The sequence below is a fragment of the Symphalangus syndactylus genome, chromosome 4 (assembly GCF_028878055.3).
Source record: "Symphalangus syndactylus isolate Jambi chromosome 4, NHGRI_mSymSyn1-v2.1_pri, whole genome shotgun sequence".
Classification (NCBI taxonomy): Eukaryota; Metazoa; Chordata; class Mammalia; order Primates; family Hylobatidae; genus Symphalangus; species Symphalangus syndactylus.
The window spans coordinates 15,444,636-15,546,952 of NC_072426.2; the positions used below are offsets into that span (position 1 = coordinate 15,444,636).

Here is a 102,317-nt window from a genome sequence, read left to right on the forward strand (position 1 = left end):
CTTCCCGGACGGGGCGGCCGGGCAGAGGCGCTCCTCACTTCCCAGACGGGGCAGCCGGGCAGAGGCGCTCCTCACTTCTTCCCGGACGGGGCGGCCCGGCAGAGGCGCTCCTCACTTCTTCCCAGACGGGGCAGCCGGGCAGAGGCGCTCCTCACTTCCCAGACGGGGCGGCCGGGCAGAGGCGCTCCTCACTTCCCAGACGGTGGGTGGCCGGGCAGAGGCGCTCCTCACTTCCCAGACGGTGGGTGGCCGGGCAGAGGCGCTCCTCACTTCCCAGACGGTGGGTGGTCGGGCAGAGGCGCTCCTCACTTCCCAGACGGTGGGTGGCCGGGCAGAGGCGCTCCTCACCTCCCAGACGGGGCGGCCGGGCAGAGGCGCTCCCCACCTTCCAGATGGGGCGGCGGCCAGGCAGGGGCTGCAATCCCAGCACCCTGGCAGGCCAAGGCAGGCGGCCGGGGGGTAGAGGCTGCCGCGAGGCCAGACCACGCCACCGCACTCCAGCCCGGGCAACACCGAGCACTGGGTGAGCGAGACTCCGTCTGTAGTCCCAGTACCTCGGGAGGCTGAGGGGGGCAGAGCACTCGGCGTCAGGAGCTGGCGACCAGCGTGGCCAAGATGGCGAACGCGTGCCTGCATCCAAAGGAGAAAAGGCAGGCAGCGGTGGCGCGCGCCGGCAGTCCCAGGCAGTCGGCGCGGGCAGCAGCAAGCCGAGTAGATTGTAGCCTGAGCCAGAGAGGGAAAGAAAGAAAGAAAGAAGAAAGAAAGGAAGGAAGGAAGGAAGGAAGGAAGGAAGATAGGTTAATTAGTTCTTTCAATTCAGATTGCACCTCGCACTCACAGCTCTAGGGGAAAAGGGCTAAGAATATAACAAAGACAAAATTTTAAGTTGTCAAGTCATGAATTTCCCATCGGTGTCTCTCCTTAGGGTACACTTTCATCTCTAAATGGTCAGGCTGCTTTTCCCCCTTCAGTTATTCATTAATGTATTCTTTCATTTTTACTTTATTTTACTTATTCATTTATGTTCATTTATTCATTCCTAAGCAGACACTTACTGAGAAACTATGGTTTTTCTTAATGGATGTGCTATTGGCATTTTGGGTGAGAAAGTTCTTTGTGCAGAGCTGTCCAGTATATCGCAAGACATTTATAATTTCTGGGCTCCACCCACAAAGCAGTCCTCAATATCTGAGAATCCTAACCCCCAACCCCCACTTCTGTTTCCAGGAATAGCAGAAGACTGTCCCACACCACAATTTCTGTTCTCAAACATTGCAGGAGAAGAACCTTGAGTAGAGTTCACTGCCAGAGAACATCGGGATGAATAACAAAATTCTAGACCTCAAGAAGTTGACAATCTCATAAGGAAAACACATAAGTAAATACAGTGCAATGTGAGTATCATGCACAAACTAGTGACTTCTGGGAATATTCTAGAAGGCTTCTCAATGCTTGAATGAGAAATGCTTGAGGTAAGTCTTTAAGAACAAGTAAAAGTTAGCTAGATGAAGATTCTGGGCATCAGGAGAGATCCAAAGGACATTCTAGAGTTCAGACAAATGTTTTAGAAGGGCTGAAAGCAAGTTCATCAAGGCTGGTGCATGGAACTGGAGTTAGGGAGGTGGTGGTGATTGATAAAACTGGTGTGGTTAGGGAACTAGATCAAGGAGAATGTCACAGGCCAGGCTATTGTATCTGGACTTTATTCTTAGGAATATGGGGGTGATGAGTGACATAATCAGATCTGAGTTTTGAAAAGATAACTCTAGCAAGGAGTCTGGGAATCAATTGGAGAAAATAAGACTGGTGACAGGGAAAACCATTTGGAGGATGTTGGAATAATTCAAAGAGAAACGAAGGATACTTCAGTGGATTTCAGTGGATACTGCGACAAATACAGTGAAGACTGCAAATGCCTTCTAGCCAAAGACCACCAGGAACACACCTTTAGTTGAACAAGTTGGTTTTATTACTGTCGTAAATGGGGAGAGCTCTCTCATGGGGAACTGAGACGCATTTCAGTTAGAAGATGTTAAAACCTATTTAAAGGGTTTGACCTTCCATTGGATAATTTTGGGGAGAGTCTGAGGAAACAGAGTTACTCACTATCAAAAAGTGAAGGCAATTCTATGATTAAGTATCTCAATAAATTTTATCTATAGAAAGGGGAGACTAGAGGAAGGATTATTAAGGACATACCAGTCACTTACATTGGCTGGGAGAGAAGGTTGTTCAGTGTTTTGTGGGTTGCACAGTAATCTTATTTTTGTCTCACTTTAACATGGTTTACATTGTATATAGAATGAAAGGGCTTGGCTGTGAGGGGAGGTAAACAGGATAGCAGTTAAATGGCATTGGTGATCAGGCACAGTGGCTCATACCTGTAATCCCAGCACTTCGGGAGGCTGAGGTGGGTGGGTCACCTGAGGTCAAAAGTTGGAGACCAGCCTGGCCAACATTGTGAAACCTTGTCTCTACTAAAAATACAAAAATTAGCCAGGCATGGAGGCGCGCATCTGTAGTCCTAGCTACTGGGGAGGCTGAGGTAGGAGAATTGCTTAAACCTGGGAGGCAGAGGTTGCAGTGAGCTGAGCTCACACCACTGCACTCTAGCCTGGGCAACAGAGCGAGGCTCCGTCTCAAAAAATAAAAAAAAGGCATTGGTTTCAGTGACCTTTATTTTTCATTTTTATGAAGAGATGCTTGATCAAGTTAATAAACTGAGGAAAAATACCTTGCAGAGAGTGAAAAGTGAGTGAAGTGAGGGGAGAGTAATTAGTGTAATAATTCTGCAGACATGGGAGATCATAAATTTTCATTGGTGAATTCTACAGAGTTGTTTCATTTCTTCTGTTGACACCTACTAGCCAAGATAAATAAAAATGGAGGACATGTATTAATTATATCTATTTCCTCCTTTCCAGTAGCTACTAATTTCCATTTGAAGATCCATGTGATTTTAGGGAAACTGATTCAATTTCCAGCTTTAATGTGAGACACAGAACTCAGTTTAATCTTATCAGTTTATCCCATTTACCTGGCCTGAGGAATTAGGTAAATGGTGGGCACGTAACTTAGAGTTTTTACTGTGAATACTGGGTCACATTTTTGCTTTTCCCTGCTGAAAATGAAAGCAAAAGGATTGGGTAGCAGGCTTCTTAAGATAGTCAGGGCTTGGCCTGAGAATGAAGCCAAGCCTGAAAAAAGCAGAGTGGAGGCCGGGCACGGTGGCTCAAGCCTGTAATCCCAGCACTTTGGGAGGCCGAGGCAGGTGGATCATGAGGTCAGGAGATCGAGACCATCCTGGCTATCACGGTGAAACCCCATCTCTACTAAAAAAAAAATACAAAAAAAATTAGCCGGGCGTGTTGGCGGGCGCCTGTGGTCCCAGCTACTCGGGAGGCTAAGGCAGGAGAATGGCGTGAACCCAGGAGGTGGAGGTTGCAGTGAACTGAGATCGCGCCACCGCACTCCAGCCTAGGGGACAGAGAAAGACTCCGTCTCAAAAAAAAAAAAAAAAAAAAAGCAGAGTGGAAAGACAAAAAGAAACTTGCTTTTGCATCATTTGAGCTGCAAGATCAAGCTTCATTTGAAGTCAGTTTTACCTTTGGACTTTTCAGCCCAAATATACTTTATCATTTAAGCAAGTGTAAGTTCCATTGCTTGTAACCTTGTGCCTCCCTCCCTCCCTCCCTCCCTTCCTTCCTTCCTTCTTGCTTGCTTTCTTGCTTTCTTTTTGACGGAGTTTCACTCTTGTTGCCCAGGCTGGAGTAAAGTGGCGTGATCGCGGCTCACTGCAACCTCCACCTTCCGGGTTCAAGTAGTTCTCCTGGCTCAGCCTCCCCAGTAGCTGGGATTACAGGTGCCCACCACCATCCCCAGCTAATTTTTTGTATTTTTAATAGAGATGGGGTTTCACCATGTTGGTCAGGATGGTCACGAACTCCTGACCTCAAGTGATCCACCCGTCTTGGCCTCCCAAAGTGCTAGAATTACAGGCGTGAGCCACCGCGCCCAGACTTGCTTGTAACCTTGTCTCTAGACTAACAAATGTAAGGAGAGAAGAAGGCTGACTTTAAGGTTGATCCAGGGTTATGGTTGAGGTGGGCATATGCAAAAAGAAGAACAAGGTGTGCGAAGTGTGTTGGCAAAAGAATGGTTAAAATAATAATGGTAGACTCAATAGGCAAGAAAGAGCCTGGCCTATTTCTACTAAGATGGTCCTTTTCGCTATACCTTCTTAGGGTCAAAGTCTGTATTTTCCATGCTATTCTCTAGATTAGAGAATAATTTAATTAGATTAAATTAATATACAAATTAATTAATTTTTTCATAAGCATGATACTGTGCCAAATTTTGTGAGAATACAAGTCTAATTTGTGTTTCTAATACTTATACTATATAATTGGGGGTTACGAGTGTGCACACACATGCACATGCGCACACACACACACACACCATTTACCTATTAACTTACTAAGCACTTAAAAGCAAGACAAGGCAAAATATGAGGAAGAACTTAAGTGAATTTTGCAGATGGCAAGTGCAATGAGATTTGAGAAGTGGAAAGCAATCTGTGCTATGCAGCTAATGTGGGGTGATTAGAGAAAATTCCCCAGGGCTCTTTTTTCTCTCAGTTGAAGTGTTAGTATTAGAGAGGACAGCAGGCTTCCTCTGTTTCTGATGTGGGAGATGAGATTTTTGTACTGCTCTGTGACCTTGAGCAAGTCACTTAACCTCTTTGAGCTTCATCTTTTTCATTAAAACATTTTTGATAATAATTTAAGTCTCTACCTCTTTCTCAAGGTTGTAACAAATCAAAATCTTAATGAGAAACAACGGACGTTATAGTAGATTCCAAACTGGAAAGTATGAAAGAAAAGTAGAGAATGACGATTAATGGTGGGTCTTTGGCAGACCCAGAGCTACTCCAACTTCACTGGGAGTTTTGGTTTTGTTTTTTGTTTTTCTCAAAAGTCTTAATTTCTGATGGTTAAGATTTTAGAAGATAGACCAGAAACAATGACAAAACTTTGAAGGAGAAACTATTATGCAAGTCATAGCATGTGTGTAACTGCCCAGGGGGTTCCCCTTGCTGGCTGCCTACACAGAGCCAGTTCAAGACAGGGGATTTGCAATAGAGAAAGAATAATTCACGCAGAGCTGGCTGTGCAGGAGATGGGGGTTTTATTGTTACTCAAATCAGTCTCCCTTGGCATTTGGGAGCGAAGTTTTTAAGGATAACTTGGTGGGTGGGGGGGGGGGGCGGCGGGGGAAGCCAGTGAGCCAGCAGTGCTGATTTGACAGAGATGAAATCATAGGGAGTTGAAACTGTCTTGTGCTGAGTCAGTTCCTGGGTGGGGGCCACATGATCAGATGAGCCAGTTTATTAATCCGGGTGGTACCAGCTGATCCATCAAGTACGGCGTCTGCAAAATAGTCAAGCATTGATCTTAGGAGCAGTCTAGGGAGGGTCAGAATCTTGTAGCCTCCGGCTGCATGACTCCTAAACCATAATTTCTGGTCTTGTGGCTAATGTCAGTCCTACAAAGGCGATCTAGTCCCCAGGCAAGAAGGAGATCTGCTTTGGGAAAGGGCTGTTACCATCTTTGTTTAAACGATAAACTACAAACTAAGTTTCTCCCAAAGTTAGCTCAGCCTATGCCCAGGAATGAACAAGGACAGCTTGGAGGTTAAAAGTGAGATGGAGTCGCTTAAGTTAAATCTCTTTCCCTGTCTCAGTCATAATTTTGCAAAGCGGGTTTCATGTGTACCTCTAACAATTCCCTCTATCATCTTAATTGTTTTAAAGTGCTTTTGTAGATACATTTTAATCTCAAATATAAGACTGGGATCAAGAGAAAGATGTATGGTAAAACTGGCCATTTCTATTTTGGACCAAGGTAAAATTTCATTCAATGGAAGTTGTTCATGTAGTTCTGCTTTTGTAAGCTTTGTAAATTAATTTCTTCATAGTATAACTTGAATACATTAAACATAAAGTCCCAATACCAGCAAGGATCCCCACCCACATATACATTTAATACAAAGTCATAATAAAGGTAATAGGGGAAATATTGCCTGTGAGATCCTTAAAGATCCTGCCCTGGATCTCTTTCTCCTTCTTTTCTTAGGCCAAAATAATTTCTATAAATCTTATTTCTGTTATCTGAACTATAGGTTTTGTTATTTTCGCTTGCTTTCTTCCCAGTCCCTTGCTTGTCCTCTTGTCTACCCCTAATCTTCCTATAACATAGAGTAGTTATAAAGCTTTCTTCAACAGCCCTCTTTCAGGGACCTTATATAAACCACACTTAACATCAGGAGGGATTTGCAGGCAGTAGTCCTTTCATCTGAGAACAAGTATGGGTTCTCAGATGAACCCATCATTACATTACATTACATTAACGAGGTATAGAAGCAGAATTTGTGTTCTAGACACAGAAGAATACAGTGAGCTGCGAGCCTGTCACTGCACTCCAGCCTGAGCAACAAGAGCAAAACTCCATCTTAAAAAGAAAAGGAAGAAAGAAAGTGAGGAGCATTAATAATCAAAAAGCAGCATAGACCCTAGTCTCTCTGCTTCTAGAAGTGCCCAAGAGGCTATAGTCAGTGGCATAACAAAGACATTCTTGAAGTAGATTGAATATCTGTTTATTAATTTCTATCTTTATACCAATTTCTTCAGTGGCTTCAGTGTGTAGAGATACATTTTAGCTTTACTTATCACTCTCCCATATCCCTCAGGATAGAGACAGGCAATTGAAACTATTACAATAAAAAGTGGCCAGTACTGAAAGCTGCAAACAACAGAACACACAGTGTCTAGTTTATCTTGAAAAGGAATTTATTAAGATGTTGAGCAGCTTCTCAGATGTCCAAGAGAGCCTTATAATCAGGTTTAGAGGGTACGTAGCCTATAATAATTAGGCTACTGGGCTTCAAGTGAAGACTGTACTGCTCCTGCTCCTGGACAGAGAAAAGAAAGCTTGCACTTTCGCACTGTCAACAATGGATATAGGACTTCACTAAATTTGGATGCCCTTTTAAAAAACTTTATTTTCGCTTTTTCACAAGATGGCACCGAAGGCGAAAAGGAAGCTCCTGCCCCTCCTAAAGCTGAAGCCAAAGCGAAGGCTTTGAAGGCCCAGAGGTAGTGCTGAAAGGTGTCCACAACCACAGAAAAAGGAAGATCCGCACGTCACCCACCTTCTGGTGGCTCAAGACACTGCAACTCGGGAAACTGACCAAATATCTCTGGAAGAGCACCCCCAGGAGAAACAAGCTTGACCACTATGCTAACATCAAGTTTCCTCTGACCACTGAGTCCGCCATGAAGAAGATAGAAGACAACAATGAAACCACCATTACAAAGTTACAACTGAGATAGTGAAAGAGATCTGAACTACCCAGCTCCAGCTGTCTTCTAACCTCCAAGCTGTCCTTGTTCATTCCTGTGCATAGGCTGAACTAACTTTGGGAGGAACTTAGTTGATAGTTTAAAACAAAGATGAAGCCGGGCACAGTGGCTCACGCCTGTAATCCCAGCACTCTGGAGGCAGAGGCAGGCAGATCACCTAAGGTCAAGAGTTCGAGACCAGCCTGACCAACATAGAGAAACCCTGTTCTCCAGTAAAATTCAAAATTAGCCAGGCATGATGGCACATGCCTGTAAACTCAGCTACTCAGGAGGCTGAGACAGGAGAGTCTCTTGAACCCGGGAGGCAGAGGTTGAGGTGAGCCGAGATTGCGCCATTGCACTCGGGCAACAAGAGCAAAACTCCATCTCAAAAAAAAAAAAAGAAGAAAGAAAAAACAAAGTGATAACAGGCCTCTCCCAAGTCAAACCCCTTCTTGCCTGGGGACTAGACTGCCTTTGTGGGACTAACAAATTAGCCAAAATATTAGAAATTATAGTCTAGGAGTCATGCAGCTGGAGGCTATGAGATTCTGACCCTTCCTAAATTTGCTCCTGGGTATAACATCATTGTTGTTAAGCCTAAGATCAGTGCTTGAGATATTTTGTAGACCCTGCACTTGATGGACCAGCTGGTACTACTCAGATAAATGGGCTCATCTAATCTTGTGACCCCCCACCCAGGAACTGACTCAGCCGAAGAGGACAGCTTCAACTTCCCATGATTTCATCTCCGACCTGACCAATCCGCACTCCTGACTCACTGGCTGCCCCCCACCCACCAAGTAATCCTTAAAAACTCTCATCCCCAAATGCCCAGGGAGACTGATTTGAGCAATAATAAACTCTGGTCTTCTGCACAGCCAGCTCTGCATGAATTACTCTTTCTCTATTGCAATTCTCCTGTATTGATAAATTGGCTTTGTCTAGGCAGCAGGCAAGATGAACCCACTGGGCGGTTATAGCAACACACTTGTGTTCATTGAAGATGTTAAAGCGAACAAGCACCAGATTAAACAGGCTGTGAAGAAGCTCTATGACATTGATGTGGTCAAGGTGAACACCCTGATTAGGCCTGATGGAGAGAAGAAGGCATATGTTTGACTGGCTCCTGATTACCATGCTTTGGGTGTTGCCAACAAAATTGGGATTATCTAAAGTGAGTCTAGAGAATGAATCCTAAATATATATGTATATTTTCATCAGAAAAAATTTTTATTTCCATTTCTTTACTTTTAAAAAGATGTTTAATTTTGAAATAATTGTAGATTCTTAGAAAGTTGCAAAAAATGGTTTATAGAGGTCCCTTGTACCCTGCACCCACATTCCCTCAATGGTTACATCTTACATATAGTATAAATTAAAAATACAGAATTTTTTTTTTTTTTTTTGAGACAAGGTCTCACTGTCGCCAAGGCTGGAATGCAGTGGCACGATCACTGCTCACCACAGCCTCGAACTTACCAGGCTCAGGTGATCCTCCCACCACCTCAGTCTCTCCAGTAGCTGGGCCTATAGGTGCATGTCACCACACCTGACTAATTTTTGTATTTTTAGTAGCGATGGGGTCTCTTTATGTTGCCCAGACTGTTCTTGTACTCCTGGGCTCAAGAGATCCACCCACCTCAGCCTCCCGAAGTGTTGAGATTACAGGTATGAGCCACTGGGCCCAGCCTAAACACAGAAATGTATATTGGTACAATCCATTGACTTCATTCAGATTTTCCTCTATAGGCACTCATTGTGTGTGTGTGTGTGTGTGTGTGTGTGTGTACATTTCTATGCAATTGTGTAGAATCATATAACCACCACCGTAATCAAGAAAATGCACAAGCAGTAGTCCTTGGCCAGGCACAGTGGCTCATGCCTGTAATCCCAGCACTTTGGGAGGCCAAAGCAGGTGAATCACTTGAGGCAGGAGTTCACGACCAGCTGGCCAACGTGGTGAAACCCTGTCTCAACTAAAAATACAAAAAATTAGCTAGGTATGGTGACTCATGCCTGCAATTCCAGCTACTTGGGAGGCTGAAGACAGAGGATTGCTTGAACCCAGGAGGCAGAGGTTGCAGTGAGCCAAGATCCTGCCACTGCACTCCAGCCTGCGTGACAGAGTGAGACTCTATCTCAAAAAAAAAAAAAAAAAATACTGCACAAGATCCTTACCACAAATATCTTCTTCCTGCTACCCATATATAGTCATATCTACCTCTTGCTTCCCGAACCCCTGGCAACCATGAATCTATCTCCTTCTCTATACTTTGTCATGTCTTTTCAAGAATATATAAATGGGCTGGGTGTTGTGGCTCACGCCTTTAATCCAGCACTTTGGGAGGTCAAGGTGAGCGGTTCACCTGTGATCAGGAGTTCGAAACCAGCCTTGACCAACATGGTGAAACCTCATCTCTACAAAAATTAGCTGGGCGTCATGGCATCTGCCTGTAATCCCAGCTACTAGGGAGACTGAGGCAGGAGAATCGCTTGAACCCAGGAGGCGGAGGTTACAGTGAGACAAGACAGCACCATTGCACTCCAGCCTGGGCAATAAGAGCAAAACTCCATCTAAAAAAAAAAATATATATATATATATACATATATATTTACACATATATACAAATATATATATACACACATATATATTTACACATATATACATATATATAATATAAATATATATTAAATATAAAAATAGAAAATATAAAAATATTTATACATATATATGTATATATATATATAAATGGAATCCCATGATCTTTTGAGATTAGTTTTTGTTTTTTTTTCACTCAGTATGTTGCTCTTGAGGTCCATCCAGGTTGGTGTATCAATAATTAGTTCCTTTTTATTGTTGAGTAGCATTCCATTGTGCAGATATGCCATAGCTTATTCAAGCATTCGCCCATTGAAGGACATTCCAGCAGTTTCCAGTTTAGGGCTATTACAAATATGACATAGCTCTGAATATTCCCAGGTGGATTCTTTGGTCAGCTTTTAAACTGATGTCTTTCTCAGGTGAGGCTGCTTGGCAGAGCCCAGGCAACTATTTGTGCCCAAGCCTCCAAACATATCTCCTTTTTTTTTCAGCTCCTACAGATCATTTGCAATACAATGTCTGACATATACAAAGTAGACAGAAGTGTATAATGAACAACCATGTTTAGCACTGCATTTCAATAATTATCATCCTGACATTTTTTTCTTTTTCTTTCTTTTTTGTGTGTGTGTGTGATGGAATCTTGCTCTGTCTCCCAGGCTAGAGTGCAATGGCACGATCTCGGCTCACTGCAACCTCTGCCTCCCGGGTTCAAGCGATACTCCTGCCTCAGCTTCCCGAATAGCTGGGATTACAGGTGCCTGCCACCACAGCTGGCTGATTTTTGTATTTTTAGTAGAGATGGGGTTTCACCATGCTTGCCAGGCTGGTTTCAAACTCCTGACCTCAGGTGATCCACCCACCTTGGCCTCCCAAAGTGCTGGGATTACAGGCGTAAGCCACTAAGCGTGGCCGACATTTTTTTCATCTACATTTTTATCCACTCTCCCCACTAACATTTGTGTTTTGGAACAAATCGCAAGTAATATAATTTTATCTGTAAATATTTCAGTAAACGTCTCCCAAACTTAAAAAGTCTTTTTTTTTTTTAAATAACTGAAATGCCATTATCCCAATGTCACACTTTGTGTTCCTCCAGAAGCTGAAGCAAAGGCAAAAATTTAAGTGCAAGTCGTCCGTTTGAGAGAGGGAAACACCAGTGGGGAAGTGGAGGGAGTGAGACAGAAAAAGGAAGGTTCTAAGACTTTTGCAGATGACTGAGTCTGAGTTGGGCAAGCATTACCTCCTCAGCACTTGCAGAAAGCCACAGGGGCAGGCCAAGAAGACTTCAGGAGGCAAAGTCTTCAGGCAAAGAAATGCAGTTGTTGGCTATTAAATTCAGGGTAGCAGACCCTGAAGTGGTAAGGGTGAGGGACTGTGGAGCCCAGGGCCTACAGCTTCTCTTACACAGGCTTAAAAGCAGTAAACAGGCCGGGCGCAGTGGCTTGCGACTGTAATCCCAGTACTTTGGGAGGCCAAGGCTGGTGGATCACGTGAGGTCAGGAGTTCAAGACCACCCTGGCCAACATGGTGAAAACCGATGTCTACTAAAAATACAAAAAATTAGCCGGGTGTGGTGGTGTGTGCCTGTAATCCCAGCTACTTGGGAGGCTGAGACAGGATAATTGCTTGAACCCTGGAGGGAGAGGTTGCAGTGAGCTGTGATGGCACTGTTGCACTCCAACCTGGGCAACAGAGCAAGACTCTGTCTAAAAAAATAAAATAAAAACAATAAATAAGTAACAAGCCAGTGTTCAAATTATTCCTAGTATGTCATACTATTTGATTTTACAGCTTATGTGTCCAAATCATTATCCAAATAAGGTCCATTTATTGTAACTGATTTACCATCACATGCTGTATAACAACATTTTGGTCAAAGACAGCACATAATACAACAGTGGTCCCAAAAGATTGTAATCCATATTTTTACTGTACTTTTTCTATGTTTAGTTATGTTTCCTCACACAAATACTTACCATTGGGTTACAATTGCTGACACTATTCAGTACAGTAACATACTGTACAAGTTTGTAATCAAGGAACAATAGGCTATCCCACATGGCCTAGGTGTGTAGTAGGCTATACCATCTAGGTTTGTGTAAAGATACTCTATTATGTGGGCACAGTGACAAAATTGCCTAACGACACGTTTCTCAGAATGTATCTCCATTGTTAAGTGATGCATGACTGTACATGTTTTTCAAGTCTCTTTTTCTTTCCATATTTTTATTTAGAAATTTTGAAGCATAGAACAAACTTAGACGAATATTATTGTGAACAACTACATGTTTATCGAGATTAAACCATGAACATTTTAAATATATTTTCCTTATCACATATCTACCCATTTGTTCATCCCTTTATGCATTTTAGATTTCTTTATGCATTTCAGAGTAAATTGCAGGTATTGATCATTTATCCCTAAATACTTTTACCCTGAAAGACTTCAGTATAAAAATCATTACTAAGGTTTATATTGTTTATTTATTTATTTTTTTGAGATAGTCTCACTCTGTCACCCAGGCTGGAGTGCAGTGGCATGATCTCGGCTCACTGCAACCTCCACCTCCTGGGTTCAAGTGATCCTCCTGCCTCAGCTTCCCGAGTAGCTGGGACTACCGGTGTGTGCCACCACGCCCGGCTAACTTTTTGTATTTTTTTGTCTTTTTTTTTTTTTTTTTAATTTTTTGTATTTTTAGTAGAGACGGGTTTTTACCATGTTAGCCAGGATGGTCTCCATCTTCTGACCTCGTGATCTGCCCGCCTCAGCCTTTCAAAGTGCCGGGATTACAGGCATGAGCCACTGCGCCCAGCCCATTTTTTCCTTTTAAGGTAAAATTTGCAACAATGAAATGCACAAATTTTAAGCGTATATTTGTGGAGTTATGATAAATGCATGTACCCTATGTAACCTACACCTCCATCAAGACATGGAATATTTCTACAACCTCAAAGTTTCCTCATTCTCCTTTTCAGTCAATTCCTACCCTCAACTTCTCAAAGGCAACTTTTTTTTAACCTAATGTTGTTCACAATGTTCTCTTACTTTATTTTATTTTATGTTTTTGTTCTAATATCTGTAGTATCTGTGGTGATAACTACTTTTTCATTCCTGATATTGGCAATTGGTGCTCTTGTTGGGAACAAATTTCCTGTGGGTTCCTTCACGTTTCTGCAGATCCCGTGAGTAGAGGCCCTGACAGCCTTTGTTCTGGGTTATCTTTTAAAGATGTTTGTATTGCAAATCACTTGGTAAGTAGTGACAGTGGGGCCCTCTAGAGCAGGGGACAGGTTTGTTTTTTGTTTTTTGTTTTTACTCTCTGATACAATAAAGATAATTTCTACCTCAGGGGTAAAAGTCAGGCAGGTTTGCTTGCAGTCTACTATAAGGGAGTAAGTTACTAAGCCTGGGTTTCCTTAACTGAGATGCCAACCCACTACATTTATAACACCTACCTGGGCCACTCTGTGTCTTTCTCATAGGACTTGAGGGTCTAAAAGAACTAATGCAAATGTGAAGCTCATGCTGCTTGCTGGCTGTGAGTGGTAAAGTGCTAGTCTCTGACTTAGGAATCTCATTTAGCAGGCCAGATTCTGTGAAACTCTGGCAGATTAACTTGTTAGCTTTAACAGGAGGGTACAATCTCAGACCTTGAAATTCTTGATGTCTGTCTGTCTGTCTGCCTGCCTGCCTGCCTGCCTTCCTTCTCTCTCTCTCTCTCTTTCTCTTTCTCCCTTTCTTTCTTCTTTCTTTCTTTCTTTCTTTCTTTCTTTCTTTTCCTTTCTTTCTTTCTTTCTTTCTTTTCCTTTCTTTCTCTCTTTCTTTCTTTCTTTCTTTCTTTCTTTCTTTCTTTCTTTCTTTCTTTCTTTCTTTCTTTCATCTCTTTCTTTCTAGATGGAGTTTCACTCTTGTTGCCTAGGCTGGAGTGCAATGGTGCGGTCTCGGCTCACTGCAACCTCCACCTCCCAGGTACAAGCGATGATTCTTCTGCCTTAGCCTCCCAAGTAGCTGAGATTACAGGCACCTGCCACCATGCGCGGGTAATTTTTTTGTATTTTTAGTAGAGACAGGGTTTCACCATATTGGCCAGGCTAGTCTCGAACTCCTGACCTCAGGTGATCTGCCCACCTCAGCCTCTTTGTAATCCCCCGTTGGGATTACAGACCTGAGCCACTGCGCTCAGCCTTTTTTTTTTTTTTTTTTAAATAACTAATTCTAGCAAGGAGTTTATCAATTTTGCTGATCTTTTCAAAGAACAATTTTCAGCTCTTCTAATTTTTTCTATTACTTTCCTATATTTTAGTTAATTGATTTCTGTTGTTATCTTTATTTCCTCCCACTTACTTTGGGATTTACTTTGCTCTTTTTTTCCCTAGCTTATTTATGTGGAACTTTTGGTCATTGATTTTTAGACATCTCTTCTTCACCAACATAAGCATTTAAAGCTATATATTTTCTTTTTTTTTTTTTTTTTGAGACGGAGTCTTGCTCTGTCACCCAGGCTGGAGTGCAGTGGCGCGATCTCGGCTCACTGCAAGCTCTGCCTCCCGGGTTCACGCCATTCTCCTGCCTCAGCCTCTCCGAGTAGCTGGGACTACAGGCGCCCGCCACCACGCCCGGCTAATTTTTTTTGTATTTTTGGTAGAGACAGGGTTTCACCGTGGTCTCGATCTCCTGACCTCGTGATCCGCCCGCCTCGGCCTCCCAAAGTGCTGGGATTACAAGCGTGAGCCACCGCGCCCGGCCACCAAAGCTATATATTTTCTGAATAGGCATTGCTTTGGATGCATCATACAAATTTTGATATGTTGTATTTTTATTCATTCAGTGTGAAATACTATCTAACTTCCTATGTGATTTCTTCTTTGACCAATGTAATATTTTAAATATCTAGTTTATTTACACATATCTGAAGTTTTCCTAGATCTTACTTTTACTGATTTCTAATGTAGTTCCATTGGGATCAGAGAACATACTCTGTATGACTCCAATTTTTAAAAATTTATTAAGACATTTTAAGGTCCGCTATTTGGTCTATCTTGCTGAACATACCACATGCACTTGAAAACAAAATGTATTCGGGAGTTGTTGGATGTGGTGCCTTATAAACATCAATGAGGTTGTATTAGTCAGAGATCACCAGAGAAACAGAACCAGTAGGATGTGTAGATGAGAGAGAGGGAGGGAGAGAGAAAGAGAGAAAGACAGAGGGACAGGCTTATTATAAATAATTGGCACATGTCATTGTGGAGGCTGATAAGTCTGAGCTCTGCAGTCAGCAGGCTGGAGATCTAGGAGAGCAAATGGCATAGTTCCAGTCCTGGTCCAAACGCCCAAGAAGTAGAAGAGCTGATGTTGTAGTATCAGAATGAAAGCCAGCAGGCTCAAGACCCAGGAAAAGCCCATGTTTAAGTCTAAGCCTAAAAGCAGGAAAAACCTGATGTCCCAGCTCTAAAGCAATCAAGTAAGAGGAGTTCCCTTTTGTTTTATTCAGGTCTTCTACTGATTGGATGGGGCTCATTCACATTAAAGAAGGCAGTCTGTTTTACTCAGCCTACCAATGCAAATGTTACTTGAATCCAGAAATACCCTCACAGACACACACAGAATAATGTTTGACCAAATGTCTGGACACTCTGTGGCCTAGTCAAGTTGACACATAACATTAACCATCACAGAAGTCAAGGTGGCTTATAGTATTGTTCAAAACACCTATGAATTTCTTGATTCTTTTTTTGTTTAACTGTTCTATCTATTGCTGAGAGCAGAGTGTTAAAATCTCCTGCTGTGATCATGAAATTGTCTATTTCTCCTTTTAGTTCAGTTGATTTTCACTTCATTTATTTGGAAGTTCTGTTATCAGGAATGTAAATCTTTATGATTAGACATATACAAATTATTCTTTTTTTTCTTTTACCACATCTGTAGCAAAACTGCATACACATTATTTCTTCTGAAGAATTGACCCATCTTTTTTTTTTTTTTTTTTTGAGACAGAGTCTAGCTCTGTCACCCAGGCTGGAGTGCAGTGGCACTATCTCGGTTTACTGCAACTCTGCTTCCTGGGTTCAAGCGATTCTCCTGCCTCAGCTTCCCGAGTAGCTGAGACTACAGGCACATGCTACCATGCCCAGCTACTTTTTGGATTTTTAGTAGAGACAGGGTTTCACCATGTTGGCCAGGATGGTCTCAATCTCCTGACCTTGTGATCTGCCTGCCTCAGCTTCCCAAAGTGCTGGGATTACACGCATGAGCCACTGCACCTGATCGAGAACTGACCCTTTTATTATTATCAAATAGCCCTCTATCTCTGGCAACAATTTTTTAATTTTATTCAATTTATTTATTTATTTTTATTTATTTATTTATTTATTTATTTTGAGACGGAGTTTCGCTCTTGTTGCCCAGGCTGGAGTGCAATGGTGCAATCTCGGCTCATCACAACCTCCGCCTCCCAGGTTCAAGTGATTCTTCTGCCTCAGCCTCCTGAGTAGCTGGCATTATAGGCATGCACCACCATGCCTAGCTAATTTTGTATTTTTAGTAGAGACAGGGTTTCTCCATGTTGGTCAGGCTGGTCTTGAACTCCCACCTCAGCCTCCCAAAGTGCTGGGATTACAGGCGAGAGCCACCATGCCCGGCTACTGGCAACAATTTTTGTCTCAAATCTGCTTTTCTGCTATTATAATAGCCACTCCAGCTTTATTGTGCTTATATCTTTTTCTATGCATTTCTTCTCTATTCCTTTTTTGAGACGGAGTCTTGCTCTGTTGTCCAGGCTGGAGTGCGATCTTGGCTCACTGCAACCTCCACCTCCCAGGCTCTAGCAATTCTCATGCTTCAGCCTCCTGAGTAGCTGGGATTATAGGAGTGTGCCGCCACACCCAGCTAATTTTTTGTATTTTGTTTTATTTTGTTTTTTTGAGATGGAGTGCACCACCACACCCAGCTAATTTTTTTGTATTTTATTTTATTTTATTTTTTTGAGATGGAGGGCAATGGCGCAATCTTGGCTCACTGCAACCTCCGTGGGCCTCTGCCTCCTGAGTAGCTGAATTACAGGCACCTGCCACCATGCCAGACTAATTTTTTTGTATTTTTAGTAGCAACGGGGTTTCACCATGTTGGCTGGGATGGTCTTGACCTCCTGACCTCAGGTGATCTGCCTGCCTCGGCCTCCCATTCCTGGGATTACAAGCGTGAGCCGCTGTTCCCCGACTCTGCATCATGTTTTATCAGCAGTTTCTTCCTGTATCTTGGGCTAGTCTCCTATCTCATCCTGTAACTATTCTTGCCTAACCTTCTGGGGATGCAGCCCAACAGATCTCAGCCTCATTTTACCCAGCCCCTATTCAAGATGGAGTCACTATGGTTCAAATACCTCTGACATCCCCCTACACCAGTCAGAAGTTCAGACCTCCGGAACTCCTGACTGATTGGCTTCAAGTTGGGGTTCCCATGACTCCCTCCTTGAGTTCTATTAATTTGCTGGAGTGGCTCAAAGAACTCAGGAAATAATTATATTTACTGGTTTTTTTTTTTTTTTTTTTTTTGAGACAGAGTTTTGCTCTTGTTGCCCAGGCTGGAGTGCAATGGCACGATCTCGGCTCACTGCAACCTCCACCTCCCGGATTCAAGCAATTCTCCTGCCTCAGCCTCCCAAGTAACTGGGATTACAGGCTTTTGCCACCATGCCTGGCTAATTTTGTATTTTTAGTAGAAACATAGTTTCTCCGTGGTGGTCAGGTTGGTCTCGAACTCCCGACCTCAGGTGATCTGCCTGCCTCGGCCTCCCAGAGTGCTGGGATTACAGACATGAGCCACCGCGTCTGGCCTACTGGTTTATTAAAAAGGATATTGCAAAGGATACAGATGAAGAGATGCGTAGGGTGAGGTATGAGGGAAGGGACGTGGATTTTCCATGCCCTCCCTGTGTGTGCCACCCTCCAGGAATTTCCATGTGTTCACCTATCTGGAAGCTCATGAACTCTGTCCTCTTGGATTTTTATGGAAGCTTCATGACATCAGCATTCCTTCCCTTAGGGTACAGGGTGGGACTCTCTCATGGGAGGGTCTTAAGACCCAGAGTCAGAAAGGTGGGGAAACTATGGAAGAAGGACAGGAGAAGGTCAGAGGCCTGTTCCTGAGGTCTAACATACCCAACTTTATAACAAATGACTGTAACAAGGGCTATGGGAGTTATGAGCCAAGAGCTGTGGATCAAAACCAACATATATATCACAACACCACAGGCTGTTACTTTTTCCAGTCTAGCCTCTTATCCATTTTTCAAGGACTCTTCCTAAGTTCTGGACCTTCAAATGGCCAAGGTTCTTGTTTTCCAATGCATTGATAAGTTTAATTATGTTAAGTATGTTTTCTTTTTTTTTTTTTTTTGAGACAGAGTTTCGCTCTTGTCGCCCAGGCTGGAGTACAGTGGTGTGATCTTGGCTCATTGCAACCTCCATCTCCCTGGTTGAAGTGATTCTCCTGCCTCAGCCTCTCATTATAGGCGCCTGCCACCATGCCCGGCTAATTTTTGTATTTTTAGTAGAGACGGGGTTGTACCATGTTGGCCAGGCCGGTCTCAAACTCCTGACCTCAGGCGATCTGCCTGCCTTGGCCTCCCAAAATGCTAGGATTATAGGCATGAGCCACCACGCCCAGCCTAAGTATGTCTTTTCTATCAGTCCTAGGGATTTATGGCATGAAGAGACGGCTCAACCACTATCTATCAAACTCACCCTTTTTCGTTCTTCTCTCTCTCTCTAATAGTGACAACACAGATTTAATTATTTAGCTAAGTAGAAAAGGAATAGGAGCAATTCTCAGTAAGATGGGCTGAGAAAGGAAAATGATACATTTTTCAGTCATAGTAAAGGGAAGAATTTTGGGAGTTCAGTGTTCTGATTGTAATAGAATTCTAAGCCTGCTAAGTTTATAAGTTTGATTTATCTCAAAGTTCTGTTATTTCATCTAGGCTTTGAATTTGCCTTGAATTTCTCCAGCATTTGCCTTGAATTTCAGAGATTTTTTTGGTGGACTATGCTTTTAAACGTAAGATTCTAAAGTTATATTCAAATACTGCCACCTTGTGGGTTATTCTTTGTTTCCCCATCCCACCCTTTAATTTGGTGGAAACAGATTGATCCAGGCAGTTCATTTCAGGTTATGTCAATTAAGTTGCCAAGAGTTGTACTAAGAGCTTCATATATAGTTATTATATTATATTATATTATATTATATTATATTATGTAAAATCTCATTTAAACTTCTTAAGAACTTTATGAAAGCAATACTATTAACCCTATTTCAGAGATGAGGAAATTAGGCTTAGAGGGTTTATGTAACTTGCCTGACATCTCACAGCTAGTAAGCATAGGAGTAAAACTTTATATCCGGGCAGCTTGCCTCTAGAATACTTGTCTCCAGGAGTAAAACTAACAAATCTAAAAATAAAACAGTGTGATACATTATATGACTAAGTGATAGAAGCAGTATAAAGAGAATAATTGCTAGGAAGGGCCATCCGGAAAGGCTTCACAGATATGTGGGGAGGTGGCCTTCTATAAGTAAGGATTGGAAAGATAATGATTCTATAGGAAGAACACAGCTGGGACCATACACCTGAATCCAGAAGAACACAAACACCCTATGTGGCCTATTGTTTTGTCTGCCTCACCCTGCTTTCTTTTGGGGAACTACTCTTCACTCTGCTTTAACCGTGACTCTAATAGATGTCAATCATGTTATTCTTGATTCCTCACCTAATCCAAGCTGACATGAGTCCATCAGGTGCCTAGAACTTTTGTGTTTGAGATAATAGGCTCAGTGCTATCTTCCCTAATGGCAAACCTGAGGTGAGATACGTGATTTATGTGAGGTACTTAATTTATGTGCCAGAAAGTTGTAGTCAACCAGTGATGTCCTGCAGAAGATGGTGTGGAGTAGAAGAGAATGAGGCCAAACAATAAGGTTCCAGTCATCTCTAGGCCAGCTGCACTACTGATCTTCCTCTAAAAATCATTCTTGTAGAACCTAATCAGGTTTGGGTTTCTAACCAAATTCTAATGTTTTCTCTTCTGCCACCAGCACTGTCATTTCCTACTCCTATACAACTTGAAAGACAGCAAAATACACATAATGATGTCAGTACTTTTAATTATAAAGGATAGTACTACCAATTTATTTTGGAAAAATAGTATTTAGGGAGTTTATTATAGATGCCATGTGGCTTAGAAACATTTCTGCAGTGCTCCACTCTTGATGCCTGTACTATTCTTTTTCTACTCCCTCCCCCCATCACTGCAATCTTTTTATTTATTTATTTATTTTTTGAGACAGAGTCTCGCTCTTTAGCCCAGGCCGGAGTGCAGTGGCACTATATTGGCCCACTGCAAGCTCCGCCTCCCGGGTTCACGCCATTCTCCTGCCTCAGCCTCCTGAGTAGCTGGGACTACAGTCGCCCGCCACCATGCCCAGCTAATTTTTTTTTGTATTCTTAGTAGAGATGGGGTTTCACCGTGTTAGCCAGGATGGGCTCGATCTCCTGACCTTGTGATCCACCCGCCTTGGCCTCCTGGGATTACAGGTGTGAGCCACCAGGCGTGGCCCATCACTGCAATCTTTTAAAGCCATCTCTGGTTTTTTCATTTTTTTTTTTTTTTTTTTTTTGAGACGGAGTCTTTCTTTGTCCCCCAGGCTGGAGTGCAGTGGCGCGATCTCGGCTCACTGCAAGCTCCGCCTCCCGGGTTCACGCCATTCTCCTGCCTCAGCCTCCTGAACTGTAGTCAATTATTTTTCCAAACTTTGATTTTTTTAATCATTCAAGTAATATTTAAATTATTGCAATGAAAATTACAAAAGTCAAAATGATAGAAATTAAGAATCACCCATAATCCCACCATAGAAACAATCACTGTAGATATATTTTGACCTATTCTTTCATGTGTAAACACAAAATTTTTTAAAAAATCAAACAAAATGGCTCATTTTGATTTCTCCCTCCCTTAACCACATCTACAATATATTTTCATTTAATTGTGTTTCATTTGTACTATTTCCTAATTATTTTAATATTTTGTCTTGCAAATAACCAGTAAGTACTTTTGAAAGCATCTAACTTTCCTGGGAAAAGGGGAGCAATTCTACATCCCTTTGATTGGAATGTTATTTCTTTCCTGTTTCATCTACTTATCTCCTCATTATCTAGTTATCTGAGTTATCGTCTGCTTATTCTTTAGTTCATGTGTCACATCTTTTGGAAGTCAGATAAATCTATCGGATAAATACTATAAGTACTACAAAATATTCTTTGTAGTACTTATAAACGTTGCAATTTATTGTGCTTGGGAATATCTGGTTCTACATGTATTTTTGTTCACTGTTGGATCCCCAATGCTTACCACAAATTGTCCGAGACCTGGTAATTTTAACTTTTATTTATTACTATTTTTTGAGACAGGGTCTCACTCCGGTTGCCTAGGCTGGAGTGCAGTGGCGTGATCTTGACTCACTGCAGCCTTGATCTCCCAGGGCTCAGGGTATTCTCCCACTTCAGCTTCCTGAGTACCTGGAATCACAGGCGTGCGCCACCATGCCTGACTAATTTTTTTTTATTTTTAGTAAAGGCGGGGTTTCACCATGTTGTCCAGGCTGGTCTTGAACTCCTGGGCTCAAATGATCCACCTGCCTCTGCCTCCCAAAGTGCTGGTATTACAGGTGTGACTCACCTTGCCTGGCCGTAATTTTTAAATTAATGAATGCCTGCTTGGACTAATTCAGCCACTAAGGAAATTATTTATTAGCACTATTTATGAAGTATTATTTTGTGTGAGTAAGGCTCTCTGCTAAGTGCTATATATCTCTATCATTACATTTTCACAATCCCAAACTACATTATTTCTCCCATTTCGCAAATGAGGAAACTGAGGCTTCAGCAAAGTGAATTAACTTGCCCAGATACGAGAGAGAAGTTACGAACTCAGGTCAATGCATTTATTTACACTAGCAGCTTTATTTGCCATTATTGGCTTCTTTGTTCATGAATATGAAAGTCATTATATGTAGCTTCTTTTTTTAAATATCTGGAGATACAACTTAAGCTTCTTTTCAAAATCACTCAATTTTGACATTACAAATTTTGTTTTGTAGAAGGGCATTCAGAATAAAGAGCAAAGAAACAATTATGTGCTGGGAAGGGCAGCAGGAGGGCTGGGTCCTAGTCTCCCTTTCTCTTTCGCTAAGCAGCTGTGTGGCTTTGGGCTAGTCACCTACCCTCCCACAAAAAAGGCTTCAAAAGAGGGCAAGCAGAGCTCAGTGGGCATTAAGACACGCACAACTCCTTTCTTTCAGAGATTAGATGAGGCCAACTCAGTGGCTTGTAAAATTCACGACGTGGCAGAGCTGTACAGCCAACTCATGATTCCTCGTGTCGTTTGTTCTGAGTCACACTACCCCTCCTTGAACAATCATTTACTGAGTGCTTACCGTATTAGGCATTCAGCAGCAGTGTTTCCCACTCAGTACCCTAGTATTGATTATTGACTGCTGTCCCTCCTAGCATTTTTCACTCGACCACTTTCTCAATGGCCTTTAGATTCAGAGTTCAAGTGGAAAAAGCCTAGTGTAAGCCTGGTGTCAGGCACTGAGTGGCGTGACCCGGGTCGGCAGCTAGTCCTATGGTGGTGATCTAAGAGGGCAGTGACGCCTTCTGACCGAGGGAGTGACTGCCAGATAATCCGGGTGTATGGCGATCCAGAGAGGGGTGAGGCTGGGTTCACGGAGACTACACCTTTGGCTTTGCAGTAACCCCACTGCTAAGGCCATGGGAGGAAACTCTTCTGTGCAAGACGCCTATGCACTTGGCTTCTGCTGCGTAGTGACCGGGTGTCCAAGGCATCCTGCCACGTCTCCTTCTCCACTCGGGTTTAGCCTCCCCTCCGAGTCTCCAGCTGCCTGGAGAGACGTTTCTAAGTAGGAGATGGCTGGCCTGGAAAGGGACACTCCCATCACCGTTGTTGGCCTAGAGTCCCCCGCTGCGGCCTTTTTCTTTTCCCCGCCCCTGGCCTGAGTCAGCGGCCCCAAGGCCGGCGAGGTCAAGCTTCCTTGGGGCGCCAGGGAAAAGGCCATGGTAGAGGTACTGCCACGCGAAACCTTCTGGGCAGGCACCAGCCAATCATCAAGAGACATACAGGAGCCCCAGCCAACCAGCGCCCGCCTTATTACTGAGCACCGCCCGCTCGGGCCCTTCCTCCACATCCCCGTTCCCGATTCCTGTAGTAGCGGCTGTATTGCAGCCGCCTGCCGAACTGACCCGGGTCTGGGGACCGGCCCCTCTGGCGCCGTTCGGTTTCTCTTATTGCCTTCACTGAGGATGAGTCCCTGTGTGGCTCTGTGTGGACCCCGCGGAATCCACCCGCGCAGTTTCATCTAGCGACTGGTGAGGGAGGGCTTGGCCGCTGCCCGACCGTGCGGTGCGGCTTCCCTTCAGCCCGGGGGCAGGGGGAGAGTATTCGCCTTCCGGAGGGTGCGGGTGGCTGCGGGTGGCTGCGGACGGCGGCACGGGGGGACCGTGGGGAGGGGACTCTGTGGCCCCGAGGCTGCCGGGCTTCGCGCGAGGCGGCGCGGAGAGGGCCGAGTGGCCAGGGTCCCTACCGCCCCCCTCAGCTAATGAATGGCCTGTCCCGGCGATGCGCTACGCTCCTGTCCTGCCTGACACACCCTCCAGCGACATTGCATTCCTAGTTGTGATAGTTGTGTAGTGTCACTTTCCTTCGAGTCTTGGATTTGAAGCCATTCCTGTGGGCGCTCATGTTCCTTATCCCCTTCCTGGAGTCACAAGTTTGAGTCCACTCTGGGGATACTGACTCTCGGGAAGCAGGTCGTGAAATCTGATAAGTGGACATTGACTGCTATGTAAAAAGGAACCGATTCTTTTTGGAGGGTTGGGGGTTGAGAGAGACAGAGAAGACAGGCCATTTGTTTTTGTAACAGGCAGAGCTGTCTGGCTCAAAGAGTTTTAGTTCAGCTGCGAATTAGGTAACACAGGCCGTCCTTGACTCCAGTTTTCCAACGTAGTTCATAAAACTTGACTGTGTTAGCGAGAGATTCATGTAGCATCTTTTAACTTATGCCTCGAAGTAGGCCATTTGAAATTTATCAGAAATACTGAAAGGATATGACTTTTGTGAGTGGTAATGTTTCAGTGACCATAAAATGGTGTAAATTCACAGGCTTGCCAGCCCCCTCTTGATCATTTCTCTTCTTGTATTTTGAATTCCCTGACTTTTATTTGTTTTAGAAATTGAGGCAAGGTAGATGAGGACAAAACTGATTTCTAAAAATAATTGTATTTGCAAATATTTGCAGAAGCTTTAGTCAAACCAGAGTTTACTTCAAGAAATTTTTTTAGGCCGGGCACAGTGGCTTATGCCTGTAATCCCAACTACTGGGGAGGCTGAGAATTGCTTGAACCGGGGAGGTGGAGGTTGCAGTGAGCCGAGATCGCACCACTGCACTCCATCCTGGGCGACTGAGTGTGGCACCATCTCAAAAAAAAAAAAAAAAAAAAAAAAAAATGCCTGTAATCCCAGCAGTCTGGGAGGCCAAAGTGGGTGGATCACTTGAGGTCAGGAGTTCGAGGCCAACCTGATGAAACCCCGTCTCTACCAAAAATACAAAAAAATTAGCCAGGCATGGTGATGTGTGCCTGTAATCCCAGCTACTTGGGAGGCTGAGGCAGAATCGTTTGAGTCTCTAGCTGCCCTACCAAACTGCTTTTGAATTCAATTATTTTGAATTGAATTCCATGGTACTTTTTTCTACTACACTATACTAGTTTCACTGAAATTTTTCTAACTGCCTTTTGGGAGAGCAGTTTGGTAGCATAGAATAGGTAGGATCAAGAGTACTTTTCTGTCGGTATTATTTTAGGTAGGCTTTTTAAACTTTCACATGAATTTCCTCATCAGAAAATGAAAGTGATCATATTTACAGGGGCAATAATAAGGCTGAAATAAGGATTATATTTATGTAGAGCACTATGTATAATGTATAAAACAAAATTTCACCTATAATTTTTGTGTGTTTGTTCCATTGTTTAGTTTTGTTTTGCTTTACTCACTTCCAAAGTTTTGACCCCTTACACTTCTTTCTAGTTTCCCTATCTGTTCTCCAAGCCAGAAACCTGGGAATTACCACCACATCTTGTCAATTCAAGATCCTAAGTATGTCTTTGGATTGCCTGCCCTTTTTTCTTTTTTTTTTTTTTTAATCTCTAAGGAAAGGCACATAAGGCTGTTCAAAATCCTGTCTATCCTTGTATGTATCTTAGGCCTCACTTCTTTCTGTCTTCTGAATTATTTAGAAATTTTGGAATGGACCAAGATGATTCTAGTTCTTTTATATTTACTATCCCTTCTGCTTCAAATGTGCTCTCACCCAGAATTTATCAGGCCAACGCATATGGTACTCTTTTTTTTTTTTTTAGAAGTCTTGCTCAGTTGCTCAGGCTGGAGTGCAGTTGCATGATCTCAGCTCTCTGCAGCCTTGACTGACCAGTTTTAATTGATCCTCCCACCTCAGCCTCCAGAGTAGTTGGGACTACAGGGATGTGCCACTACGCCTAATTTTTGTATTTTTTTTTTTGTAGAGATGGGTTTCACCATGTTGCCCAGGCTGATTTCAAAGTCCTGGGCTCAAGTGATTTGCCTGTCTCAGCCTCCCAAAGTATTGGGACTACAGGCATGAGCCACTGTGCCTGGACAGTACTCATCTTTTAAGTCTTAGTTTATACATAGTTTATATATCTCCTGGAGAAAGTCTTCCCTGGACCCCTCTTCTGCACTCCCTGTTCCTACGTGTCACTTGTTTTATCTTGGCCATAAGTTTATAATTATGATATGTTTTAGTTACTTGCCTAAATAAAATTACTCTTTTCTACCAAACTGTGACCCTTTGATAATAGGAACTGTGTAATAGATCGTAAGTTTTGTTCAGTTAGTACATATGTTAAACTAGCTATGCATCCACCTGAGTGTTATCCATGAACCTGTATTTTATTTTATCTAAAATATTTAGGTCCTAATTATTTTTGTATTCCCAATGCCTTGTGACCTACTGTGGGTGCGCTGAAGAAGACAGTGTAGCGTAGCAGAAATAGCATGGACCTCATCATTAAACAGATCTGTATTTGAAGTCTGACTCCCTCTTTTCTTGGTGGTATGATTTGGGTGGTTTACTTGACTGGTCTGATGTAAAGCATTCCGTATGTATTAGGTCTTTAAATGCTTATTTCCTTTGCTTTCCTCCCCTTCATTAAGCAGTTTTTGAATGCATAGATAAGAAGTACAATAGGCATTGGAAATACGGGCCTGGAGTTTAGGGCAAATATGTGAGCAAGAGACAGATTTGGGGATTTATAATCATGTGTACGGTAGAGTTAAAAGCATGAAAAGGATTGAAACTATCAGGGAGAATATGAAGTAGAGGACGGAGGATCATTTGAGAGAAGCCCAGTTTGAAGGACAGGGGAAGCGATAATGCCCTAGGACGAAGTGGTTAAGAGAGAGAGCCCATGCTTAAATGTTTCTGCGACTTCCTGCCCTTCCTGGATCTCTTAGACTCCTTAAGGGAATGAGGTTTTAAAGACATAAAAGCAGGGAAGGCAAGTAAGAATTGAAAATATCTAAAACTGTTTGGTAATTTGGAAGTCATTAGTAACTTTAGCAATAATGGTTTCTTTGGAGAAGTGTGGTAACAGTGATAATGAAGCTCAAACATGAATTTTGGAATTAAAATTTGTTACCTTTTTATGACTGAAGAATTAATAGTAATGAAAACTATTATTTGTTGAATGCATATTTAGTGCCAGGTACCATTTAGGTAGTTTCACTTATCATTATAGGAACCATGTGAAGTCCGTGGATTGTTTCTATTTTCAGATGAAGAAACGACTTGGAGAGATTATGTCATTTTTTAGTTATATAACTGATAACAGCTGACATTGCTATATTCGAATCTATATATGTAAAACTCTAAGAAATCCTAGCTCTTAATCGCTTCCATGTTTATGTTCGTAGTATTCTGTAGGTGCTGCTTTCTCTATATGATAGTATGGAATGACTTTTTAACATTCTTTTTTTCCCCTTTAAATGTTTACATTATATATACTAATAAATTAGGGAATTCTTTTCTGTTGTATCTTAATTCTTTAATGTAAGGTTTGAGTGATTCACCAATAAGTAGTTCCATCCAGGTATTAGGCATACACTGAAAATACAAACGTGGGATTTTAGAGCTTTAAAAGAATGAAATTAACTGGATGAACTATTTTGCCACATGCAGTAAATAGTCCCTACTTATCCAAGGACACATTCTAAAACCCCCAGTGATGCCTGAAACTGCAGAGAGTACTGAACCCTATATATGCTATGTTTTTACAATTTGCTAACCAAGAGGGCTACTCAGTGACTGTGGAGTTGGTAGCATGTACAGTATGGCAACGCTGGACAAATGTATGATTCATGTCTCAGGTGAGGTGGAGTGGTTTGGAATGGGACGCTATGAGATTTCATCGTACTGCTCAGAATGGCGTGCAATTTAAAACATAAATTGTTTAGTTCCAAAATTTTCATTTAATATTTTTGGACTATGGTTGATTGTGGGTAATAGAAACCACAGAAAGCAAATGGATAATGGGGAACTACTGTATCATGCTTTCCATTTTTAACCTTTTAAAGTACTTGACGATTGGTACCTTTTTTTCTCTTTGCTACCACACACTTTTTTTTTTTTTTTTTTGAGACAGAGTCTCTCTGTCGCCCAGGCTGGAGTGCAGTGGCACGATCTCAGCTCACTGCAAGCTCCGCCTCCCGGGTTCACGCCATTCTCCTGCTTCAGCCTCCTGAGTAGCTGGGACTACAGGCGCCCGCCACCACACCCGGCTAATTTTTTGTATTTTTAGTAGAGACGGGGTTTCACCGTGTTAGCCAGGTTGGTCTCGATATCCTGACCTCGTGATCTGCCCGCCTCGGCCTCCCAAAGTGCTGGGATTACAGGCATGAGCCACTGTGCCCGGCTTTTTTTTTGTTTTGTTTTGTTTTTGAGACAGAGTCTCGCTTTGTCACCAGGCTGGAGTGCAGTGGCATGATCTCGGCTCACTGCAGCCTCCACCTTCTGGGTTCAAGCGTTTCTCCTGCCTCAGCCTCCCAAGTAGCTGGGATTACAGGCGTGCGCCCAGCTAATTTTTGTATTTTTAGTAGAGACGGGGTTTCACCGTATTAGCCAGGATGGTCTCAATCTCTTGACCTCGTGATTCACCCGCCTTGGCCTCCCAAAGTGCTGGGTTTACAGGCGTGAGCCACCGTGCCCGGCTTTTTTTTTTTTTTTTTTTTTTTTTTTTTTTTTTTTTTCAGACAGAGTCTCGCTCTGTTGCCCAGGCTGGAGTGCAGTGGCGCGATCTCGGCTCACTGCAAGCTCTGCCTCCCGGGTTCACGCCATTCTCCTGCCTCAGCCTCTCTGAGTAGCTGGGACTACAGGCGCCCGCCACCACGCCCGGCTAATTTTTTGTATTTTTTTTTTTTTTAGTAGAGACGGGGTTTCACCGTGGTCTCGATCTTCTGACCTCGTGATCCGCCCGCCTCGGCCTCCCAAAGTGCTGGGATTACAAGCGTGAGCCACCGCGCCTGGCCGTTTTGTTTTGTTTTTGGGACACAGTCTCGCTTTGTCACCAGGCTGGAGTGCAGTGGCGGGATCTCGGCAGACTGCAGCCTCCACCACCTGGGTTCAAGCGTTTCTCCTGCCTCAGCCTCTCAAGTAGCTGGGATTACAGGAGTGCGCCCAGCTAATCTTTGTATTTTTAGTAGAGACAGGGTTTCACCATCTTGGCCAGGATTGTCTTGATCTCTTGACCTCATGGTCCGCCCACCCTGGCTCCCAAAGTGCTGGGATTACAGACGTGAGCCACCGTGCCCGGCCCCCAAACACATTTTTATTTGTTTTATCTTGTTCTTTTTGTTGTTGTTGTTCAAATCAACGTTTTAAGGGGGAGATGATTTTTATGAGGACTATATCAAATTACAGAATGTATAGATTAGTAGAACAGATCTGGAGCTATTAAGTTGGTGCAAAAGTAATTGCGGGTTTTGCCATTAAAAATAACATCTGTTACTTTTAGAGGGTTGGTTGTTGTGTTGGTGGTGGTGATATAGTTTTAGGGGGTATAGGTTTGGGATTGGATTCTTAAAAGTAATTGCCATTAATTTGTTTTGTTTTGATACAGAGGCTGGAGTGCATGGTGTGATCTTGGTTCACCACAAACTCTGCCTCCCGGGTTCAAGCGATTCTCCTGCCACAGCCTCCGGAGTAGCTGGGATTACAGGCATGTGCCACCACGCCCGGCTAATTTTGTATGTTTTTTTTTTTTTTTTGAGATGGAGTCTCGCTCTGTCACCCAGGCTGGAGTGCAGTGGCGCGATCTCGGCTCACTGCAAGCTCCGCCTCCCGGGTTCACGCCATTCTCCTGCCTCAGCCTCTCCGAGTAGCTGGGACTACAGGCGCCCGCCACCACGCCCGGCTAATTTTTTTGTATTTTTTAGTAGAGACGGGGTTTCACCGTGGTCTCGATCTCCTGACCTCGTGATCCGCCCGCCTCGGCCTCCCAAAGTGCTGGGATTACAAGCGTGAGCCACCGCGCCCGGCCTAATTTTGTATTTTTAGTAGAGACAGGGTTTCTCCATGTTGGTCAGGCTGGTCTCAAACTCTCGACCTCAGGTGATCTGCCCGCCTCGGCCTCCCAAAGTGCTGGGATTACAAGCGTGAGCCACTACGCCTGGCCATTGCCATTACTTTTACTAACAAAATCTGCAACTACTTTTGTACCAACCTAACAGAGAGGATTATAATCATCTAATTTCCAGGTGGAGAAATCAAAGTAGTTAAGATCAGAAAACTAGTTAGATCTCAGATTTCTGACTCCTGGTGTGGTATGAAGTGGGATTGGAAAAATACAGATTTAGAGTATTTCATACTTCCGTCTGACGCATAGAAGTTTTCCCTATACATATAGTAAACTCATGTATGTCCTTCTAAATAGTCTTCTTATAGCCGATTTTCTCTGCTCCCAAAGACTACACAATAACGAAGATCTAAAAGACCATATATATTGAGGCAAATTTTTCTCCTTTTGTCTTTAAACTTTTTAATGTAATTTTTGAACTATTGAATTAATCTTTTATGACTTTTGGATTTCAGATCCTACTTAGAAAGGTGTTTTGTACTTTGTGATTATAAAAAAAAGAGTCTTTTGTATTTTCATCCAGTGCTTTTGTAGTTTCGTTTTTTTGTTTGCCTTTGAACCATCTAGAATTTATATTGGTATAAGATATAAAGTAAGTACAGTATCTAAAGTTGTTTTTTAAAGATAGCTATCCAGTTGTTTTAATACCTTTGTTTAATTATCATCTCTTCATATGATGAAGGACTTTTCAGGTAGAGGTAACAATATTAACACAGTGCCTGGGTACTTAGTAAAAACGGAATAACTGATGAGAGTGTTGGTTATTGGTGTGTTGGTGGTGATGGTATAGTTTTAGGGGGTATAGGTTTGGGATGGGATTCTTAGAAAGATGGTAGATTTAAGCATATTCATAGCTTGTGGGGACATAACTAGTAGAGTGTAAAAATATAGCATAGAAGGAATGAAGGACTGGAAAGAAAGAGAGAAACTCCAGAGTACAACCAATATGGGTTAACTTTAAACATGAGAGTGGAAAAATGGAGTAAGGATGACTGATAAAAATATAGGTACCATAAATGTGAAAGGTCGATAGATTTAAGAAAAAAAAGGAATTAACCTGTTTATGCCAGAGGTTGCAAATGTATTTTGTGAAAAATCAGACCTTGGCGATGACCTTGAGCATTAGGATATAAATAACTCCCGCAAGCTTAGTGTTCCAGTAATGGAACACTAAGCATAAATGGGTTAAGGGCATCTAAATATGGAGGTAGTTGTGTTCTAAAGTACTCAAGGAGAGTGAGAGACAGATTTTGAATTTTTATTTTCTCTTCTCTTTCTCTTATAGGTCACCCTTGCAATTATGGATATTTAAAAGGATCAGACAGTGTGGAGGGGGAGTTCCCCTCCTCACTCCCCCTTGGTGCTTGACTCCAGGAATAATTTATAAACTGGAATTTTTTTAAATGAAGAACTTGTATTTGATATGAACTTTATAGAGCTATTTATAATTTTTTTGATTTAAGTGCCAAAAAATTGTATAAAGAGATATAGTTTTATACTATTGTCATGAGGATTTAAATTATCCTAAAAAGGTAATTTATTCTCAGTAACTTCCTCAATAACACCTTTGTGTCCTGGCTTTTTCATTTTTTAAAATTAGTTTTCACGATTCCAAAGTAAGTGGTATAAAAACAATTAGGATGAATTCACCCATGCCTGACTGCACATCAAAGTGTCGATCCCTGAAGCATGCTTTGGATGTCCTTTCTGTGGTAACAAAGGGGAGCGAAAACCAGATTAAGGCCTTTCTCTCCAGTCATTGTTACAATGCTGCAACTATCAAGGATGTTTTTGGCAGGAATGCCCTCCACCTTGTTTCCTCCTGTGGAAAGAAAGGAGTGTTAGATTGGCTTATTCAGAAAGGAGTGGATCTGTTGGTGAAAGACAAAGAGTCTGGATGGACAGCATTGCACAGAAGCATTTTTTATGGACATATTGATTGTGTTTGGTCTCTATTGAAGGTAAGTGTCATTTGTTTATTTTAAACGTATTTAGTCCGGAATATGTTTTTCTTAATCATTTTCATGCATTCTACATGCTTTTTGGAAAATATTTGCATTTTTTCTTACTTGTTTGCTATCTCTTACTACTGTAACTGATCTTTGGAATTAAAACTCTATATATCCTTTTACTTAACTTTTTTGTGATGTAAAATTTTAAACATTTATCAAAGCTTACTATATATAATGAACTGTTGGCCAATTTTGTGTTATTTGTACATCTCATAATATTTTGAACTAAATCCCATACATCATTTAATAAGTATTATACATTATTAAAAGAAATATTTTACATTAAGTAAGCAAAATTTATTTGCACAAGAATGATTTATGAATCGGGCAGCTTTCAGAACTAGAAGAGGCTCAGAGAGCTGTGCTGCAGCCTGAGCAGTGAGCTTTTATAGGCTGATGCAGAAGAAAGACAAAGAAAATACATTTAATTGGTTAGAGTGGAAAGACCCTAGTTAGAGGTTAGTTGGTGGTTTCTGATTGGTAAAGACTTTAGTTTCATTTTACTGTTTACTGGCTGTCTGTTTACTTATGGATGAACTTAAAGTGCTAGAGCTGCTGCAGTCTAATGGCATCTCAATTAGTATTTTTGTAACAATATCTTTTAGTATTTTAAAATGATTTATTCTTAAATAACTATATTATTAACTTTATTTATTATTATTTTTTTTGAGGTGGAGTCTCACTCTGTTGCCCAGGCTGGAGTGCAGTGGCCCCTGATCTCGGCTCACTGCAAGCTCCGCCTCCCGGGTTCACGCCATTCTCCTGCCTCAGCCTCCCAAGTAGCTGGGACTACAGGTGTCCACTACGACACCCGGCTAATTTTTTGTATTTTTTTAGTAGAGATGGGATTTCACCGTGTTAGCCAGGATGGTCTCGATCTCCTGACCTTGTGATCCACCCACCTCGGCCTCCCAAAGTGCTGGGATTACAGGCGTGAGCCACCATGCACGGCCTATTATTAACTTTAAAAGGGCACTAGTTGTTGAACATTATTTAGGAATTGTGTTTTTGAGTAGTATGTTTCATTTCTTGTTTAGTTAACATACGGTGTTTATAAGCTCTAAAGAAACTGGTGAGGCCAGGTGTGGTGGCTCATGCTGTAATCCTAGCACTTTGGAGGCCAAAGTGGGTCGATCACTTGAGTTTATGAGTTCAAGACAAGCCTGGCCAACATAGTAAAACACCATCTCTACTAAAAATACAAAAATTAGCTGGGTGTAGTGGCATGTGCTTGTAGTCTTAGCTACTTGGGAGGCTGAGGCATGAGAATCAGTTGAGCCCAGGAGGCAGAAGTTGCAGTTTGCCAAGATCGTGTCACTGCACTCCAGCCTAGGTGACAGAGTGAGACTCTGTCTCAAAAAAAGAAATTGATGGCCAGGCGCGGTGGCTCATGCCTGTAATCTCAGCACTCTTGGAGGCAAAGGCAGGTGGATCACCTGAGATCAGGAGTTCAAAACCAGCCTGGCCAACATGGTGAAGCCCTGTCTCATCTAAAAATACAAAAATTATTAGCTGGGTATGGTGGCACACGCCTGTAATCCTGGCTACTTGGGAGGCTGAGGCAGGAGAATCACTTGAACCCGGGAAGCGGTGGTTGCTGTAAGCTGAGATTGCACCACTGTACTTCAGCCTGGGCAACCGAGGAAGACTCCGTCTCAAAAAAAAAAAAATCATTAAAATTGTTTAATTTATATAAAATTTTCTTTCTAGTAGATTAGGTGTGTTGTATTGAATAGGCAAATAATAAAGCGTTTGAGATACACCCTAATGTCATTTCACTAATGAATGCAAATTAGAAACTCACTGTCAGAAGTCATGAGTTTTAAATTTAACAATTTTATTTTATTTCATTTTATTTTATTATTATTATTTTTTGCGATGGAGTCTCGCTTTGTCACCCAGGCTGGAGTGCAGTGGTGTGATCTCCGCTCACTGCAACCTCCACCTCCCAGGTTCAAGCAATTCTCCTGCCCCAGCCTTCCCAGTACCTGAGATTACAGGCATGTGCCACCATGCCCGGCTTATTTTTGTATTTTTAGTAGAGATAGGGTTTCCCCATGTTGGCCAGGCTGGTCTTGAACTCCTAATCTCAAGTGATCCACCTGCCTCAGCCTCCCAAAGTGCAGGGATTACAGGCATAAGCCACCATGTCCGGCCTTAAATTTAACAGTTTTTTTTGGATAGGGATTTTGTCATGTTTGTGGAGGACCTGGAGAAGAAAAAAACAGTTCTGGTCCTTAAGGAACTTCTGGTCAAATTCAGAAGCTTACCTTCAGTGTCTTCATTTAATTTTGACTTAAAAAATATTTCTGTATTGGCTTTTATGTAGTAACGTTTACTGATCAGAATAATTTTTATTATATAGTAATAGTAAAATATTCTTTTGTGGAGTTAAACTCCCTACTGATCTTCTACTATTGCTACTACTGTCACTACTACTACTACTACTATTACTACTACTACTACTATCTTCTACTACTACTACTATTACTACTACTACTACTATCTTCTACTACTACTGCTGCTGCTGCTGCTGCTGCTGCTGTTGCTGCTGCTGCTGCTGCTGCTACTGCTACTTCTTACTGAATCATCGTGGACAAATTATTAAATCTTGAACTTCAGTTTTATCTATAAAAAGAGAATAATAATAGCACTTTCCTTATTTTTTTTTTTTTTCCCCAGGGACTATCCATGAAGAAAAGCATTTTTAAGTTTGTTAATGGTAGAGCAGATTCCTCTTATATCTGAAACCTTGGGGTATCTGTTTAATTCCCTTATTGTCATTATAGGGAAAGCTAGGTTAGTAAGAGTTAAAGCGTCTGTCAGCTCCATTCTTACCCTTTTCCATCTGTAAAACTTTGGGTTTTTTTTTCAGTTTCTGCTGGAAAGTTGGATGACTGCCAACCCTGTTGAGTTTGAGAAGGTCCCTGGGTTTGGGTTTCCTGCCGTCCTAGGGGTTGCCATTTAGGTGTTAGCATTTAGGGCTACAGTTTGAAATAGTTATGGTCTGGACTGAATTTTGGTCCTTTCCTCCCTGTGAGATTTTATTGCTGCATCGAAATCCTCAATCACTCTAACCACCTTGGCTAATAGAAGCCAGGAAATTGTGCCGTTGCCACCTTGCCCTTAGCTTGACTGTCTTATTGGCATCAGAGCTGTGCTGATCAGTGATAGATATATAACAGTGGATGTATTCCACTGATGGTTTTCCCCTAAATCCTGTATTAACCATTCAGCATTCTCATGTTGGTAGGCTGTCTGCTTTTGTTCAGCATATTTTTTTACTTTGACCTTCCAACACTTCTTTAATTGGAAGGGGTGCAGTGATAGGTGTATTCATGTCAGTTCTGTCCCTGATGCCAGCTGTAGCACTTCAGGTATTATGGATTATCAGGAAGAAACCACACACATTTTAATGAATTTGCATTTGATAAAACTTTACAGCTATAACATTTGTAAATTGCACAGTAAATTGTCAGTTTCTTATTGCCAAAGATATAAAACCTTAGCAGAAACTTGTTGCCTACAAAAAGCTGGAATAGAGACAGATAGATTATCTTATGCAGCTTTTTTGGGGCTTCTTGATTCCATGACAGGATGCATGGCTGGTAAAGACTGTTTATGCTTGTGGAGTCCTGCTGTATCTGTTGTTGCTAAACTATTGCTCTTTTATACTGGTGGTTTACTTACTATTCTGGAAGAACTTGCTTTAATTTTTCCCATTTGTAAATAGAAGACTTAACAGAATCATAGATTATATGGATTAAATAATATACTGTCTGTGAGGTATTTGAAACAAATATTTTTTGAGTGCCTGATATGTGCCAGGCAGTAATCCAGGGCTAGGGATATTGCAGTGAACAAGACAGAATCCCTTCTTTGTTTAAGTTTTTATTCTACTAGGGGGAGATAAACCAAAACCAAAACCAAGCAATTAAATTAATGAACAATGGCCGGGCACGGTGGCTCACACCTGTAATTCCAGCACTTTGGGAGGCCGAGGTGGGCAGATCACCTGAGGTCAGGAGTTCAAAAGCAGCCTGGGCAACATGGCAAAACCTCATCTCTACTAAAAATACAAAAAGTAGCTGGGCTTGGTGGCACATGCCTGTAATCCCAGCTACTGGGGAGGCTGAGGCAGGAGAATTGCTTGAATCCAGGAGATGGAGGTTGCAGTGAGCCAAGATCACGCCACTGCACTCCAGCCTGGGCAACAGAGTGAGACTCCGTCTCAAAACAAACAAACAAACAAACAAAAAACCAACAAAAATTAATGAACAAATAGGAACATGCTTGATAAATATTGATGTATTAGAGTTCTTTCTGCATGCAACTGGAACCAACTATGGTAACATAAACAAAATTTATTGAAGGGATATCAGATACCTCGCAGAATAAACAGCTCATAAACAATTAACTGTCAAATTATAAATAAGAAAAAATTCCTCTAACTAAAATAGAGTAAGTATAAACTAAATGTAATAAACTGATTTGAAATTTTATGTCTCTCCTTCCCCGGATAATTTTTTTTTGTTTTTTCGAGACAGAGTTTCACTCTTGTTGCCCAGGCTGGAGTGCAGTGTCGTGATCTCAGCTCACTGCAACCTCTGTGTCCCGGGTTCAAGTGATTCTCCTGCCTCAGCCTCCCAGGTAGCTGGGATTATAGGCATGCACCACCACACCTGACTAGTTTTTGTATTTTTACTAGAGATGGTGTTTCACCATGTTGGCCAGGCTGACGTTGAACTCCTGACCTCAGACGATTCATCTGCCCACCTCCCAAAGTGCTGGGATTATAGTCATGAGCCACTGCGCCTGGCAGAGTATGGCTCCTCAAATACAAAAGGAGTTAAATGTTTATGTTCACATGCACTCCCACACAGACACAAACCTAGAGCTAGGGACTTGTAGGGACAGTGTATGTACGGGGTATTAAAGGGGTATCAGAAATGCTTTATCATCAAAAATGTTCACATGGCCGGGAACGGTGGCTCACACCTGTAATCCCAGCACTTTAGGAGGCTGAGGCGGGCTGATCACGAGGTCAGGAGTTCGAGGCCAGCCTGGCCAACATGGTGAAACCCCATGTCTACTAAAAATACAAAAATTAGCCGGGTATGGTGGCAGGCACCTGTAATCCCAGCTACTCGGGAGGCTGAGTCAGGAGAATTGTTTGAACCTGGGAGGTGGAGGTTGCAGTGAGCTGAGATCGTGCCATTGCACTCCAGCCTGGGCGACAAGGCGAGATTCTGTCCCCCCTGCAAAAAAAAGTTCACATGTAGTTAATTTTTATTTAAAATGTTAATTTTTTATTTCTTCACATTTTCTGGTCCTTCCTTATTCCAGCAAGAGTCAGATATGTGATTTTTCTTAATTATTCTCTGCAGTATGTGAGAGAAAAATGTGTGTGAATATGAGAGATAATTGTTATTAAATTTTTTTTTCATTGTATTTATGGGGTTGATTATCTGACTTTTTTTTTTTTTTTTTTTTTTTTTTTGAGACGGAGTCTTTCTCTGTCCCCCAGGCTGGAGTGCACTGGCACGATCTCGGCTCACTGCAAGCTCCACCTCTCGGGTTCACGCCATTCTCCTGCCTCAGCCTCCTGAGTAGCTGGGATTACAGGCGCCCGCCACCACGCCCAGCTAATTTTTTGTATTTTTAGTAGAGACGGGGTTTCACCGTGTTAGCCAGGATGGTCTCGATCTCCTGACCTCGTGATCCGCCCGCCTCGGCCTCCCAAAGTGCTGGGATTACAGGCTTGAGCCACCGCGCCCGGCCTGATTATCTGACTTTTTGATACATAAGGATAGGAAGTCCGCCAGGTGTGGTGGCTCAGCCTGTAATCCCAGCAATTTGGGAGGCCAAAGCAGGTGGATCACCTGAGGTCAGGAGGTCGAGACCATCCTGACGAACATGGAGAAACCCCGTCTCTACTAAAAATACAGAATTAGCTGGGCATGGTGGTGGATGCCTATAATCCCAGCTACTTGGGAGGCTGAGGCAAGAGAATCACTTGAACCTGGGAGGTGGAGGTTGCGGTGAGCCGAGATTGTGCCATTGCACCACTCCAGCCTGGGCAACAAGAGCGAAATTCTGTCTCAAAAAAAAAGAATAATAAAATAGGAAGTTACTGGTTATAGGTAATTGATTATATATATATATATATATTTATGTATTTTTTTGTTTGTTTTAGCATGGTGTTAGTCTGTATATTCAAGATAAAGAAGGCTTGTCAGCTTTGGATCTTGTAATGAAGGATAGACCAACTCATGTAGTATTCAAGAATACTGGTAAGAAAATTTCACAAATGGGCTGGGCACTGCAGCTCACACCTGTAATCCCAGCAATTTGGTAGGCTGAGGCAGGCGGATCACTTGAAGTCAGGAGTTCGAGAATACTGGTAAGAAAATTTCACAAATGGGCTGGGCGCTGCAGCTCACACCTGTAATCCCAGCAGTTTGGTAGACCGAGGCAGGCAGATCACTTGAGGTCAGGAGTTCGAGCCTGACCAACATGGTACAACCCTGTCTCTACTAAGAATACAAGAATTAGCCCGGCGTGATGGCAGGCGATCCTAGCTACAGGCAATCCTGGCTCCTCTAGGCAATCTTAGGGGCTGAGGCAGGAGTATTGCTTGAACCTGGGAGGCAGAGGTTGCAGTGAGTTGAGATCTTGCCACTGCACTCTAGCCTGGATGATAGAGCTAGACTTTGTCTCAAAAAAAAAAAAAAAAAAGAAAAAAAATTTACAAATGTATTCCATTAAGGTGCAGCTTAGCTTAGAAAATTTTAATGAAATTTTATTCTTCTTAAAGTAGTGGGGAAATTTTTTTGTGTGTGGCTATCTGCAAAGAAATTTTACTTTGGTATATGTTGGATATTTTTTGTTTCATATTCAGAACAATTTTATTTTGCATTTTAAAATTTCAATCCATATTTATGTCTGTGTAAAAGTACAATCTAAAATGGGAGGACTGTTATAATTGTAACTACTGTAAAGTAATTGATATATACTCAGAAAGTAACATCAGCATTGAGGTAGAAGGAAAAAGGAATGGAAATTTTTATTCCTTTTGTTATTTTTGAGATAGGGTCTCTGGAAATTATCATTATTTTTGTGGTTGTTGTTGAGATAGGGTCTCGCTTTGTCAGTCAGGCTGGAGTGCAGTGGCATGAACACGGCTCATTGCAGCTTCAACCTTCTGAACTTAAGCCATCCTCTCACTTCAGCCCTCCTAGTAGCTGGGAATATAGACCCATGCCACAATGCCCAGTTAATTTTTTTTTTTTTTTGAGACAGTTTCGCTCTTGTTGTCCAGGCTGGAGTGCAATGGCGCGATCTTGGCTCACCGCAACTTCCGCCTCCCGGGTTCAAGCTGAGAGGCTGTCTTCTCTCAGCCTCCTGAGTAGCTGGGATTACAGGCATGAGCCACCACACCCGGCTAATTTTGTATTTTTAGTAGAGATGCGGTTTCTTCATGTTGGTCAGGTTGGTCTTGAACTCCTGACGTCAGGTGATCCGTCTGCCTCGGTCTCCCAAAGTGCTGGGATTACAGGCATGAGCCACTGCATGCGGCCAATTTTTGCATTTTTTTATAGAGATGAGGTTTTGCCACGTTGACCAGGGTAATCTGGAACTCCTGGACTCAAGTGATCCTCCCGCCTCGGCCTCAAAGTGCTGGGATTACAGGCGTGAGCCACTGTGCCCGGCTCCAATTACTTTTTAATTCACACATTCTCAGTTTCACTTATCCCTCCAGTTTGTTTGCTCTTTGAGATTTGGAAGTGGGAATTGGCAGAAAAGAAAAGATTTAATTGGGGCACTGTATAGTTTGCATTTAACTAGTGAGGAAGCTGAGTAAGGACACATTCTGTATTTCTGTTTCTACCCTGTATACTGCATTGCAGGTAACAGTGATAATTCCATTCTAAGACTTTATTCATCTTCTAAAATAAAAATGAAGATTTATATCTTGAACTTAGCTGTGATTTGTATTCCAGTTTAATGGGCTTTACCCTAATCACTAGTGTGATTTCGTGTCTATGAAAAACAAAGTATTGAAAGTTAGTGTTCCTGTACAAAGAGTAATATCACATTTGCTACATTTAGAACCTTTGTCTGTATGGATTAATAATATCTTACATTTGATATAGTTCTATATATTATTTTCATGGAAACTAAGTAGATATGGCCGGTGGTGTTTTACTCATTTGTCAGTTAAACTTTAGCTGCTAAAGATACAAGAAATAGCCTGGGCAGAGTGGCTCATGCCTGTAATCCTAGCACTTTGGGGGGCCGAAGTGGGAGGATCACTTGAGCCCGTGAGGTGAAGACCAGGCTGGGCAACATAGTGAGACCTTGTCTCAATTATTAAAAAAAAAAAAAAAAAAAAAAAAGAAAAGAAGCAAGGAACAAATGTTTGATTGCTTGCATCGAGACAGGCCTGTACTATGATTTGGATTTTCTATTTCTAGAATTACCTAATATCACATTAATATATTCATTCACAAAAGAGTGTTGGCATCTTTCTAAATATTGTAGTTAAATTAGTTCTTATATTTGTTTTAAAATATAAAAAAGTATAAAAACTAATTTTTATTTTAGATCCTACAGATGTTTATACTTGGGGCGATAATACAAATTTTACCCTGGGTCATGGAAGCCAGAATAGCAAACATCATCCAGAGTTGGTGGATCTGTTCTCCAGGAGTGGGATTTATATCAAGCAGGTATTTTCAAGTACAATCTATATACTTTTAGAGATGAGAAAGAACTTTTGTATTTGATTGTTCAGCTTTTCATGTGGATTACATAACTTTGTTTGAGGTACAGTAACATTTTTAAATAAGGAAATCAATCAATAAAACTTTGCTAATTTTATTTTAGATCTTGTTAGCCTTAATTATATTTAGACTTTGTAAAATACCCTAAAATATATTTGTGCAATTAGTGTTAGAAATTAGAAAATGTTATACAGACAGTAGTTTAATTTAAGAGGGTAGAGCTTCTCTTGATTTTCTAGCTTTTCTATTTAACAAACATTAAAATTCTGTAAGCTGTTTCTCCAGTGAATTTGTTGCTGAAGCTCAGTGTTATTTTTGATAAGTGAACAACAGTTCTTTTTTTTTTGGTGGCATTAAAACATAAAATAATTTCAATTTAGAAAACAACATACTTCTTGCAATTTTTTGTAACGAAATAATGTTTTTAGGTTCCAAGCTATTTATCATGAAGAGAATATGTTTAATCTGATGTGAAGTTGGATGACGCAGTCTGGAAAGGCTATAGAGTTTTTTAACTGAGGGTCTGGTAAACTGCCAGCCATTCTATTTAATTATTTGTATTCACACTGACAAGCAATAAATAATTAAATGTCTAAGTCTCTGTTCTCAGATTGGATAGTAGATAGGACTAAAATTTCATCACTTATGGAGACAGATAAGCAATGTTTTGGAAGTGTGGGGTTCAAAAATTTGCCCTTAGATGCTTAGGCATGAGTGATGCTTTTTGTGAACCTGATTTCTTAAACGTAAGTAATTATAAAATTTTAATAGATAACAATTGTAAAGATTTGGTCTGTGGTCTTATATCCTTATAATGCATGATATCTTCTACTTCCCTAGATACAGCTACTGTTGACAAATCTTTCTGTATTACATTGTGTATACGTGTGTATGTATGTGTATCTCTAGCCCCAGTCTTTCTCTTGAACTTTATTTCAGTTGTACTGTGGGTATTCTTTCAAGATATTTAAATTTAGAACGTCTGAAGTGTTATTTTTGCCACTCCTAAACTACCCTATTCAATTTTTAATGTAAATCTCAATTTCTAAATCCTGAAGATGATACCTCAGAGCATGTCTATTTAGTTGTTTTCTGTCTCATGAACCTAGGTGCCATGTCCTTTTCAAGCTCTTTTTTTGGACAGTGACAACAGTGTCCTAATTTGACTTTTTGGCTCCATTCATTTCAACCCCGATAATATTCTTCTCCAGAATTATTTGTCTTAAAAAAGAGCTAATTATGTATTTATCTGCTAAGTCACCTTTGGATAAAGTCCAAACTCTGTGGCTTGGAATGTAAGAACTTTTTCAGTCTTCCTAAATTACCATTTCAACTTATATTTCCTACAACTTCCTAGTTATATTCTTTCTGCATTTTGAAGTTCATAAAACTTCTTTGATCCAGAATATGAGCTTGGAGTGTTTTTATCACTATAGTACTGGCTCTTTCCAACTTTCACCTATTATTTGTATATGACATACATAACAACACTTAGCTTATATCCTGAGATTGAATTCTTAGACAGTTTTTACAGCTACTTTGACAACATATCCCTAGTTTGCCCAGGACAGTTCTGGTTTATGATTATTTTCCTAGTGTAATTGTTAGTATCCCCTTTCATTCTCAAAAATATTTGCATGATAAATTATATGACCACTATATTTAGGGCTCCATAGAACACTATTTTTCAAACTAAAAGTCACAACCTAATGCATCACAACCAGCAATTGAACAAAAAAAGCAACAGAATCCTTAAACTCTAGAGAATATTAAATTTTGAGAGAACAGAAATAAAAGCCCATATAGGAATGAAAAGTGGCTAGAGAAGTAGGGAGTAGAATGGTATCATGAAAGCTAATATTCTTGTGGGTCATCTATGTAGACCTGGAGGGAACTTAGGATAATGAAAGGACTTGTGATGGGCAAGAATCAAGCTTGGCATCCAAGTCTTTAGTGAATGTGAAGGGGGTGAGCAAGATGGTGAGAAATCAGAGCAGGGGCAGCAAGTATACAAGCTGCTCACACCTAGTCTAGAGCTTTTTGCAGATGTGCTAGTCAAATTTTTTTTTTTTTTTTTCATGCTGAGCTTGAGTGGGTCCTCAGACTCCTCCTTAAAATGATAATCCAACCATTAGCAGTCACTAATGATTGATTGGAATTGTGGCACAAGAAAGACACCTGTTTTTCCTTTTCTGAGGTAGTACATAATATACCTCTGTTTCATGAGCTGTTATGGAGCAGGGATTTTAAAGACAAGAGTGAAGGAATCATGATGGCATTAGGAAATCAGAGGGTGATTGAAATGTCTGATCCTAAGAAATACATAGTTTGGAATATTTGAGCATATTCCATTTGCCAGGGTTGTGAGTGAACTAGTGTACTCAAAGAGAAAGCCACATTTCAGGTAAGGCAAGGCAGTGGGCATGTTTTGTGAAGGTATTAAGGATCTAAGGGATTTTATTTACCACAGAATGAGGGTGAAACAAGCACAGTGGATAGGTTTGAAGGAAAGAAATCAGTATAAATTTCAGTCAGGGAAGAGAAGCAAGTATGGGAATATTAACTGAGTACCAGTTATATAGAGAGCCCCATTTGTTATTGAAAAGGGGCTGATTCTGTTTTATACAGTACCAAATGAATTAACTACCATGAGACAGATTATTAATGTTAGTATTATATATTCCAGATAATTAAAGTGAAAATCCATGCTCAGTTCTCATTTAAAACTTCAAGGGTTTTAGGCTGGGCGTGGTAGCTCATACCTGTAATCTCAGCACTTTGGGAGGTCAAGGCAGGCAGATCACGAGGTCAGGAGATCGAGACCATCCTGGCTAACACAGTGAAACCCCATCTCTACCAAAAATACAAAAAATTAGCCAGGCGTGGTGGCGGGCACCTGTAGTCCCAGCTACTCGGGAGGCTGAGGCAGGAGAATGGCGTGAACCCGGGAGGCAGAACTTGCAGTGAACCGAGATTGCGCCACTGCACTCCAGCGTGGGCGACAGAGCAAGACTCCGTCTCAAAAAAAAAAAAATTCTGGGGTTTAAAAGTTGGATGACTTAAAACTGTCTAGTATTGCAACTGTTGTTTAGTAGTAGAAGTCAGCAGTTGTAGGATGGCATTCTAATATTGAATATAAAATTGAATGAAATGTATTCTTTCTTATTTCATAAAATGAATTTCACTGACAACTTGTAAATTTAAAATACAAATTTGGATTTTGTTTTTAAACTTTTTAGGTATTTGTGGTACAGCTAAATGAGATAATAATCTTTGCATTACTTTTTTATTTGATAGCTATATTGTGCTTACAAAATTCCGAGCGGTCTAGGGTATGTGTAAATATTTAGAGCTTGTTTGGCTTATAATTTTTTTGTTTTCCAAAGGACCTTGACTTTCTGGAAATGATTTTAGGGTTTCTTTATTTCTTACTCATCTTTTTATATCCTAAGTTAGAAATATTTGCAGATGTTGTAAGAAATATAAATGCAACCAATCTTTAAAAATGAGAAGATTTTAAAAATATTATTAAGGTAAAGTGAGTATAATGAATATCAGAGCTTGGAAAATAGCAAAATGTGGCCTGGGGTTAGATATGTAAATATATATATATTTAAAACTGCTGATGGTTTCCTGTTATTGTGTTCTGCTGAGGCAGTTCAACTGTTTCAATATCTTTGTCTTCTGTAGTATGTGAATAGTAAGTCTGTGTATCGGGGCAAGGGAGGGTACTGAGATTGAGGCAGATAAGGAAAAAGGAAGTGGGAAAGGAAAGAGAAAAACTTGAAAATAAATATAAAATTATCCATTAAAATAATTATAAATGTATATTAAAGACATATTGATAAAACTAGAGATAAAGAAAAGGACATACTGCCCCCCACGCCGTGTATAAATGGCTTTATTGTTTTTTAAAAACACTCTGAAGATGTTTCTATTATTTTTATTTTTATTTTCTATTATTTTTATTAGTACCATATATCACTATTTGGTAATCTTTATGCTTCCTGTTGCACTCTGCTCATTTCTTACTGTTTGATATTTCATGAAATTGGAAAACAATTGGCTACTAATTTTTGGAATTGAAGATTTAAAATTATATTTTCCTTTGGGTAATCTCTTCTGTGGGTAACACATGCTTAATTCTTTCTTTCTTCTTTTTTTTCATGTCAATGTTTTTAGACATAATTTTAAAACAAAGCATATATATCTTTTATTTTTATTACAGAAAACTTAAAATGTGGAAATTAAAGTCTTATAAATTCCCCTTGTATCCATTATCCTGTTTAAACAATTAACAATATTCTATTTCTTTTTCATAAAGTAAAGGATATTTTATTCAGAGAAGTTTAATAATATTCTCTTGTTTTCCCTTAGGTGGTGCTTTGTAAATTTCACTCCGTGTTTCTGTCTCAGAAAGGGCAGGTTTATACCTGTGGTCATGGTCCTGGAGGGCGATTAGGACATGGAGATGAACAGACATGCTTGGTAATTGAAATGTCATTACACTATTTAGATAACTTTAGAAAAATGCTGATGAGCTGAAAGATTTAGTTAACTAAATTTTTTTTTCAACTGTAAGGACAAAATAATACATCAATTGATAATAGATTTAAAAAAATCTGTTTCCTGGTATATCATGTTCAAATTAAGGATTTACATACAATGCAAAAGGATTAAAAAAAGTAATACTTTGCTTGTAGCAAATACTGAGTCAGGACCGTTACATAATCTTTAAAATGTTTCTAGAGATGAAATAAAAGAAGGCAGACTAGGCCGGGCGCAGTGGCTTACGCCTGTAATCCCACCACTTTGGGAGGCCGAAGCAGGTGGATCACCTGAGGTCGGGAGTTCGAGACCGGCCTGACCAACATGGAGAAACCCTGTCTCTATTAAAAATACAAAATTAGCTGGGCATGGTGGTGCATGCCTGTAATCCCAGCTACTTGGGAGGCTGAGGCAGGAGAATTGCTTGAACCTGGGAGGCAGAGGTTGCGGTGAGCCAAGATTGTGCCATTGCACTCCAGCCTGAGCAACAAGAGCAAAACTCCGTCTCAACAAACAAACAAACAAAAAACAAAAAAACAAAAAAGAAGGCAGACTAATTGTAAAACACTTTTCCTGAAGTGGTTCTGGTTTTTGTTTTTAACTTCTCTTTAAGATTTCTGTGGTCTAAAAATTGAGCCAGTATTTTCATTATATAGTCACAAAATTGATATTTGTGCTACTGAAACTTAGTGCTAATTAGAAGAGACCTAGTACATTACCTATCAAAAAATTGGTTCGCTAGGTTATTTTAAGATGTTTTTTGTGGGGACTTCTGGTATACTTATCTATTAAATGGTGCTTTTAAAAAGAGGGAAAGCTATAATGATAATAGCTTTCATTTTTGAAGGTTTATTTTGTTCCAAGCATTGTTTATGCTTTTCATATATAATTATCACCTTAAGCCTCACAACAGCCCTGTGAGGCACAGGTATTATCTTCATTTTAAGCATGATGATGACACTAATAATAGCAATCATTTATTGACTGATTACTGTTTTCAGATGAAGAAAATGAGGTACAGAGAGGTTAAGAAATTTGGTTTGAGATCAAATAGGTAGTGACAGAAGTAAGATTTGAACCCAGGACAGATAAATGACTCCAAAGGAATATGATACTATATGTTTGGCTATTCCCTGAAGGGACACATTGATTCTGTATTTTTGTTTTTTTCAATGTACCAGTGTATACTTTGATGAGTTCCCTTTATTCATACCAAACAAATTTGCACTTGGTAAGGGCTCAAAAATCATTTGTTGAATTGAATTATTTCACTGGAATGTCTTACTGGGCTTGTGTATTTTGCTCATAAACTTACAACCATATCCTTTTAAACTCATCTACCCTTTGCTGAAATGTAGAATTTACCTATGATAGATACAGCCATGTATCGGTCATGTCATTTCTTGTCATTTTAGATGTAGTATCATCAAATTCTATTTGCATGTCCGTATAAATGGTTAATGTAGTATACTAAAGTTGATTTTATTTTGTAGGTCCCTCGGCTTGTGGAAGGACTGAATGGTCATAACTGTTCCCAAGTGGCAGCTGCTAAGGATCATACTGTTGTATTAACTGAAGATGGTTGTGTTTATACATTTGGTCTAAACATTTTTCATCAATTAGGAATTATTCCACCACCTTCCAGTTGTAATGTACCCAGACAGGTAAGCTTTACTCTTTTAAATAATAAGGTTTTACATTTGCAATAAAACCTGTATGAACAAAAAAATGTAAGTTATTGACAGAGCAACTTATTTTATTTCTGTTATTTAACTTTATCTTCAGTGGTATATATTGTCTTTATTATTTTTTATTATTACTATTATTTTTTGAGACAGAGTCTTGCTCTGTCTCCCAGGCTGGAGTGCAGTGGTGCGATCTCAGCTGACTGCAACCTCCGCCCCTCGGGTTCAAGCGATTGTCTTGCCTCAGCCTTCTGAGTAGCTGGGATTACAGGCACACACCACCATGCCTGGCTAATTTGTTTTTTTTCGGGTATTTTTAGTAGAGACAGGGTTTTGTCATGTTGACCAGGCTGGTCTCAAACTCCTGACCTCAGGTGATCCGCCCGCCTTGGCCTCCCAAAGTGCTGGGATTACAGGCGTGAGCCACCAGCCTGTTGTCTTTATTTTTAACAGGAGAAATTAAGCATAGTATGTATTAGCATCTGTTTGGAGTAAGAAAGAAAGCACTTGGGAAATTCTGCACTTGGGAGATTAGCCACCAAACTGCATCTTTTAAGTATTCATAAGCAAAGGGAGGTCCAGATATTTTGGATTTGAAACTTAAACACTTTTTAGGCCCTCCTTAAGAAAAAATATGAAATTTATCAGTACCAAATGGGTTCATGCAAGTGAGGAACTCAGAGACTTAAGTTTTATTTGCTTCATTAAATCTGCCTCTGCACAGATATCACATGTGACAAGTTGATGTTAGGGGACATGGGTCCAAAAACCAGTATTCTTTTTTTACTGTCATGTGCACAGCCATCTCCAGAAGGTGCACAGTAGTGCACAGGACAATCGCATAACAAAAAAAAAATGTAGCCCAAAATGTCAATAGTACCACTATTGAGAGACCATGGAAATATCTAATTTAGAGGCACTGTGTTTTCTATTAAGAATGAGACTGACTGCTCTGCATATTGCTTGTTAGAAAAAGAAAAATAGCTAAAAGTGTAATAATTTGATTCTTACACCATGTCAATTTTCTATATGTTAAAACTGCTGACTGAAAGTGGCTGCATCACAATGTTTTGTGTTGCGAGAAGGATTCAGGTCTTAGTATGAGTGCTGAGATCTGTTAGTGACAACTGCCATTTGCACTTGAGTGGGCCACTAACAGCAAGTATACCATATATTTGCTAGTCTGCTGGATCTTTAAAAAATTGTACTAGGTCATAAATATATAGTAAATTGCAGTTTTATTTGTTTTTGAATAGATACAGGCAAAATATCTGAAAGGAAGGACAATCATTGGTGTTGCAGCAGGCAGGTTTCATACAGTCCTATGGACTAGAGAAGCTGTTTACACTATGGGACTAAATGGTGGACAACTGGGTAAGAAATCCTTGATGACAATATCTGGAAATTAAATTGGACTCTTTAAAAAATTATCTTTTCTTTTTAATTTTTATTGATTAGAATGGGATTATGAGTGATTTTTTTGTTTGTTTGAGACAAAGTCTCACTCTGTCATCCTAGCTGGAGTTTAGGGTGTGATCACGGCTCACTGAAGCCTTGACCTCCTGGGCTCAAACGATCCTCCCATCTCAGCCCCCCGAGTAGCTGGGATCAGAGGCCCTTACCATCGTGCTGGGCTATTTTTTGTAGAGATGGGGTTTCACCATGTTGCACAGGCTGGTCTCGAGCTCCAGGGCTCAAGGGATCTGCCCACCTTGGCCTCCCCAAGTGCTGGGATTATAGGCATGAGACACTGTGCTTGGCCAAATAGGACTCTTAAAAGAGCTATTTTGTGATTTGCTTATTTGTATCATTTTTTAGGTTGTTTGCTAGATCCCAATGGAGAAAAGTGTGTAACTGCTCCTCGTCAGGTCTCTGCCCTTCACCATAAAGACATTGCTCTGTCTTTGGTTGCTGCAAGTGATGGAGCTACAGTCTGTGTTACCACAAGGGGAGATATTTACTTACTTGCAGACTATCAGTGCAAGAAGATGGCTTCTAAGTATGTGTATTTCTGTGAAAGAAACATAACTTTAATAATAATTCAACTCTTCCAGCAAATATCTGAGTGTCAGCTTTATGCTATGTTCTATAAATGTCAAATGGAAAAAACTGAATGAGGAAAAACATCAGGAATTTTTGTCTTTTGGCATGGATCCAGTGAATATATATAAAATTTCTGTGTAAATTATAAAGCGGTGTTTCTGAATTATGTTTAATATGTAGTTAAATATGAGCTATATATTTTTTCTTTTTTTATACTTTAGGTGCACAGAAATAGATTAATCATAATTCTTGATTCGTGACACTCTCATCATTGGTTCCTGTATAGCCTTTTTTACATTATACATTTATTTATCTTTAGAATATAATCATATATCGTGAGCCCTCTAACCAGGCTTAGTGTTTATAACTGATAAGTATATTTTTTAAAAAACATGTTATTATAGAATGCAGTAAAGTAGCAGTTGGTTGACTAGTCAAGTCAAAGCAGAGAATCATAAAGTTTTTTTTTTTTTTTTTTTTTTTTTAAATTGAGACAGGTTCTCGCTCTGTAGCCCAGGCTAGTCTTGACCTCCTGGGTTCAGCGTCCCTCCTGTCTCAGCCTCCCAAAGTGCTGGGATTACAGGTGTGAGCCACTGCGCCCAGCCTCATAAAGTTTTAAGTATGGGTGGGTGTACCAACTGGAATTCTCTGTCTTTTCATATAAACCATACTCATAATATGTCACCTGTCATTTCATTTTGAATGATTTAAGGAACCAGTGCTTAAAAACAATTGTGAAGTAATGTAAGTGCAGAATTGTACATTTTTAATACATTTTGAATCTTTTATAATTGATTAATTAATTTGACAGTTTTTTGCTGCTCATATTTATTGTGCCATTCCAAAGTATTCAACTTTTATAGACAGGTTTCAGACTAATATGTTACCATTTATATAGTATTTTACTGTGATAAATTCATTATAAATATATACATTATTAGTTTAAATAAATACAAGTACTTAAATAGGTCTTTGTACAAATATAAATGATTCTTGAAAGTGGATAGCTCAACTAGTGGGAGCAGTTGTGTACAGGAATTCTAGAGAATAGCTATCTAACTTTTAAAACAATTGGGGATTTAAATTTAAATGCAACAAAATGCTTTTGATAATGTGAAACAGATACCATCCATGAAGCTAGTCATGAGCAGAAAATGTCTATCAATTTGTAAAAACTTACCTTCTTTGTATAACAATTACTTTTTTTTTGAGATGTTGTCTTGCTCTGTTGCCCAGGCTGGAGTACAGTGACGCGACCTACGCTTACTGCAACTCCCGCCTCCCAGGTTCAAGCAGTTCTTCTGCCTCAGCCTCCCGATTAGCTGGGATTACAGGCACCTGCCACCATGCCCAACTAATTTTTTTGTATTTTTAGTAGAGATGTGGTTTCTCCATTTTGGCCAGGTTGGTCTCGAACTCCTGACCTCAGGTGATTTGCCCACCTTGGCCTTCCAAAATGCTTGGATTACAGGCGTGAGCCACTGCACCTGGCAGAAAGTTACTTTTGACATCAATTTTAGGTTATAGTTTAGTTATAGAAACATGAAAATGTGAATATGTTTCTTAAAACTGCATAAATAGGTTTTTTCCTGAGTTTGAGGTGATATGTAAGATGTTAAGTTGTATTTTTAGTTAACATTTGTAAAACTTGCCTATATAACATTAAATCACATAAATATGTTATATCCCAGTTTACATTAAGGAAATTAGTTTGTTACAGATTAAGTTATACAATATAGTAATTTTGAAAATATTTTTTTCCTTTAATTTAAAAGGGAGGACAGTCATTGGAATAGCAGCAGGCAGATTTCACATAATGCTGTGCACATCAAATGTGCAGATATAATGAAATGTGTAGCTAATAAGTGAGTTTTGAATAGCAGTACAGATGATTTTCATGGTAGCAATATCTGTTTAGGATTAGCCATTTTTGAAATTAAGCATTTCTATTTAATTTTGAGATTTAAAATTTGTCTTTTCTGTTAAAATAGAGATGCACTTAGGAGCTTATAGCCATACCAGTTATTTATTTATTGTTTATTTACTTTTTTAAAACAGAGTCTCTATCACCCAGGCTGGAGTACACTGGTGCGATCTCTGCTCACTGCAACCTCTGTCTCCTAGGTTCAAGTGATTTTTCTGCCTCACCCTCCCGAGTAGCTGGGACTACAGGCGCGCATCACCATGCCCGGCTGATATTTGTCTTAGTAGAGCTAGGGTTTCGCTATTTTGGCCAGGCTGGTCTTGAACCTCTGGCCTCAAATGATCCACCGGCCTTGGCCTCCCAAAGTGCTGGGATTACAGGCGTGAGCCACTGCACCCAGCCCATACCAGTTATTTAAACTCCAGAGTGAATGTTTGAATTAGCAGATGGAACTTCAGGCATTTAGTGTGTGTGTTTGTGTGGGTAAAGGCATTTAAGAGAAAAAGACTTGACATAGAAAGGAACAGCCCCCTTGTAGGGGAAATTTACAGAATGGAAGACTAGAGATACCAAAGACCAAATCATTTTACTTCACCTTTCACAATAATTACCTATAGATTGTTGTTTGAATACTAACTTCTTTGAAGTTTAGGCATGTGCATTTTAGAGAACATATTAATCCAGGATTTTTTTTTTTTTCATTTAGACAGTTGGACTTGAAAAAAGTTCTTGTGTCTGGGGGTCATATGGAATACAAAGTTGATCCTGAACATTTGAAAGAAAATGGGGGTCAAAAAATTTGCATTCTTGCAATGGATGGAGCTGGAAGGGTAAGTATATATTTATGTAAAAGTGTAATCTTACTCTCAGTTGATAGCTATAGCAGACCTGGTAACATGAAAATGTATTGCTATGTTAGTGACAATTCCTGTTGACTTTGATGATTAGTATTGGGTGCCAAAATAAGTATGTTTTAGGCATCCATTACTAATTAGTATGGAGGTGGGATTTAGAGAAAGTATGACAGACAACATTTAATCTAATGTTGCACAATTACTGATTTGTTAAACTGTAATCAAAAATTTTATTTATTGTGCTTAAATGAAAAGAGATTTTGATGTTATTTGGTATATACACTGAATACTGATAAATGACACTGAATTGCATAAATATAAGATACATAATGTAACTATAATTTTATTTATTTATTTTTTTGAGACAGTCTCGCTCTATTGGCCAGGCTAGAGTGCAGTGTCGTGATCTCGGCTCATTGCAACCTTTACCTCCTGGGTTCAGGCAATTCTCATGTCTCAGCCTCCTGAGTAGCAGGGATTACAAGCATGTGCCACTATGCCTGGCTTATTTTTGTGTTTTTAGTAGAGACGGGGTTTTGCCATGTTAGCCAGGCTGTTCTCAAACTCCTGGCCTCAAGTGATCTGCCCTCCTCAGCCCCACAAAGTACTAGGATTACAGGCGTGAGCCATTGCGCCTGGCCTCATGTAACTATTAAAAAAGTAAAGATCAGACAATATGATAAATTTGGTGCATAGTTGGAAATTTTTTTCCATGTTTAGTTTTATACAAATGTATGCATTATAATATATGTATACATTATAACTATCTACATTATATATGAAAGATTTCTGGATCACTAGTGTGTAAGGAATTTCTTATCTCAAATAAAAAGTTCTAATTTTAGTTCCTTATGCAAACGTATCAGTACATTTCTCTAATAACATTATTAATTTAAAGTATTTTAAAAAATTTTCTGAAATATATGTTTCAATTAATGTATTTATATATTATATAAAATACATCTCTAAATTGTTTTTGAAGGGTGGGAGGGTGGGAGCCATCTCTAGATAATATATTTAGATTTTAAAAATTATATTTAGAAGTATATATCATACACTAATGATACTGAAAAACACACAGTATGGGTAGAAAAACACAGATAACTTCCTGGTTTTACTTATAAAATTAAAATAGTGTTTTCCAAGGTTTATAGTATGCTGTAAAGTTTGACATTTTAGAAATTGAGGAATTAATCATAAAACTCCACCTACTGGGTCCTTATAGGCATACATTTTAGGGATGGAGAATGAAGATGATTTTAATCGTAGTAACTAGGTTTAAATATTAGAGCTCTACATCAGGAAGAATAGCTGTTGGATGGTGGGCGTAATACTTGGGTGGTGTGATGCTCTGTGCAGCAAACCACCATGGCACACGTTTACCTATGTAACAAACCTACACATCCTGCACATGTACCCTTGAACTGAAAAGTTGAAGGAAAAAAAAAAGAATTAGAGCTCCAGTTTGTACTAGTGGAAGGAAACAAATGGGGTTACACAAAAGAGTTGAGTACAAAAACTTATATTTGATTTTGGGATGTGTATCACTTACATTAAAATGGATATAGCTTATACTTCTGGATATTTACTTCCTGCAAAATAGAGTCTCATTAAGAAAACCAAGCTCTGAAAGCATCAGTCTCAATCACTATAGTCTTTTTGTGTGAATAACTTTTTAGCGATCTTGTCAGATAACCATTTTGTGTTCTAGTTTTCTTAACTTGATTATGAGGGAATTGGACTTTTAAAAATCAGCAGTTCCAATTTTTCAAATGAAATTGTGCTTGGAATACCAGTATATGAAACAGATAAAACAATTGCTGCTGTGGATTGGGAAGCCTGACACCCCATCTCTCATCATTCTCCATCCCTTGGCAAGTCCCCTGGAGCTACTTTTCAGGGACTCTGAGGTTTGCAGAACCATTTACAACCATTGAATACTATAACGACTTTTCTAAGGTTTTGTTTTAGTTATATAATTGAGTTATGCATACATTTACTTTTTTCTTGAGAGTAAAGTTTGGATTTTCATAGGGGGATCATTCTTCTTGTAAAGAGATAGTACTACAAGAAGCCTGACTTGTAAGTTGTAGCTTTAAGATTTTGTTTTTCTTTAGCATTGTAGCAGATCTGTTTGCCCCAGACAGGTAATACTGGAAATTGCTACTTCTTAAGAGGAGTGCCTTTGAAATAATTTCTAATGCATCAGGCTTGCTTAATATACTTTTCTGAAAGACATTTCTTTAAAATCATCTTGATTTTTATTATAGTATCTATCTTTTTCTGTGGAAGAATGAACATTGAAACGTACTAATGAGAAATTTTATTTTAACAGCATTGTCTCTTGATATCTTGATTTAAGGTTTTGGTTGTTCAAATGCCACTTGCTTTATATTTCAATGTGATTTGGTTTTGTTTTAGGTGTTTTGCTGGAGATCAGTCAACAGTTCTCTGAAGCAGTGTCGATGGGCCTATCCACGTCAGGTCTTCATTTCTGATATTGCTTTAAATAGAAATGAAATTCTATTTGTTACGCAAGATGGAGAAGGATTTAGAGGGAGATGGTTTGAAGAAAAAAGAAAGAGTTCTGAAAAGAAAGGTCAGTTCATATATTGAATGATACGTAAAAATACCTTTCAATTATCCTTTAATTTGACAAGTATTAGGTTCAATTGACAAGTGTTATTAGGTTTTACCTTTATGTAATTATCTTTGTGATTAGCTTTTTAATGCCTGTTTCCTATTAGAGTATAAGGTTAGTGATGGCAAGGGCCATGAATATTCTTCTATATCCTTAGCCTTTGGCATATTTCCTGGCACATTGTAGTCACTCATTAAATCACCTGTTGTATGAATAACTCAGTTATTGTGTGCCAGAACAAAATCAAGAATGTTTATAATTACTCAGAAAATTATAAACGTATTCTTCAAAATCATAAAGCCACAGATAAATGACTTTTGTAAAATTTGATGATTTAGTTGTATTTCTTTTATTTCTTTATAGACTATTCAAGTCTGTAAACATTTAATATATATTTACTATGTGCCAGATATAGGGGAAAGTTTTAAAGATGCAAAAATATATAAAATGGGCCTCTATATTGAGGCACTCATAGGCTTGTAGGGGCAATAGACGTGTATGTAAATATTTGCAGTTCACTGAGACTAATGTTAATATACACATAATAAGTTTCTTGAGATCATAGAAATTGGAGTGACTGAGTGTCAGAGGAAGATTAGTAAAGCCCCATAAGACTAAAATAGAGTTAATTTGTGAGAGTAACTAGAACATAGGTTCAACTTATGGAAGTCTTTAGAAGTGTGTCTTAGTCATATTTAGTGATCTGAAACTGAATTCATGATTTCATGCTCCAACTTCTGCTTCTCAGTGTTTTCTATTTCAGCAAATTATTATCTTTGACACTCAGATTGCCTTGCACTAGAATTAATCAGTCATCAAGTTTTGTTCTCTTTCTCAAATGTTTCTTATATCTTTCCACTTTTTTCCAGATTAATTGCTACAACTTAGTCTATATCATCTTTTAATTCTTTTCCTGGATTTACAGTAATTCCTTAAATGGCCTCTTTATATCTATTCTTTGTTTACCTTAAACGTTCTTCACACTACAGCCAGAGTCATTTCATTCATGTAAATTTCATATCTTTGTGGAAGCACTATATCCTTTGCCTTCATAGCCTTGGTTTTACTTGTAGTGATATAATCATTTGTGTAGTGTGTGTCTTCCATGCTAGATTGTGTACTCGATGAGAGCAGGAACATGTCTGTCTTCTTCACTACTATATCACCAGAGTGATGATATCATAGTAGCCCAGTTTGGTTACTCACATATTTTCTGAATACGTGCAAGAAAGGGGGAAGAGAAAGGGAGGAAGCAAATAAACAAGCAGATTATGAAGACACTAGATTTATATATTTTTAATCCAAGTTGAAGAATTTTTTTCCCTTTGGGCAACAGGAAGTATAAGTTGAAGTGTTTTAAAAGCTAGTATGACACTAGATTTGCTTTTTAGAAAGGTAACTTTGGTTGCAGTATGTAGGATGTGTTTGTTGAAAGAGATGGAATCATGGATACTTGAGAATCCATCCATCAAAAATTTCCTGTATAATACAGCCAATATATTCAGTGCAAAATGTGTTGAAGAGAGGATGTAGTTCTTCAAAAACACTGAATATGTGTGAAAGAGATTTCCATATTTTTCTAACTCCTTTTCTATTCCATTTACTTCTCAATCATTTTAGTAGTTTCAGTGAAGCCTTGATTAATGGTAGTTTATTTCTTTTTAACAGAGATTTTATCAAACCTTCACAATTCCTCATCAGATGTGTCTTATGTCTCTGATATAAATAGTGTGTATGAAAGAATTCGACTTGAGAAACTTACCTTTGCACATAGAGCTGTTAGTGTCAGCACAGATCCAAGTGGATGCAACTTTGCAATCCTGCAGTCAGATCCTAAAACAAGGTATACTTGTATATATTAAATTTCATTTTTTAGAAGGAACAATCACTGAATGTTCTTGTTTTCAGTAGCTGCTGGTACAAATTTAATTGAAGAGCTGTTGTCAAGACCTATAGAGACCTTAGACATAATCATGTTTACAGGATAATCCAGAGGTAGAATTTGTTATACTTGGAGTGATGAATGTTTCCTTTGGTTTGTAAACTGACATTTATTGAAAATATTGAAAATATCTATACATGCACTCACAAAGTTTATTTGTCTTTCTTTTTTTTTTTTTTTTTTTTTTTGAGACGGAGTCTTGCTCTATTGCCCAGGCTAAGTGGCAAAATCTCGGCTCACTCTAACCTCCACCTCCCAGATTGAAGCGATTCTCTTGCCTCAGCCTCCCAAGTAGCTGGGATTACAGGTGCCTGCTACCACACCCAGCTAACTTTTGTATTTTTAGTAGAGATGGGGTTTTGCCCTGTTGGCCAGGCTGGTCTTGACCACCTGACCTCAGGTGATCCACCAGCCTCAGCCTCCCAAAGTGCTAGGATTACAGGCATGAGCCACTGCGCCCTGCCTTATTTGTCTTTCATACTTTATGATGTACCCTAGGTTCTCAGATTCTGAAAAGTGTATTATAAATATTTCTTAGGCAGTTTGCAAAGATTTCTGACCCTTGAATATGATGAGAATTGGCAAAATAAGTGTTGTGGCGCCATCTGTAAATCCCAATGCAAATCTCCTAAGTCACAGCAGAGAGGTATCAGATTAAGATAAACATCAAGGGTACTGTTGAAGTGGGAGGAAATTCTGCAAGTAGGTTCATCATTCATCCTGGTTTGCCCAGGCCTGCCCCAGTTTTAACATTGAAAGTCTCATCTCCTGAGAAACTCGTCAGTCCAAAGCAAACCACAGGAGGGTTGGTCTTCCTACTGAGAAGGGTGAAATGTTGGTTGGGAAGGTGTAATTGCATTCCCACAGTACTGTAAGAACCAGGGATACGGACAACTTAGTTCTTAACATTTTAATTTGAGAGAAGAATAGAATATAAATATAAAAAGGAATAGAAAAAAATTAAAGGATGATACAGCATCCAGGACTTTGTGCAATATTCCTGTATTTTAGGAAATGCCAAATTTAAAATTTTCTAAATACTGTTTAAAAAATTGCATTTTAAAGGAAAATTGGCTAGGTATAAAAAAGGATTTCCTTCATTTTTTTGAAGCATAATTTGTTTTTGTCTTCTTTCTAGCCTTTATGAAATTCCAGCTGTGTCCTCATCATCCTTTTTTGAAGAGTTTGGCAAACTGTTGAGGGAAACAGATGAAATGGACAGCATTCATGATGTGACATTTCAAGTTGGCAATAGACTCTTCCCTGCACATAAATATATTTTGGCAGTGCGTTCTGATTTTTTTCGGAAATTGTTTCTTTCAGATGGTAATACTTTAGAATTTACAGATATTTACCGGAAAGATGAAGATTCTGCAGGGTGCCATCTCTTTGTGGTAGAGAAGGTTCATCCTGACATGTTTGAATACCTTTTACAATTTATATACACAGATACATGTGACTTTTTAACTCATGGCTTCAAACCAAGAATACACTTAAACAAAAACCCAGAAGAATATCAGGGAACTCTGAATTCTCATTTGAATAAAGTGAATTTCCATGAAGATGATAACCAGAAGTCTGCATTTGAAGTTTACAAAAGTAATCAAGCTCAAACAGTTAGTGAGAGGCAGAAGAGCAAACCTAAATCTTGTAAAAAAGGAGAAAATATTAGGGAAGATGATCCTGTAAGAATGTTGCAAACTGTTGCAAAGAAATTTGGCTTCAGTAATTTGAGTAGTAGGTATGATTTCTCCTTTGTATCTGTTCCTGTACCTCATTCAGTCCTCCTTTAAAAAATTTCCAACCCTTATGGTGAAACCCCATCTCTACTAAAAATACAAAAAATTAGCCGGGCGCGGTGGCGGGTGCCTGTAGTCCCAGCTGCTCAGGAGGCTGAGGCAGGAGAATGGTGTGAACCCGGGAGGCGGAGCTTGCAGTGAGCCAAGATTGCGCCACTGCATTCCAGCCTGGGCGACAGAGCGAGACTCCATCTCAAAAAAAAAAAAAAAAAAAAAAAAAAAAAATTCCCACCCTTTTTGCCTTGCTTTGCTTTTCTTTCCCCTCCCCAAGTCTCCTCCCACTTGTTCCATCCCCTTCTCTTTCTCCTTCCCCTCCTCTTCCTCTCTCTCACTTTCTCCCTACCCATCCTTTTTTTGGGGAGGTACATGGATATGTCTTTCCTCCATTTGTGGGCAGAGCTATCTCTGGGACTTCTTGGATTACATTAATGGATGGGAAAGCTGTTGGTGGGTTTGAACTCTGGTTTGTGTATGTAACAGGGATCTGGAGTGGCAGGCAGTGTGGTATGCTGGAAAGGACCTTCAAGTTAGAAAGACATACATGTCTCTTAGCTTTACTATTCCTGGCTGGGACAATTTTCTTTCTTTTACCTCAGTTTCTCAATATAAGAAATGGGAAAGATAATATTTACCTCATATTGTTGGTATGGTTTTGTCATATGTAAATTGCCTAACACCATAGTATCATATTATGAATCAGAGTATTTGAAATTCTTTCTTTTTTTAAGGTATTTATGTTGCTTGTGGCAGTTAAACCTTGGTTGTAGGGTGGGAACAGAGGAGGGGTGTGTATCTGTTTAAAAATAATGAAGGGGCCAGGCGCGGTGGCTCACGCCTGTAATCCCAGCACTTTGGGAGGCCGAGGTGGGCAGATCACCTGAGGTCAGGAGTTTGAGACCAACCTGGCCAACATGGCGAAACCCTGTCTCTACAAAAAATTACAAAAATTAGCCGGGCATGGTGGTGAATGCCTGTAGTCCCAGTTACTGGGGAGGCTGAGGCAGGAGATTCACGTGAACCTGCGAGGTGGAGTTTGCAGTGAACTAAGATCATGCCACCACACTCTAGCCTGGGTGATAGAGCGAGACTTTGTCTCAAAAAAAAAAAAAAAAAGGAAAAACTTTACGCTATGGCTTTGTCTTTTGTCAGTAACATTTAATCTGTTTTGAATTCTAACTAAAATGGAAGAAAAAGTATGATATTTCTTTATCTCAGAGTAGGAGTTTGTTGAGATACTTTTCTAGGATACAGTATTATATTTAAATGTAAGCTAATTTGTTGGATTTTTTGTTGTATGTTTATTTTTGTAGGGGAATATCAATTGTTAATTTTTATCTATCCTTGATAGGTTAGATGGAGTCAGATTTGAAAATGAAAAAATTAATGTTATTGCCAAGAACACTGGTAATAAACTGAAGCTAAGTCAGAAAAAATGGTAAGTAAGAAAAGGAAGATTAACATTTCATCTCTAGATTTTGGCACTGAAGTGTGGAAATAGATCTCTGCTTACCCACATATGAAGCAAAATGTATAGGTAGATACCCTCTTACCTTTTCTAGTATTCTGCATTTCTGGAAATGTTGGGGAGCTGTTGAAGTAAATTGATAAGATATTAACTGCTGAAGACATCAAAGGAGTTTTTTCTTTCCGATGGCTTTCTAATAGAGAGTGGAACTTTTAATTTTTATTTTTTCTTGCCTGAATTTTGTGCCTTGTTATAATTAGGAAATGTTATTAGCCCCCAAACCAATTAATTATACCTCTTCATCATTGTTACGATTATTTCCTTTAGTATAAAAAATTTTTAATAATAAATATACTATTCTAAATATATTATTAAAAAGTTTTGTTTTTAGGGCCTGGTGTGGTGGCTTACGCGTGTAATCTCAGCACTCTGGGGGGCCGAGGCGGGTGGATCACCTGGGGTCGAGTTTGAGACCAGCCTGATTAACATGGTGAAATCCTGTCTCTACGAAGAAAATACAAAAATTAGCTGGGCATAGTGGCAGGTGCCTGTGATCCCAGCTACTTGGGAGGCTGAGGCAGGAGAATCACTTGTACTCGGGAGGCGGAGGTTGCAGTGAGCCAAGATTGCACCATTGCACTCCAGCCTGGGTGGCAGAACGAGACCCTGTCTCAAAGAAAAAAAAGTTTTGTTTTTAGCTATTCATACTTCCTCTGTAAGTGAAAAGGTTCTGGAGAAGGATAGACGGTGGAGTTGTTTCAACTGTGCTTGGCCCAGATTAGCTACTACAAATAAGTGAATTACAGAAACTTAAATATGATATCACTTACTATTAACAGTTTGTCTGAAATAAAAAAAAAAGGAAAATCAGAAAAATACTTTTTGAATATTTGTATTCGGCCCTCTTTTCAAATATTGTCTTTACTCTAAGGCCCTTATCTTCCCTGTGGTGGAAGAAGATAAGTATTTTATTGTATGTATTCCTGCAAGTTATTTATTCTCTGCCACCTTTAAGAGAAAATTGAAAGTTAAGCCAAATCCTATAATCTTTTTTGTTAAATATGTAAAGAAATTGCTCTTGCTTCAATTAAACATTTTCTTGCAGTTCATTTCTGTGTGACGTGACCATGAAATCAGTGGATGGAACGGAATTTCCTTGTCATAAATGTGTTCTTTGTGCTAGACTTGGTAGGTGCACTTTTTAAAGCTGCTCATTTATTTGCTGTAGTATTGTTTCACTATTCTTATTGCATTGAACTTTTTTTTCTTTTAGAATATTTTCATAGTATGCTGAGTAGCTCATGGATTGAGGTAAGATTTAAGTAAAAAGTGCCTAGGTTGGTAACTATGTTTCTTTATATTTTGTGGAAAGTATGTAGTAAAGAAATTCAAAATCAGAACTCGATATTTTAGCTCAGTTTTTCATTTATATTAAACTTTATTTATGCTTGAGGCTGCTGGAAAATAGCAACACTTAGAATTTAAAATTATTGCCAAAAAGCTACTTAAATAAAAATTTCCCCGTTATTATTTAGAAATGTATTAGGAACACCATTGTGTTTCTTGTTTTCTGAATTTTTTTGTTCCTTTTTCATGTTATGTTTTAAAATTAAATTTAATATTATTTTAGCCATGTGTTTTGTAAATTTTATGTTTTGCATTTGATGTGATTTCCTGTTCAGAGTGTTTTGTACCAATAACCCAAATTAGAATGTAATATTTTATTGTTTAGAATGAATTATTTTACTTTATTTTGTCTTATTTTATTTAGGCTTCCAGTTGTGCAGCTCTGGAAATGCCAATACATTCTGATATATTAAAAGTTATTTTGGACTACCTCTATACTGATGAAGCTGTGGTGATAAAAGGTATTAATAAGAGTTAGGACATTGTAGATACTTCAGATATAATGGAATAATGGTAAAATCAACATGAATCTTAATTTCTCATAGAAAAAACCATCAATAAAGGCTTAATTTATTTTATTTTTAAAATATTTAATTTATTTTTTATTATTTATGGAGACCGGGGTCTTATTATGTTGCCCAGGCTGGTCTCAAACTCCTAGGCTCAAGGGATTATTCCACCTCGGCCTTCCAAAGTGCTAGGATTATAGCATGAGCCAATATGCCTGGCCAATAAAGGCTTAATTTAGAATCAGCAATAGGGATGATTGCTAATAGTAAAGGAGCAGAAAAGGAAGGTTTTCATTACCTATGTGAAAATGAACTCTTTGAGAATTAGTGCTTGCTTTGGCAGCAAGTATACTAAAACTGGAATGATACAGAGATTACATGGCCCCTGTACAAGGATGACATGCAAATTTGTGAAGCGTTTCATTAAAAAAAAAAAAAAAAAAAAGAATTGTAGGTAATGGTTGAAATTAGATTCAGCAGTTCAATTTCCAGCTACTTCTATGATGGAGATGAATGAATTGACAACAGGGATAGTTTTGACAAATACTTAAATAAGTTCTTTCTTACCTGTTTTTCCGCTTCGTGGTTACACATCTTGAAAGAAACAGATTAAAAATTGTACCAAAATTTATGAAGAGAGGTCATTTATATACTTTGTTAGGCAAAACAGTAACTTTTAGTTACAAGGTATGTTTAGTCATTAGAATGGTACTGGATGTTCTGTCATATTCTGTTAGTTTTTTTAACCCCAGCTATATATTGGGGATAAAAAAAGTGAATAGACCTTTTTCTATATTCAAGAAACTCAATCTAGTGGAGAAGACAAATGTGTAAGAAAACAAATATAATCCAACAGAATAATTCTCTAAAAAGCAGATGCATTTTTAAGAAGCTAGCCTCTGAGTCTGCCTAGGAAATCTGGGTAGTCTTGTAAGGAGATAGAGTTTAACTGAGGACAAGATTTCTGAAGATCTGTATACGTGAGAGTAAGATAACTGAGACATGGTATGTTTTTCTCTACTTTCATTCTTTTTAAAAATCGAGAAATTATTTGCATGATAAAACTTATACTTTTAAAGCATACAATAAGTAGTTTTTAGTATGTTTATGAATTTGTGCACCTATCATCACTGTATAATTCTAGAACATTTTCATCACCCCAGAAAGATACCTTGTACCCATTAGCAGACACTTCCCACTCTCTCTCATCCCCAGTCCCTGGAAAACCCCTATTATGTTTTCTGTCTCTATGGATTTGCCTCTTCTGGACATTTCATATAAATACAATCAAACAACATGTGACCTTTTGTATTTAACTTATTTTACTTAAGTACGATGTTTTAAAAATTTATCCGTGTTGTATCAGGTACCAACACTTCATTCTTTTTTATTGCCAAATAATATTTATTATGTGGATATAACACATTTATTCGTCAGTTGATGGATGTTGGGGTTGTTTTTACCTCTTGTCTATTACGAATCATGTTGCTGTGAACGTTCATGCCTAAGTTTTTGCGTGGGCCTATGTTTTCATTTCTCTTGGGCGTATACCTAGAAGTGGAAATGCTGGGTCATCTGTTTAATTTTTTAGGAACTGCCAAACTGCACAGTGGCTAGCTGTACCATTTAACTTTACCACTAACAGTGTGAGGGTTCCAATTTCTCCACATCCTTGCAAGCACTTATTAATATCAACCTTTTTTATTATAGCCATCCTAATGGGTGTGAAGTTATGCAACATTGTGGTTTTGATTTGTATTTCACTAATGACTAATGATGTTGACCATCTTTTCATATGCTTTTTGGTCATTTGTATATCTTCTTTGAATACATACTCAAATCCATTGGACACATTTTTTCTCAATTATTTGTTTTTTTATGATGTTGCAAGAGTTCTTTATATATTCTGGATATTAGTCCCTTATGGGATATGCGATTTGCAAATATTTTCTCTCCTTCCCTGAGTTTTCATTTCCTTGATGAAGTGTCCTTTAAAACACAAAAAACTTTTATTTTATTTTTGAGACAGGGTCTTGCTCCGCTGGCCAAGCTGGAGTGCAGTGGCATGGTCATGGCTCACTGCAGCCTCGGCCTCCTGAGCTCAAGTGATCCTTCCCACCTCAGCCTCCCGAGTAACTGGGACTACAGCTGCGCACCACCATGCCTGGTTAATTTGTAAAAACGTTTTAGAGACAGAGCCTCCCTGTATTGCCCAGGCTGGTCAGAACTCCTGGGCTCAAGTAATCTTCCTGCCTCAGCCTCCCAAAGTGCTGGGATTACAGGCATTTGATGATGTCCAAATTGTCTGTGTTGACTTGTTACTTGTGTTTTTGGTGTCATATCTGGGAATTTATTGTCAAATCCAAGGTCATGATGATTACCCTATATGTTTTCTTCTAAGAGTTTTATAGTTCTGTCTCTCACATGTAGGTCTTTCATCCCTTTTGAGTTAATCCCCCCCCCAGTCTTATTAAGGTGTAATTAACAAGTAAAAATTATATGTAGTCATAGTGTATAACATGATGCTTTGAGAGATATATATAATATCTATATTTATATATCTATACAGAGAGATAATTACCACAATCAAGCTAATTAACATATCCATCACCTCACATAATTACCTTTTTTTTTTTGTGGTGAGAGTACTTGAGATCTAGTCTTTCAGCAAATCTCAAGTATGCAGTACATTATTATCAGTGTAGTCGCCATGCTGTATATAAGGTCTCTAGATCTTATTCATTCATCTTGTAACTGTAATTTTGTACTCTTTGACCAATATCTCCCCATTACCCTAATCCGCTGACCTCTAGTAACCACCATTCTCATTAAGTTATTTTTTGTATTTGTTGTGAGGTGTGGGTCCAAGTTTATTCTTTTACATCTGCACGTCCTATTTTTCGAGTACCATTTGTTGAAAAGACATTTGTTTTCCCATTGAATTGTTTTAGCACCTTTGTCAAAAATCAACTGACAATAAATTTTAAGTTTTATTTCTGTACTCTTCAGTTCTATTTCACTAAACTCTCTTTATGCCAGTACAGCACTGTCTTGATTACCATTGCTCTGTTGTAAGTTGTGAAATTGGGAAATGTGAGTTTTCCTACTATGTTCTGCTATTTCAAGATTGTATTGGCTATTTTGGGTTTCTTGCATTTTCTTGTGAATTTTAGGATTAGTTTCCCAATTTCTGCAATAAAAGCAGCTTGGATTTTAATACGAATCACATTTAATTTGTAGATCAGCTTGGGGATTATTGTCATTTTAATATTTAAGTCTTATAATCCATTAACACCGGTTGTCTTTCCATTTATTTAAGTCTATATATTTAAGTCTTTAATTTCTTTCAGTGATTTTTGTAGTTTTCAGTGTACAAGCCTTGCTCTTTCTTAGTTAAAAATTATTAAGAATTTTTAGTGCTATTTTAAATGGAAATTTTTAAATTTTGTTTTTGGATTGTCCTTTGCTGGTGTTTAGAATTACAATTGATTTCCGTATATTGATCTTATGTCCTGCAACCTTGCTGAACTTGTTCACTAATTCTAGTAGTTTTTTTTAGTGGATTCCTTAGGATTTTCTATATGCAAGATCATGTCATCTGCAAATAGGGATGGTTTTACTTATGCCTTTCCAATTTGGGTGTGCTTTATTTATTTTTCTTGCTTAATTGCCCGGATTAGATGAATCTCTAGTACTCTGTTGAATAGAAGTGGCAACAGTGGTCATCCTTGTCTTGTTTCTGATGTTAGGAAAAAGCATTCAGCCTTTTTACCATTAATTAGGATGTTACTTGTGGGTTTTTTGTAGTTGCCATTTATCAGGTTGAGGAAGATTATTTCTATTCCTGGTTTATTGAGGTTTATTGAGTGTTTTTATCATGAAAGGGTGTGGGATTTTTGTCAAATGTTTTTCTGTTTCTTAAGATGGCCATGTGTTTATTATACTTTATTTTTGTGTATTATATTGATTGATTTTTCATATGTTGAATCATCCTTTCATTTTGGATTTATTCTGCTAGGTCATGTTGTATAATTCCTTTTTATGTGTTACTGGATTTAGTTTCTTATCGTTTTTTGAGGATTTTCGCATCTTTAATTGTAAGGGATATTGGTTTAGTTTTCCTGTGATGTCCCTGTCTGTTTTTAGAATCAGCATAATATTGGCCTCCTTGTCTGAGTTGGGAAGTGTTCTTCATCTTCTACTTTTTGAAGAGTGTGGAGAATTGTATTAATTTATCTTGTATTAATTCATCAGTTGTATTATTCATCTTTAAATATTCAGTCAGATTAACCAATTAAGCCATCTGGTCCTGGACTCTTCTTTGTAGGAAGTTTTTTGATCACTAATTCAGTATCTTTACTTTACTTATTGCTAATTGTTTGCCCCCAGATAAAAGGCTGTTGTCACTGGGCAAGCCTTGAGTCAGGTCAAATAAAGATAAGCATTCTAGTGGGATTTTCAGGGAACTAGCAGACAGGTCAAATAAGGATACTATTGCTTTCCAAGTGTTCTGTCTCCTTCTGTGGCTACTAGGCTGTCAATGTGATTCCCTATGATTATGGAGCTGTTGGTTTTCAGTACTGCTGCGGAGGAGGGGAGAGGAAGATCTGAACAGGAAAGGCTGCGGTGTCCTGAATCCCACTGTTCTTAACAAGATTCAACTGCTTTTCTTAAGTAAACACTTCCTAGATTATTATAAGCTTTTGGCTGATTTCCAGAATTCTGGAAAAGTTGATTATGACAGTTTTCCACAGGTGTCTGTTTTTTTTTTTTTTTTAGAGGAGAGGATTAGACGCTCTTAGTCTGTCATTCCTAGTGGCTTCATCTTTGTCTCGTATTTTAAAGCTGTTTTCTATGTCAGATTTTTTTCTTCTTAATCCTTTTTTCCCTTTCTTCTCTTCTTCTGTTGTTGTTATTTTTTTCTTTCAATTTATGTTGTTATTTTGGCAGTGACTTAGGGGCAAAAAGCCATTAGTAGTACTTAGGACCAAATAACTTGTTTTATTTTTTATTTTTTTGAGATGGAGTCTCACTCTGTTGCCCAGGCTGGAGTGCAGTGGCGTGATCTCGTCTCATTGCAACCTCTGCCTCCCGTGTTCAAGCAATTCTTGTGCCCCAGCCTCCCCAGTAACTGGGACTACAGGCATGTGCCACCATCCCCTGCTAATGTTTGTATTTTTAGTAGAGATATGTTCACCATGTTGGCCAGGCTGGTCTCAAACTCCTGGTCTTAAGTGGTCCGTCTGCCTCTACCTCTCATAGTGCTGGGATTACAGGCGTGAGCCACCACACCTGGCCCAAGAAAGTTGTTTTAAATTAAGGAAGTCCAATAGTTACAAAAAAGCATTCTTAGATGACAAATTTTGTTTTAAATAAGAAAACATAAGAGCATTATTTCCCCACCCTATATATATTAAGTGTGATGCTGAGATTTGACTTTTCCCTCTTTGTATTAGTTTGAGAAGTGTTTTTCTAACAACATGGGAGATTATAAACAAGTCAGGTATTCTAGTTGCCTTCTAGACTGAAATGATCAATTTAAGTTGGCCATTTTATGGTCCTAGTGTGAGATCAAGACATTTTGATATAATTTTGTCAGCTTTCTACCTAAAAAATAGGAATATATTTTGGTGTATTTACTTTTTATTATGGTTGCCCTTTCAACATTTAGAAAATAATCTTAAATCTCTTTTCTAGTGTACTAATTACTTCAAATTTTTTTTTCTAGGTATAATGTATACAAAGAAAGAGTGATGCTTGTTTTCTTTCTTTTTTTAGAATCTCAAAATGTAGATTTTATTTGTAGTGTTCTTGTGGTGGCTGATCAACTTCTCATAACCCGGTTGAAAGAGATTTGTGAAGTAGCATTAACTGAAAAACGTGAGTAATTTTGAATTTGAGTATTAGTATGTTTTCAGGTTCATCAAGGATTACTGTACTTTATTGACTTTATTATTCCATTTATGGTAAAATAGACCATTTTTTTGGTACCATGAAAACCTGCCAAAATATGTAAATTATTACATGCCATCATTTGTAAGTGAATTCTTATTTTAGAAATATGTGAAAATATATACGACTTAGAATTGAAATGTAATATTTTTACTGAAATGTCATAAAACCTTGAAGAATAAAGATGGTGTCAAATTTATTTGCCAATTTCAAGGGTGAGAGTTTAAAAGTGAAATTTTTGTACTCTTGCCCTGATCTTGGCTTCAGGTGTTTTTAGCTACCCATTTTCTGCTATTTGCAGCGATTTTAAAAATTTAACTTTCCCATTATATATCTGAACAAAGCACATCTCTTTTTTTCTCGAACTCTTCTTTCTTGCTGTCTTCATTATCTTAGTTAATTTCATGGCTGTCCTCCTGAACACTCTACTTTGAAATCCAAAATGAGTTTTTCTTTGTTATTTTGGCCCTGACACTCAAATTCATTCAGCTGTCAAAACTTACTCCTTTTAACTATGTTGGTCACATTTCATCTACCTTTGGGTTCTCACTGTCACTATGCAGTTGAGGTCACTGTTATCTGTTCCTTCTGTGTAGTGTCACAGTAGTGTTTTAAATGCTCTTTCTCCTGTCTACTTCTGTTTCTTTAAGCTTCCTGTAGGAAGTAGTTACGTCTTCCCCCTGTTTACGTATTTATAGTTGCTTACTCTAGAATAAAGGTTAACTTTCCTTAGCTTCCACCTGACAGCCTTTTTGACTTTCTAATCTTATATCTGTTCTGCTTCATTGCTACTTCAGGAAGTGTGAAGGGAATTCCTGTCCATTTTTTCTAGTTCATACTTGCTAGGAGTTTGTCTTGGCTTTGGCATTTTAGTTCTCACTTTTCTTGAGCACTGTAGACTGTGTACTCCTTGGTTATTAAATAGAGAACAACAGCTCTGATCTTCTTTTAAGCAAGGAAAGAAAAATATTCTAAAATAAAGGACACAGCATACAACAGGTATAAGACATACATATAAGTGATATTTTACACTTGTACATTTGCCTTTGCTGGTCTTCCTCAGTGTTGTTTCATGGCTCTGGCTGCACAGTTGCCTTTATTAATTCCTTGATATTCCTAGAACCTAGGAAAAGGAGGCTACCACTTCGTTTGGTCGCTGATTATTAGGAATATGTGGATACTTGTTCCCATATGAACAACTCTAAAGAAGTTTTTATATGATCTAATTTCATCATTTCTTCCATTTCTCTGTTCATCATTAGTTGAAAATGTAGGTTAGTCAGGAGTGAGACAGAGACCATTATTGACTGCAGTTGCAACTTTTGATAGAATTACAGGTGAGAAAGAAAAAGAAATGCAAGAAGCCAGATGTAGAAAACAACTGTGTTTGCCTATTGGCTGGTACTGATAATTAAGAAAAATAGTGGAGGGAACAGGAAGCTGAAAGTTACCTGTTATGTAGGTAGAATATTCTGGGAGAGTCTCTAGGAAAATGGGTACTTTATATATAATGTTACTACGATTGTAACTAAATCCAGAATCTTTTGCACAGTATATCAGATTTTTCACTGGTATGAAGAATATTATGGTAAGATTGTGATGGACATATTTTCGAAATATGTATATATTTATATACTTACATGTATATATATATACACCCACATGAATTCTGATAGATAACTCAATATATTTTATAGAATTATTTCATCAGTTTTTCTTAGTTTTATATCTTTTTTAGTTTTATGGAAGATGGAATAACTGCTATGTAAATGAAAAGGAAAGTTGTTCATTAATGAAAGCTTTTTAAAAATATTCAGAAAATGTTAGGTGGAAGATTGTCAGTTCTTATGTGTTTGCTTTTGGGTGGCACTGTGCCCCTTCTGTATTTAGTTTTGCTTAGAATATGCTTGTGTGTGAGCTTATTTTTCCTCATAGCCAATCTTTTGAAATTACTTTGGCGTATTGGGATGGAAGAGTTACATATTTGCCCCAGTATTAACTTAGTTTCAGCAAGAAATTTTTTTTTCTTTATTCCAAATGTTCAAATCTTACAGCTTTAGACATAAATGTATTTTATTTTGCTGTGGTAATGTGCTTTTTATCCAATTTTACAAATCTTTTCTTTCTTTGTAGTTACCTTGAAGAATGCTGCTATGCTACTGGAATTTGCAGCAATGTATAGTGCAAAACAGTTGAAACTGTCTTGTTTACAGTTTATAGGATTGAATATGGCAGCTTTACTTGAAGCAAGGTAGGTTAGGTGCATATGTTGTATGATTGTTGCAAAAGGAGATATATATAATAGCAGATATTATTAGTGATTTAAATATGAATAATGATGTTTACCTGGATGGAAAGAATTTGATAAATGCTGATGATTTAGAAGTTATATACATTTTAGAATTAGAGAGCTTTTGAAAACTTTTGAATGTTTTTAACAGTGATCTTTTTAAAATGAAATAAATGTATACCTTTTAAAAAATATAAGGTCAAAATATTTTACTTCCTGTAAGTCATTGGTGAGAATATGAGAACACAGAAATTTGAGATTAGAGTTCCTGGTGTCAGTTTTTATTTTAAAGCTTCATTGTTTAGTTTATTTTTATATTTTACTTCAGTAGTAATGACTATTAACTATGTGCTAGACGGTGTTCTAAAAGCATTACATAGATTCATTTAGTTAATTTTTATGAAACTCTTATGAAGTAGAGAAGATTCTTTGTACATTTATTTATAATAGTTGCTTGAGGCCGGGTGTGGTGGCTTATGCTTGTAATCCCAGCACTTTGGGAGGCTGAGGCAGGTGGATCACCTGAGGTCAGGATTTCAAGACCGGCCTGGCCAAGATGGTGCAACCCTATCTCTAATAAAAATACAAAAATTAGCCGGGCATGATGGTGCGTGCGTGGTAGTCTCAGCCACTTGGGAGGGTGTGAGGCAGGAGAATCACTTGAACCCAGGAGGCAGCAGTTGCAGTGAGCTGAGATTGCACCACTGCACTCCAGCCTGGGTGACAGAGTGAGACTCTGTCTCAAAAAAAGAAAAAAAAAAAGAGTTGCTTGAGTTTTATTGAAGATATTTGTGTAATATGTTTGCTTTGCTGTTTATTTGAAATATGTAATATACAACCACATCTATTTCCAAAACGAATTTGTAGCAACTGCTATATATAATGCTTAAAAAATAACTTTGTTACTTATCTGGCAATATGAAATATCTACATATGTGAACATCTTGACAGTTACCAAGTCACTTGAATCTTAAGATAGAATTTTGTATCCTGTATTTTAGGTCTCTTGATGTTTTAAGTGATGGTATTTTGAAGGATCTTTCTGAGTTTTACCGGAAAATGGTAAGGTTTATATTTTAAGATTTTCGTGGCTATAATATTACCAGCTTAAGCAGTATATTAGATTAGACTTATCAATGGAATAGTTTCCTAATGACTTCTAGTACATTAGGATCTTTTAAAACTGATGATATAGGATTCCTTTACAGATCTCACAGATACATATGATAATCAAAATTCAAGATACTTAGTAATAAAGTTAATATTTATTAATTTCTTTATAAATGAAAGTTACTGAAAGCTTCAGAGTGAGTCTTTTGTTATTTACCAAAGGTCAGGACAGTGCAAAAACATGAATTCATATGATCCCTAAGAAATGAATAAATCTATGTTTAATAATAAAGTGGAGCTTTTTCTTAAGTTTCTTTTTTTGGCAGGTTTATGGAATTGAATCGAAATTCAACCCCCTCTTGTAAATTTAGGAAGTTATTGAGCATTCAAGGCTGTTCTAGTTAATGTCACCACATATTAAAAATGGAATATCTTACATAATTTAAAAAACATCTTTAGGCTGGGTGTGGTGGCTTATGCCTGTAATCCCAGCATTTTGGGAGGCCAAGATGGGAGGTTTGCTTGGGGCCAGGTGTTCCAAACCAACCTGCAACCTGGCCAACATGGCAAAAGCCCCGTGTGCACAAAAAAAAAAAAAAAAAAAAAAAGAAAGAAAAAAAATCTTCACAGATTTTGTATTTGAAAAGTGGTATCTTCAATTCTGCAGATTCCAGCAATGGATAGAAGAGTCATTACACCATATCAGGATGGACCAGATATTAGCTATTTGGAAGTAGAAGATGGAGATATCTTCTTGAAAGAAGAAATAAATATGGAACAAAATCATTCGTAAGCTCTGTTTTCTTTTCCTCCTTTTCTTCCTTCTTTTCTCCACTGTGTCCCTTCACTCTCATCTTGGACATATGACACTTTTGTATTGGTATTGGAAGATGAAATTGAGAAATTCTGACATAAGAAATAGGTATTTATGTTCATTCTTAACCTTGGTATAATACAAAGTAAATACATAATTAATATCTGTAGGTCTAACAAATTGAAAGTATAAATATTTAAAAAAGTAGCCTTCAGGTTAAACATGTTGGGTTGAATAAGTGCATTTATCTTAGTTACCTCCCTAAACTCTGCTGAAATTATGTTTGCTTTTTCCTAGGGAAACTATGTTCAAGAAGGCAAAAACAAAAGCTAGAAAGAAGCCACGTAAACGTTCAGATAGTTCTGGAGGTTATAACCTTTCAGATATTATTCAGAGTCCATCATCTACAGGTTCGTGGAAAGTGAGCATGTATTTCCAGTTCTAATCTTCTATGTCTCTATTCACATACGTCATCTGCTGGGGCTACTGAAATAAACAGTCCTTATGGAGGTACCAAAAGTGATAGTTTTATAAATACTCCAATTGAAGTTTGCTCTGGGAGCACAAAAGAGGTACTCAAACTAATCTGAGATCAGGGAAGTCCTCTTAGAGGAAAGCAATGCTGAGCTAAGTCTTGACGAATGAAGTTATCTAAGAAAAGGAGGCAGATAGATATATTAAGCAAAGGGGGCAATGTGTTCCCAAGCTTAGTAGCAAGAGAAAGAGTTGCACATTTCTTGTGCATATAGTTCAGTATAGGAGATAGGTTGGATAGGGTCAGATTTTGGAGGCTCTTATATGCCAAACTAAGGAATTTGTGTTTTATTCTAAAGGCTATGGGTGGCTGTTGATGATTTAAAACAGGATGTGACTGGATGAGACTTGTTTTTAGAAAGACCGCTCTTTCCAGTGGCATAGGGGTTTAGAGGTTGGCAAAACATGACAGAGGTAACTATTATCATGTTGATTCAATTTAAATATGTCACTACTCCAAGTAAGATGCCATTCATATGAATGAGGGGGTTGTAATCTGGTAGTAGAATATAAAATGTATTTAGGCATTATGTGAGCCTGTTTGAAAGTAAAGGTCAGGTTATGTAGTTTTTCTAAAATATTTTTCCCCAGTTTTTTATTTTGAGAATATTTAACTTCCTGAAAAGATGAAAGAAAAATACCATGAACACCTATGTACATTTTATTCAGATTTATTGTTAACTTCTCATCACATTTGCATTTTCTTGCAGACTCTGTTGCTTACTGTCTCCTCTTTCCTCCATGTGTTACACACACAAACACACACACACACAATACAGAGACTTAAAAAAATTGTTCCACTTGGAATAAGTTGTAGACATGATACTTTTCCCCTAAATACTTGAATATGAATCTTTTAAGATGGGAATACTCTTCTTCACAACCACAATACCATTATCATACCTGAGATAATTGACATTAATTAGTGTTAACTAGTATTATACTTCATATCCACATTTTCCTAATAGTTGACAAATGTTTTTATAGTCTTTTTTCTTTAACATTAACAAAAAAACTAGTATTCTATCAAGGTTCATATTATCTTTGCTTATTAGTTCTCTTTAGTCTCTTCTAACTAGTGTAGTACTGCTGTACTTTTTTGTTTTTGTTTTCTGTTTTCCAAAACGTCAGTCCAATTGTGTTATAGACTGTCTCACATTCTAGATTCATCTGATCTAGATTAAGCTATATACGTTTTAGTAGTTTCTTTAGATAAAACATGAAGTGTGACTATAAAATAATGAGACTACAGTATGGCTTTCAGAAATGGTAGGTTACTCTTGTCTATAGCACTAAGACATAACCTAGTACAGTTTCTACTAACAGTACTTCAGAGTCAATCAGCTGTATACAAACAACTTTGAAAAATAGAAGAGTACATTGTTTGGTGTCCCTTTCGAAAAAAAAGCTTGTTAGGCAGGGCAAATAAGAAGGATTTTTTTTTTAATGTTTACTGAGATGCTTCAAATTAGGTGCTTGATATGTTCACTAAAGCTCAAAGGAATAATATTAAGAATAGTTTTAGATAACATAAAGATAAAAAAAAAGATAGATAATATGCCTAAAATTTATTTATGAAGCAATGAAAATAGGAATCAGGAGACCTAGTAAATGGGAAAGCTATTATCTTAGGACTTTTCTAAATGTAAAATTCTGTGATTTTGTGTTCTCTGTGTTGTATGAATTACTGTTAGTGTTTAGAAGGAGGCAGGGGTAGATTGATGGAAGGATGAATAATGGATAGACACTCTTGAAAGTAATGACTTTCCAGTCACCTAAATGACTTATGGAAAAGCAGATATTTGGTTTGTTTTAAATAATGTTATTGTTACCATATGTGTTAGAATCTTAGAATTTCAGAGCTAGAAGAGACATTAGTAATGAAATAATTTATGTCCCTTACTTTAAACCTAAGGAAACAAGCTCAGAAAACATAAGTGATTTGAAGTAGTGACCAAAAGATATAAAATTTGTTCTCTGGATTCCAGGTCCATCCATATTTTCCTGGTGTACTGTTCTTTCTGTGGCCAAGATATCTGTAGTAAAAGATAACTAAAAGCTCAGATTTAATTGGAGGCCAAAAAGACCTGTTAAGGAAGAAAATTTGAGTATGAGGCCAATTTCATCAAAGACAGTTGCGTAAAAGCTTAACATCTGTGTCGATCTTAAAGTTAGACAAACGACATTTGGCAAAACTGTTTTTGACCAGAAGTAATTGTTGGCCACATTAATTGTCTTCTTTTTTTCTGGATTTATTTCTAACTGACTTTTGAGAGTGTTCTAATATTAGATGTATTCTCTTTTTTTTTTTTTTTTTTTTGAGACGGAGTCTCGCTCTGTCGCCCAGGCTGGAGTGCAGTGGCGCAATCTCGGCTCACTGCAAGCTCCGCCTCCCGGGTTCACGCCATTCTCCTGCCTCAGCCTCTCCGAGTAGCTGGGACTACAGGCGCCCGCCACCCCGCCCGGCTAATTTTTTTGTATTTTTAGTAGAGACGGAGTTTCACCGTGGTCTCGATCTCCTGACCTCGTGATCCGCCCGCCTCGGCCTCCCAAAGTGCTGGGATTACAAGCGTGAGCCACCGCGCCCGGCCTAGATGTATTCTCTTCAATGAAAATTTGCCAGCCTTAAAAATATTCAAAAAGAGGCAAGATGCGGTGGCTCCTGCCTGTAATCCCAGCACTTTGGGAGGCCAAGGCGGGTGGACCACAAAGTCAAGAGTTCCAGACCAGCCTGGCCAATATGGTGAAACCCCGTCTCTAGTAAAAATACAAAAAAAATTAGCCGGGCGTGGTGGTGCATGCCTGTAATCCTAGCTACTTGGGAGGCTGGAGAATCACTTGAACCTGGAGGCGGAGGTTGCAGTGAGCTGAGATCACGCCACCGCACTCCAGCCTGGGCAATAGAGTGAGACTCTGTCTCAAAAAAAAAAAAAAAAATTCAAAAAGATTGTGTGGCAAAAAAAATGTTTAAATGTTCTTTCCAAATTGTAGTGATAACAATAAAAGAAACATTTAGCTTGTTAAGGTGATTTACTTTAAAGAGAACAATGTATAAGAGATGGTAGGTTTTATTTTTAAATCAATTATACAGCTTTTAGTTACAAGTTAGATAACATCTTTATTTTATAGCTTATTTTGGTACTTCATTTAGATTCTAATAAATTTGAAATGTGTGGAAATGAACATGTGAATCTAAGCAAAAGTTTGAACCTGGATACCAGGTGTAGCATGAGGCCAGGCATTTAGCTTGCCTAAGAGAAGAAATGATATATACATTTCACAACAACCCTCTTGCTTCAAGCGAGCTCTCAATAGCCAGAGATTTCAGGGAAAAACACACTTCAGACAGGCCACAGTCGTCTTCTGCGGGAGCCTCTGCTATGGGGTCGGTCAGCTGGCTAAGTGAGAGGCAAAAAGGCCACAGGATTCCTCCCACATAGAATGAAGCTACCCCCTTGCTTGGGTGCAGAGACCACTATACCAAGAGACAGATGAGAAAGGGAAAAGAGGTCTGGATTTTAATTATTTTCCCTTTCTCCTTTGTCTCTTATGTGGACAAAAATATTTTCAATTACTTTTTAGAGCAGATCCCAAAGAACTGTCTTCCTCAGGTTCATTACACAATGGGTGTGTGATTGTAATGAATAAAATTATTGTTTTAGAATCTCTTCCATTTCAGTTTTTCACTTAAACTGATTTCTTTCTCCAGTTAACTTGAATTATTTTGATTTTTATACCATAAATACAATTTGAATGTTATTAAATCTGGATAAATGAAAGCTTTTAGCCCTCTGGTTCATGGAATGTAATGCATATATGTTTAATGCATATGTGTTTAACTTTTTTTAATTTCATGTTTTAGGATTATTAAAGTATGGTAAGACCAATTCTGTGGAATCTCTTCCAGAGCTATTGACATCAGACTCTGAAGGAAGCTATGCTGGAGTGGGTAGTCCTAGAGATTTACAGTCCCCTGATTTCACAACAGGATTTCATTCAGATAAGATTGAGGTTTGTTTTTTGAAGTACTACCTCCTTACCTTCAGATTTTAGATTTATAGATAGTTTATCTTTAATATTTCCTTATTTTTGCCCTAATTTTAAAACAGTTTCCAGGTTGGTGTATAAGAATCACAAATATAGTGTTAGTTTTCTTAAATTTGCACATTTCTAGTTTTAGAGATTTTAATGGCAGTTTTGAGCTCTTTATGGTGTTATTTCTAATCTTTGTGCAACTAAAATATAATGTTGATGTAAAATATTATAACACTATACACATATTGAAAAAATATATTTATAGCTAAATTATTGAAATTTGTCTTGTGAAATGTCATTTAACATCAGTTAAAAATTGTCAAGGCAAATGATTTCGAAAATAAGCCTACTTTCAAAGTTTGCAGTCTCTTTCCTCCAGGGTATTAACTGGAGCAAAACAATTTGGAAATGATTGAGTTCTTCTCCTAATCTAGCACATTAAGCTGCAGGATTCCTAGCCTGATCAACTCTGGGGAGGGCATTTCTTAGACACTCCTTAACATTTGATTCCATAGTTATTAACCTATTAGAGAAAAATGTGTAACCAAATAGAGATAGAGTCACTTTTCCATAACCCCTACACATCCACAAAACGTATCGGAACTTCTAGGAATTTATGAGACAACAGAAGTTTACCCTTTCTTCTTAGAGTCTTTTAGGCCTCAAGGATTGATTTGATTTTTTTTTTTTTTTGAGACAGGGTCTCTCACTCTGGTTGCCCAGGCTGGAGTGCAGTGGTATAGTATCAGCTCACTGCAGCTTTGATTTCCCAGGCTTACGTGATTCTCCCACCTGAGCCACCAGAGTAGCTGGGATTATAGGCATGCACCATCACATCCAGCTAATTTTTTTGTATTTTTAGTAGAGATGGGGTTTTGCCATGTTGCTCAGGCTGGTCTCGAACTCCTGAACTCAAGCCATCCACCCACTTCAGCCTCCTAGAGTCCTGGCATTACAGATGTAAGCAACCGCACCCTGCCAGGATTGATTTTTTTTTTAAATATAGGATAGAAGTTTGGGGGCAATTTATATTCACACTAAGGTTGGTCTGTAAGACAGTTGAGGTTTAAAGGAAGGCTCAGGGTATATTGTGAGTGATTTACAATAACAGAAGAATCTATCCTGGAAGTAGACCTACCATTTTAATAACTTCCTTGACGTATTACAATAGCAATAGTTTTAGGGTTCCTTTCAAGGTGTCAGTATTATTTGACTTTAATTTTATTCACAGTACTTTACATCACAGTGAATTATATGACATTTATACAAAACTTTCATTTTGTTTCATACTCAAGCCATGGATATTAATTTTAAAATTACTGCTTCATGTCTTATTTGTACAACTTTTATATATTACATGTTAACTATTTGTGTAGAGATTTAATATGCAAACTAGTTTCCCTAAAAATTATTCTCAAAGCTCATAATAATTCAGTTATAGTCAATAATGTGATTTGAGAGTTGGCTAAGGCACAAAACTGTAGAAGAACATGATTTGAAAATACTAGATGGCTTATTGTCATAAGATTTTATTCTTCATTATAATGTAACTAATATTTATTAAGTACCAGCTATGTGTTAGTTACTGTTCTAGGTGCCTGTTAACTTTTTTTAATTTTTTTTTCCTCTCCCCAGGCGAAAGTCAAACCGTATGTTAATGGTACATCTCCTGTGTATTCTAGGGAAGATTTTAAACCATGGGAAAAGTCACCAATACTTAAAATATCTGCTCCACAGCCCATTCCCGGTAACAGAATTGATACTACCAGCTCTGCCAGTTGGGTTGCTGGTTCTTTCAGGTAGGATTTTTATTTTATTCTGTAACTGTTAGTTTGAGAAATGTCATTCATTTTTAATGCAATTTAATTTTTTAATGATGAACATTTAAGAAATACTAATATAAATTTCTAATGCACAGAAAATTGCCTAAATGCCTACAAATTGCTAACCAGCTATAATAGGCTTCCCCCGCCCCCGACCAACCCCAGGCAAAATTTAGTTGCCTTTGTATTATCATCAGTGAATAGTAGCAAATACTATGTTTTACATATATAGAGAGAAACTTAGTATCAGCAGTTATTTCTTAGATAATATGTATTGGTTAAAAATGCTACACAGGAAGACCATTTTGTCAATCATAGACTTTATCTCTTAGAGCATGTGAAGGGGTATTTAAAATTTCACAAAACGTGTAACTATTCAGTTAATTTTCAGAGGATATTAATTTAATGTTATACTATCCTTTTAACTTGCCTATATTATATATATATATTTTTCGCTTATTTAGAAAAGTCAAATGAAAGCTGGGCATGGTGGCTCATGCCTGTAATCCTAGCACTTTGGGAGGCCGAGGTGGGTGGATTACCTGAGCTCAGGAGTTCGACATCAGCCTGGGCAACATGGTGAAACCCCATCTCTACTAAAATACAAAAAATTAGCCAGGCGTGGTGATATGCACTTGTAATCCGAGCTACTTGGGAGGCTGAGGTGGGAGAATCGTTTGAACCTGGGAGGCAGAGGTTACAGTGAGCCCAGATTGCGCTACTGCACTTCAACCTGGGCAACAGAGCAAGACTCCATCTCAAAAAAAAGAAAAGTCAAATGAAGGAGCAGATGTAATTAGAATGTAGTATTCTTTCAAAATGTTAATTGAGTTTGTGCTTCATGTTTATATGCCTACAATGGTTGATAAAGTCTAAAACTGTTAATTGACTTATGGATTATATTATCATCTGGACTATTTGATTATTTTGAAATAGGCTATATTTTGCAGAGTTGGAACAAAGATTATGATGTTCTGTTTTATGTGCTTCATGGTTTAAACTTTAGTTCAGAAATTAGTTTCAATTTTTTTTTTTTTTTTTTTTTGCCTAAGTACACAAATGGGTGCATATTTAATATGTGGGAACATCTGGAAACATCTTCTGATTGCTAATGCTAGGATATTTTGTTAAACATGTTTTAAAAATAGCCTGGTCCACAAGATAGATTAGGCTATTTCAGTACTATGCTCATCGACAAAATGCTTAGCAATAGGCAATAAACATTCTCAATATTGACATATACACAAACATTTCTACATTTGTTTTGTAGTATTGCCTAGTGTAAATAATAAGTAGAATTTGTTTTTGATGAAAGAAAAAAAGTACAGGAAACAGGTTCCCTTTAATATGAAATAATATGACTTTTTTTTTTTTTTTTTGAGACAGTCTTGCTCTGTTGCCCAGGCTGGAGTGCGGTGGCATGATCTCGGCTCACTGCAACCTCTGCCTCCTGGGTTCAAACGATTCTCCTGCCTCAACCTCCCGAGTAGCTGGGACTACAGGCGCTTGCTGCCACGCTCAGCCAATTTTTGTATTTTTAGTAGAGATGAGGGTTCACCATGTTGGCCAGACTGGTCTTGAATTCCTGATCTCGTGATCCACCCACCTCGGCCTCCCAAAGTGCTGGGATTTCAGGCGTGAGCCACCGTGCCTGGCTGACTTATTTTTATCTGTAGTGTAGATTTCATTTAGGTCAAAAATCATCTATTTCTTTTTTTTTTTTTTTTTGAGACGGAGTTTCACCCTCATTGCCCAGGCTGTAGTGCAGTGGTATGATCTCAGCTCACTGCAACCTCTGCTTCCCAGGTTCAAGCGGTTCTCCTGCCTCAGCCTCCCGAGTAGCTGGGATTACAGGCGCCTGCCACCACCCCGACTAATGTTTATGTTTTTAGTAGTGACGGGGTTCCACCATGTAGGCCAGGCTGGTCTCGAACTCCTGACGTCAGGTGATCCACCCGCCTCGGCCTCCTAAAGTACTGGGATTACAGGCATGAGCCACCACACCTGGCCAGAAATCATCTATTTCTAAAGATCATAGAATTTTGTCCTTACTATGGTGTAACTTCCTCTGGTGGGTCTCCAATATTGTTTAGTATCCCCACGTTTTTCTATTAAATGTTTGTTTTTGTTAATATTAAACAGTAGAATGAGTTTTGTTTGTTAAAAATAGAAAGGAAAGAATGTAATTTTCAAGCTTCATTCAACCTAAAGGTAAGAATTTAATTAGAACTTTGGTGAGTTTTTCTGCTTAATTTAGTTAAGAATCTTTCTATTGCTTCGCTTTTTTACAAAAATGTTTTTTTAAATATAGGAATTTCAGTTATATCACAACATTATGACTTTGGATACATATTAGTTGTTATTTGTATATGTGCTGTATCACTTAACATTTTGGATATATATTAGTTAATATTTATATATGTGTATATAAAAGTAGCTTTTATTCAAAATATCCTTTATGAAGCTGGCTCACAGCTGATAAATCTAAATTATACTTTGATTATTAATCTCACATATCACTTATGATTTCAGTGAAGTTGAGGGTTGGGCTTTAGGTAAATGGATGCTTCACAAAGTAACCTTTTGTGTCTTTTAGTCCTGTCAGCCCTCCTGTTGTGGATCTCAGAACCATCATGGAAATAGAAGAAAGTAGACAAAAATGTGGAGCTACACCAAAGTCACATTTAGGGTTGGTTGAAAACATAAAAGATCATTTCATGTTGTATTTCTGCCCTAAGAATTGGACAGACTTATTGTATCTTACCTATTATTTTTCTGCATTTGATGTTATAGTTAATTATACATCCTTTTCTGGGCAATTTAGCCTCCATAATATTATTTCTTAAAAATGTGCTAAAGATAGACTTGAGTTGTTAATCCAGCTCTTGTAGAATACAGTATTACATCCCAGAAACTTGACTCTGAAATGATCATTGTGGACTATTGGCTACAAAAGCCAAAGAGTTAAGGCTTGTGATGCAAGTTCTTCTTGAAATTTGTGATATGTTGGAGGGCTCATATGTAGCTATTACTTGATCATTGTTAGTATAAACTGATATTTTCATTGTTGAAACTTGTGAGCATTTTGATCCAATAATGGTAAAATAACATCAAATAAATAGAAAACATTATTATTACCAGTAACCTTTATTAAGCAGAAATTAATGTTAATTGATATAATTTCTAGCAAAATGATTTCTCATGGAATTAAACTTTGTCGGAAGAAACCACTGAAACTAATTGGTTTAATTTCTAGCAAAACAGTTTCTCATGGAGTTAAACTTTCTCAGAAGCAACGAAAAATGATTGCATTGACTACCAAGGAAAACAATTCAGGAACGAATAGCATGGAAACAGTTTTATCCACTCCTTCAAAAGCCCCCAAACCAGTGAATGCATGGTATGCTCTTATTTTTATTAAAATTAATATAGATCTGTGCATTTGCTTTTAAGGTAGTACTTGACTTTTGAGTTCCTTCCCACTTCCAGTGTTTCTAAAGTCTTTTCAAGTATTTCATCTCCCCTTCTGTTTTCAAGTTAAAGATTGGAACCTGGGAAACAAACACTTTTTTTGGTTGTTTATTTTCTTTTAATTTGGGGTATTTTGACATACACGTCATGATGACACACATCATCATTCACATCAAAATGTGGATATATTTTTCATATGTAGATATAATTTCTTCTTGATATTCTAATTAGATTTTCTTGCTAAGGTGATCTAAAATTTATTTATTTTTAGTTTTTATAAGAAATTAAATATATCAGACACATAAAAAGAAAACTTTATTTATACTACGCTAATTTCTTTGCCCTTCTGCATGCTCCATAAATATCTTTACATGGTTATAATCATAGCTTGTTAATTTTCACTTTTTAAAACACTGCTCCTTACTTAATGTTGTGTTTACATTCTCTCCATTGGAAGTTACACATAGTGGCAGCATTGGCATAATCTCCAAAGAGGTCAGATATGATTTTGAGATATGTAAAATAGGTTGTACTCCAGCTTCCGTTCCATCCTTCCTTTTCTTTGTAACTTAAAATATCTGGAAACCAATACTGGAGAAGTACATGGAGAATGTGAAGCCTTATGAAGAAATCAGTAGAACTCTCTTTCTCTCACAAGGATTGGGGAGGATCTTGACAGCTGCCCATGGTTTAGGGGAATCCCTTCAATGTTTCTAAGGCCACATTATTCTGTTTGTAAGAAGGAATATTTTTCTCAATTAAAATGTTAATTATTTTGAAGAAAGTAGCAAATAATTTTATTCTAAGTGTTACCAATGGAATTAAATCAGTGCCTGTTAGGGCTATTAGTAGGTCCAAAGCATGGTTACTGAAAAAGAAAGTAAAATAAGAGGTAAGAACACCCAAGGAAAGGAGAAAAGAGGGTAAAACTGGAGAGGATGAGCTTAGCAGAATTTTAAAATTTATCAGTATTTGTTAAGCACCTTCTAAATGTAAGGGACTCTGCTAGTTTCTGATGATAAGGCAATGAACAAGACAGATTTGACCGTTACCCTTGTAGGGTTTATGATATGACTGCTGCAACACTGAGTTGTGCTTTCTTTAAACAAAAGTATGGAAAATCCAAAAAAGGGGAAAAGTTATTGGAACCACTGTCAAGTACTAAATTGCAGTTTGAGAGAATTAACTAAGCTCATGATGAAGCTTTGGACTTGGTAATATAGCTGTAAGCATGCCATCAATCATTTTCCTTAAGCAAAAAATGAATGAGTGAAAGTTGTTTCACTTATTTTTTTGGAGGCATATTCCTTGGAGTCCTGTGTTCTTCTGTGATCTGAACTGGGTCTTTTCCAGGCATGCTGAATATCTGTCATCTTGAGATTTTCTTTAACTGTTGTCTTGCAGATCTTCCCTTCTCTCCGGTGTTTGATCCCCAGTTTTCTTGATCCTGTGGCTATTTCTTGATACACTCCTTGTTTTGATGTAGCACAACTCCAGTAGGTTTCTGATAAAGGATGTATAGGGCATATATTTTTGGATCTCATATGTTCATGAAAATGTTTTTATTCTAGCCTTCATTCTTCTTGACTGATAGATGGGAACGGGATTCTAAACTGGAAATCATTTGGAGAATTTATTCAATGCCATTTAATTTCTAAATCTTCTTATGTTACCTCCTGTTTTCTTCTCCACTTTTTTTTTTCCCTGAAAGTGTACAGGATCTTTTCTTTATCTCTAATGTTCTGAAATTTTACAGCAATGTATCATAATGTAGGTCTTTTTTGATACATCCTGGATACTTGGGCTCTTTTAATTGGCAACAGCAAGTTCTAGGGAAATCTTATGTAATATTAATATTACTTTGATACTTTTCCTCCTCACTGTTTTCTCCACAAATCACATTAGTCAGATATTGGTCCTCCTAGGCTTCTCTAAATTTCTTACTTTTTCTTTTTTTTTTTTTTTGAGATGGAGTCTCACTCTGTTGTTCAGGTTTGAGTGCAGTGGTGCGATCTCGGTTCACTGCAACCTCCGCCTCCCAGGTTCAAGCGATTCTTCTGCCTCAGCCTCCTGAAGAGCTGGGATTACAGGTGCCTACCACCACACCTGGCTAATTTTTGTATTTTTAGTAGAAACATGGTTTCACCATGTTGGCGAGGCTGGTCTCAAACTCCTGACCTCAAGTGATCTGCCTGCCTCAGCCTCCCAAAGTGCTGGAATTACAGGTGTGAGCCACCACACTTTTTCTTTTCTATTGTCCACGTATATGCCTTCTAATTCTACTTTCTGGAACATTTGCCTGACTTTTTTCAACCATTAAAATCTTTATCAAGAGCTTTTTTTGGTTTGTTTGTTGATGATACCTTTTTCTATAGTATTCTGTTTTAATATTCTAATGTTGAAGATCTCTGTACTCTGTAGGCATTTTCACTCTTTAGTATATACCCAACAGAAACATACACTCGTATGTACCATGCAACAAGTATAAGAATATTCATAATTTATTATTTGTAATAGCCCAAACTGAAAACAACCTAGATGTCTATCAGCAGTCAATGGATAAATTAGTTTATTTTTATAGTAGAATACTATAGAGTAATGAAAAAGAATAAATCATGACTAAATACAACATATTGAACAAAATAAACCAATCAACCAAAAAAAAAAGAAAGCTAAAAATAGCCATTGACTTACATCCATGTTTTATTCATTCTACTCTGTATGTGTTTTATTTTATTTCATTTTGTCAATTTATTGATTGATGTTTTCTCTTAAGTTCTGATTGGAAGCTCTGTGTGCCTATGTGGTACAAGTAGACTGATAGGTGTGACTATAGGGTAGCGTATCAGTTTCCTTAGGGACCCCTGAATCTCCCCATATGTTGGTTATCTCCATATCTTTTCTCCTTGGTCTCTTTAGTCTGTCGGTTTTTCTAAAGAGCAGCCTTTTAATTTTTTTTTTTGCTGGTAAGGTGTACATTTGGTTGCTAGCATTCTGGAAGCGTATCTCAGTGTAGGGAGGTTAGAGCTGGGACTGAGCTTGTCACCATTTGTAGTAGGTTTACACATTTAGTGTATAGACTTTGTACACAACAGTTCACTCCCACCATCCTCTATTACTAGTGACTTTGAATCAAATTTTCCTTCTGCCAGAGTAAAGGAGATGTAGTCATATGACCATATGGAGATAGGGAGTACATCTGGCACTCTCAACCCCTCCTTAAATAAACTGAAACAATTTTCATGCTCATGTCGACTTCAGGATTTGATACATACTCTGTCTCCAGTATATGCCCCTTTCCAGAATTCTCAGCTTCCCTCATCACCCACCTGATGACTGCTAGTTTTTCTTTTTGTCCACTCTGTGACATCAGTTTTATCATTCCATCTCTTTTGCTATCCTTCAAAAATGTGTTGCTGTTTTTAGACTGCCATTGTCTTAATAGCTTATTCCTTTTGCCCTTGTGGGTTTATACCTTTCTGATTACTTTCCTGTACACTTAGGATTTCAGAGGAAGGTATTCAAGTGGTCATTTATCTGAAACTTCTGACTAATTTTCAAACATAGGAAAAAATTTTCCTTGGTAATTATTAGCAACATGAGCTTAGAGTGCCACATTGAAGAGACTATCTATCCAAATGTTAAAAGGAGTCTATTATGGCATATTAAGGAGAATTCTAGAAAGATGGGAAGAAAGATGCCATAAATTTTGACCAAAAACATAGGGTATTTTTCTTTGAAAAGAATTTGATAATTATCTGGCTGGGCATGATGGCTCACGCCTGTAATTCAAGCACTTTGGGAGGCCAAGGCAGGCAGATCACCTGAGGTCAGGAGTTTGAGACCAGCCTGGCCAACATGGAAAAACCCCGTCTCTACTAAAAATACAAAAAGTAGCTGGGCATGGTGATGCATGCCTGTAATCTCAGCTACTTGGGAGGCTGAGGCAGGAGAATCACTTGAACCCGGGAGGTAGAGGTTGCAGTGAGTTGAGATCATGCCACCACACTCCAGCCTGGGCAACAGAGCAAAACTCCTTCTTAACAAAAAAAAAAAAAAAAAAAAAAAAAAAAAAAGAATTTGATAATTATCAAATACAAGTGATATTTGTTATACATGTATTTTACGAAAACGTGATTGGAAAACTTAAGTACAAACATGAGTACTGAGTTTTATGTATCTTAGTACACTAAGAAAATTTATCTAACTGACCAATTATAGATAATTTAGATAATTATAGATGTTATGGGTATTCTGAATTTTTGAGAATTATAGATATTCTGAATTATCATCAAGGTGAGAGGTATCTGAATTGTCTACAATTAGTAATTTATGCTCTTTTTAAGACTATACAGACATACTTTGGAGATACTGCAGGTTCGGTTCCAAACTACCTCAATAAAGCAAACATAAAGCAAGTCACAAGAAATTTTTGGTTTCCTGGTGCCTATAAAAGTAATGTTTGTACTCTACTGTAGTTTGCTAAGTGTGCAATAGCATAATATCTACAAAAAAAACCTTAATGTAAAACGATTTTATTGCTAAAAATGCGAATGGTCATCTGAACCTTCAGTGAATCATCTTCTTATGGTGGAGGATCTTGGCTTCGTGTTGGTGACTGCTGACTGAGCAGGGTGGTGCTTTCATCACTAAGCTTAATTATTTCCAGCTTTTGATTTAAAGTGACAGACGTGACTTTTTCTTTCACTTGAACACTTAGAGGCCACTGTAGGGTTATTAGTTGGTCTAATTTCAATATTGTTGTTTCTTAGGAAATAGGGAGGCCTGAGGAGGAGAGGGAGAGAGATGGGAGAACTGCCAATTGGTGTAACAGTCAGAAAACAAACATTTATCAATTAAGCTTGCAAACTTGTATGGATGTGGTTCATGGTGCTCCAAAACAATTATAATAGTAACATCAAAGATCACCATAACAGATACGATAATAATGAAAAAGTTTGAAATACCAGGAGAATTACCAAAATATGACACAGAGACACAAAGTGAGCATGTATTGTTAGAAAAATGGCACGAAATACTTGCTCCATGCAAGGTTGCCACAAACCTTCAACCTGTTTAAAAACACAGTAACTGTGAAGCACAGCAAAGCAAAGCACTTCAGTATAAATTGAAATTACTGTTATTGAATTGCTGAATAATTTTCTTTCTTGAATTCTTACAAGGCTACAAAGTATTTTAACCTGAATTCTGGATAAAACATTAATTATTGAGTGAATATAATGTGATATAATTTTTCATGTGATTATAAAATTATGAGATGGCCACATAATTCAGTATATCACTTGATTTTTAATCAGATAAACATAGAATGTAAATACTTGTAATATATGCTTGGAGTAAAAATGGAATAGATTGTTTTCCTGAGAACATATCTCGTATGCATTGGTTTAAAAAAAAAAATTGGAACTTTTTTTTGTTTTTGAGACAGAGTCTCACTCTGTTGCCCAAGCTGGAGTGCAGTGGTGCAATCTTGGCTCACTGCATCCTTGACCTCCTGGGCTGAAGCAATCCTTCCACCTCAGCCTCCCGAGTAGCTGGGATCACAGGTGTGCATCACCATGCTCAGCTAATTTTTTGTTTGTTGTAGAGATGGGTCTTCCTGTATATTCCCAGCTGGTCTTGAACTCCAAGGCTCAGCAGTCCTCTTGTCCCCACCTCCCAAAGTGTTGGGATTACAGGCATGAGCCACTGTTTCTGGCTGAAGTTAACATTTTAATCAGATTTACAGATTGTTATTTACAGAATGTATTCATGACTGTGGTGATTTATCTGTTTTTTTTTTTTTTTTTCCTGAGACGGAGTTTTGCTCTGTCACCCAGGCTGCAGTGCCGTGGCACAATCTTGGCTCACTGCAGCCGCTGCCTCCTGGGTTCAAGCACTTCTCCTGCCTCAGCCTCCCGAGTATCTGGGATTACAGGTGCACACTACCATGCCTGGCTAATTTTTGTATTTTTAGTAGAGATGGGGTTTCACCATGTTGGCCAGGCTGGTCTCAAACCCCTGACCTTGTGATCCATCCACCTCGGCCTCCCAAAATGTTGGGTTTACAGGTGTGAGCCATCGTGCCCAGCCGATGTAACTGTTTTTTAAGATCCTTCTTAAAGGTACATCGTTACCTGAAGTATCATCTAATGAGATTTTACTTCTTCAAAAGATTTTTAAAAATATGTATACATTAATAAGGTTAATGTGTAATTCATTAGCAAAACATAAATTAGCATTCTAAATATACTTGAGGTTGTGGCAGGATTTTCACTAGTTTGTTCACACATTCATTCGCCTAGTCTGTACAATTCCCAGTGTTTATAGTTGTACTCCTGCTGCTGGCAGTTAGGTGTGGCAATGGAAAGTATTAGAGATAACTGGGTTTTTGCATGAGATTGAAGTTCCAACCAGGCAAATTTTAAATTTAATGTGAAAACACTAAGTATGTATGGGATTTGGCTACTTCTCAAAATTAAATGTTTTACTTGGAGAAATAATAGAACATTTCTCATCAGTCATCTTCAGTGGAAGAATACATCTTTGTGGCCTGGCTTGATGTTTGAATGTAAATTCTTTCAAATTCCATTTACAGCTAACCCATACAATATAAAACAATTTCAATTATTTAACATTTTAAAGCTAAAATATTATTTAGAGTAAAATTACAGGGCTTCTTTTGCTGAGGAGCAAAATTCTGGTTAATGTCTAAAATACTTCTCCATAAATTTTCTGTGGTTGTTAAGGTAGAAAATAGCTGGAGCTTGTGAGTTAGGAAAATAAAATTGTGGGAAATCAGGCACTGTTTCCAATTATGGCATAGTCAGTGGAAAGAACAATAAAACATATTTGAAGAAATCTTTTTGTCAATCCTTATGCCAGTATCACACGGTCTTAGTTCATTTTGTGCTGCTGTAACAGAGTACCACAGACTGGGTAATTTATAATGAACAGATATTTATTGGCTCACAGTTCTAGAGGCTGGGATGTCCAGTATCAAGATGCCGGCATCTGGCAGGAGCCTTGTTCCTGCTTCATAGCATAGTGGAAGGCATATGCCAGCAGGGTGAGAGAGAGCAAAAAGGGTTAACCATTCTCAGTGATAATGGCACTAGTCAGTTTGTGAGGCACCCTCATTACTTAAACACCTCTTAAAGGTCTCATCTCACAATACAATCACGGTGACATTTACATTTCAACATGAGTTTTGGAGGAAATACATTCAGACCTAGCATATACTATCCTGATTAATTGGTTTTGTCTTCTTCTAACTTTCTATTTTTTTTTAAAAAGAATGCTTTGGCTAATCTGGGATTTTTTATTCTCATGTAAATTTTAGAATCAGTTTGTCAATCTTTGCAGTTAAAAAACCTGGTGAGATTAATTCAGTTTTTAAAATAGATATAGTCTATATAGATTTTCTGTTATTTTCAGTAATGTAGTTTTTTAAAAAAGATATTTGTCTATTCCATGTAAATTGTCAAATTTATTTGTGTTAAGTTGTTTATAACATTTCTATCTTTTTTTTTTTTCTCTGTTTTGTTTTTCATTTTTTGAGACAGAGTCTTGCTCTGTCACCCAGCCTGGACTGCAGTGGCCCAGTCTCGGCTCACTGCAACCTCTGACTCTCAGGTTCAAGCAATTCTCATGCCTCAGCCTCCTGAGTAGCTGGGATTACAGGTGTGTGCCACCATGCCCAGCTAATTTTTGTATTTTTAGTAGAGACAGAGTTTCATCATGTTGGCCAGGCTGGTCTCAAACTCCTGGGCTCGAGCGATCCACCTGCCTTGGCCTCCCAAAGTGTTGGGATTACAGGCGTGAGCCACTGTACCTGGCTCTATAAGATTTATTTATTACCCCTTTAATTTCTGTAATATCTTGTATTAGTTATTTATTGCTTCATAACAGATTATACTTGAACAACAGCTTAAAACAACCAACATTTATTATCATTATTCCTTTGGGTCAGGAATCTCAGCTAAATGCCTCTGACTCAGGATCTTCCACAGTGCTGCAGTCAAGGTTTGGCCAGGGCTATAGTCATTTCAAGGCATGACTTGAAGAGGACCTACTTTCAAGATTACTCAGATATAGAATTCTGGATTGACATTCTCTACCTCTTTCATCATATTAAAGATTCCTTTCCATCGTCTTTTGGGCTTCGTTGTTTCAAATAACAAGCTACTCATTTTCATTCTGTGTTGTGTTTCTATGGCTGCTTTCAAGATTTTCTGTTTAGCTTTGGTTTTCAGCTGTTTATTATGTGCCTAAGTGTGGTTTTCTTCGTTTTATCTTTTTTGGGGTTTGCCAAAATTCTGCAGTCTTTAAATTTGTATCTTCCACCAAATTTGGGAAAATTTTGGCCATTGTTTCTTTTTCTTTGCCGTATCTCTCTTCTTTATTTCTGGAACTTCAGTTAACACATATGGCAGACCTTTTGATTTTATCTTATAACTCACTATGGGATAATTTTCTTCAACTTCTCTTTTTTGTTTTTCAGATCCAAAAATTTCTTTTGGTTTATCTTCAAGTTTACCAACTCTTCAATCTATACAGTGAATTTTTAAAAATATATTAAAAATTCTTGAATTTTCATTTTGCTCTTTTTTTAATAGTTTCTTTTCTTTTGCCGAGCTTACCTATTTTTAATGAGCTTTTGTTGTTGTTGTTATCTGATGCATAGTTGTAATAGCTATTTTAATATTATTGCTAATTTTAACTAGTCTGAGTTATCTCTAGGTTTGGTCTTCATTGATTGCTTTTTCTAATGGAATAGTTTCGGATATTTCACAATTGGCAGCAAGAATCCAACATCACATTGAAAACTGCAATTGTATATTGTAAAATTTTTGGTATACGTTCTCTTTTATAACTTCCAGCAATGCCCTTCTACAAAATGGATGTTTTAACATGATCTTTGCTTTCTTTTGCAGGGCATCTTCTCTGCATTCAGTTTCATCCAAGTCATTCCGGGATTTCTTACTAGAAGAAAAAAAGTCTGTTACTAGCCATAGTTCAGGCGATCATGTCAAAAAAGTTTCTTTTAAAGGAATTGAAAGTTCTCAGGCACCAAAAATTGTCAGGTAATAAAACAAACTTAAAACTAATACATTTTCTACCTTAAAATATTCTGTGGTGGTTTTATGTTCTGAAATAATCTTTAAAACTTTATGAGGCAGATTTTTGTACACTCTTTTACATTCAGAATTAAAATTAGCATGTTTAAATTCCTTCCCCACTTAAAAAAAATTGAAACAGTTACTGAGATAGAATTGACTTAAAATCAATTGCATCTATTTAAAGTATACATTCTGTAGTTTCAGCATATATATACACTTATGACACCAACACAGCATTCAAAATGGTGAACATAAGCATCATTTTCAGGTGTTTTGTCATGTCCCTTTGTAATCCCTTCCTCTCTTCCTTCTGTTCCCCCCTCCCAAGCAGCTACTAATCTCCAATAAAGACTAGCTTGTACATTTTAGAGTTTTATATCAGCAGGGTCGTGCAGTATGTACCCATTGTGAAATCTGTCTTCTTTTATTCAGCATAATTATTTTGAGATTTATTCATGCTGTTACGCGTATCCATTGATTCTGTTTCATTACTGAGTAGTATTTCATTGTATGGGTATACCACATACAATGTGTTTATCTGTGCATCTGTTGATGGACCTTTAGGTATTTGCAATTTTTTCTCTAGCTATTTTTTAATTTTAATTTTCATGAAAGTAGAGATGGGGGTCTCATTATGTTGCCCAAGCTGGTCTCAAACTCCTGGCCTCAAGCAGTTCTCCTACCTCAGCCTCCCAAAGTGCTAGGATTTACAGGCATGAGCCACTACATGTGGCCTAGCTATTTTTGATACTGCTTTAGAAAGTCCAATGTATTTTAAAAAAAAGTTTCATATTTTAAATGCCTACATGAAACATCAAAATCTATCTATAATTTAAAAGCAGTATTTTCAGTGAGCTGTCATCAAACCACTGCACTCCAGTATGGGTGACAGAGTGAGACCTGGTCTCAGACAAAACAAAACAAAATAAGTAAGATATGTTACGTCCAATTCAAGTGCATCAAACAGATAATATAAACTTTTCTGACTGAAGCAAGGAACGGAGACTGGGAGCTATACTAGTTTAATGTCACTGTACCTGCCCTGAGGAACTATCAAAGTCTTCTGACAACAATGTTTGGAAACTCCTGATTTAGATTAAATGTTTACGCATATTTTTATTGTTAGTATTGTGACTGTCTTCTTTTTTACAGATACTTACATTTAGGAGGAAAGTTCTTGAGCCGTTTTCTTGCAATACAGAAAATCAAAGAACAAAAAATATCTGAAGTCATCTCCCTAACTTGTCTAATACTTCTAGCATTAAAATACTATTTTAAAATAAAAATCTTAGGCTGAGTTCGGTGGCTTAATGCCTGTAATCCTAGCACTTTGGGAGGCCGAGGTGAGCAGATCACTTGAGTCCAGGGGTTCAAGACCAGCCTGGCAACATGATGAAACCCTGTCTCTACAAAAAATAGCAAGAAAAATAAATTAGCTTGGCTTGGTGGCATGTTCATGTAGTCCCAGCTATTCAGGAGCTGGGTGGGAGGATTGCTTGAGCCTGGAGTTAAAGGCTGCAGTTAACCATGATTGTGCCACTGCACTCCAGCCTAAGTGACAGAGGGAGACCCCGTCTCAAAAAACAAAACAAAAAAACCTTAAATGGAATACTAACATATGAAACAGATTAAGCCTTTTTGCATATTAATTGATAAATTACAATTATAATTATGATAGGCTTATAAATATAAAACTAGGTACATAGTCTTAAAATTGTCTATCAAACATTTATTGATTATGAGCTTTGTCATTATGCTAAGTACTAGAGTTGCAGTGCTGAACAAATTAGTCCCCGCCTATATAGAACTGTCCTCCTTTCTTGTTTTGCCATAGAAAACTTATCTCTCCTATCTTAGGCCAATACCTGTGCTTTTATCTTAATGCTTCCCACTTCAGAAGCCTGAAAACTATTAATTATCCCTTTTCTTTCTTGTGTAAGATTCAACCTTTTCCTTTTAATTAGATTCTTCCCCTCTGGTTTTGAATGTGCTCAGGTCTCTCATGTGGTCTGGGCACACTTTCTTCTATCAGCTGTCCTATCATTACCAATTCTCCATCCCCTTCACAGCCAGATTTCTCAAAAGATTGTCACCTCCCACTCAGTCCATAATTCATTCTATCTCCCAGCCCCATTACTAAACTGAAGCAGTACAGGCTAAGTTCAGCAGTGACCTTTATATTGCCAACACCATCCACTTTTTATTTGAGTCATCATACTTGAAGTTCAATTACTGGTCATCTTGTTTCACTTTATATTCTTTCTACACTATCCATTTAATGAGCATATGTTCAGTCATCAGACATGTACTAAAGACTCAAAATTTGTATCTCTTGCCCATATCTATCATCTGAGCTTTAGACTTAATCTCTTATTGACCCTACCATTCTATCTGGATGTTCAGAAAGACTGCAAACTTCATGTCCAAAACTAAACTTAATGTTTTCCTCATACCCATCTCATAAAACCAAAATCAAACAAAAATATAGGCAAAACATAGAACAGCCTGTTTTTTCGGAATTTTCCTCCTCAGTAAATAGGAAGAATTTGTGTCTTTGGCACTTCCATTTTCTTCACAAATACTCAGTCTACTGTTAGAGCATTCCAGTTTTATCTCTTAAATATTTCTCAAATCCATATACTAAATTTTATCTCCAGTGCTATCACCTCTGATTCAGTCTACTGTGATACTTCACCCGGGCCACCAGAGTTACCCTCCTGACTGGTCTTGCCTTTCTTTCCTCCAAATATATTAAGCCAGTGTGTTCTTTTTTAAAATTCGGAGTTTACTGCTTTTAAGAGAAAAGCTATAGCTTTCTTAATATGGCCTTCAAGGCCTACATAGTCTGGCTCCTGCCAGCTGTCTTTAACTTGATTTTGTAACCTGACCTCTGTATTCTAGTCATCTTGGCCTTCTCTTAGTTCTCAAATGCACTTTCCTTCTTTCCACCTCCTTACTCTTTGACAGACCAACTCTGACTCTTCTTTCAATATCTGTTCAGTTAATTCTTTGGAGAAGTCTGACTTACTGAGGCAGTTTGCTGTTGTATGTTCTCATAGTACTTCTTTTTTATTGTATGTTCCACATTTATTAGTGTGATTCTTTAATATTTGTCTACTCTAAGTATTTTCATGTTTGTATGTTTAATTATATGTTCAATGAGAGCAAGGAGGATGTTTGTCTTTGCTCATCATTTTACTACCAGTGTTCAGAATGGCTTCTGGCATGTATTAGGTGCTCAGTGAGTCTAGTGAATGAATGAGTAAATTAATTAAAATTGTAACCCTGTTTCAAGTAACATTTGTTTCTAATGTAGTGAGTTATATTGCATGTCTTAGATATATCAATTTAAAGGTATGAAAATTAAGATAATTTTTGTATTTTTATATTTTAAATATTAATATTCATTGAAACTTAAAAAAAGTCTTTAGATATATAACGATTTGTCATGGAACTTAAAATATGGATCTGCGGTTTCATAGTTGATCACTAGAGTGTGCTATAACATCAGGGCTCTTAATTATAAGTGTGCCCTGTTATACTGCTTTGGAAGTTTGACTCAATGGAGTTTATGACAGTATGACATATCCATAGCTTCAGTATTTTTGGTATGGGAGTTAATGTTTTAAATAGCTGTGGCTATCACTGCTAGTGATTCTGAGAAAGAAAACCTATAGCTTTGTGTTTCAGGGTTTTTTTTCCATCATAGAAAACATAATAAGTATGCTTTTTTAAAAAGGAAATATAAAACATTACAGACAAACTAAAATATTCATTAATTTGCAAATTATGGGCTACCTGGTACTGGCCTCTGTTGGGTATATATAAAAGTAGAATGTATAGGTGCAGCCTTTAATGTGTCTGAAATCTAGTTGATAAATATTAATATACATACATGGAAGTTAAATGACAGAATAAGAATGAAATTACGATACAAGGGCCAGGCGCTGTGGCTCATGCCTATAATCCCAGCACTTCGCGGGGCTGAGGTGGGCAGATCACATGAGGCCAGGAGTTTGAGACAAGCCTGGCCAACATGGGGAAACCTTGTCTCTACTAAAAATATAAAAATTAGGCCAGGCGTGGTGGCTCATGCCTGTAATCTCAGCACTTTGGGAGGCCGAGGCAGGCAGATCACCTGAGTTCGGGAGTTCAAGACCAGCCTGACCAACATAGAGAAACCCTATCTCTACTAAAAATATAAAATTAGCTGGGCCTGGGGTGGCACATGCCTGTAATCCCAGCTACTTGGGAGGCTAAGGAAGGAAAATTGCTTGAACCCAGGAGGTGGAGGTTGCGGTGAGCCGAGATTGCGCCATTGCACTCCAGCCTGGGCAACAAGAGCGAAACTCTGTCTCTAAATAAATAAATAAATAAATAAATAAAAAGATAAATAAGTAAGTAAATAAATAAGCTAGCCAGGCATAGTGGTGCATGTCTGTAATTTAGCTACTAGGGAGGCTGAGGCAGGAGAATTGCTTGAACCCAGGAGGTGGAAGTTGCAGTGAGCCAGGATCATGCCACTGCATTCCAGCCTGAGCGACAGAGTGAGACTCTGTTTCCAAAAACAACAACAACAACAACAAAACAAAAAGAAATTACGATACAATATGGAAGTATTAAAGAGATTACAATATGGTGAAGTACCAAATGAGTGGTTCTGAGAAGGAAAACTGAGCATGGGCTGGTGTTGTCAGGAAGACTTCATTGCAGAAGAAGGGCTTGAGCTGTGTTAGTTCGTAAGCACTTTTTATATTCATTTCCAAATATTTTATTATTGTATTTATAAGCATGTGAAAAACATTAGAAAAAAGAGATCACTTAATTCTTGATTCCTTTCATTGTCATAAGCTTTTGAATACAGGATGGGATTTTTAAAAGAAGAAATAAGAGAAGATGGGGCAGTATAAACAGAGGAAATCGTGGGAGTTAAGAAGATAGGAATGCTTATGGTCCTTTGGGGAGTTAGGGTGCCAGGGGTGGGGGCTCATCTCAGGAAATTCCACAAATTATACATTCTTGTTTTAGTTGTAGAAAATGTGAGTTTTTTCCAAGGTTAGGGCAAGAATGACAATGTTGTTTGAGGGTGTTAACATCTAAAAGTGAGCAATTTGTACAATTTTTATTTGTTTATTGTTACTTAGGTATTCTTTTTTATTTCATGTGCTTTTATTTCCCATTTTCCTTTCACTGAAATGTCCCCTTATGTAATTCTGGAAAGAAAATGTAAGCTTGTGTTTCTTTTTTTTTTGAGACAGAGTCTCACTCTTGTCACCCAGGATGGAGTGCAATGGCGTGATCTCTGCTCAATGCAACTCTGCCTCCCAGGTACAAGTGATTCTCTAGCCCCAGCCTCCCCAGTAGCTGGGACTACAGGCGCCTGCCACCATGCCTGGCTGATTTTTATATTTTTAATACAGACAGTGTTTTGCCATGTTGGCCAGGCTAGTCTCGAACTCCTGACCTCAGGTGATCTGCCTACCTCAGCCTCCCAAAGTGCTGGGATTCCAGGTGTGAGCCACTGCGCCCAGCTGAGCTTGTGTTTCTAATTAGTGAAAAAAACTACTTGTGAGAAAATTATTCTGTGATTATATCAGCTCCAATCTGATATAAAAATCTTTCTAATTAAGCTAGTACAATTTTTTTAAGGCCAGCTGAGCAAAGAATAATTTAGTTCCTTTAAAGTGTAAATGTGACTATTAATGTTTTTTGGTTTGAACAAAAATCTTTTTTTTTTTTTTGAGATGGAGTTTCGTTCTTGTTGCCCAGGCTGGAGTGCAATGGCTTGATCTCAGCTCACTGCAACCTCTGCCTCCTGGGTTCAAGCGATTCTCCTGCCTCCACCTCCTGAGTAGCTGGGATTACAGGTATGCGCCACCAAGCCTGGCTAATTTTGTATTTTTAGTAGAGATGGGATTTCTCCACGTTGGTCAGGCTGGTCTCGAACTCCTGACCTCAGGTGATCCACCTGCCTCGGCCTCCCAAAGTGCTGGGATTACAGGCGTGAGCCACGACGCCTGGCCAGAACAAAAATCTTTTAAGGAAAATTTCAGTTAACCTTTTTATGTTGCTGTTTATTTTCAGAAGGCTAAATTTTATACAGATTGTCTCTTGCGATATCTACTTCTATGTTGCTAATGTTGAAAACTCAATAATGCTGTATTTATTATTTGAAAGTTTAGAATGTTTTTGATATTTGTTTAATCATAGCTCTATTTTATTTGACAAATTTGGTTCATTTTAAGATGAAATTTTGACAAACTCCACATTGTTTGGATAAATTTGTAATTAATGAAGTTATCCATTGAAAAATCATGAGTGGAAAAAGTTATGGAATTGTAGTCTTAGGAAACATATTTGAGATTCAGTATAACATTATACAGCTCTTTCTGAGTCTTTCTGTACCTCAGTTTCATCATATGGAAATGAGAGTAGTAATACCTATCATGCAGGTTTACTACAAGGCTTATATCAGTTTGTAATTCAGTACCTATATCTCTAAGAAAAGTTATCAATAATTTAAAGCAATAAAGAACCTAAAAACCTCTGCTTTTCATTATCATATACTAAAAAAATACCCTTTGAGTTTCTGTTTCAGTCATTAATTTTCTAATTAATTTTTCATAAACAACTATTTCCAAGTATTCTGCTGGATACTGAGATACAAAGATGAATGAAACACAGTCCTGTTCCCCAAGAGACTAGTCTAGCAGTTAAGATTGACATGTAAACAATAATAACAGTATGTGATGCTTTATCATAATGATTGAAGTTTTGTAGGAGAGAGAAGGTGACATTTGAGCCAACTGTAAAAGAATGAGAAGACATTTGAAGTTGAATATATTGTAGAATAAGGGGAATAGTAAAAATAAAGGTAGCTGTGTGATCATGGAAAAAACACTGTACTCTAAATCAAAAAGACCAGATTTTTGTTATCTCTCTTCTACTTATCTAATTTGTGAATCAGACAAATTATATAATATTCTTTGATTTTTAATCTCTATAATAGTTAATATATGCTTTCTTCACAGGGTATTGCAAAGATTAAATGGGATAATACACATGAAGTAGTTAGGCTTTTAGTAAATTTGTTTGCCCACACATTAGGGCTAAACATTTTACCTTTCAGTGCATTTTGTACTCTGGCCCTATTGTTTCTTTTAAACTTTATTTCTCTTTAAGTTTCTTCCTTACCCTGAATTCAGGCATTCTTTGCTTATTGAAGAGAACAGCCTGCCTTTACTTAAATAACTGAAATCTTTTTTAGGTCCATGTATTTGTACAACCAAAATTCTTTCTAATTGTACGTCTCCTCAGCTTTAATGTCATTTCCTCAGTGAAGCCATCAGTATATACCATCTTCCATATTGTATTTTTTCTTCTGTGCATCCATAGTACTTTATACATTGTTTTATCATTGCTTAAGTATATTTTTAAATCTTCCCCATCAGAATTTTTTGAGGGAAGAAGATTGGGTTTTAATCAGCCTGATTTTCAGCACCTACAATAATCCTGACATGCTCAATAAATGTGTGTAAATGAATCACGAAGTCAATATTTTAGGTCCTGTTAGTTTACTGTTTGACTCTGTTGTTACACCTGTCTAGTTAGTCCTCAGTTTGCTCATTGCTGAAAGAGAGCATTGGAGCAATCCAGATAATCTCTAGGGACCTTTCTAGCTGTAAAATTCCATAATTAGGTCCATCTGTATTGTACCTTTTTAAGTTTTTCTCCTTACTGGAATGCTTCTTACTGCTTTCATCATATACCTCTTTTTTATTATCTTCTCAAGTTCATTCTTCTCCATGAGGCCCTCTCAAATAATTAAATATTGTGATTTTTATAGTTGTTATAGGCAGTGTAACTCAATTTGTTATACTGTCTTAAATTCTGTTCTGTTATTTTATATGTCATTTTGTATATTGTTTCCTCAACTAGCATGTGAATTCTTAGAAGGTAAAGATCATATTTTATATTTCTGTCCTATCTATAATCCTTTGCTCATAAAGTATATTAGTTCCTCACAAAATTTGGCTGTTAATTATCTGATTTAGAGATTATTGGTTTATCTGGTACATATATAATATTATTAGAAATAGGCTATTTCTTGCAATATCTTTCTCTATGATATTTTATACAGAAGGTTTTATAAATATAGATTATTTTGTTTACTTATAATTTTAAAGGTAAGCTTGACTGCACTGATTTAATTTGCCTCTGGAGTCAGGAGTTTACAATTCTTCCTCTGTATCTATTAATAAGCAGTTTGACTAATATTACTAGAAGCTTTAATCTTTAATTTTGTCATTTGTTTTGCAGATGCTGTACCCATGGTACCCCAGGACCAGAAGGCAACCATATTTCAGATTTACCACTTCTAGACAGTCCCAAGTAAGGTTGATTGATAAGTTATGGGCCTCCAAAGCTAAGTTGCTGCTTAGCATTGAAAACCTTAAGGCTGAGTGCAGTGGCTCACGACTATAATCCCAGCACTTTGGGAGGCTGAGGCGGGAGTTCAAGACCAGCCTGGTCAACATGGCGAAACCCTGTCTTTACTAAAAATACAAAACTTAGCTGGGCATGGTGGCGCACGCCTGTGATCCCAGCTACCTATGAGGCTAGGGCAGGAGAATCGCTTAAACCTGGGAGGCAGAGATTGCAGTGAGCCGCGATCATGCCACTGTACTCCAGCCTGGGCGACACAGTGAGACTCTGTCTCAAAAAAAAAAAAAAAGAGAATAAGAGAATGTTAAGAAATTGGGAATAGTATGGTGTTGAGTAGAATTGTATTACTTGAATCCTCTCTGTACTGTAGTTTGAGTTACCTTTCTGTTCAGTTATGTTGTTTCTGCTCCCTCCCCATTTCCTGGTACTTTCCAAAATTTTCTTTCTAATACTGGTCCAAATAAAACATTAGTTCTTCTGTTTTTCAGTTTCTCACCTCATCATTCTGTAATCTATGTGAAAGCTTCCAGGTTCGCTCATTGTAGGTCACTGGAAAAAATTATAGCATTGCTAAAGAGTATTTCAGAGAAAATTTTGCATGCAAAAATTTAGGAAGATGAGTGAAACTCATCATTCTGTAATCTCTGTGAAAGCTTCCAGGTTCGTTCATTGTAGGTCACTGGAAAGAATTGTAGCATTGCTAAAAAGTATTTCAGAGAAAATTTTGCATGCAAAAATTTAGGAAGATGAATGAAACTCATTATTATTATTCTTTCAGTCCCTGGCTATCTTCTTCAGTGACTGCTCCATCCATGGTAGCCCCAGTCACTTTTGCATCTATTGTAGAAGAAGAACTACAACAAGAAGCAGCTCTTATTAGAAGTCGAGAAAAACCGTTGGCTCTGATTCAGGTAAATAACATACTTAGTAGGGTTTAATTTAGAGAAGAACTATATTTCCTACTTAGGTTTTAAGAAAATCATGTTTGTTTGTTTTGGACAGGTGCTTGTATCTATGAAATTAAAATGTAAATGCCAGGTAAAATTAAACTGAGGCATCTAGCAGTGTATGTATTAGTTGTAGATATTCAGGGCAATTAATTTATGACTAATAAATTATGATAAAGCTTATATTTTTGCTTTGGTGATACTTTGGATTATTTTAGTTTTTTAAAATGACCAGTAGAGAATTTGGCAGTATTCTCTAGTGCTACCCTTGGCTTCTGTATCAGTAAGAATTCTAAGATTGTAAGCGACAGAAGCCCACTCTGGCTAACTTAAAGAAAAGATAATTTATTTGAGGGATATTAAGATTCCATAGACTTAGCTGAAAGACCAGACAGCCAGGCTTGGAAACAGAAAAGACCCATAGTAGCAGTGGAAAGCTCAGAAGCAAGATTTAGAAGACTTATACAACAACGCAAAGTATCTCACAGAATAAAGCTATTGGAATGAATGAATTTTAGCAATCATTTTCAGTTTCTTTTTCCTTCTGCTCAAGATTCAAATTCAAGAGCACATGGGTATCTCATGATTCTACCTCAGGCCTCAAGCTTTCTCTTTGCCACAGAGATAGCAGGATACCTGATTTAAAATGGAGGATACCTGATTTAATTTCACTGTATTGTATCCATGGAAAGTGATAGTTCCTCAAAAGGAAATTGGAAGGCAAATACATCCTGCTTAGCTTATAATTAAAAGAGTAAAGAGTCTTCTTTCCCTTCCTCCTTTCAGATTGAGGAGCATGCCATACAAGATTTATTGGTTTTCTATGAGGCATTTGGCAACCCTGAAGAGTTTGTCATTGTTGAAAGGACACCACAGGGACCACTGGCAGTACCTATGTGGAATAAGCATGGATGCTAGTTCACTGTGGAGTTGAGATGCATTTTTCATAATTATAAGTTTGTTCATATAAAGAAAAGCTGTGGAAAAGAGTCTTAGAGATTTTGTAATATCATTCTAAATAGATTAAGAAAAGATAATTTCTTTACTGCAGTTAAATCATATAATGTTTGTATGATTAAAAATAAATTTCTCAGAATCGTGATTTTAGTAACTTTATATAAAATGTGTGAGACAAAAACTTATTAAGGTTAAATATAATTGTTTCTTCTGAATAATCTAACAAAGGAAAATATAAGTGATTGAATCATAAGATATAAGGGGGGTGAAGTATTAAAAATAACTTTTTTGTTTGATAACTTGAGAATTCAGAAGATTTTGCCAAGTATGTGTTGTTGCTTGACTTCTTAAATATGGCATTGATGAATTTAAAGTAGAAGCATCAGTTATTACTTCTGATTCATTAATGGCCAGAATTTTGTGTCTAATAGTTGTGTCACCATTCTTGTTGCTTTTTAAAAATCAGGCTAGGCATGTGGTCCATGTCTATTCAAAGCTTGACCTGCACAAATGCCATATTTCTGTTTGGACCACATATTCTCCATTTTGCATTAAGCAGTAGAGTACAGTGGAAAGCGAATAAGTATACTGATTATTCTGAACAGTTTAGTCCCAAGAGAATAGCTTTTTTTTTTTTTTTTTTTAAAAAGATTTGGAGTCATTATGGGTTATTTTTGGTGGGATGCAGGATCTTAAAAATGCCTAATTGTAAGAGAATCAATTTCTGAAAGTGTTAAAATTTCTGAAAATAAATGCTTAATTACATATACAGGAATTAAATAGTTTGGAAGAGGGTTGGATTATCATTACCTTTACAATACTGTGTAATCAGAAGTTCTCTGAACCTCAGTTGTACATCTAGACATAAAAATTGTTTTCTTTATAGGATGTTGTTTGGTTTGTTTCTGAGTGTTTAAATTTTTCAAAAACAAATGTTAAATTTGTGCTTCAGTACCTAGATAAATTGGAAAGGTTAATGTTCTAGTTTCTGGAAGATAAGCCTGGGAGACACATAAGCAATTCACTGCTATAATTTAGTTGATGTAAAATGACGGAAACTGACTCAATATTTCAGGTTTAGCTCTACCCAAAAGCAGCAGACATGTAAGCAGATGTGCAATAAAAAATGATCTTGATCCATTTCACTAATGTGTGCTTGACATTTTTTACTATATTGACATTTATTATGGAAAGAGTTAATAATTATTTTTTCTGATGTGCTACACTAATAGCCAGTATATGGTTAAGTTGATGCTGTATTTATTCTAAGACGGATTTAAAAAGGCAGTTTTCTAAATATGAACTTGTTAATTTTTGTATGTGTGTTTGAGTAAATTGAGAAATGAATTTTATAAATGTTTTATTGATGTTGCAGTAAAGAAGCCTTTTGAAGTAA

At 38.0% G+C, this 102,317-nt stretch overlaps 1 protein-coding gene and 2 pseudogenes across 4 annotated transcripts; all 3 read left to right on the forward strand.

Annotated features, from left to right (window-relative positions):
* The first annotated feature begins 7,077 nt into the window (after positions 1-7,077).
* Positions 7,078-8,575, forward strand: LOC129480198 (large ribosomal subunit protein uL23-like; annotated as a pseudogene).
* Positions 8,576-23,107: 14,532 nt separating this feature from the next.
* Positions 23,108-102,066, forward strand: IBTK (inhibitor of Bruton tyrosine kinase). Of its 4 annotated transcripts, none has more exons than XM_055274164.2 (29): positions 23,108-23,449; positions 31,092-31,767; positions 38,015-38,111; positions 40,426-40,550; positions 44,982-45,092; positions 46,646-46,816; positions 48,094-48,211; positions 48,656-48,836; positions 51,511-51,634; positions 54,080-54,257; positions 55,968-56,142; positions 57,380-57,982; positions 59,389-59,475; positions 60,611-60,693; positions 60,779-60,816; positions 61,277-61,373; positions 67,200-67,301; positions 69,507-69,624; positions 70,665-70,725; positions 71,441-71,562; positions 71,885-71,997; positions 75,984-76,132; positions 77,792-77,955; positions 80,576-80,668; positions 81,236-81,379; positions 90,387-90,536; positions 98,892-98,963; positions 99,796-99,928; positions 100,751-102,066. In XM_055274164.2, the coding sequence occupies exons 2-29, from the start codon at positions 31,447-31,449 to the stop codon at positions 100,880-100,882; spliced, it is 4,062 nt and encodes a 1,353-aa protein (XP_055130139.1). In that variant the 5' UTR covers positions 23,108-23,449; positions 31,092-31,446; the 3' UTR covers positions 100,883-102,066. The 4 variants fall into 4 exon arrangements, with proteins under 4 accessions (XP_055130139.1, XP_055130140.1, XP_063493909.1 ...); XM_055274165.2 differs by having other exon boundaries at positions 76,029-76,132; XM_063637839.1 differs by lacking the exon at positions 57,380-57,982.
* LOC129481403 (uncharacterized) lies at positions 61,753-61,851 on the forward strand (annotated as a pseudogene).
* Positions 102,067-102,317: the final 251 nt, after the last annotated feature.

Bases quoted from the DNA above. Each gene is read 5' to 3' on its own strand.
- IBTK (XM_055274164.2), top strand. From the start codon at position 31,447: ATGAATTCACCCATGCCTGACTGCACATCAAAGTGTCGATCCCTGAAG. The intron at 67,302-69,506 runs GTGAGTAATTTT...CTTTCTTTGTAG, and splicing joins AGTAGCATTAACTGAAAAAC to TTACCTTGAAGAATGCTGCT. The intron at 81,380-90,386 runs GTATGCTCTTAT...TTTCTTTTGCAG, and splicing joins CCCAAACCAGTGAATGCATG to GGCATCTTCTCTGCATTCAG.